Source organism: Chaetodon trifascialis, chromosome 8 (assembly GCF_039877785.1).
Source record: "Chaetodon trifascialis isolate fChaTrf1 chromosome 8, fChaTrf1.hap1, whole genome shotgun sequence".
Classification (NCBI taxonomy): domain Eukaryota; kingdom Metazoa; phylum Chordata; class Actinopteri; order Chaetodontiformes; family Chaetodontidae; genus Chaetodon; species Chaetodon trifascialis.
This window is the reverse complement of record NC_092063.1, coordinates 4,217,818-4,332,712: the sequence shown is the minus strand read 5'-3', so window position 1 is coordinate 4,332,712 and position 114,895 is coordinate 4,217,818. Positions and strand designations below refer to the sequence as shown.

General features: G+C 44.4%; 4 protein-coding genes across 8 annotated transcripts; 3 read left to right on the top strand and 1 right to left on the bottom strand.

Annotated features, from left to right (window-relative positions):
- Positions 1-12,627: 12,627 nt before the first annotated feature.
- On the top strand, positions 12,628-71,663 carry acap3a (ArfGAP with coiled-coil, ankyrin repeat and PH domains 3a). Its single transcript, XM_070968130.1, has 23 exons — positions 12,628-12,792; positions 38,752-38,809; positions 42,968-43,087; positions 43,772-43,825; positions 52,089-52,147; positions 52,486-52,669; positions 53,797-53,841; positions 53,931-54,026; positions 54,545-54,631; positions 60,946-61,058; positions 61,930-61,981; positions 62,354-62,454; positions 63,016-63,127; positions 63,355-63,563; positions 64,567-64,636; positions 65,050-65,144; positions 65,250-65,467; positions 66,453-66,542; positions 66,790-66,879; positions 67,034-67,260; positions 67,969-68,078; positions 68,268-68,378; positions 68,465-71,663. Exons 1-23 carry the CDS (start codon positions 12,746-12,748, stop codon positions 68,610-68,612), a joined length of 2,496 nt encoding a protein of 831 aa, XP_070824231.1. The 5' UTR covers positions 12,628-12,745; the 3' UTR covers positions 68,613-71,663.
- Positions 71,664-75,283: 3,620 nt separating this feature from the next.
- On the top strand, positions 75,284-86,651 carry hipk1a (homeodomain interacting protein kinase 1a). 4 transcript variants are annotated; one of them, XM_070968643.1, is made up of 17 exons: positions 75,293-75,430; positions 76,458-77,191; positions 77,555-77,928; positions 78,042-78,165; positions 78,369-78,488; positions 78,586-78,672; positions 78,823-79,004; positions 79,087-79,237; positions 80,143-80,347; positions 80,549-80,667; positions 81,246-81,383; positions 82,969-83,117; positions 83,270-83,422; positions 83,564-83,734; positions 83,827-84,020; positions 84,226-84,356; positions 84,967-86,651. In XM_070968643.1, the coding sequence occupies exons 2-17, from the start codon at positions 76,460-76,462 to the stop codon at positions 85,372-85,374; spliced, it is 3,438 nt and encodes a 1,145-aa protein (XP_070824744.1). In that variant the 5' UTR covers positions 75,293-75,430; positions 76,458-76,459; the 3' UTR covers positions 85,375-86,651. The 4 variants fall into 4 exon arrangements, with proteins under 4 accessions (XP_070824746.1, XP_070824745.1, XP_070824744.1 ...); XM_070968642.1 differs by having other exon boundaries at positions 82,966-83,117; XM_070968645.1 differs by lacking the exon at positions 81,246-81,383 and having other exon boundaries at positions 75,284-75,624.
- An 853-nt stretch (positions 86,652-87,504) lies between these two features.
- Positions 87,505-93,184, bottom strand: sdf4 (stromal cell derived factor 4). Its single transcript, XM_070968551.1, has 7 exons — positions 93,074-93,184; positions 92,034-92,350; positions 90,990-91,126; positions 90,765-90,878; positions 90,509-90,667; positions 89,015-89,190; positions 87,505-88,893 (listed from the first exon to the last, which is right to left on the bottom strand). The coding sequence occupies exons 2-7, from the start codon at positions 92,342-92,344 to the stop codon at positions 88,717-88,719; spliced, it is 1,074 nt and encodes a 357-aa protein (XP_070824652.1). The 5' UTR covers positions 92,345-92,350; positions 93,074-93,184; the 3' UTR covers positions 87,505-88,716.
- A 1,483-nt stretch (positions 93,185-94,667) lies between these two features.
- Positions 94,668-111,657, top strand: c1qtnf12 (C1q and TNF related 12). Of its 2 annotated transcripts, none has more exons than XM_070968549.1 (8): positions 94,668-95,770; positions 104,986-105,090; positions 105,272-105,383; positions 105,612-105,796; positions 107,167-107,275; positions 108,130-108,223; positions 109,710-109,788; positions 109,871-111,657. In XM_070968549.1, exons 1-8 carry the CDS (start codon positions 95,591-95,593, stop codon positions 109,967-109,969), a joined length of 963 nt encoding a protein of 320 aa, XP_070824650.1. In that variant the 5' UTR covers positions 94,668-95,590; the 3' UTR covers positions 109,970-111,657. The 2 variants fall into 2 exon arrangements, with proteins under 2 accessions (XP_070824650.1, XP_070824651.1); XM_070968550.1 differs by having other exon boundaries at positions 95,456-95,752.
- Positions 111,658-114,895: the final 3,238 nt, after the last annotated feature.

The following is a 114,895-nucleotide window of genomic DNA, read 5'->3' as shown; positions in this document are numbered from 1 at the left end:
CTCTGGAGAAATGTCATCATGTCTTTTGCCTTGAATGTATTCTCCAGTGGTCTCAGGTAAACGTCCACGTCACCTGTCATTCAGGTACTTTTATCAGATTAAGGTATCATAGAAAGTCTGCCAATAAAGTGAACTAATGTCAGTGTCAGACTAACGTCAACATCTTTGGACGAGCTGATTTGTGTTTCAAAACAAGAGTAATTGTCCCAACTTAATGTCCCATTGTTGAAGGACAAAGACATAAGACACTGGATGCGGTGACATGTGAACATCATTTAATATTTCTTGTCACAGTCCAGGACGTCTTCTTCTCTGTGAACTGAACGTGAATCACATTATAAATACTTTGTTTCAGACAGCCAACACCTGCCCCGTGGATCGCATCAGCTTTGCTTACATCCACCAGAGACGGTGTCCCGGAGGGGACATTCAAAAGAAGGTGATTATTTGCAGTGTGCTGAAGGAAGCTTTCTACAAAGTGTTTGGAAATATGTGGACGGTGTTGGGGAATGAAGTGTTTGTGTTGCTGCAGATCAAAGTGATGATACAGAAAATGGACGATGAGGAGGAGGAGAGCGATCGCGTTGTCTGTGAGCAGTGTGGGACCAGAGGCCGCAGGCACCGACTGCTCGTGTGCATAATGTGTGATTCAGGGTATGGCACTACAGTTCTTTAAAATTTATCTGAACCTCTTCATTTTACTCACACTGAGTGACACTGAACGCCTCCAAACACAGCTGACACTCAGTGAACGTATTGTTCCAGGTTTCATATGGACTGCTTGACACCATCAGTGAGCACATTCCCTGAAGGTGACTGGGTTTGTCCAGAGTGTGTATTCTGTCATCAGCGTACAGGTAAAGTTTTTTTTTTCTTTCTTTCCAGTTTTCCAAAGTATTCCTGAGTCCATGTATTAATCCCCTTCATCCAATCATGTGTTCACAAAGTGGTGAACCTCGCTTCATCCACGCTTGTGAACCACTGAGCCTTTCCAGGACGCCCCTTTCATACCCAATCATACCTATGATAATCTGTTTACCTGTGGAATGATCCAAACAGCTGTTTTTGGAGCGTTCCACATCTTTCCCATCCTTTAGTTGCTCCTGTCCCAACGTGTTTGAAACATGGTGCTGCATCACATCAGAATAAACATATAAAAAAAAATCAATGAAGCTGATGAGGTCAGACATTAAATATATTGTCTTTGTGCTGTTTCCTACTGAGTAAACATCAGATTATGTCATTATGTATTATTTAGGGATGTAAATAAAGTTTGACAGTCAATGTTTAAAAATCAAATAACACAAACAAACCAAAAGACATGGAAATGCTGAAGGTGAAGCCTAAAGGAAGTTGATTTTTGTGCCACACTGACATTAACTGACTCGCAGTTGCTTGCAAGAATAGATGAAATTGTCCCCGTGCAGAAGGCTCCGTGGTGGAGGAGGACATCAGTGATGGAGAACTGATGGACCTCCTCGCTGAAGTCGGTGAAACTGCATCCACCAGCACTCGCCTTCGGCTCTCCACCATCAGCCGTCCCAGCAACTCCCCTGAACGCCGCCGCAGCCAGAGGCTCCAGAGCAGAGCCAGCAGGGGTCCTTATCATCGGCCCCCAACCTCCAGGGTCAGTTCACCATCACACAGAGAGAGTATCATCTGTTGATTAGCAGGTGAAAATGCATTATTCAGTATGTTAGAGTGCGAGGAAGTCTGCAAGAGTTTGTCATTTATGTGGCAAGATGTATTTATGTTATTATTAGTACTGTGTCTCTGTCCGTAATACTGAGTTTTGTCAGTGTGAAGGTGTTTGACAGTGTTATGTCTTCATGTAAGTCACAGACGATGTTTGAAACAGTGTTGTGCAAGTTCACGCTTCACAAGAGCTCGCTCCAAGTTCAGCTCACACAGACTTAGTCCCAAAGAGTTCAAACTGGTTTCTCCTTTCTTTCTTTCTCACTTTCTTTCTTTCATAACGAGCTGCAGAGGCTGCAGATCTCCCACAGCGTAGTGTGGCACAAGTCTGCGTGCTGGTTGGAAATGACGAGCAGTGTGTTAAAATGTAAACATGTTCTTTCATTAGAATAGAAAAATGATAGAAAGTAACATCACTAAAGACAAAGATGACTGATGATGAAACATTTTAATTCACTAACAATAATATGAATTAACTTGGGTTTCTTCCCTCACATAGATACTAAATAAATATGCTGTAAATCAGAAAATCCAAACTTAAGATGCAGTGTGCCGTTAACTTTTCCCGCTCACGTTATTCAACCTCACGAATGCCACAAACCTGTTCGAGAAAGTAGGGCAAGGGAAAGTCTTGAAGTAGTTATCAGCCTGTGGTTTCGTTCATTTAACAGATGCCAGTCAGAGCGATGACTGTACGCGCTGTGGCATTCAGCCACGCTTCCTGCTTTGCTTTTTGCTTGTTATCGGCGGCGCTCGAACGCTGAGGCGCCCGCTGGTGTTTGCGGTTACGGTCTGAAACGAGCGTCTCTGCCCTCATTAGGTTTATCTGTGGCCGTTAATGTTGCTGCTGCTGCTGCTGCTCCTCGTGTAGGCATTGATTTATTGTCACCTGGTGTTGAAGCAGAGGTCAAGGCTTGGTTTCCTGCTTTCATTGGCAGTGAGAGGCTTGTGCCATCTTTGTAAGATGGTAGAGCTTCAGGTGTGGGTGGACACTCAAGATGCTTTATTTACACACTCAGAGACATCTGTGTGTACCCAGGATGCATTTCTCCTCAACAGAGACTTGAGTGCTATGCTTGGATCTGATAGGCCGGATCAATGTTAATGTCTAAATATTCTATCTTAAGGCCCTTAAGAATATTTGGTGTATTGGCCTCTTTCCATTCTTTGAGTTCAGATCAGTTTCTGTCTTTTTGAATCTTATTAAACAGTCACCTAATAAAAACCCCACAAGACAACTGAAGACGTAATAAAAAGTTTATCTAAAGAAATAGAGAAAAGTATGAAGAGGTTGAGAATGAAGAGCTTTTATTGCGTTGAGCGGTGTCGGATTCCTCAAAGTGAGGTTTCTGTTTCTTTCAAAATGCATAATTCACATTATTTTCTCGACCTGAGCTTTGAATATTTACTACACACCAAGATTAAAGTCAGTAGATGACAGTACTGCAAAAATGCACATATTGTAAAAAAGGCTCCATCCAGACGTTTCTTCCTGTGTTTTGCTTCTGATCGGTAAAAAAAACAACCATCCAACACATTCGTATTCTGTCACAAGCATCCAGAATCAAAGCCTCCGGTCACAACAGCTGCAGCTCATCACAGCGATGTCGGCAAACGTGTCGGTTCACTTCAGCTGCAGCTTCAAGAGTCCGTTCTGCGATATTTAACATCGTCTGTTTATGTGTTTCACAGAGTTAAAGACAAGAAAAGGAAGGAAGCGTGCAGCTTGAGCTCCTGACACCAATCAGAGAAGACGGTGCCTGATAACCGTCTGAGCAGAGGAAGGCGCCGCCGTCAGAAATGACCACATGGTGGCAGCGTTGTGCCACCAGTTGGGTGTTGAGCTCCAGCTGTAAACGTGAGGAACCTGAGCAGAACCTGCCTGCTGGTGCTTTTCACTTTCTTTTTTACTGAGATGTTATCACGACATCTATTGTAAAACTATCAATTCTTTTAATTCAATCGTTAAATCCCATGACAAGATGAAAACATTGTGTTCAGTCAACAACATGTGACTTCCCTGCTTTGTCTGTAGCTTCCAGCCCAAAGCCCAATGGCTTCCGTGCGGCCATAAATCTTTAAACTGGTCACAAATGTGAGGTTTAATTTTTAAAAACAGCTCTGCACTGTAATTTATAATGAACATCACTCAGGCAGGAGTTAAGTAGCACATTTATTTCAGATTATTGTCAGTGCTTTAGTGAGGGCTTATAAAACCAGCATGGTGTGTGTGGGGTTGACCAAACTAAACTGCAGTGTGTGTGTTCATGATAATGAAGGAAAATTGTAGCTCACCACCAACTACAAGTGAAGGATAGCCTCTTGTTCTTCCTCATCCACAAGGCACTCAATGTTTAGTTGACCTTAATTATAAGATTACTTTTTCACAATTGCCTATAATCTTAATTACCTGTTTTGTAAAAAGAGCGCCTTCGTAGTAATCCACCTCCGGTCAGTCGTGTGGGGAGAGCTTTAATCATTTTTGCACAAATTTGAAGTGGATCACAACCTTTACCTTCAAATTACCTTAAAGGGCTGCTAAATGTGGTGTGCAGCCATGCTAGCAGCTCTGTGAGGCTGTACTTTGGCACAGAGTTTTGAGCTAAATGCTAACACTGACATGCTAACCTTCTGACAGTGCTAATGCTAACATGGTGATTGCTATTAGGTATCATGTTTACCGTGTTCATCTTAGTTTAGAATGTTAGCATGCTAATATTAATTAGCTTTAAGCTCAAAGTACAGTGGAAACTGATGGGATCGATGTTAGTTTTGCAGTTTCAGCACCTGATGGTGGCGCCAAATGAGAAATCTGGACCACCAAAGATCTAACAATTCAGCCCAAGTTGACCATTAATGTCTGGACCAAATTGGTCCTGAAAGAAATTTAGACATTTCCCTCACAGTCACAAATATTAACCTCAGTGGACAAACTCAAAGTTTGACCTGATGATGGCGCTAAATAAAGGTTTAAGTTATTCCAGTTCATCCTCTGAGGGCCATGAATGTCTGTTCAAAAAATAATGGCAATCCAGCCAATAGTAGTTGAGATATTTCTCCCAAAACCACAAATATTAACCTTGTGGTGACACTATAGGAAAACTCATGAGTTGACCAAAGTCAGTAGGATTTATCCTCTGGGTACCATGAGTACCAAAATTCATCCCATAGTTAGACCAACGCTGCTACTCCCAGAGCTGCTAACATGGCTAAAAATGTGTGAATGATTGTGTATTTTTTGTGTTAATCTAAGGTACCTTGTACCCACAGTGACTTTGGTGTGAGTTGATGTTGACAGTAGGTGGATCTTCGCCAAAAGATGTCTGTGAAGCGACTGGGGTATCTGAAAGACTTTAATGGGGAGCGTCTCCTCTGCAGGATCCCCCTCATCCCACCGCTCAGCGACACCAGCCACGGTCCAGCCGTGCCCGAGAGGAGGCTGCCTCAGTCAGACACCCTCACATCTGTCGTTCCTGGTCATATTGAATCCAGCCTTTGATGTCAAAAAGCATCACAGGTTGGAGCAAATCAGCTCAAAAAGAGTTGCACAAAAAGGAGCTAATGTGATGAAATCATTGCACTAAAATAAAGCGCTTGGGCATGGTGTTACGTCTGCTCGGTGTGATCCCTGACATCACAGCTCAGTTATTACAGCTCGTATGGATCCATGTCGCTCCCTGTGTGTGCGTGTGCGTGTGTGTGTGTGCGTGTGTGTGCGTGTGTGTGTGTGTGTGTGTGTGTGTGTGTGTGCGCGCGCGCGCGCGCGCGCGCGCGCTTTGTGATTCAGTGGGCGGGCACTTAACAAGCCTGCAGCTCATCTTGCCCTACTTTCCCCCCAAAACAACACGACAGAAAAACAAATGTTCACCTTCACTGGCCAGACATGTTTACTGAGCAGCACTGTTGGGACAAACAAAATGTTCGAGCTGAGATGCTGTAAGGTGTTTAAAACCGAGTCTACACGAGAAAGCTTTCACCGTTTCTTGTTTGTTGGTTTACCCGTACGGAGGCAATCGCTTTAGGTTCACTGAAGAACAGTTTCCTGCATTGTTAACCATCCAGTTCTCCATTTAAAGGACGTTTTAAGTATTGAACGAACCTTCTGGCTGATCTGAGCTTGTTTTTTGTGGCGTTAGCTGTGGCCGCTGGTGTTAATGGTTATATGACTGATACCAACAATAGTTTTTGATTTAGAAAGCTTTATTTAAAATGTGTCCAGCCAGGCTTCATAAAGCTTCTGTATTCATTTTGTGAAACATCTGAACAACTATCAGATGGATCACAGTGAAGTTTTGTACAGACCTTCATGGTCCACAGAGGAGGTGGACAATGAGGTTAGCGAACATTAGCATGCTAAGATGCTATTAAATAGGTGAACATTATACCTGCTAGCATTGTCACTCTGCATATTCACATGCTGACGGACGATAACAGAAACTGTGGTTCTGATGTCCAGTTGAGGACAATTTCATTGAGGGATACAGTTTTTTTGTTTTCACTGTCATGTTCACTGAATATGAAGCTAAAGCCAGAAGCCAGTTAGCATAGCTTAGTATAAAGACTTGAAGCAGGGCAAACAAGCTCTGTCCAAAGATTAAAAACAAACAAACAAGAAAACAAACTAGTGTCTCCTAAAATCACTAATCAACACATTATATCTTGTTTTTTCAATCTGTACAAAAAGCTAATTAAAAAAGACAATTTCAGTGTCCAGGGTGGTGGTAGGCAGATTTTGTTACCTTTGAACAGAACCAGGCTATTATGCTAAGCTAAGCTAAGCTAGTCATCTCCTGGCTGCAGATTCACATTTAATGAACAGACATGAGAGTGCTATCATTGTCCCTGTATAACCCAAGACATAAAGTGAATTAACCAAAACCTCAGACTGTTTCTTAAAGGCCTTTTTGTTATTGCCAAAGAGGCTAAATCTGGTTGAACGGGCTCCACTGTTCTTTTGTTGATGATACAGCTTCAGCAAAATAATTAATTTTCCTGGTGCGGTCAGCTGCTTTGCTACTGCAATGATCTAAGTTTCACTGTCAGCAGTCAACACTTCGACCCTAAACGACCCTTTGTTTCACCATTCATTGAAACCATCCTTACGCCCAGTGGGAAGGATCTGCAGTGCTTTTCGGATGTCTGAATATTTGATGCAAGCTGACACAGTGAAAGTGGCTTCCTGTACTTTCCTTTGTTTCTGTTGCAGCTGTGACCCAGTGCTCACCCTGTTCACTCTTTATGAGATCCTGTCACTTTCACAGGAATCCCTGACAGGAACAACACTGCAGCCTTTTGATGAGCCTTCCAGTGGATCAGGAGCTGGGCCGGCGCTGAAGGGCTTTGGGCTATGAAGTCTGTGACTCCTTAAGCAATTAGGCTTACCCTAACACGATTAACACACAATGGAGCCAAGGTCAAAACTTGTGATGATTCGCTGCTCCAGAGAGTCTGTTTATTAGTACGATATGTTCTTAAAGGTTGACGTGAAGTGATAATGATGGGTCTAAACCATGTTCCAGTCACATACAGCATTTGTACAGCATTAATTCCACATGTGCGAAGGACCTAAATGTAGTTTCTTCAGTGAAGGGAAAGACTTTTTGGAAAAAACCAGTAGATGAGAAGATCGACGCCACTTATACACTAAATATGAAGCTGGAACCAGGACATTAGCTTATCTTAGCTTAGCTAGAAGCAGGGGGAAACAACTAGTAAACTAGTAAAACACTTTAAATTTGTCAAATTCTTTAATTTAGCTATTTAACAGCTTTTCTCTTTCAGCATTAAAGTGTAACAGAGCCACTAGCATGGCTGTAGTGGAGGAGGCTGAAATAGGCTTATTTTGGTTAATCAAATTAAGACCGGTGGCGAATGGTTCCTTTAATCCTCCGACAAAGCCTTTCTTTGGTTTTCTTGCATACTTCTGTAAAGTTCAAGAATGTTGAACGGTGAACAGTCATCAGTTTCATATCAAAGCATCTGTGATGGTTTTTTATTCTGTTAGTGTTTTATTGGTTATGAAAACATATAGTTAAATCCTCCACCCTCCCACGTCTCTTGCGCTGCAGCTGTAGTGATGCAGTGGAACCGATGCTGGAAGGCGTATCACCCCCAGGAGCAATGCTCAGAACTGGATAGGCACTTTGACTGAGACATTAGCTACACGGGCTAATGTGCATTGCCAGGGCTGCTAAATAAGTCATCAGTCATGTTAGAATGACTGCAAACAGCTTCTGGTAATGGGGGTTTCAAACTCAGAGAGGTCATGTGTCAAGGGCTTTTGGATGTGACCCAGTATGCAGAGCGAGAATATGATTTATTAAAATAAGTATAATTATCATACATGCAGCATCCCTTAGTTCAGTGGTCCCGTAAACACAAAGCTGTATTTACTTTGTGACTCACTGGTTGCATGAGTCTACTGGTTATGACAACTTCAAGCAAAGACCTTGTTTTATTTTAATGTTTTTACAAGTAAAACTGTGCCGTAATGACCATGAAAGTTCACCAATGGACACATTATGTCTCTTTTGTCTAATCCGTATAAGAATTGAACTGTACAAATGACAGTTTTGGGGGAGTTATGTGCCAGACTTTCTTGGCTGGGACCACCAGCTTCATGGAGTCTTCACTGGTTCCCAATATATGCTGGCCAAGAAATAGCTTGGCAAAAATCAACCCATAAAATGATGAAATTAATGTTTTTACACTTCAATTTTTGTGCACATTAAACAAATGAGATGCGACATACAGCATACTATGATCGTGCCAGTATGTCTCTAGACATCCGTCCACCTTCTAGGTTCACATACTTAGCACACAGACGCGTTGAAACTAGTCTGAGTGCAGCAGTCCTGTGGCAAGATTAAAATTAATATAAGGAGTGCTGAGGAGACATATGCATGCATAATATGGAAGATTCGTGCAGCATCTGTACATGCCTCATTGGTAGTGGCTTGTAGAGCCTTGCACCTGCAGTCAGAAGGGATAACATTACAAGCTGTGTGCTCAGCAGCGCAGCTCGCAGCTCTCTCCAGCAGACCAAAGAGGGGAGCAAAAGTAGGTCACCCTCCCAGAGACCCACACATCTCTCCCACTGCAGCAGTGCTTGTGTCTGCCATGAGAGGGCCTCTGATGGGAGCAGAAATGGGAGTGGACAGCTCCCTTCCACTCATTTTCCCTGCACAAAGGCAGAAGAGCCTCATCCCTGCTTCATGCCACACAGAGACAAAAGCAGCAGGAGATGGGTCATGAACAGTCCATTGCTGGTATGATAGCAGGGCAGCCTGCTCTGTAGATTATCTTTCTGTCAAATAAGCCATTCCTTCCAGTTTATGACGCACAGTCTGCCCCAGAAACCTTCACAAATCTGAAAGGAATACTTTGACATTTTGGGAAACACATGTATTCGCTCTCGCTGAAATGTAAATGAGCACAGCGATACCACTTTCATATCTGTCTGTTAAATATGAAGCAACACCTGGCAGGAAGCTAGCTTAGCTTAGCATAAAGACTGGAAATGGGGGCACAGCTAGCCAGGCTCTTTCTGAAAGTTGCAAAGTCAGTGCTGTTTTTCTGTCTGAACACCCATTTAGGCACAGTGGTGTTTGGAGCTAAATGCAATGATCAGCATGCTGACTCGCTCAAAATGACAATGTTAAAGTGCCGATGCTGAGCAGGACAAACGTTTACCATGCTCACCATCTTAGTTTAGCGTGTTAACATGCTAACATTTGCTAATTAGCACAATACCCAAGGTACAGCTAAGGATGGTGAGGAGAATATAAAACTGTTGACCTGATAAATGACAGTGGCGCCGGATGAAGTTAAGGGATCACCAAAGTTATTACAGCTCATGCAAAAGGGGAACAGAAATGTCTGTACCTGTGATCACGTAATGCTGCTGCTGCATGCGACTAAGTTTGCTCGTAAGTTTCTCCTGCAGTTTGCACTTTCTCATCAGCCGACTGCTGACTCGACAGCTTCATAAAGAAGCAGGAGGTGCTTTGATCTCACATTAGGAGAAGGAACTGGGGATGAGGCAAAGAGGGAGACGGGGGATGGTGGGGGAGTCAAATGACTGAGAAACTACTCTTTTAGTCCCAAAAGCAGTGAGTGACATTTATGCAAAAAGTGAAAACAGAGCTGCCGTGTAGGTGAAGCTCCTGCTTTTAATGCCACAGGCTTTCTTTTGACCTCCAGCAGAAATAAAACTCTGTTATGTGAGGCTATACACATGTTAAATGCTAATGTTAGCATGCTCACAAATTCTGACCTGCTGATGTTTAGCAGTTATGCTTACCATGTTCACCTTTTCAGTGTTAGCATGCTCACATTTGCTAATTAGCACTAAATCAATCAATCAAATTTTGACCCAATGACAGCACTGAATAGTCATGGGTTCATTAAAGTTACTGTAATTTATTCCACATTTCTTAGCAATCCATGAAACAGTTGAGACAATTTGCTCAGAAATACAAATGTCAATCTCACGATGGTGCTACAAGAAAAGATTTCATGGCAAACCATCCAAAAGCTTTTGAAATATTTTGGTGTGGGCCGAAGCGGTGGACCATCCCCACTTGTGTGGCTAGAAAAGCAAACAATTTAACACAATAAACTGCTGCAGCAGCTGATAAAGTCTATCATTCCTCTGAGACTCAGTGACTGATGGTGGTATTTAGTCAAGACACCTCTGCAGAGAGTGGATGAGATCATCTCCATTCATGGCCTGAGCTGCAGCCTTTTCAAAGGAAAGAAGAAGGAACAATGGCGCTCTATGAAAACCTGCAGTGAAATCCCAAGCAGGCGCTCTTTCTCCAAGCTTTCCCATTTCCTGTGAATTAATAATAGCCGTGCCTGGGAAGTGGATTCTCTTTTAACAGCTGCATGGCAAAGTAGACAGATATAGCAACTGTTAAAGGGTGTGTTAAAGGTTTCTTTAAAGTGTCATTGAATGAAGCAATTAGTGTCACAGAGTCAGGCTTTTACATTAATAGATTTCACAGCTTGCACAGCAGTAAAACATGCTGATGTGACATGGAGAACAAACCATACCGAATCAGAGGTGCGAAAAAGATCTGACTGCAGGGAGCTTCACTGAGCCAAGAGCACCAACTAAAGCTGTGGTGGGCGTTTGCTTATTCATCGCTTGAGATAACACACCAGAGAGAATAAAAATACCTCTATCACACCTCTCTGATGATCAGAAAAATTTCAAGCACAGTGAAAAATTACTGCCCCTTTAGTTACTGAAAATGCAGCGAATAAGAAAATGAGAGTGATAGTGATTATCAGCAAACTGTCATGGACCCTGTAGTTATTTTCTGTTTCACTTGAAACTGAAAACTTTTCTTTTCGCTGATTCGACAGAAACAATAACAAAAGACTAAAAATGACTAAAAACTGTCTTTTTCTCAGAGAGAAACACGTGTGAGAAAAATCATGTATTCATTCAAATGAGTTGGAACGTGACGTCAGCGTTCCACTCCTCATGCAAGAGGCTGAGCACGTGCTGCTTTCAAGTGCTATCGGAAATGTTAAGATTAGCGCGAGTTGTGCGCAAAACGACAATCTGCAGGTGTAAAATGATGGAATTTGCTGTGACCAGCGCAGCAGCAAGTACTGTATTTAAGTGCAATCTTGAGATTCTTTTGCTTTGCTTGAAAACATTAATTTTATGTTACTTTATGCTGCATCGCTGATGGAGAGAAATGTACTTCTTACTCCACTGTTTTTATTTGACATTTGTAGTTAAGACGATGTTACTGTATGCCTGAAAGGCTCCAGGGAGAAGCTGCCATCTCAAATGATGAGTGGAATACATACATCGCCCGGTGCATTGCACATCCATATGTGCCAGGCACAGCCTACTGCCCCGCAGTGTAGCTCACAAAGCATACTTTATCGACTCAAAATAGGCAAGCATATTTCTCTCAAACATCTCCAGCTAACCATTCACTCGTGTCCTGGACACGCCCTTGGCTGTCAGTCCTTTGGTCCAATGTGTTTAAAGTGTTGGGCCCTCAACACACTGATTGACCGCAACCCTCCAACAACCCTGTTCGGTTTCCCCACAGCTCTTGGAACACTTCAAATCTAAATTAAGATTTTCAATCAAAGGATCTCTTAATGTTTATTAATGTTTATTAATCACTCCTGACACTGATGGTGTTGCCTGAGTCAAACCTGTTGAAGAGCCTGAGAGCAATCTGTATCTCATCTTATCATTAACTCTCAAACTATTGTTTAAGTTTGTTTAGTATTATGCACAGACACTTTAGATATTTTTAAAGCTGAATTGTACTGTACCATCTGAAACATGATGAAAAGATTCAGATTTATTTTACATTAAAAACAGAATTTTATAATGTTGTCTTTGTGGAAACTAACATCATAACATTATTCATAGGATCAAAAACTATTTTTATTATTTTATTTTACTATTTTATTTTATTTATTTTTTTTTAACTTTTGGTCTCTTGAGCTCCGCACACATCCTTTAAGATGAAAAATAAAATATTACAAAGTTGATAGAAAAACTCAAATCACTCCTCTTGAAAACAGGTCACAGTATGTAGTTCAGCAGCTAGTCTTCAGATCCTTTACCTTTAAGTAAAAGTAACAATACCATAATATTTAAAACAATAAACTATAAAAGGTCAACTGTACAATGAGTACTTTTACTCTTGTTAGTTTCAGTATACCTTGATGTTTTAAGTACTTTTGCAATATTATATCAGTAAAATTTTTAATGCAGTTACTTGTTACAGAGTATTAGTACATTGTGGTTTTGCTACTTTTACGTTGCAGACTATACATCGTACATCGGACGTGGCATTTTTGAAGTCCGAGCCTGGCAGGAGCACCTGAAGGCAGCACAGGGTTCAGGACTGAGTGAGGCGGATTCGGAGCCTCAGAGCGGGACTGAGGACCGCCGCAGGAGCCGGACACGGAGGGAGGCTGTCGCTGTCGGATACTGGCATTTCTGCTTTACCCGGGACATGAAATCCGCATTTTAAAGGCGTTAAAAACTTGATTCCAGCCCAAGATGACGGTGGATTTTGAAGAATGTATTAAAGATTCACCCCGGTTCAGGTAAGAACGCGAAACTCTGTGTGCCGACGCACTCGTTGAACTGTTGAACGCTACAGTTCGCAGCACACTTTTCTGGTCACATTATTTACCGCAGGCTTTGAATGCAACTGCCATGTCCATGTGTCTTCTCTGTCTGTCTGATGTTGGACTACCATCGCAGTGGGATTAATACCTGGATCCGATCAGCCAATCAGAGGGGTCTGGGTTACAGGAACAGTCAGATTTGGGGTTATTTTCACAGCCTCCACGTCAGGCATGTGTTGCAGTTGGCATGATGATGAGCAGTGAGGTGTCACATGGGAGCTGCTGAGATCAAAGTCTCATGTGTTGGTCCTCACGTTGTCACATTGTCTCTCCTCCTCGTGTTGCCATACTTTGGATTTTATCTGCATCCATTTGACAGATCAGATGATGTTCAGGAGATCAGTGTAATAAGATACCGAAGCTTTGATCCAGGAGAAATGAAGGCACTGGATGGAGATGATTTGCTCTTTTATGAAAGAATTCCTCACAACATCAAATGCCCAAAGGATGCAGCTGAGAGCAGAGCAGCAGCTAATGAGTTTTCTTTCATTATTCATCAGTCAGTTAATCGTCTGGTCTGTAAAATGTCAGAAAAAGTCAGTTTCCTATAGCTGAAGGCGATGTGTTCAAATGTCTTGTTCTGTCTGACTAACAGTGCAGTAACCTCTCGGTGAATCGATTCTGAAATTAAAAATGTTAGTTGCAGCCTTAAAACAATACGATGCTATGATTCAACAGACAATCAAGAGATGATAGAAGAAGAGCTGCAACTAAAGCTTATTTTCACCATCGATTACACTGCCCACTCTCTTTCCTGATGAATCATTCTGGTCTATAAAATGTGAGAAAATAGTGAAAAATGGCCGTCATGATTCCCTCAGATCAAAGGTTACCTCTTCAAATGTACCACAACACCAAAAGATTTAATTTCCTTTCAAACGAGGCAAAGAAAAGCAGCAAATCCTCACAGAGAAGCTGGAACCAATGAATTTATGGGATTTTTCCTTGAAAGAAAAGAGAAATAATCAAAACGTTTGCTGATTAGACTGAAGGTTAATAGGTTGAGCCATCGGCTCTCGTCGGATCAGAGGAAACTGAAGGTTTCCCCACACAGCCTGCGCCAGAGCCCCTTACCACCGTCCACCAGAGGTTACATAAACAAGGCAGGAATTTTCTACACCCACATCTAAACCTGGTCGTCTGCTCCCAACGAGTCAAGAGGCTCTCCGGCTGGGAGGGGAGGGTCAGGGGGGGGGTCTTTGACACTTGAGTAGCGGGGGAAGATCCTTTACTGAAGAAAAAGCACCAGAATGAGACTGTAAAGTAAAAGTCCTGCATTCAACATTTCACTGAACGCTAAATAGACCTTGAACTGTTCTACAACAACACATTTCATGATAACTATTGAAAATTTGTACATTTTTAACATCTCTGCCATTTTTCCTGGCAGCTTCATGCTCGTCAAACAGACTTAAAGTTAAAGGACGCCCTGCATGTGGAGTGAGGACAGTTTAAAATGCTCTAAAAAGGACAAAAATAGATGCACAGATAGTCTGCAAAATCAGTCCAGAGGGAGTCTGGGACTGATCATAATATCATATATCACATTATTTGATTGTCGACACTGACGCATCAGTGTGTGAGCGGCATTTGTAGTTCTAATTACGTTATAAACAATCAGGAAGTTTAGTCCCAACCGAGGCATCAGGCTCCTCCAAAGGATCACAAGATAACTCTGAGGGGTCATGAGATGATCCATTTCTATTCATATTTTGGACTTTTTTTTTCCATCTTTGCTCTGGTGGAAATGCTAATCAGTCATAAAAATAAATCTGCTTAGTGGTTTTATTATAAGGGGTCACAAGCTCATCACATGTCTTTATGTAGCATCTTAATCTGAAAGTAACTGCTGCTGTCAAATAAATGTAGTTCACCTGGGGTATCCTCCATAAAAAATATACCCCCACTAAAAACATGCAACAAGATCACCACCTGACCAATGGTGACAAAGGAAACTGGGTATCCGGGCGCGCTGTTGGCTGGCAGCCCACCACTCCTGGTCTGCCGCGGAGGAAGACGGATGAAGGATGGGTTAAAGGCAGAGAAATAATTTCACGAAGCATGGCGTGTGCATGTATTTGTGCATGCAGTGTGTGTGATAAATAAAAGTACGTTTCTTCTTCTTCTTCTTCTTCTACTTTCCAACACTGCACTCGTGTTTGCGCTCAGAGATAAAATCTCTGCTTCCAAATCAAAGACTTCCAGACTTGGCAGCAGCACCTTAATGACTGCCATCTGGGCTGCAGAGCGGCACATCTCAGGAAGCGCTGAGTGAAGGGTGCTCGCGCTCTCCATCTCCTCCCTCGTTTCATATGCAGAGCAGCGAGACAGGCTGCATGCTAAAGAGTCACCTACCTCTTTATTCAGAGCTCTGAGACGCATCTGTGGTCTTATTTCATGAATGGCTGGAGAACGTTATCTCTTATCAGGCTGGAATGAAAATACGCCTCCTCTTCATGAGCTGCACAGATGCGTCTCAGCGGCTTGAGAGGATCAAACACTCGCTCTTACAAGCCGCCCTCCAGTTTTTCTATCTGCCGCTGTTTAAACGACTCGAAGAGACGCTGAACGAGACAAAGCAAAGGCATGTTCTCGCAGCCACTGAAGCCTGTAACAGTGTTTTCACTGAGCCTTCAAACGGCTCCTTTGTGGAGCTAAAAGCAGCGCAGTGCAGTGTTATGTAACAAGCCTGGAGGTGGACGACTGGAAGGAAGCAACAGGCCCGGAGTGCAGGAAGATCAGAGCTTTTCACTGTGAGGACTGGCTCTGCTTCCTGCACACGCTGGAAAATCATGCAGGAAATCAGTCCCGCACAGTTTTATCTCACATGTCCCGGCTTCTCTGCCTGAGCTCGATCCTGGACATGGCGGGTTCGTCGTCTTCTCCTTTAAATCTGCTGTGTAAGCACTTCTCAGCGGCGTGATGAATCACCCGTCCAGTTCAGATGTCCTGAACAAACTGTTCGTGCTCTGTGTTTTGTCTCCATGGATACCCGGACAGATGTGAGGTTGCGACCGGTGATGCTCTCCACATCTGCTTTGAGAACGCGGCCTGTAATGATTACCCGGCCACAGCGGCTCGTGTGTTTGTGTTTGCTCCGGCAAAACACAGCGCCGGAGCTGTTTTCTCCCCACTGACATGTTAATTTGAGGTCACACTCACATACTGTCGGGGGACGATAACGAGGGAACTCGCTGGCTTAGAAACCAGAGTCTTTGGCTGCAGTTCATGTGAGGTGCACAGTTTTAAAAAGAGATACTTGTCTCTGGCGTTACTGCATTATGTGCATTTGCATGTGTTTCCTTATTCACTTAAACTTTATTATTGTATTTTCAACAACACTGAAACAACAAGGTGCATTACCTGCAGCATCGTACAGACTGTGAGCAGGTTTCATGAGTTGGGAGTCATCTGGACTTTAGTGCTAAAAGGCTTTATACATTTATGATGCATGTTGAGGAGTTTCTCCTAACTCTGCCACTTAAGAGCTGCCTTTAGCCTCAGGTCTTTAGGACCTGAACCGCTATAAACGCCTCTTTATGCTGAGTGTCTGAGGATATGTCATTACTGCCCTCTTTGCTGTTTGGTGGGATTTCCAGCGGCCTTGCCGGTCTGTTCGCGTGTCCTTCAGCAGAATATAACTATTGTCCAGAGAGCTTCTTGCTTCCGCTGAGGGACAGGCTCTTTTCTCAGTGTCTGAATGGCCTCGGGGCAGAGAGCCACCATGATCCTTCCTCCCTTCCCGTGTGAACAGCTGGAGGCGGAGAGCTGAGGCGACGCCGCCTTCACGGTGACGGTTCGTCATTGATTCACAGAGCAGAGCGGAGAGCCTGGCAAGCGGAGAATCCAAGGCCAATGACCTGCGGCGCTCGCTGCTACAGCGTCTCTGTGAGAGGAGGACCGGACGGATGGATGTGTGACACAGAGTCAGATGACTGGGTGACGGGGGTGTGTGTCAGATTCTTGGAGACGGCTGGTGTGGAGGAATGCTGAGCATCTGGTGTAAAGTCTCGCCTTGGAGAGATGAATTAGCTGCAGCTGTTTAGTGGAAGTTTAAGGAAATAACATTAAAGTTTGGAAGTAATACAGTAAATAAAGAATATATGTATGCCTGCAAAGTCGAGTACAGAACGGTCAAACTGATATTCAGGACATGGTGCTGTGGTCCACTTTCACCTCATTACAGCAGAGAAAAACTCATCCAAAACCAAAAGTTTATTTATTATTATCAATAAAACTGATGGTTATTTTCTTGATTAATAGTTTGGTCGAGTACAAAATAGTGAGAAATGGCCATCACAGTTTCCTAAAACCGAAGGTGACCTCTTCAAATTACTTATTATGTCCAGCCAACCTGCCAAAGATCTAAAATATTCAGTTTCTTATCATCAATCTTTACAGCTGAGAGGCAGGAACCAATCACAAATAAGCTCTGAAAGCTCTAAAAATGACTTTGGAATCAATCATTTGAACAGCAGAGCTGTGAAAAACACCAGCTCTGCATGTTTTTCATCATAAAATGTTTCCACCCGAAGTCGGCCGATGACGGTCCTGAATTATCGCTCGCTCCTTGTTGCATGTTGTGCAAGTGAACTGGAAAGTACCTGACTCATTTCGCCTCTGGATTTATTTTTTATCTTTCAAAATGTACTCTTGCCATCTGTTTCCTCCTCTGTGGGGAAGGAATTTATGGTGGGATTACATTAGCTGACTTCATATTTAATACACATTTACCGAGAGGGTCTTCGCGCTGGAGTCCGTCCCTGCTCATAAACAACTGCACAGACCCGCTACGAACACGAAGCTCATAGCGGCACCACTAACGTCTGAAGCCCTTCATGCTCGGAGTCGTGTTGAATTCATGCGGTTCTTCTCGGTTCAAACCCGTTTCTGGAGGATCTGCATCTCCAGCTGCACGGAGCTGGAAGGAATTCCTACCGACGGCGTGGTCTTGTTGCTTCTGCTCTATTTCAGACTGACCTCCTTCCCTGAATCTGTGTCAGTGGCCCTTCTGTTCAGCCAACACTGCTCCTCCCAAGACTGTGACTTTGGCCAGCTAAGGGTTGGGGGGGGGGGGGCTCAGCGTTATTGTGACTGAAAAAAAAAAAACACATTGCTGATACCGAGCTGGTCTCCATCACATCCATCTCCTCGCGCAGCAGCAGCTGATATCTTAATCATTTATAGCCGCCTTTCATTGCATATTTAAGAGCTGAGACTCAAAAAAAATGTTCCCCGTGAAGCCCGTGTCCTGTTCGGCATCAGTTTAATGAACTCTGCTTGTGATTTCCGCATTAGTCGCATTAAACTCATGCTCTGCTGCCACCTCCCCCACCCTTGTGAGTTTATTCTGCTATTTTAATTTTCATCGCCGTGCTTGATTTAATGATGAGAGAGCTCAGCGGCGCTGGCCCGCGGGCGCTTTCACCATAACCCGTTAAGGGCGACCGTGAGCTCTGTGCGCTGGAGCCAACAACTCCAGGTAATGAAAGTGACAGGGATTAAAGCAGCAGTGTGTGGTTTGAAGGCTTGCGCGTCCTAATCAGGGATTGGCCCACATTCGCCTGCTCAGATCCCCGGACGGCAAGGTGTCACACCTGGAGGCTTAACGTCCAACTGGTGTCCTCCTGATGTAAAGGACTGCAAACAGATCTAATGATACATGGAGCAGTGTGATTTCTTAATCACGCCGTTGTTGCCCTCCTACGGAGACGGCTCGGCGCCATTAGCTGGAAAGGCTTTCATCTTTTTAAAATGAGACCGGATGAAGGGCTTTTGCCAGTTGGAGCCTCGGAGCTCGCCAGGCTCCAAAGCATGTAGGGCAGCTGCTGGAGGGTCGCTGCGCGTAGATGATCATTATAGAGCGTTTGAAAGAACACACACTCAGCTGCAGGTTTATGATGCACACCTGGTTAAAACGAACGCAGGCTGATACAACAGTGAAGAAGAAGAAGAAGAGACGTACTTTATCACACACAACAATGCACGCTACATGCACACACGCCATGCTTCGTGTGAAATTATTTCTCCGCATTTGACCCATCCTTGGTCAGTGCTTCCTCCGCGGCGGACCAGGAGCGGTGGGCTGCCGGCCCACAGCGGCGCCTGGGGACCCAGTTCCTTTCATCACCATTGGTCTTGCATGTTTTTAGTGGGGGTATTTTATGGAGGAGAACATGGGGAGAACATACAAACTCCACACAGAAAGGCTCCTTTTCCTTGGGATACCGAAGGCATGGTGAAAGACACGGCCCCAGCGCCTCAGGTGGGAATTGAAAACCGGGTCCTTCTAGCTGTGAGGCGACAGTGTTGCCACTGTACCACCGTGCCACCAATCTTCCCTCAATAAATGTTCAGTTTCTGTTGGAACTGTTTTAGAGGTGTTGCTTGCATTAGCATTAGTTTTCGCTAAGCGTACCTCACAATGTGCAGCAGATATACAAGCCCTCAGGTGGATTGGGATGGCAGCATCTCCTGCTCAGCGTGCCTTCACATCCTCCAGAGATGCCTCAGGGTCATTTTCTTAATCACTGCTAGGTGTAGGGACACACTGCTGTAATTTTTTACATCTATTAAGTGTTCGCATTGCATCGTGGGATTGTTCTCACTGTATAATGCAGCCTTCAGTCACTTTAAACAATCACTTAAGGCACAGCCTGCTGCATCCAACATGTCGCTCCATCTTTCTACTGGTCGATTCTACCTTTCCGCGAGTAAAAGCAGCACGGTGTGATATTTTTTCATCTTGTACACATGCCAGAACATCTTCATGTCACAGTGAGGTCATGGAACATTTTAGTTGTTTCATACAGTGCATACGCATCATATTGTGTGTGTTTATATGCTGTATATTCAGGAAGTTAATTGAAGATTTGTATAAATGGAGATTAATCCCTGGTGAAACGCTTCAGGATGCAGAGATGATGTCATCCCTGAGCCTTTTGTGTTGAAGGACGGGGGCTCGCCACATGAGCCCTGGCTGTCCCTCTCATTTCATTTTAATGAATAGCAAGACGTTTCACACACTGCTCACACAAAGAGCATTGAAAAGCACGGTGCTGCATGCCGAACACTGTGCTAATCTGCTTCGGACATCCTGAGGGATGACAAAGACCTCGATCAGTCAGCGGACAACCGGCGAGAGTGTGAACGGTTTATTAAGTGCGATGAAATCTAATAGCCGGAGCTCATGGCCGCCGCTCCGCTCAGTTCCCCTTGTCTCTCTTTCAAATCAGCCATCCGGTGTTGCCACAGGTTGCGCATGCTGGGCCGCAGACATTGAATCAGCACTATGGCAACATCCTGAGCCCTAAATGATGGATGAGTTGTAGTAAATTGGCATTAGTATTCCTATCACAACCCACGGCGAGTGAGACCAGCAATGACTAATGCGAGGCAGGGGATTTCGAAAACAAGGGCCGGGCCGACGAGCGCCGTATCACACACACTGAGCAGATTTTTAACGCTGATAATCCGAGCCTTTGGTCTTACTTCACAGTGTGCAGGGGTGAACGAAATCGCTCACAGCTCGGCATTGTTTTCCCAAGCAGATTGGATTATGGTAATGGAGACCGAACATCTGATCTCAATTCTGCATGGCTGTTGATATCAGATGTCTCATACTGTTTGGAAGAGAAATCGACTTTCCTCTTCGTATGTGAGAGAAGGGCTCCAATTTTCCCAGAGATGGGCCCGATCATGTGTTATGTCAAAGGCAGAAACATCTGTAAACATTTGTGTACTGTAGCATAGCTATCAACAGGTTGCTGGAATCCCTCATATTGGGATCGGTATCACCTTCAAGCCTTTCTGACCCTGCAGGGAGGGAGTTAAGCCTCAGCTGCAACGTGACTCCGTGGGGGCTGCTGCCGTTTATGCCTTGTGAAATGGGCTATAATTCTGAGTTAATATAAATAGTCTGACTAATGTTCTGGGTGGATTACCCATACTGTAAAATAGGGCTGTCAGACGAACTGCAGGGTATGACAGCACAGCAGTGCAGCTCTCTTCCTCCACACTATGATCAGCAATTATTTGGTGTTTCCACATCACGGTTTCGCGTATTCGCTCTCTGTTGCAGAGTTACATGATAAGACTGATCGACTCATCTGTCTGTTGAATGTGAAGCTACAGCCGGTTAGCTTAGCTTAGCACAGAGAGTGGAAATGGGAGCAGGTTTGTAGCCTGGCCACAGGTAACAGAAGCCATTTATTAGCACGTCTGAAGCTCGCTAATTAACATGATTTGTCTTGTCTTTTTTTATCTGTACAGAAAGTGTAAAATTGACAATTTCACATTTTTTGTGTTTACTGGGCTATTTTTTGGCCGTGCACATACTAGGTAGTTGTTTTTACACCTCAGTTTTACACGAGAAAAATTGCTGCTGCTAGTTGTATTTTGATACCAGAGGACCGAGCTAGGCTAGCTGCAGCCTAATGCTACACTGTCAACAACAAATCCATGTTGAAATTGGCAGGAAGAGAGTTAGCTAGCTAGCTAGTAGGTGTTAGCAGCTAACAGCTGATGGGCAGCAGAGTGCTGCAGGGTGTTTTGCTATCGCTAGCTAACAGAGCTAATGGAGCTAACCGCTAACAGAGCCAAACACACAGCTACTTTTAACTAACTGTAGATGATAATAACAAAGTAAAGAACCAAAGCTTTGATTTTTGGATGGTTAAAACTGCTTTTGGGATTTTTCCAGTCCTGGACTCTGTCAGATACAAAAAGACCTACGTATGAGTTCAAAGTGTTCAACTCAAGCGAAAACTTTCCACTTATCCTGAGGCTCCATGAATCTGCTTCATAAACATACAGGCAGGGAAATGAGAGAGGAACAGAAACAGTTTCTGGTTTTGTTTTTCAGAGGCAGAGCTGAACGTGAACACGAAGGCACAATCTCAAACACATGGTCACATGGAGCTAGCTTACAGCCGATGTCTGAACATTCGCTAAATTGGCTGTTTTGCGTGACTCAACGAGCACAAACACTTCAACAGACAGAAATTTGAGCGGTATCGATCTCATTTCCAAAGAGAATTTCCAAAAATGTCTAAACTATTGCTTCAACTGCTCTGAGAGTCTGGATTGTTTAAAGTGCGTCGAGTGCATGACCTAGAAACATTTCACAGAGGCTCAAGCTTTAGGTTTTAAAAATCAGATTAATCTGTATGAGGTTTTCTCATTAGGAGTGCAGTGCGTTTAGCCTGGACTGACCTCTTCTTGCATTCAAAGCACTAATTGGAAAATACCCAATTTCCTCAGCACAGAAGGGCTGCATCGTTGCTATCTCGTGGTCCATCTCTCAGCTGTGTTTTTAGACTTTCTGTTTTTGGAGCTCACCCTCCAGTCAAAGGCAGCATGTGAGGAACTTCCCCTCAGTGAGACGGCCACTGGGCTCGGCTCTTTGGTCGCGGCTGTGCGTCATTTGTCAGCAGACGTGATGACCTGCGTTCGGTCCCGCCACCGTTCTTGAAGAATAAAATAAGCATGACACGCAGTTGGACCTGTGTTTGACGGGACGAATAAAACAGAGAGTTATGACTAACAGACTTCAGTGTTTAATGTCGTGTCTCTGAAGCGTCTCCCCCGATGACCAGGCAGCTTGGAGAGTGGTGATCCCGGGGGAGGAAAGTGGCTGGGTCGGTTCCAGGTGTGTCAACATCAGTCTGTGCTACATGCGCAGGAAATGGACTAAAGCTATCGACAGAAGTGGCGAGCTGGACCATGCAGCGGTGCCTTTTGGCATCAATGGGGGAATAAGAAGGGAGGAATCACGGTGCTCCTCCGGCGCCTCAGCTCAGTTTTGAAATGCTGAATCACACGTGTACAAGCATCTGTTTTTGATTTGCTCCCTGCCTTCTCTTCCCCTTTTCCGTCCTCCCCGCCTTCCTCTGTGTGCGGGGGCAGGCCTCTGGTCGCGGCCGGGCCAGAACCGGGTCTAGGGACAGGCCAGGAAGTGCGTCAGCGCGTTCAGATATTACAAACAGGTTCAGAGTAAAGGGCAGAACCCCGGGGAGGCGATGGGTGTGAGGAGCTGCTGACTCCCCCGTTATGACACCCAGCCCTGAGTCACAGCATAAATCTCCTTAACAGCCTTAAACAACTTCCAGTGTTAATAAAGCACAAATGACTGCCCACCACCCCACACAAGACGAGTATTTAAGCAGGCTTTTCTTTATTCCACCAATCCATAAGTGAAGACATATGTTTGGAGGCTGACCTCAGATGACCTTCAGCTCAATTTAAAGCCAGCTGTTTTAATAATCGATTAATTGCTTGGGTTCATTTTTCAAGCAATATTTGATGGTTCCAGGTTCCTAAATGAGAGAATTTGCTGCTTTTCCTTGTCTTAGATCAGAGTAAATTAAGTATTTTGGGGTTTTGGACTGCTGATCAGGCAAAAAACAAGACATTTGATGGAGTATAATTGGGTAGTTTCTGCTGCCAAACTCTGAATTGATTGAATAAATAACCCTCAGATTAATCATTAAGGAAAATAATGGCTAGTTGCAGCCCTGTTGTTGTGGATCTGGGAAATCATGATGGACGTTTTTCACTTTTTTCTCACATTTAAAGACTAAAGAGGATCATTTTAACCTCTAATTGTGTGGAGTCACTTTTCAGACAAAAATTCAGCTGTTTGCTGGCACCAGCTTCTTCAATGTGACTGTTTTATATTTCTTTTCCTGTTTTATATCACAGTAAACTGTGAAGGATGAAATTGTGATGACTGGATGAACTGAAAAGTAATCAGCAGCTTAAGCGATAATGAAAATAATGGCTCCTCGCAGCCCCTGTTGGGATCATATTCAGACTGAATTTCACATTCCTCATTATTCATTGTTTTCTCACTCTTGTTGATGCTTGTTGTGTTTCTCCCCGGAGAGCGTGGTTTGGTGAAGAGGCCAATGAGCCGTGACTCCACTTCATTTTTTCTCACAAAGCTGCACATTTCTGCTGTTTTCTCTCCTCACTCTGGTTCTGGCAGAGCTGCTGCAGCTGTGATTCTCCGGAGGGTCATTTTCATTGCTGTGTTTCAGCATTGTTAGCCGAGGACGGGCGGCGAGCCCGCGCTTCACTCGGCTGCGCTCCGTCGTCGTTTCTGCACATCCAGTGTCAGTGCTTTCTGCCTGTTGCATGGCTCTCGCGCAAGTTTGCGGGTTTCACTCAGGAAAGCTGGCAAGGAATTCTTGTTTTCTTGACTTCTCTCCACATTTAACGCTCCCGCCTCAGGTTGAGCAACTCAAGCTCCAGGCTTTGGGTCCCTGTTTTCCCAGCATCCTCCCTGGCTTTGTGTCCTCATTGTGCTTCCTTGCTGATATTAGTTGGGTGACACAGGATCAACATTCAGGTCCATGGCCTCATGGGAAGGGGTCGTAGGTTATGGAGGAGAGCCAGAGAGTGACGTCAGGGGCATTTTGCTGACTTCACAGCAGAGGAAACACCTGGGGGAAGCCCAGAAGGAGGTGACAGGATCCATCAGCTCTCCTGTTGATGTCAGCATGATGTATAACCAAGCTCCACATGCTAATATAAACCATGAGTCTGCGGTGTCTCCACGGCGGTTGTGTCATTTCTCTTGGATCAAATGTAAAACAGCAGAGTTGCAGTTGACATTTTCATGTTTGGACCAAACGCAGTTCAGACTGAAAGGGAGCTCGGCCTGATTCACGTGGAGGCTGCCTGTCGTTGAAGCGGCTGTTCCTGCGAGCACCATCTCTTCGGCTTTCAGACAGGAAAGAGCTGAATGCTTCACGCGTCTGGTATGCCTTTCTAGTGCAAGCCAAGCTGCGTGTTTAGCCCACAAAAATGCCGGGAAGACTCCCAGCTCAGCCCCACCACGGCCGGACACATCACGCCTGTGTGGGGATTTTCACTGAGGGAATTCAGCTATTTCACCAAAATGTCAGGGTGTTATGCCGTAGGATTGGCTGACTGTGAGCGGCGCTCTATTCTAGCCGCTTTTCACCCCGGCGGCCTGGTGAGCTGCCCAGAAAAAGGCTGCGAGAAGCACCGCGTCTGTAGGCTCTATTGTCTTCCTCCCTTCAATGGAACATTGTCCAGGCCGGTTCCCATAGCCTCCTCTGGATCCTCTGTGTGTGTGTGTGTGTGTGTGTGTGTGTGTGTGTGTGTGTGTGTGTTCCTTCTTACGTCCCGAATATCTTCATTGACATTTTTGTGTGTTGCCGTCATCCCGGACCACCCTGAGTTAATATAAACCTGCGCCGCCAGCCGAGACCTCTCATATCCTGACCTTTCTCTGGCCCGTCAGCCCTTCTCCCGTTTACCCCCGCTGATCAGCGGCGCCCCTCTCCCCACCCACCCTCACAATACTGTTATGACGTCGGATACATCCTCTTGCATCCTTTGTAATAACAAACACCCGATTTGAGACTGTCCACTCAGGTCCGTTTCCCTCTTCACGGTGCACAGGAAGCACCCGCAGACTCGTCCAGTTCAACATTGGAGCGCTGCAAACGCCGCTGAAGGGGTTAATCTGTGTCACATTTCCTCTACATGACCGTCTTTGTTGGCTCCGTGTTGGAGGTGCCATTTCCCCGTAGGCTGTGTTGGCCTAATTGTGCGACCCCCCCCCGACCGTATCTGATGGGGATGGAGGTGGCGCTGCATTATGTATGGCGACGACACCCAGCTGGTTCGTCAAAGAGCCTAATTCATCAGATATTAAAGACCTTCTTCCCGCCGTGTGCCAAATTTGACAATACAGGAAAAACTGGAAGTGAGATGATCTGCCCTTCATCCAAAGACCGACACGAGGGCTTTAAATCAATATTGTTTTATTAGCCTCGCTAGCAGCTAAGCTAAGCAAAGTCGATCCACCAATTTGGACCAGACTGAAATGTATCAATAACTATTAGACGCACATTTTGCACAGACATTCGTGGTCTCCAGCCGAGCTTCAGTGATTAGTCGACCAAAAGAAAATCATTTTTCACAGTTTTATGACATTTTATAGACTAAACGGTTCTAATAAAACTGATTGATGACTTGTGAAAGTAATCTGCAGATTAATAGTTAATGAAAACAGTCATCAGTTGCTGGCTTAGTCTCCAGACGATGAATTTTGCCGACTACGGTGATCCCGACTTTCCATCCAGCACTGCTGTGAAGTTGACGTTTGGGTTTTTTAGTGAAATGTCTCGACAGCTTTTGGATAAGTCACTAAGTTAACCCGTCATCCAGCTCCATCACCAGCTCAGAGTTTTAATTTGTCCAAAATTGGAGATGTTCAGCATGTTAGCATGGTGATATTAGCTTTTAGCTCACAGCACCGCTGTGTCAGATATGTCACATAGGATGGATGATTCCCGTGTTAACAACTTCACGACATCTAGACAGTTGTATGATTACAAAGTTGGCCTATGAGTATGAGAATACTTTACAATATGAGAACATATCCTCTAAAAATGGGCTTTAGTTACACTGGACAGCTGCTGATGTGAAGCGTCCATATTTGTTTGGTTTTCAGGCTCTTCCATATTTTGAGGCACTAAGTCAGATATATCTGAGCATTTAGAAAAATTTGAGTTAATTTATTTGTAGTAATTTAAAACCACATTTCAATTAGTTATATTTTCAAATTGAATATTAAGTCAGCATCTTTTGTTCTTAGATCAAGGCCGACATCACATCTTAATGCTCATTTAAAGCATATTATAATGTGTTCCTCACATCTAAGAAGCTTTAACCTGCAAGGACTTGCACTCAATAAACTACTGAGATTATTCATTATTCATATCAATCAATTAATGTAAATTAATCCTTGTTGTTTATTGAGTAATTGAATGGTCCGCTCAGTCTGTTAGAGCTCTTCACATGTTAGAATCAGCCCACCGTTGCTCAAGACGAGCAAAGAGCCGCTGTGGTATGTTTGAAAAAACAATAATTTGAATGTGATGCTTGGTCAGGTCTAGTTTCAGACTGTTGCATCACACCAGCGGCGGTTTTTCCTCACTGGTGTTTTATCCATTACAGACTTTAGTGAAAGCAGGATTGTTGTTTCTTCCTGTTGCTCATATCTAAGGGGGACTTGTTGTTTATGGGCTTTCCAGAATGACCTCACCGCTGACCCACAGCGGCTCAAGGTCACGCAGGACCTGCCGGCCACGTTCCCATTCGTTGTCTCTTTTTTCAGCCGCATTCCAGCTCAGCTTCCAAGAACCGCGCTGTCAGCAGGAAGTTCAACACAAGGTTCACTGTAAATACTGTCCACCGAAATCGACCCAATCCACCTCATCCTCTCTGAGTTTATTGCATTACACACAGTAGATTTAGCGCTTTGTCTGGACTGAGTGTCATCCGTCGCTGCTAACTGATCTCAGTAATCTCCTGCGCTGTGGTTGCAGTGTTCAGCACAGACTGGGGATGTATTAGCAGCTAATAGAGTCCCAACCACAAAGCTCCAGAGGCTTTTTTCGAGGCATAAATGGTGTGTGGAAAACTGCTAAACGAACAAACCGCATTAAATCTATCCTTCAAGACAGAATTGAATTCACAGTTTTAGGAAATAGCATCTTCTGTCTGCTGTCTGATGCCAGATTGTTCTGACGTGTTAACAGAGTTCGTATTGGTTACAGAGTCGGTGGTGGAAGTTGGAAAATGTGTACATGCTCTCTGTGGAATAACTCAATTTGCTCCCAATGAAGCTTTAGCACTTCGTAGAGGTGTGTTTGAATAGAACGTCAGGAAATAGTGAAAATAGTCCATCACAGCCAGGGAGGCGTCATCAAATGTCTCGCTTTGTCCAGGATGTAAGACAGAGGAAATCAGCAAATCCTCAGAATTTAGAGGCTGAAACCAGAACAAAATGGGCATTTTCTTAATAAAGATGAGCAGAATGATTGCTTTGTGATGTTTTGTTGATATCCCAATAATCAATTTAGCATTATTTTTGAAAATCCAACTTATTCAGCCAAGGATGGACGCGTCGATTCAACTTTTTTAAAATCTGTAGAAATGCAAAAACGTCTGATACATTCACACATAAAAAATCATTATGTAACCAAGCAGATGCACTGAGCTGCTTTTTGTCGTTCCAGTGCATTATTATACATTTTCACCAACAAAGTGATGCTAGAGTCTGCAGCCAGAACGCTGCAGGTTTTAGCACTGAAGCAGGAGGACATTGTGCATTAGCTGGGGACTTTTTTCAGCTGCGGATTAATGCACATTTGGTGCGTATTTACAGCAGCAGGACGGTCAGATGATTGGCTGTGAGAAAAATACAGAATATAGCTTTTTCTTTCAAATGTTGCATTAAATTAAAATGTTTTCACCTCATTTAATCAAGCAGTGCAGTTTGCAGGACAGTCGCAGCCGAAGATGCTCTGAAAGGACGTCAATAGTCTTTTGTGTGACAATGTTTTTCTCAGAATAAAGAAGACGTGAAGTTGCTTTTAGACACTTTGAGTTTGTCCTCAGCACTGAAATCCATCCAGCCGTCTGACTGCAGAATGAAAGGCGATATTGTGCAGAAGACGTCTGTTCCACAGCTGACCCACAGTTAAAGCTTTGAAATATTAGTGGAAAGGCTGACACAGGAAAGAAAAGCCTGACAGACCCACCTCTGATGCGGCATTACGGGCATTTGGCTTCAGGCTCGCGGACTTTCAGCCTTCTGCCTTCTCGTCATATTTCTGACGCGAGCAGAAATCGTTCTGCTTCAAAACTAAGCTAATAACTCTCAGCTTTACTTACATTCCCTTAAATCAATCTGTCCGCTAGAAGCTAAAATTAGATAATCCAGATGTTTTGCCGTTTGTCTGCTGCACAAATCCCCGAGCCAGACGCGTTATAAATGGAAACAAAGGCATTTTGGTTATTTTAGGAATTAAAAGAAATCTCAGCGGGTGACTTTAATGAGAAGAAAGCAGCAGTGTTTGTCACACTGGCATATTTTGCACTTGAAATGGCCTTTTATCATCGAGCGATATCTTTAAACTCATGATAGGATGTTTGCTTCGTTCCAAATCTTGTGGATCTCTTGGTCTTGCGGTAGATGGATCCGTCTGCGTGCCGTCTTGGTGGGTCTGAATTTGAAGCGGCTGGATTTCAGAAAGAGCGGGAAAGGCCGCTTCAGCTGTTGTTGGTCGGTGAAGCAAGCAGGAGGAGATGGTTTTTATCTTTTGGCAGGCCAGCCTGCTCCTCGCCTGCGTGCACCTCTGTGCTGCCCGAGCCTGGAGGCCGATCAGACGGGGCCTGAGGACAGCTGCTCGCTCCCCAGGGGCCGGGTCACTCTCACGGGGTCGCCGCAGGGTCAGCCAGTATCTACTGTATGCATGCACGAGTGAGCGTGGTGTGAAAGAGCTGCTGGTACGTTAGCTTTTGGCGAGGAGTGAGGTGCAGTGGTTTGTGAGCGATTACATCATCTGAGCAGAGGCTGTTGGTTGGTCAGACTCAAATATCTCAACAATGAGAAAATGGACTGACTTGAAATTTTGTGCCGACATCCATGATGCCAAGAGTATGAAGCCGACTGACTTCCCCGACTTCTTATCTAATTTTTTTTTGTCCTTTACTGCAAATAACTGCAAAATTCCCGTCAGCCTCAGCTGGACTTTTGTGTGTTGCTGATTAGCAAATGTTAGCGCTCTAAAATGCTAAACTAAGATGGTGAAAATGCTAATCATTACCCCCTGCTTAACATCTGTATGATAGTATTGTCAATGTGAGCACGTTAGCATGCTGAAATTAGCATATAGCTCAAAATACCACTGTGTCTTAAAAACAGAGAGCGCCTGGCTAGCTGTGTCCCCCTGCTTCTAGTCTTTATGCTAAGCTAAGCTAGCCTCTTGTCATATTTAATGGACAGATCGTCTAAATTTTTGGAAAGAACAAATCCACGTCTTTCCCAAAATGTCAAACTATCCTAACAACTATCCAGCTACTAGCCTCACAGAGCTGCTTGCAGGTCTGTTAGCCTTGTTCTGTTTTGTGTCATTAACACTTAATTAAACTAGTTCAACATTTTGGAAAAAACACTGTCTTGCTGAAAGTTAGATGAGAAGATTGGTATCACTCTCTGATATCAGTCCTTAAGCTAAGCTAAGCTAACCGGCTGCTGGCTGTTGTGAAAGAGCTATCAATCCACTCATTTTACTCTATGCAAGAAAGCTCACAAGTGTCCAAAATGTCGATTCCCGTGTTCGAATGCAAACCTGAATCCGACTTTTTCCTGCCGTCAGCGAACAGCCCTGGCAGCAGTTTGTGCAGGAATAAGCTTGGCTGCAGAGGTCTCGTTTGATTTGCTTCTGCTGAAGAATGTCTCTCTGTTCTCGTTGTGTGCACATTTAGAAGATGGGCTTCGTCTGCTCAGATTAAGCGGGAATGTTATCCCCGGCTCAGGGACTGCCTGCCTGGCTGCTTTACTGCCTGTGAACCATTGGTGGTTGGACAGTGCCAGAACTAATGTCTCTCGCCAAGGGAGGGCCTGAAAATATGCACACATGTTGTTCAAGGTCCAGCAAGACGCTCACAGCCTGATACAGGGGGAGGATTCGCAACAGCAGAGCGAGTCTTTGACTGTATTTGAAAGCTTTTCTTTCTGGACAGATGTGTTGCTTTTCCAGCTTTATTCTCATGCTAGCAGTGTTTTCTTAAAGGGGCATTTTACACATGAAGGTCAGTTTCTCCATCACCAGACGTACCGCTCTGCTTGTGAAACAGCTGTATAATGTCCTCCGAGGCTTTGCAGAGAGCTTCCTAAAGTCAGACAAAATGACCCTGATGACGTCATAGTGATGTCATCAGGGTTATCTCGACTTCAAGGGAAAGCCGGTGTCACAAACTGGAGGCATGGAGATGTGGACGTTTGAAAAATCCTGTTAAGCTGCATTATGGGAACTGTAGGATCTGGTGATTTTGGGTCAAACCAGGTACTGAAGGTCTGGATATCTCTGCCTCAGCTGCATCAGTTTGACCCTTTAAATCTGTTTGTTGTAACTCCCTCAACTTCATATGAATCCAGTGCTAAATTCCTAGAGTACGCCTTTTAAAGTTGTGTAGTAGTTTTGGAAATCAAACACTTTTATAATAATAGATGGATGATCTACAGTCAAGACACAGCTACCATGATTCACAAAGGGGTTCACATCCCCTTTAAATAAATAATAAAAAGGTTGAGCATTTGTAATTTCTGGCATGTATATATAAAGATATTTAACACTGGCATTAATCACTCAGTCCTTTTGGTGTTAGTGTTGGCCTTCAAAAACTCATTTAGTTTAAACACTTGAAATATGTATTTCAAGTACTGCTTCTGTTTGTGGCTTTGCTGGATAAAACAAACACCAAATGTGTTTCTGACTTAGTTTTTTTTAGTGTTTTTGGCTGATTTCAGGCCCTCTGGCTGCTCGTTCCCTCGGGATTTATGTGCTGCGGTCTGCGGCACGAAGAGAAGCACCGCACAGCCAACCCGTGAGCATGTGGGAGGAAGAGTTGGCAGGGGTGTGGCAGGGGCCGAGGAGGAGGAGGAGGAGGAGGAGGAGGAGGAAGGGGAGGAGGTGTCAGGGAGCAGACAGGCAAAAGTTCACCCGCAGCAGGAAGACTGGTCATCTAAGGTGGAGCGCTCAGCCTGCCGCCAGACTAGATATCTCCTTCAGTCAGAAAAAACACGAGGAGTGTTGATTTTGGAGAGGCAGTGTGCAGTCAGGAGAGACGGATTTGACTCAAGTTCCCCCTTTTCCTGCTTCCCTTTACCTCCTCTCCCCCTGCTCTTTCAATCTGCTTTTCTGGATGAGATGCTCTCATGGCAGCATGCTGCAGACTGACACCTTGATATGATCCTTGTTCCGGAGCAGGTTAGCCATGTAGCACGGGTTAGCGCGGTGATCTACCCTGATTTAAAGTGACACAAGAAATCCTGAAGTAATCCCAAAGATATGTGACTGTCTAAAGTTGCTTTTAGTACTTTGCAGTTCAACCATCATCTTTGAGTTTGCAGCTTTGTTGTTCACTGCACTGACACATGGTAACAGAGACCTTAACAGGATAAAATCACCAAAATCAGATTATATTACAGCTGAATTCTGCAGCTCTGAATCAGTGAAATGCACCAGCGACTAAAATGCTTGAAAATTATTACTGCAAAAATGAAGCATGCTCCGTATCTATTTTGGGACACCTCATCTAATCTGATTTGCATTTCAAAGGCTCCCCATCGCATGCGAAAACAAAACTGTGCAGAATTAGTTTAACCGAGTTAATTTTAAGTGCATTATTCTGTTTTATGCCTTTGCGGTTGACAGCAGATCCAGTGCGTCTGAGTCTCATATGAGTGCAGTCATGCCGGGTGTTTTTATGGCTTTTCGTGCTGTCCTCCTCGTGGCCTTCGTGAGGCTCCGTCGTTGTCTGTGATTTACGAGACCTCTCATTGTTGTGAGCGAGGGTACGCTCATGCCCTTCTGCTAAAATAGACCCAGCGCGTCGTTTGAGGGCTTTCCTACGTGGACGAGCGCGGTCAGGTGGCAGTCAGGCCAGCCGCTGTCGATTCAGTCGCTGCTTCAGTAACGGCCCTCGGGACAGCGTGGGGTTTGGCTCTCGTCCTGACAGATTTAGACGGCACAGCATCGGGCACGCGCTCCTTTATTCAGAGAGCGAGTGAAGTAAAGCAGATTTTATTTTTGTCTGCTTTAATGGTGAAAGGATTCTGCTTTTTCAGCCCTCCAAATTAGATTTTTGGCTTCTGTTTTTGCAGTTTAAGTCATGACTGCTTCGTGTAACGCACAATTATTGCTCTTGATGACAAAAGCAGCGTCTCTGTTCTCTCCTGCGTGTGAGAAAAAGCCTCAACGAAGGATGATCGTCATTTCTCACGAACCTATCGATAATTTTTCTGATTTCTTGATTAATCATTTACAGAGAAGGAACTTGTAGTCATTTAATCAATAAAATTAATCTGCAAAAATGAAAAAAATCACTGGTTTCAGCTTCTCAGTTGTGAATATTTCTGACAGCGTTATGATTTTCTGGCCAAACAATTGACCGTTAATAGAATTGTTAGTTTTACAAATTATGAAAACCATCATTATTAGCAGCTCTTGACATTATTAATGTTTTTCCTGGTGACAAAAGCACTAGTCCTGCTCCTTCTGCTCGTGAAATACGATGAATGATTATTGTCTCCAATTCTTTTTTTTGCAATTACCAACCAGCTTCTTAACTGAGAACCTCGATCGTTAAATAAATGACTTGAAGTGATTAATCGCTCATCAGCGTCTTCTGCAGACTGATGTATTGATCGAACGCTCATGTGAAACCATGTGACCCCGAAGCTTCGGCGCTTCCGTCCTCCCCTGAACTCAACACCAGACGGCGTCTTTACAGACTCGGCAGAGGTCAGACGCGCAAGGCCCCTGTGAGGAAATAGTTTGGTGGGAGTGTTGGTGGTCTCTTGTATTGAGTCTGCTGAATGAGTGGGTGGGCTGGGAGGGCCGTCTGTCTGCCAGGGTGGATGAGTGTTGCCGGAGAAACGGGGCTTGGTGAATGGCTGCCACTCAGCTGTTTGGCTGTACACAAGTATTTGGCACAGTAGGCAATCAGAGAGGGGGGATGGTGAGCACTACCCTCCACTTGTAGAAGAGCAACCGGGCCTTGATATGAATACTGGCATAACTGATGCGAGCGCCTGTCCGGAGATATACATGTTAACCCCGTGATGGATCCCACACATCCAGTAGATGCAAGTAAATCTTAATGCTCGAGCCTCCAGCGTGTTGTAAGCGAAGCATAAATGAGTAGCTGCAGCAGACATGTCGCTTCTGAGAAGCCATTAGTGCAGAAGTGTGTTGTTGAAGAGGGTTTGAGGTTAATGCAGCGACGGCGGTGGCGCGCCCGATATAGTCTGGTACGGAAATGTGGAGTGTTTACAGTGCGGCCGAGCTTTCTCAGAACAGAAAGCAGGCCTGTTTAAGTATGAGGAGCACATCTAAGCTTTCAAGCGGGAATGAAAGCCCGGGCTTATGAAACAATAGTCAGGGCTTTGAACACATGTTGGAGAGGGTATTACTGGAGACATCTGAACTCCCTCTGCACCTTAAATGCATTAGGATTGGGTTACGACAGATTATGGAGCATTGTGATTCCTAAATTATTAGGATGGTGATGTAAATGTGACGCCAGCTGGTTTTTTTTGGAGGTCGTAAGATTGAGGTTGAGGATGGCGAAATGGGTGCTGCTCTGAAAATGAGCTGTGCAGGATTGTTTTTGAGTGCTTGGCATTGCAGAGCCAGTGGTGCCTCTTTGACCCCGCATTATTTCATGTCGAGGTTTGGAGAAGCAGGAGGCAGGGAGGAGAGATGGGCAGGGTGGGGGTCTGCAGGAGCCACCCAGCTAAGAATAACCCGAGCCTCTGTTCAGTGTAGCTGAAGGGAATACGCTCAGGGATCCCACCCCCCTCTGATCCGCCATTCATCCCTGCAGTCCAGCCTCAATCAGGACACCAAAGCAATCAATATTATAACATAATGCTGCCATTTCTCTAGACAGGAAGTGGCTTTGTCACAATGGGGCCCTCAGACAGACAGGGCGGCCCGTCTCCGACCCCTCGGTCCCGCCTCCTCCTCGCCACCTCCCGTCCCCTCTCTCGCCTCCACGCACTTCCCGCACTCATCAAACCTTGTGTGGTAGGTTTTGAATTAAGATTCAAAGATGAGATGAGAGAGGTTAAAGATACTGAGGAGTGAGAAAAGAGCGAACAGCAGATTGATATCGAACAGCCTGCTGATTGCTGAGGATCACTTAAAGCTAGCATAGCTGTTCTCATTTGTACCCGAGCTCCTTGATGCCGCTGCATCACTCTCTGGCTAATTCTCCTCAGTGGGCCGGCGTCTGTAGGTTCAGTCAGTCTGCCCCAGCTGGCGGTTTGTTTGGGGGGCTCACACCTGCATTTTAGGGGTCACTACCTGGACCCGGTGTTTGCTCTCTCCCCACAACCCCACCTGCTCGTTCTCCTTCCAGGCCACCAGGCCGCTCTGCTGCGACTCGCCCTCTGAAACACAACCCTCTGGGGCATCTGTGCCCAGCTGCATCCTGCTCACACGCAGCAGATTACTGTACCAATCTGAAGTACTTATATTGTACTTGACTATTTCCATTTCAATCATTGCAATACATATGATGAGCTTTGGAAAATATGATGCGTGTAGAATTGTGTCTACACATTCATGCATCAGTAATGATGTTTATACAGGGGCCATCATTCTGTATTATAGATACTTTTACTTTTGATCATTTAAGGTCTTTTTTGTGAATACTTTTTTACACTACTGTTTCCTGCATTAATGAAAATTATAGTTCACACACCACAACAAATACCAGCATGGACAAAATGTTATTTTGCCTTCCAGCATCTAAAAGGCATCATGTGAAGCTCTTTAAGACGTGTGGCGGCTCCTGAATTAAGTAGAAACAGAGGTGTTCTGCCGCTCTGGGCCAATAAACAGCACCTCAGCCAGTCCCCCGGACGCCCCGTCAGCACGCCACCAGCCAGAAACCACCGGAGCTGCTGCTTACTCAGCACAGTCTCAGCATTTATTGTGTTTTTGCACATAAATGATCCCTAACTAACCCTGCACACTGACAGGTGCACGCAACTTCAGTCCACCTTTACGAGTTATAAACGAGTCAATCAGTGACTGCATGTGCGTTAAATCGTCTCCTGACGAGGTTCTGATGGTGCAGTGATGATCATCTCTTGTCACAGTGGCCATGTTGCGAGTCAAGTTATTGTCTACTTCGCTCCCTGTGGTGTGAGTAAGGGTCAACTCACAAGCACATCGGGGACCTCTGCGGCCCACTTAGGAGATGGTTGCCGTGGCTACAGGCCCGGGGCATCATGTGCATCCATTATGGGAGGCATGTGCAGTGAGATGGGGAAGTGGGGGGGTTACAGCCTGGAGGGAGTTTAGCGGGAGCAGCTGTCCCACGAGATCGAGTCCGCACATCTGGCACAGCTAGCTGGGCCGTCGCTGTGTGGAGCCTGGCTGGTTCAGTGTGGAGGAGAAGAGCGGCCGAAACCCAGCGACATTCCCACTGCTGAACTTCAGCTTTCAACCGTGTCGTCATTGACTGAATTTGGCTTTTTTATTGCCACATAATTAAATGCATTCCTTTCAGTGTGGGTGTAGCTGAGACGGCCCGAATGAAGCCTGCTTGCTCAAACCTAGCTGCTAGCTGTCACTCAAACAGCCATGCCCTTAATTATGCATAACTTTAAGCCTTAATGCAATTTAAATGAGTGAGTTATATAAAAATTCAGCCCTCACTCAGTTGTCATGAACAGGGAAATTCCCTATAGAGACCAAAACTGCTTTTTGTACCAGGCTGTTAATTTCTTCTGTAAAGTTAGACCTTTTAATATGGGGGTCTATGGGGATTGATTTGATTTTGGAGCCAGCCTCAAGTGGCCATTCAAGGAACTGCAGTTTTGGCACCACCCTGTTGGCTTTTTTCAGTCCCTACAAACTATAAAGATCCTGCTGTTTCTGAAAACTGATCCAGACACACAAACACACATCCAAGACATGTTGGTGACAAAACTGTTGCCTCTTTATTAGTAAATCTTGCAAGAAAAGGATGAAATCAGACTAAAAATCTGTGGCATGGAATAATGAGAGACCCTCCCTTCAGCAAAAAAGAAAGAAGATGCAAACGCCCCCTTTTTGTGACCCCTGCTCCTCTGCTAATAATTTTCTTACAGTCCCTTGAAAGCTCTGTATGAATTCTTTCAAGTTTTAATGGTTAAAACCATAAAAAGACACCAGTTTGATCCATCTAAGAAAGATTGTTTATGTAAATATACACAATTGTGAATATTAAGTATAATTTAATTGCTAGTTCTACAGTAGATGTTATGGAGGAAGCTTTATCAGGTCAAAAGTGGTGCAGATAACACTGTGGTTGATCTTTAGAAAACATTTAGCAACTTCTGAAAGCTTTTTGCTAATTTAACATTTGAAAATGAAATATCAAAATACCGTCTTCAGATCAGTGTAGCTGTTGCTGAAAGGCGTGAGGAGGAATGAGCCTCCTGAAAAGCGAGAGCCTGCTAAGCTCTGCATTATCACATGAAAAGGGCAGTTTCAGAAATGACATCAGCAATGAAAACAGCTTTGCTCACAGCGAGATTATCCCCGGGTGTGGTGGGCTGGAGGCCGTGCAGCCCGAGATCAGCTGAGGTTATAATAACACACGTCCACATGTGGAATAATATGGCATTGATTATTTTGGTAATGTATGTTTCCATTCTGCACGAGTCGGAGCGTTTGACAGATATTTCCCCTGTGGGGTACTTTCTCCTCATAAAAAGAGATGGTGAGAGTAAAAAGCTGTGGGGGTGGAGAGGAGGATGAGAGCGCGCGCCGTCCTTCGTCCCCTGAGCCCGCTGCAGCCCGGCCAGGCAGGCTGATGCACCCAAGGCCAGAGAGAAGACGAGGCAGAGATGCAAGTTTTATATCCTGCCAGCTGTGGCCGATATATGCCACAGACGCTCTCAGAGAACGCAAGACGGGAGCTTCTTCTGAAGTGCATCTGTCAACGAAAGCTATGATGAAAAATAGTCACAGATGACCTATTTTTCTAATGAAATCTAAATAAAACAACCAGTAAAAACGAGGACTGGACCATCAAATTCAGCAGGATTCATCCTCTGGGGACTATGAAAGTATGTAGAAAATGTATTATTATATTATATTTATATGCTAATGAAACCTTGTGGTCCCACTGAGCAGCAGGAAGCAGATAATATCAAGATGAGCAGCAGATAGAAATGAACTCGTACCAAGGTGGTACATAATAAACTTTTATCGAAATAAAGGCATGAATCAGTTTTTCAGCATCTTCTTGGTTTAGAAATTGTCGTACTTTAGCTGTTTCTGAGGTGGAAAAATGTTTTCATCACCTTGTTGATGTGGGAGCTCAGATCTGAATCTAGGATAACACCCAGACTGTAACCTCAGATTTAATGCAGGGAGTTCATTTCCCACATTATTAAACAGCATTTCTCTTTCTGCTTCAGGGCTGAGTTGTACAATCTCAGTTTTGTCCTCATTTAACTTCAGGGAGTTATTGCTAATCCATTGATTTATTGCCAAAAGACAGTCAGTAATGGAGTCTGTAGCTGCAGCCTCATTGGTTCAGCACTGATGTACAGTTGTGTGTCATCTGTGTAACGATGGAAACGCACATTGTGCTGTCTGATGATGTAGCTAAGTGCAGTGTGTACACTGAGAGCAGTGATGGACCGAAGCAGCTCCCTGCAACCCCAAAACAGATGTCGTGTTCCTCAGACACATGATCTCCAAGACTGAAGTCGAACTTTCTCCCTTTGATGTGTGTTTGAGAGACCAACCGACTGTTCGAGACCATTGAAATATAAATCCTTCATGATACACACACTGCTTTTTTCATCAGTGTGCAGAAGCAGCTGTGAGCCTCTGGGTGTAAATCACGCCTCTTGCATGGTGCGGTTGGGTGTGGTCATGGTGGTGGTGGTGTTGACAGCAGGAAGGTGGATTGGGGTTTGGGATGAACCAGACAGACGCGTCGGCCTCGCTGTGCAGAGACCTTGTCTGTCGCTTTGTTTTGACAGAGCAGAACTGCTCCCAGGACAGCGTTTCGCTCACTTAAAGCACGCCCAAACCCTCGCCTGCTGCTGCTCGAACATGTCTGCGTTTGGCTCGGCCAAACTCCGTCTGTCACTCGCAGATTTATGGGGAGTCCTCGAGCTTTCGGAGAGCGTGGGAAATCACTCGCGGATTGTACAGCGGCTGTTTTCCAACCAGATAAATGACCTTAATGGAAATTCTATCAGTCATTACCACACGTGCACTCACAGCTTCTCTCACTTTTGTTTTTCAGGGCAAATATTGATGAGGTGGAGACAGAGGTTGTGGAGATCGAGGCAAAACTAGACAAGGTAAGACATTTGATATCATCTTTAACTGTCAGTCCTGTTTTGCTTATATTCAGAGGCGGTAAATTAATAGACACTGATCTCTGTGGGATGAAACGTTCAGGAATGTTGCTCTTCTTGCTTCGCCCTAATCACTGATATTAACGCCGATGTTTGCATCACCTCTCCAAGGCCACATGGTGCATGTGGAGCATGGCTTATAATCAAACTGTTATATCAGCAGGCCTATTTAAGAGCATCTGGAAACTCTGCTTTCTTTAGTTTTCAACTGATTTTATACCTTTTATTTTGTAGGTTTTCCCCTTTTCTTCTTCCTGTAAAGCACTTCTTTTTTGAAAAGTGCTGTAAAAATAAACTAAAAGCCTGTATCAGGGTGACCTGACACTCATTCAAGTCAACATTTAACGCCGTCTTCATATCTTTTTGGCAAACACAGCACAACAGCTTTGCCATTAATGTTCAGCTGTGCCAACTCACGCTGCTGCTGCATGATTGTTTTCTTGCTCTGCTGGCCGAGATCAGGCCAAGTGGCATCTGCTTTTCTGTCTGCTGGATTTAAATCAAATGGAAACCGTGCCCATCAGGTACGGCTCTGTGCCAGTCTGCTTTAAAGTGCACCTGAAGGCAACACGCTGTGACATCACAGATGAAAGCCATACAGCTATGTTTCCATCAACCTGTTTTAAAGCACATTTGTAAGAATCACCATCGGAAAAGGTTAATGGAAATGTATATATAAATTTTGATGCCGACAATTTTATATTTTTACTTTTCATTAAGTATTTCATGCGGTCCTATTACTGTTTTTACTGGATCTCAATACTTCTCTCACCACTGCGGCATATCTTGTTGCAGTAGACATCAGTCACTGCGTGGCCGTTACACTCAGCTGCTCGCTTCCAGCATTATAATACTCTGCAGTGCCTAATCCCACAGTGCTAATGTTGCTAGCCTCCGCTGCTGGCACCCTGCGTAATGGACAGCGTAATGTTGCTCAGTCCTGTTGAACAGTTCAGCTGAGATTCAGTGAAACGTGACGTGGCACTGAAAACATTAAACTGCATCACACAGGCTTTCAAAGCATCCAGTTGCCTTGTAATGAGGCAGCCAGATGCTTTCCCTGCAGTCCTCACCGGTCCATCTGCTCCTCTTGACGTTGAATGGTGGTATGTGTCCACGGGAGCCAGGATTAGTCAGTTCTTCTTTTACTGCCATGAGGGTGGGAAACCCCCACTAAAGTTCATCCTCGTGGCTGTAAATTGGAATATTTAATACTTTCATGGTGGTGTCTTTGCCCTTTTATATCCATCAGAAAACTGAAAAGAGACACTTCCTCATTAGCGTCTGAATTTGATAAAATCTGCAGTTCTGGAATCAGTTGATACTTTCTCTGTTCTGTGCATGAGTGACTCTAATCTAATACAGTTGCAGAGTTTAAAATTAGATCATGAAAAGGGGGAAATCAAAAAAAACTATTCAGTGATCCACGTTTCAGCTGATTTTCTCGTCTTGATCGCCAACGCTCTATTAGCTAAAAATAATTTCCTCTCCAGCTCACTCAAGGGCAGCTGCAGGGGACGGCAGCAGAGGAGGACAAGCCTGATCCAGCCCAAATATCCATTTTTAGAGTCATTTCTATATTTGATAGTTGTTTTTTTAGCCATTCTTCGTGAAGTGGCTCTTTGACAATGTGTCAGTTCGCTGCTTTGGTCCAGAAATATCTCAACAACTGCTGGATGTTTTGGATGTGACCCACTGATTTTTCCTCGATTTCCTACACGACATATTTGTTTTTTAGTGACGTGTTATGACAGCTTTCAGACAGGATGAAGTGCAATAACTTAAGCGATTCCATGAATTTTCATCTAGCGCCATCATGAGATGAAACTTTCAGTTTGTACAATGTTTCGCTCGTGACCAAATATATTTTGCTGCTAATTAAATGCAAAAACCAGATTTTTTTTTTAACATGCTAACCGTTACACGTGCTAACTATCATTAGCATTGTCATTAGCAATAGTGTTGTCATTGTGAGCACATTTACATAAATCCGTTAGCATTTACTGTAGCTCAAAGCTTCTTGCTAGTGTGGTTGTAGACTCTTTTTTTACTTTTACATTGGCTTTTACTTTCTAAAGAGCTGTTGTTTAATGGACACACATAAAAGGCATTATAGTGAGTCTTCTGGAGCAAGGAGAGACAATCACACCTCTGCTTTTTTGTTTTCCCGCCTTTTATCTGTATTAACGGGGGAACTTCCATTTCAGCACCTAGCATTACCCTGAACCCTACAGAACTCCTTCTGGGTGTTCAGGCAATAGTTTGACATTTTGGAAACACTTATTGAATTTCTTGATGACATTTAGAAGGATTGACACCATTCTCATGTCTCTACACGCAATGTAAAGCTAGAGCCAGGAGATGGTTAGCATAGCCTACCATGAAGTGCAGTAACAGGGGCAAGCAAGCTAGCTCCCTCCTCATAATACCACAACTTACATTTTTGTTTGTGTATGAATTGAACAAACAAGGTGTAACGTGTTCACTAATGAGCTTTAGAGTTGCCTGTTGGTGCATTTTTTTTTTTTTTTGCATTTTTTGGCAGTCAGGCTAGCTGTTTCCATTTACTTACAGTCTTTAGCTAAACAATCATGTTTTGCCTCCAGCTTCACATTTAGCTTTCAAACATGAGGGTGGTATCAATCTTCTCATTTAACTCAAGAAAGCAAATGCATCTCCCCAAATGTCTATTCCTTTAAACTTAATGAAAAAAGTGCTCAGCCTCATGTCTGGTCAGCATCTGCGGGGAAAAATGGTGCTGGAAAACTGAAAACCTGGCACTGGAACACAGACTGAAAAACAAGGAGAAATTAATTTTCCTCTCATGAAAGTAGAAACCAAACAATGTGAGCGTCATGGCAGATGTCATAAATTTAGCTGACAGCCGCAGAGAAAATGTACGTTGTAGCGCGTTCGCAGTATGTGGTCGAGATACAAGTCGTACACTAAAACAAACACATTGGATCATCAGTGTCTGTTAGCAGTTCTCCAGTCCTGGATAACATTAAGCATCTGTAGCTTTTTCATGTGTGACGGATGGCATGCTGATGACATATGGACCCCTCCTGAGAAAGCACCCACTACTGTCTGTTACCACAGGTCTTAACAGCACAACAAACATGCAACTGTATGACAGACGTCCTGGTCCATGTGTGGTAATGCCCTGAAAACGGGGGAAAAACAGTTTTGATCTGGAAACAAAACTGTGAGTGTTGTGGTTCAGCGTATGATGCTGAGTCATAAAAGCTGCCGTCCTCTAGCGCTGATTGTGCCTTGGTGATGATCACATGGAGCCACTGGTTGAGCAGGTTTCACCAGAGACTTTGTGATCTCAATTTTAGACATGAAGTCCTGATTTCAAATTCCCACATGCAACCCTAACCCCCTAACTGAAATCTGTAAAGATATTCAGAATATAGATACTGTGTATGTATGCATATATATATATATATATATATATATATATTCACATTTTATATATCTTTTTCACTGTTACAACGTAAATGTTGTCTCTATACATAAAGCTCTAAGCAAGGTTGTCAAAAGTATTGATACTTTTTTCAATACCATGTGTTTAAAACTATACAATCTGTGTATAGAAAGTACCTGAGACTATAAAAAACTGATCTGCAGTCAGATTTTTAACCTAAGGCTGCACAGATGAGACAACTAGGAAGAAAATGAATTGGTCCTCAGCCTGTTTCTGTTGGTGTGTTCAGACTGTATCTGTGCCAGCAGCACTGTGTGCAGGTCGTTGATAAAAATGTGTGTGTACATATATATATGTGTACACATACTAGTATTGTATCAAAGCTTAAAATGGTATCGTGGCAACATTAGCTCTAAATGCTAATGCTAATAATGACTCTAGTTAATCTCAGAATGAGCAAAAAAAATGCAAAAAAACAAACATGTATGTTTGGTTGTCCTTGTAAAACTCCTCAAGGTATAAAAACTCCCAAATTCCCAGGAGCAGCACAGAGGACATGTCCTCAGTGTCCTCGATTGACTGTGTCCCTGCTCACATTAATATGATGTGCGTGTGTGATGAAAGCGATGCCCTCGTTTGTCCCCTCTAAAATGTGTCTCCCTCCTCCACAGCTGGTGAAGCTATGCAGTGGGATGATTGAAGCGGGGAAGGCGTACGTCAGCGCCAACAAACTCTTCGTCAACGGCATCCGGGATCTGTCTCAGCAGTGCAAGAAGGATGAGATGATCTCGGTGAGGTTCTGATGAGTCGGCCGTTGTGTCCAAGTCGCTTAACCTCGCCCATTGTTGATCCATTCTGGCCTTTATTGTGGTTTTATTGTCATATTTTCTGTCATTTTGTGAAAAGAACTGTCAGAATAAGTTTCTTCTGGGATGGGGACTTTCCATCTCTTTAGCCTTACAGCTCTGTATGTGTGTGTTTTTGTGTGTGAGTAAACCTTATTACTAACAGATTAGTAAGTGAGGATCAGATCGGGTCTGGAAACTTACTTCTGGCTCGGCTTGCAGCAGCGTTTTGCTGCTGACTTTTACTACTATTAAAAGCCTTCTTGGCTTCATCCGTATGACTAATTGTGAGTTTCTTATTAAAGTCTTGTTCATATTTGTAGTTTCCATTGTAAAAAAAAGAACTGAATCAGCCCTGCAATTATAGTTCCTTTTCCCGTACAAGGTTGAAGGGAAAAACTCCACCAGAGCACAGAAGTACACCTCAGTGACATTAACCAGCCTTGACTTAATTTTAGCATCGCGGATCTTTTCATTTTCTTCCATTTAGAATTCAAATAAATTTTGGGTTTAGTTTGTGACAGCTTTTATTAGCTTCTTTTACCTCCAGATGCAAATACAGCAGCAGTTCTGAGAATATTTCTTTGTCCAGTTAGAGAATGATGTTGTAATGTGCTCCTTTCTGTGCAGGAGTGCCTGGAAAAGTGCGGTGAAAGCCTCCAGGAAATCATCAACTACCACATGGTAAGTCGGCCTGCTCTCCAGATCGTCCCCGTATGCTCCACTTGCAGCAGATTGAGACAGAGCAGCATAATGATATCATCCCATCTTGAAAAGCTAACGTTAACTGGCATTTAAGGCCTCACGAGGGTCCTATATCCCCTTCAGAGCAACACTGAGGTCCAAGCTGGACTGTGTGTGAGCTGATTCCACGTGGATTACTCCTTTCACACGTCGTTAAATCTGTCGCTGTGTAACTGTCAGTGCTCTACCTGTCAGTCAACATCACGTCTCAAACCACAGTGGACAAAAAGACAGCGACACTGTCTTTCTGAAGCCCCTGACAGACCTGCAGCCCTTTACGTTAGTATGATGGCAGTTTAACATGTCGGCCTTATGCCTGAATAAGCACACTGGGTTTTTTTTTCCTATTAGCCTGCATATTAGTAGCATATTAGCTCTTTATTAGTCATTGTAAAGCACTTACTAATGCCTTAAGCTGCATGACCTACAACTATTGGGCAGTTTAGTAAGAGTTTTTACTCAATAATCTCCCTATTACTGCTTATTAGTTGTGAGTAAGAAAGTTGTTGTACACTAATTATGATCTTAATAAGAAAACACTAACCCTCAATGACCCTGACCCCCAGAATAAGGCATTAATTAGTGCTCTATGGCACATAAAGTATGATTTTTTTTTTTTTTTTTTTTTCTCCGACAGCACAGCAAAAGTCTAAACTGAATGCCCTCAGATAAACTTAAAGGCTGCAGCAGCACAAGATTAAACATGCAGCGAGAGAGAGAAATAGTCTTCTAATGCATTTTAAGATCAGCTCAGATCTGCTGTCTGAAAACTCTTTTCCCCTCGTGGTGCAAATGATCAAAAGAGGCGAAAACAACCACAGCGATGACCGACCAGCACTTTGTTCAGTGTTCATTCATGCCAGCTGCATGGATCAATGTGCATGTGCAGCAAAACGCTTTACGTACAGGAGGAATGAAGCAAGTCCCAACTGTCATTCAGTGCTTGTGCACTAGAATCTCATAACCTGAAGTTATTAAATGCAGCCTGAGAGGAAACACATGAGTCTTCTTCTTCCTTATCGTAGCATTTTTAACTCGCCGCCGTGACTTTAAAAACCCTCCATGAAGGGGTGTCTTATTAGAGCGTGGGACAGTAAAAGCCATGTGGAGTTTTCTGTTTTCAAACCAGTGATGTACAGGTATTCGAGCCAAGGCACCCCGATAACATTCCTGAGAATTATAGCCTTGAGTAACAGAAACAAAAGGGTAATATTTTTCTTATTCCCAGCGTTGTTACTCACTACATTTCTCCTCTGATGTTAAACAGAGCTTCTGCTTTACTGCTGTGTCGTTTCCCCTCCCCGCCCTCAGGACTCCTGACCCCTGCCCCCCATGCTGCCCCTCTTAGGCTCTTTGAAGTCCATTAGCTTGAACCCGTTGCGTGCTGGACGATGCTGTAAAGTGTAGTGTGTGTGTGTGTGTGTGTGTGTGTGTGTGTGTGTGTGTGTGTGTGTGTGTGTGTGTGTGTGTGTGTGTGTGTGTGTGGATCACATTCCTTTCTGAGATGTGTCATCGCAAATCAGCTACTCCCTCCGCCCCATTCAGTCCCAGTCTATTGGTCGAGAGAGAGGTCAGGGTTACAAATGGAGGGTTAATGGACGGGGTCGCTCAGCCAGGCGTGGGTTAGCTTTAGTAACCCTGTGTAAACTTGACATGTCACATATGGCCAGGCGTGAGTACAGTATGTGCGTGACTGTCAATAATGTCCTCTTGTTAGATATGTGTGTGTGTGTGTGTGTGTGTGTGTGTGGATGCACTGGGTGAAGCAGTGGTGATGAGTAAAGGTTGAAAAGGAAAATGTTGTCGTGCTCCAGTGCCTCAGTGCTGAAGGACAGCTCGCCAGACAAAGAGGAATGTACATAAAAGGACAATGAGCGTGTTTGTCTTAAGCTTGTTAGCATGCTAAGCAACAATTAACCTTTGACACGTCGCAGGTTATTGGGCTCTTGCCTCATTGTTGCACTAAATTGCTGAGTTTGTAGTGAAAACGCTGCTTAGCTTAATTCTCTCATCATTTCGTCATATAATCCTTATATTATCAGCATTTTCATATTAACAATAGAACATGTGACCACGTGTTTGTGAAAAGACGTTCGCTCACCTCTCTCAGACTTTTGTCTTATTATTAATGAGGATAGACTGAAACACCTCCAAGCACCATGCAGTTCAACAGCACCACAACTTACAGCCTCACACCTGATCTCTTGAATTATTGCCGGACTGCTGTATCAGCCTGCATTTGTTTGAGCTAAGTGTACCTAACAAACTGGCAATATCAGATACCAGTATCAAAAATCCTCCTGAATGTTTTCATGGAAAATAGATCTGTAGCTGAAATCTGTGCAATATAATGCAATAATCATGCAAACAGCTGCTTTGTGCAGCTTGCTATGTTTATTATTGACGTTCTGACAGAAGTGTGGATTCTGTGACGGAGGCTGTAGATTGTGATGTTTTCTTCAAATGCATCGCACCGTGAGGCTTTCTGCTTCAGCCTCACCGGCTCTCTGGAAATATATCCATGTTAGCGCTTTGGCTGTTTTGGGATTACGTGCTTCTCCGTGTTTGCAACGCTTTCCAGGTCTGGTCAGATGCAGTCTGTCAGCCTGTCAGTGTTTCTGTCAAACTGACAGATTGGCTGCTTCAGCGTGTCACACTTCAGAGACCATAAGAGAACGTGGTTTGGCCTGAGACCAGCTGGCCTGGTCCGCTGTCAGCTCAGCTGGGGTTCCAGCCTCCTGTTCCCGCTCTCCCTCCCTGCGCTCCATTAGAGCCAGCAGTCCGACTGGATACTAATATGATTGGCTCCCAGAGGTTTTCTTTGTGACTTTGATGAAGAGAGGTATGAGTAGTGCAAGACTTCAGCGATAAGTGAATCCCCTGAGATAAGAGATTTCACAGAAATGATCGTATTTGGAACGATGTGACCTTAACGCAGCGAGGAGAGCCTCGTGATCCGGCCGCTTGTGATATTAAACCGCTTCCTGTTGACGTCTCTCACGTGTTCACGTTCTAAAGAGGAAGGGCACCGTGTGCATTTAAGCGTGCAGCGCTCCCTCAGCTGAGGGACTCCAGCAGCGCTCCGATGAATAAGAAATGATGACGACTTTCGCCGTGCAGCTGCCACTGCGCTCGCCCTCCGCGGCACACTCAAGAATATGAAACGGCGCGGCGCAAATGGGACCGCCGAGTGCCAACTGCCCTTGTAGCGGCCATGCTCTGGTGCCTTTAAAATAAACACAAACGGCGCATGTGCTTGAGCGTATAGATGAACGTGAGCTCAGACGAGCAAACAGATCCAGGAAAAGTCTCGAGGAGCCTTGGCCCTCGCTTCCCTCCATTTCCTGATAGCTTGGCTCTCCTGCTGGTCCAGCGCCGCACAACAGAGCGAACAGGCAACGCAAGCCAAGCACGGCTCCTCTTACTTCAGCTCCCTTCCACAGATTTCACAGTAGATTCCTCTTGCAGAAGCGTCAACAGAATCAGGCCAACGTTTTTAACAGCCTCTGTTTAATTCAAGCGTGAAACTCCATATGAATACTCGATGAATTATTGACTTACGTTTGACTCTTGGTGCATCCATTAGAAATGAGGGGAGACTGACACAGAGGTGCAAAGAGAAACTGACATCAGAGCTGCCGAGTCTTAAAGCAGCCAAAACAGTTTTCACATGAAGGAGCTGATGGGATCTGCAGGTAGAGAGAAGACAAATATTATTATTTTCCAGGTGCATACATGCAGTATGATGTTCTTCAGTTGACTCATTTGAATATGATAAGCACGCTCATGCGGTGGGCTGTACACGCTGAATGAGTATATTTGGAAACTGGAAAACAAAGCAAGATGCAGCAGGAAGGCCTTTCTGTCTACGACTGCGATCCTTATCGTTCCCTACAGACTTTAAGTCCCTCCTTTGTTCAGAAAGCACAAACATATGAAAATTTATTATCAAGGGGAGCTCAGTGGCCGGGGAGACACCGAAACTGAACTAAACCCTCTTATTTGTGCCTTAACCATAAGGTAAATAACATCTGTGCAATATTTTTTATTCTTATTTTTTTAATTTTTTGTCTGGTTGTCATCTGACATCTTGCACTCCGTCTTGTTGCTGCTGTGACATGTGAATTTCCCCCATTGTGGGATAAATAAAGTATCTTATCTTATCTTATCTTATCTTATCTTATCTTATCTTATCTTATATAACACTTACAGTTTATGTGATATGTTACAAGTTATTCAAATGTTTTTAGTCCAGTGCCTTTTCACCTTACATATACACTTGGTGGCCACTTTATTAGGTACACCTGTACAATATATTGTAATTCAACACAGCAGCCCTGCCAGAAATATAACCTTTACAAAGTTTATAATGCCCAGTTTTGTTCGAAATTCAATAACATCGTTATGATTGAGATTATATTTAAAGGTCCACAGAGGATTCTCCTCCATAGCTTGTTGCTATTTGCGACTTCTTGACTGGATGCCACTAAATCGTACTCACTGGTCCTTTAAAGGTGCTGTTTTGCTGAACCACAGATAAGTCATATTGCATTAGACTGTACAGAAGACACCGAGTGCATACATCTTCTTACTCTGTGGTTTGATTTGAAGTAAGAGAAGTAAATCCTTTGTATTTCGAGATCCTGGAGGATCAGTAATTGAAATCTCTGATGCAGCTACCAAAAACAGAGGACTGGCTTTACTGACTACCTGTGAAGTTTTCAATCTGAGCTGTTTTAAAGCAGAATATGAAGCAGATCAAGTATGATCAGTCAGCCTTCCCGGATCAACTCTAAAAACAACAGTTTTTCTGTCTGAATTGACGGACGCGCTTCAGTTGTTTGCTCACTCTTGTGCGTGGATCACCAATTTGGCTTCAGATAATTGCTTGACTGATTTCATTAGATCAGTCCGTGTCCCAGCATGCCAGAGGAATGAGAGGCAAAGCAGTAAACTGATAGTCAGTACAAAAGTCCATTGTAATGGTGTTTGTAGCGGTCTCATTCCTGAGCTCTGATACCAGCTCGTGGAAGATGTGCCGGATTTTCTTTACTTGCCTCCTGAAAACATGTTTGACAGTGTCGTCTTTGTTCAACTACATTCCAGCTTAGTTCTGCGTGTTGAGCTGCCTGTCAAATCGAACAGCAAAATGTTATGATGGTTGTTAATTGCTGAGAAGATTTCACATCCAAACAAAAAGGGATCTGAGTCATAATTTTGACACGACTGGGAGTCTGTAGTTACAGCAGGAGCCCCAGCAGTCCGTAAGGAGCACAGCTTTTAGCTTATTGATAGCATTAGCATGCTAACATGCAAACATTAGCATGGCAATATACTAGTTAGCACATTGACATGCTAACATGCAAACGTTAGCATGGCAACATACTAGTTGGCACATTGACATGCTCATGTTAAGCATGTGGCTGAAAGCTAATAGTCTATGCGTCCAGCATGCTAATGTTTAGCATTTTATGCTAACATTAAAGATGCAGTGGTAGAGGAAATAGATTTCCACCTTCTAATCCTGTCTCTTGTTCTTATAAAATACAAAATCCCACACTTCTGTTGTAAAACATTACAGCATTTATCCAATCGAATGTAATTTGGGGTGACGAGCTAATCATCATATAAGCACATATAACATCATATATAACTTGTCGTCATAGTAGCTGGCAAACAAATAAGAGGGGTATGTTCGATTTATTTATTTCTCCCTCCATCTCCTCCTCCTCTTCTTCATCTAACAATGTTGGTACATAGTCAGCATCACTTGGAAAAATTGCACATTACTGAAGCTAAAGACTTGCTAACTTCTGTTTCATTGTGATTGTGATGTTAGCATTAATGCTACTCGTGCAGTTTTTATGTAAAGTCATGTTGCTCATCCACAATGCGCTGTGTTTTGACCTGTTGATGGTGTTACTGTAGATGGCAGGTTAGGGGATCTCATAAATTGTTAGGAATAAACTTCAGGGGACCATGAATATCGTTATTTGATGACTGACAGACCAACTGACCAACAGCAGCATCCATATGACCTCATGTCACAGTATTCCTTTAGGCGTACTGTCGACCTTTGTGCCCCGTATTGTTAATCCTGCCTTCATCTCTTTCAGTCCGGCTAGTTCACCCCTCACAGACAACCTGCGGCATCTCGTCCAATGAAAGCAGGGTGTCAACTTGCCACAAAGCAGCTCAGGAATGCTACAGGCTGCACTACCCCCAGAGCCAGGAAGTCTCCCAGCAGTTTTCCTGCCACCACTCACTCGCACAAACACGGACCATGTGCCTGTTGACTCGACTCCTTTTAAAGGTTGCGGTTCACTTTCAGCCACCGTCCACCTCAGTCCTGTCTGCACGGTGCCCGACCTCATCTGACACCAAAGTGTTGACGGTCGCTGCACACCGCTGCCCCGCCGAGCCTGCTCTCAGTCCTCGCATGTTTGTGGCAGCCCTCAATGGCACAAGACTCTCCTACATTTTGCTAAAGGCTCGTTAAACTGCAGCCAGGAAAACAGACTGACCACACATGCTCACTCGAACCCTTGTGATTTGCGGCCTTTGAACATGACGCTTTGCAGAAAGCCATGAAAAAGCACTTTATTTTCTTGCCTAGAAAGGTCGGCTCACCTGTTAGCGACTGGATGAAACAGCGTCTGGTGCAGAGCTGGAGGAGTCCTTTTGCTCACTGATCACAGAAAGCGAAGTGGACGGTTTCTGGCGTGCAGAAAGCGACAAACAGGATGGGAGGGCGGCTTCGTCGCTTTCACTCTCACACTTATTTGCACTCAGTGACTTTATAGAGCAGTAAAATGAAGCTTTAACCCACCATCAAAACAAACACGTCTCTCTCAGAGGTTGTGGCAGGAATACAATGAAACTGACCACTTCCAGCTCAGCCTCTTTTTTATTTTTAAGTCTGCTCATCAAAGTCATCTCAACTTATGTCCATGCTGGTTAGCGGCTCTCTCTATATACCGCCTATGTGGCAAATATAGAGATGTGTCTTACTCATCATCAGCGCCTGTAAAACACCCAGTTTTATAACGCCTTGCAAACTTAGACCTTCTAATCCGCACACACAGTTGTATATCCACTTATTCAGACAGGATGAGGGTGAAAACCCTTTAATCTGACCAATCTAGCTGCTCAGTTGTGGTGATATCACATGGGCTCTGACAATTTGTCAGAGTGGGTTTGCACCCTGCGTTGGATGCAGAGTCTGCAGTGTCACATTGTACCAAAAGCCTCCTCTCCTCCCTCACACTCACTTCCTCCCTCCCTCTCTGCCCGAGTGACCTATTTAGCAGCAGCAGCAGCAGCAGCATGGCATCACAGAGGATGTGCTCAGAGGGTGAGCGAGCAGACGAGGGATCTTGAATGTAAAACAGCGAACCAACAGCAGCATGTCATTGAGTTGGAGCGGGTGTACTTTGAGTCAGAGTGACATTCCTCCACCATTCACTCCGACAGGCATTAAGGGCTGATTTGCATCCTTTGCAGGCATTGTGTGAAAAAAGCTGTGCTTTGTCGCCCCCTGTTGGTTAGAAATACAGTGAAGGTGGCCTGAGAGGAGCGTGCTGTTGTTTTCCCTCCAAAAGTCTTGGTAGTGGGAGTGAGAAATGGCAAAATACCCACAGTTGTGCAGACAGTATGCATTATTTTTCATATTTTTTGTTCTGTATTAATTATAAAAAAATGCTAAAAAGGAGCTACATGTTTCTTTGTCACACTGAAAAATGGCAGCTGGTACTGTATAACTGCTCTATACAATTAGATGTCTTAGTCCAAATGTTCCCAATAGAGGATGTTCCCCTCTAAAGGGTCACATGATAAATCTGAGGGGTGGTGAGATGATTGATGGAGCAGGAAAGAAGGAAAAACAGAAGTTCTTTTCTCTAAAATGGGATTTTTTTGATGAAATATTGGATAATTTGACCGCTTTTAGCCTCATGCATTTATTTAAAAGAGGCCATCTGAGAAATGTGGAGCTGCTGTTACAACTCAGACATTTGGAAAATGCAGCAAATCCTCATGTTTGATAAACTGGAACTATCAAAACGACCTACTTATCGAAACAGATGACAGTTCATTTTCCATCAGTTCACTGTTTCAGCTCTGGATTTGATAAATTTCTGGTTCTACAAAAACGTTTTTCCTATGCTAATGCTAAATGCTAATTTCTTCTTTTCTTCTCTTTCAGATCCTGTTTGATCAAGCTCAGCGGTCTGTGAAGCAGCAGTTGCACAACTTTGTGAAAGAGTGAGTAAACCTGCGATTCATGGCGCTCCACTCAGGTGTCCCTGCAGAGCTATAGGTGTATAAAATATTCAGAACAGGTAGAAAAAGCCAAAGTGTGGAACCTTTAAAGAGCAGACGTACCTTTGTTGCCCCTGAATTCCTTTTTGGTGTTGTTAAATATTGAACAGTACAACCTTTTGCAGCCCAAATATCTCACAGACGTATCATGAACAGTGCGTCTCAGGCAGCTTCCTGTGACCTCACGCTGACTTTGAGGTCACTCTAAATATTCAAAGTCTGCCTCTGAACTGCAGCTTGTTTGACGTCTCACTTAAATGTCTCTCGTCTGTGTCTGTCAGGGATGTTCGGAAGTTCAAGGAGACCAAGAAGCACTTTGACAGGGTGCGTGAGGACATGGAAATCGCGCAGGTGAAGAACGCTCAGGCGCCGAGGAACAAGCCTCACGAGGTGGAAGAAGCCACCGGCACCCTCAGCATCACCCGCAAGTGCTTCCGACACCTCGCTTTGGACTACGTCCTACAGGTTAGAGAAGAACCAAAAACTCCATGAGGATGGCGAGATGAATGTTAAGTTTGACAGAGGCCTCAACTTGCTTAATGTCTGAATATTGAATGCAAAATGATCTACACCTCCATGTTTTGAGCCTGCAGTCTTTAGTTTATATTTTGGTAAATCTCCATCATGGGAAGTCAGGCTGCTTTGGCCGTTAGCACTTCCTGTTTGCACTGAACAGACAACAATCGCCTGGATTTGACACTGAAGACCAAACCTGAATCTGACTGTGAGCTGAGATCTGAGCTCTTTGTAGATTTATGGACATTTATTGTTGACGTGTATCCTGATACGACCGTAAAGAGTGATTGTACATATTCTGTGTTTACGTTTAACTGAGAAGAAATAGCTTGAGTCGTTTGAGCAGCAGGTCAGTGGAGGGACGAACACTGTCAAAAATTTGGACATTGATATTCTAATCTCACCTGACCAATTGAGGAATGAGCGTCACGCAGCCCTTTAGCCTGCGGCAATGTCTGCCGCCGCCCTTCTTCCTGTATGACACATTCCCCTCTCTGTTCATATGCAGCGTGGGTTTATTTAGCCCACAAGTTGTAACCTCCCGCCCGTGACTGCCGGCGGGAACAAAGAGACTGATTGAGTGTGATCGCTGCGATGGCCGTGCCCTCTTTTCCATTCTTCGCTGTGTCTGCTGGCAGCCCTCTCTCACTGCTGTCAGACGTCTTACCCTTTTGAGCCTTAATTGAAAGTGTCTCAAGGCAGAGAAGGTCAAAGCTGAAGGGAGATGCGCTGTGTGTATAAGTGACCTCTTAAATGTAGCACAAAATGTCATTTAGGTTTGCATCGGTTACGTTATACAATGCCTTTAATCCAGGAAGCGCCTGCATGTTTGTTTATGGCGCTGTGCCTGCTTCCACCTTTCACCCATGATGGGATGTTTTGTGGTTTTTCTTGTCAACTCAAATGAAGGTTGATGGCGTCTCAGTTAGAAAAAGGAGAATATTGTCCACTAGAGGGAGCTCTCTTAATAGCCTGTAGCTGTCAGAAGTTGTGTATTGTTGCTGATATCATTAAAACCACCATCACTACTCCAGACCGCCTCATGCTCATGTGCCACCACTGTTCTTTTCCTGCAGATTAACGTCCTGCAGGCCAAGAAGAAATTCGAGATCCTCGACGCTGTAAGTGAACACAAACGAATGCATCGCCCTCTTCGTAATATGAGGGTCATCTGCGTTTTCATAACGTTCACTTCTTCTGTCCCTCCCAGATGCTGTCGTTCATGCACGCCCAGTACTCTCTGTTCCAGCAGGGCTACAACCTGCTGGATGAGATCGACCCGTACATGAAGAAGCTGGCTGCTGAGGTGAGTGAAGCGCCTTCGTCGCCTGCTCGGCTTGGCTGTTGCTCCACCGGCTGAGCTGAGCGGTGTCGCTCCCCCCGGCGTTGTGTCTCGACTGCCATTGGTTTGATCCTCATTTGAACTATTGACAGGAGGCAGCTGCGTCATGCATCACTTACATTTCTGCTTCCTGATTGATAGGTTGTGATGCATGTTTTTGGTGTGATCTGTACCTAAATTAAAAGGCTCCTAACTGCACGCAATAAAAAGGCTCCATTACAGTTCAAACCAACATTTTACCTACAGCTGTTACTGTGGACGAACTTGTTTGGATGACTGCTGCAGGAGCACTGAATCGATGCTTCATTACAGGACACTGACCTAACATGCCATTGGACGCTCAGTCTGCACGGAAAGCGTCACAGTCGGCTTCTCTGAATCACTGACGGTGCCTTTACTCCACCGTACGCTGCGTGCTACGCTTCGCAGGATGCGCCTTTATTCTGAAACTCAGAACTTTCCCGTTTTTGTGTGTGTTTCAGCTGGATCAGCTGGTGATTGATTCAGCCATGGAGAAGAGGGAAATGGAGCATAAACATGCGACCATTCAGCAGAGGGTGAGTTCCTGGGTTTGTTTTAGATTCACCAAATAAGAGGTGTCTGCAGTCAGCACCATCTCTGCCAAAACACTGTCAACTTTAGAAAATGAAGTGAAATAATCCATCCATGCATCCATCTTCTGATGCTTATTCGGGTCCACGTCACATCAATTTGATAAATATTATCAGGAATTATTGTTACAAACTGCTTGGAAGTCCTGAGAACTGGTGAAGTGCCTCATATGCATCATATTTTCTTTCTCATAGGAAGAAAAATGGCTGTGAAATGATTGCAAGAATGCAGAATTTATTTATTACAAGTGAAAACAAAGCAGCGAGAAGGTTAATGTTTCAGTCAAAGGATCGTTGACAGCACAACTTCTGTTTTTGAGGAGGCTCCTCTACTTTTCTGTCAGCGTGAAGGTTTTTTTTTTAACTACCATGAGATGATACTGTTTATCTTGGCTGCACACACCTGACAGCGCTCCGTGAAAACTCTGGATTTCGAGAGCGCCGTCCCTTTCATGTTTGTTTGTCTTTGATATTTACCCCTCTAGGAAGGATTCACACGGTTGGGTTTGAAGTTGCACACACAGATTTTGATCCTGAAGAATCTTCCTTTTGACAGGCTGGCAGGTTGATACTGAGCTACGCTGAGGATCCAACAGGGCGTGAATGTGCTCACATGTCACCTCCAGGATCCAGTCTGCCACTTGGCCCAGTGCATCTGTTGTGACTGGGGAGGGATTAGTGCTTGGCAGCTGGGAAGTGTTTGATTAATCCCCCTAACAAAGTCCAGGCATTGATTTACGCATTAAAACAGGTGGGATTAAATGTTTTAAGAGCTATTAATCCCACTGTTGTCTGCTGTAGATGGTCAGCACATTAACGAGAATACGTGCTGATGTATCAGCAGGAGCCTCGCTGCGCTCTTAGTCCAGCAAAGTGCTGACCTCATGCATTTGCAGCCTCACTGGTCCTGAGGATGTCGGTGGGTCCATCACTTCAGTCCAGATGGAAATATTCATGGTCCCCAGAGGATGCTGGTGACCTCCTGACCATGGGGTTCACATTTGGATTTTTTTGGGATGGACTGCCATTAAATTCTGTTCAGACACTCATTGCACCCCTCTGAATAACATGTAATAACTTTGGTGATCCTATGAATTTTCATCTAGCGCCATTGTTAGCACATTAGCATGCTGACATTAGCACTTAGTTCAAAGCATCACTGTGCCGTAGTCCAGAGCTGCTAGCGTGGCTGCAGACTTGTTTAATTGTGATCAGTGGTGCTTATGTCCTTACTGATTTGTCTATCTGTCCTTATGCTGTATACTTGGTGCTTGGAGTGTACCATACTGTACCATATCATTCATGCCAGTATCAGTTTAATTTTTAACATGATTTAACGTAATGTTATACCGTCACACGCAGCAACAACAAGCATGGCTGACGGTCAAAGTGACATTACTACCTGCCTCATGGTGGTGGACTGGCTTTGGACACCAAAGGTCAGATGTACAGCCAGTCATGTTAATATGTAAGAAGTGCTGTAACAACAAAAGGGGGCCAAACAACGAGCCTTTTTCACCGCCTCAGCGAGCATCGATCATCGTTATCACAGAAACACCCTGAAATATGGCGGTGTTATTTCAGGGCCGCCCACGCTTGATTCTCAAATAATGGAATCTATAAATGTAGGGTGCACTCACTGTCCGCCGGCTTGTCAGTTAATAATTCAGAGAGCCTCCTTTTCAGCGGGCCAGCGTCTGGCTCCTCTGCAGCCCAGGATCAGCGACCATCTGTCAGGCCGCTCCGGTCAGCCCTCGCCCTCCAGGCGCTGTGGTCTGTGGAGGATGGAGCCACGGGGAAGGGCTGGGTCACATGTGGGGCCAGTTATTGATCTGTTTTGGCCAGAGTTAGTTAGACACTAAGCTTCATGCACTATTCATCACCATGGGACGTGTATTGTTGTAGTAGATTAAGTCAGGTCACAACTTGAAGCCACATTTTGCACAGCTTGAAGATACAGTGGCGTTACAGCAGGCAGGGGATATTTTTATGCTGAGGATAATCAGAGGTGCATTGAACGTGAGAGATTATTGCATTATCCCCACATAAACTAGTCTAACGCTGTGTTTTCTTTCCTCCTGCTGCTGCGTTCTCGATGCCTCCATCTCCCCTCAGACCCTCTTACAGGTGAGTACTCCTCCATTTGTTTTCCCAGCTGAGTTTTAACTTGAAACACGCCTTTGGTTTGAAGGGACGGTGCAGCGTAGCCCGCAGTGTTAGTACAGAACATTAACAAGCTCCTTTGATGATTTCTTCAAGCTGTAGCCACACTCTCAAAACCTCGAGGGCCAGCTGAAGAGCATCCTGAATCATTTATACAGAACAATTAAGGACGCTGAACGTAGTTTGAATGTGTCACCTATTGCCTAACACTGATAACAGCGCAGTCGTTGACCACTGGAGATGCTTTTATGTTGCTTTTTCCTTCTATTTGCATCACAATTAACATGAAATCTCCCTGAATCTGAAATACTGAATGTCTGATTTGAGATATTAAATGTATTCGCTCACAAAACCGCAGATTGTTGCTGCGTTCTGTGTTTGCCGTCTTTGCTCTCCGCGGCTTTCGGAACAGCGTGGCCTACTTTGTCGGAGAGATTTTTCTCCCTTGTTGCTTTTCTTCCTCGTCACATCGAGCATGTGCAATAAGCCTTGTGTAAACTTACACAGGACAAAGGGGGCAGCAGCCTTTACTCAGTACAAGCAAAAAACCAGGAGAGCAGGAGGGGAGTTTAAGTGCTCCAGCCGTGGACCGTCGCTATTGCTGGCTGAGAAAGCGTCTAAATGCCAGAGCCATTCATTTTTAACTGCAGATTTAATGGAGAAGTCCTGTCCAAGGCTCAGCCTGCTATTCTATATTTCTGCGTTTACATCACCAGCGCAGCACTACATGCTGCCCCAGTGCATCACCGGATTTATTTTTACTCCTCATAGATGTTATATTATTAGATATTTTTGTTTGCACGGTGCTGTTTGTGAGTCAGAAAAACACATGTGAACGAACAATTATTTTCATTATGGATTAATCTGCAGATTATTTCCAGGAATGATCCTTTTGTAATGGGGATAACTTCTCAGTATAGTTTTCCAACAGCCAAGTATTTGTATTCAGATCACTAGTTTTCAAAAATACAAAGATATTCAGATTCCTTTCATAAAAGCATAAAGTCTTTGCATTTGAGATGCTGGAAACAGCAAATATTTGGCATTTTGCTCGAAAAATTAGCACATCGTTTAGTTCTTTGTCAAGAATATCTTATTAATCTCATAAAATTATCTCACAGCAGTCAGAAAAGCTTCGTCGTTGAATTCATTTTTATACATTTTTGGCACGTTGCTCCTCATTTTTTCAGCTGTTTTGTCCAAAAGTTCCCATGAAGTTCCCACGTGGACGCCAAAGCTGCCCCAGAAGTTGTTTGTCCTTTGTATTTAAATATTCTCATCCTTCAGGAGGAAAAAAAAAACCTGATGCAGACAAATATAGCTAATTTATTCATTAGCACATGACGCTTCAGCCCTGGGCCTTCACATCAGAGGTCATCAGGAGGAACGACTGAAACTGTCAGGAACTCCCTGTTAACGTTTGCTCCTGAGGACTGTGGTGAAATCTCATAAGCATCAACGTCAGTCCGTCTGACCGCTGCAGTTTGGGCTCTTTGCTGTTTCGTTGTGGTGATTTCCTCCAAGTTGGCACAATAAATCAATTACAGAAGACACAGTGGACCGATCAGCATGGCTGGGTGGCAGCTGTCAGTCGACCTGGTCTGTTGGGGATCAGTTGAAGCAGATGTCAGGCAGGTATGTACGGCAAGACGGGATGAAGACGCAAAGCCAGTTTGTGACAGATGAAAGCTTGTAGACTGTAGTAATAACGAGACACAGGTGGATCCGACAGATAAACAAACAGCAGACTGAGCAATCAGTGCTACCAACTGGACTCACCATTTGGCGTTAGAGCTCTGCTGCAGAGCCCGCAGGCTGACCTCTGTGCAGCAGCAGCAGCAGCAGCAGCAGCAGCAGCAGCAGCAGCAGCAGGTGGATGAAGCATCAGGACGTGTTGTCTGCATCATGTGTGTTTCTTCCTGCTGCTCCACAACAGTTCACTTATTTGCTCCAAACATTTGGAAGTCTCCGTTTCCCCGCTCGTTGAATAATTCACTCATGTTCGGTTTCTGTCTGTGTGACGTTGCGTCATTAAAAATAGATGGCCTTTGTTGGAGGCTTGAGAGATTGCAGAGTACCACCCAGCGCACGTCTTGTTGAGCGCTGCCTCCTGTGTTGTGTTCAAAATCTTCATCTGACAGCTGAAGGTAAGCTGCATCGACTTCTGACAGATTCGATTTTTGTTTGCCCTGCAGTTGGGAGCAGAGCTGCTGTCAGTGTGGAGGGTAAATCAAGCCCTGGGTAGCGTTTGTTTGGTGATCCAGGCAGCCTGCCAGATGGATCCCCTCTGGGTCAACACGGGACTGAAAATTCCCACCTTCCTCGGCAGGGGAGGTGTGTTTAGGGAGCAGTAAAACAGAAGCAGACCCAGACGCTGAAGTGTCGCAGCAGCCTGCTTCTCTTTGGGTCAAGAGCAGCTACAGTACAGCGTAGTGTAGTCCACTGCTGTCCCACAGCACCCTGCCATGGACGCGCTGGCAGCTGTATGGTAATTAGCCTAATCCTGAGGCTCGCAGGGCAGCAGGCAGGTGGCTGCAGTGCAGGGCGCACATGTCAGTGCTGGAATTACGCACCAACTGCAGCCACACAGTGTGAGTGCGCCTCCGCTGTGAGAGGGGCAGCCCACAGAGAGTGAAGCTGCTTCAACTCTGGGAGATTTCAGGAGGATTTCTAAGCTTTTTTCAGCTTTTCCATGTTGTTGGAACACACTAAGCGTTTGAGGATGAAGATCTTTTGCCGTTGGGACCACAGTTTGGTGGGTAGACTTGCATCACATCGGCTGTTTCTTCAGTGTGGAGTGATGTTATCTCTGATGCTGTGATTGTTTTTTTGCCGTGACTTTAGAGACGTGTAGGTGGGTTTTATTCAGCGTGATGCACTGAGGTAGCAGCAGTTTGTAGAGTCACTCTCATCATTTCTCCACCATTACTTTCACTCAGCGCAGCGTCTCTCAGTAAGATCTGAACATGTTTGGAGATTTTTTTTTCTTATGACATTTGAACTGTTTATTTCCTCCCTCAGCCCATGTTTTGAACCATTTTCTGTTCAGAATTCACTTATTTTGCATTGCCTGTCCAAACTTTTCTAGTTTTAAAAATCAATTTCTTTGTCTCTTTTCACTTGTATTCTGCGGTTTCTGACGTGCTGTTTGTCCCATTTTGAAGATGTTTTTCTGATCGATTGTTGACGTCACATTTTATTTCACGTTGTAACTTCGATGCCTGATGAGGGTCTGTGACCGAAACATTGCGTCTCTCATGCGAGCTGGAACTCAGCCAGGTTTTGTCATGTGTGTACATGTTGAAATGTTGACATGTGGAGAGCAGCAAGTCGATCTATTATTCAAAGCAGTTAATGGTGAGCTGGGAGCTGCTGTGCATACACACACCCTGTTATGAAACAGGAGAGCGAGTGAAGATGGCTTTTTATTTGGGTCACTCCAGCAGACACTTTCCTTTATTCTTGGGTTTCTTTTTTCATGTCTGATCTGGGCTGCGTGCAATGTTGAAATTAAATTTTGGATAACTTAATATTGTGTCCCCACTGCAGATTACATTACTTCTAACAGGACGTACTGAGTCCTTCACATCAAAACACTGATGTTTCACTGATCATGTTTGTGCTTCCTAAAACTCTTCAGTTTGACTCTGCCCTAAATACCTGTACACTGCTTTCTGCTGGCTAGCATTAAAGTGCTAGGTGTCCTGTTGTCATGCATGCAAAGGTTAGAGGCTAATTTCCCATGAATCATTCTCTGTTTATGTAATAATCTGCGTCACACTCACATCTGTTGCGTTATGAAATGCCCCAGTGTGCCACACAGGAACATGGCATGCAACTCCTATGCATACATGAGCTGACACGTGACCTTCCCTACATGATCGCACAATGTATGCTGATTTGATTGGCTAATGGACTGTATGTACAGCACAGTGCACATGAAATGCTGCTGGTACTCCAGGAACAGCACGCATGCAACCGCTACAGAAAAGGGTTTAGTTTGACAATTAAAAGGTTAGACCAGCATCCTGCCGTCAATCAGCTGCTCTGCTGACCTTTCGTGTGCCAGCCAGGGTTCATCTCGTGCCTTTCTTTCTCTTCTCCTTCAGGACTTTTCGTATGACGACTCGAAGGTGGAGTTCAATGTGGACGCTCCTAACGGCGTGGTGATGGAGGGCTACTTGTTCAAGAGGGCCAGCAATGCCTTTAAGACCTGGAACAGGTAACGAAGGCAAAAATCTCTATATATTGTAATAAAATGTTGAAAATTAAGATCTAACTCTAACTTCTTACTCTAAGAAAGCTAAATACAATATATGTGTTGGTGTGCCTTCAATTATGTGAACTGTGTAGAAGTAATCAATAGATTGCGCTCAATCTCTGATTGATAACTCAGTGAAATCTGAGCTCAGAGATATAATATGCATATTCTTAGATTCAGGGTGACTTACAGATCCAGAGGATATTATTATCTCTGATTCATTGCAACCATCACGTCCATAAATCCGCTTAGAAATCCTCAGAAAAAAGACGCTCCTCATCTCTCCAGAATTCGCCTAAAAATCATCACGTTTTTGAGTTTTCTTCGACATCAAGCTAATCTGGTGCTTGTTATCTGCACACCCAGGAGTCCACTGCTAACGTGAAGTGCTAATAGCTAATCTGTCTTACTTTTAATGGTGCCAGTCTGCCAAAATGTAAAAACACAAGATGCAGGTAACATTATACGAGGAGGGGGGTGGGATGTCTTGATTCTGTCAATAATTATCAATATAGTAGTAATATTGTTATATATTGTTGTGAGCGACATAATGCAGGGCACCAGTTTCTCATTTGCTGGCAGATTTGTCAGCCTGGTTCAGGAGGTTAGTGGGGCTGTGATGTGAAGCGATGTCATAAATCCATCTCTCATGATGTCGCTTTTCCGGGAGCCAAGCCCATTTAACTGGATGCTTTTACCCGGCCCTGATCACTGCTATCCATATCGCTCCCCTTTTGCACGCTGACCCTTTAACATCGGAGGATATCCATCTATAATATAATAAATGTATTTATCTCCCCCACTCTCTCTCTCTCTCTCTCTCTCTCTCTAGACGGTGGTTCTCCATACAGAACAGTCAGCTGGTGTATCAGAAGAAGCTCAAGGCAAGTCCATATATCTTGGAGCTATCAGCTTTCCCCCGGGGAAAGTGAGCTCTAAGAGGTTAAGAGCACTTCAATGGGGGAGCATTGAATGGTTTTGAACGTTATGGCGATAGTCACCGAAATCCATCATCATTCGCTGACCATGTTTGTGAGATCTCTGCTGATCTGGTGCGAGTGCTCAGTCTGGAGCCGACAGCGAGGTTATTTTCGATTCTCTGCTTGACGTCAGTGTGCGTAAATATTGAATGGTCAGGGAGCCTCCAGCCAGCAGGAGAGACGTCTTATCGAGGAGGAACAGCTGCTTTGTGTTTGTGCTGTGTGTTGAGGCTGTTGATAAGCAGAGAAATGAGACGTTTTGATGTGTTTTAGCAGGATTCTCTGACGGTGGTGGTGGAAGACCTGCGGCTGTGCTCGGTTAAACCGTGTGAGGACATCGAGAGGAGGTTCTGCTTTGAGGTCGTCTCCCCTTCCAAGTAAGACTTCACTGTTGGATGGATTGCTGAGCACTTTGGTTCAGATATTTATGTTGTGTTGTGATATGTTGGTCGATCCCTTCGCTTTGCATCTAGCGCCATCATCAGGTCAAAATTGCAAATTATTTGATACTTGATTTTATGGCCAAACACCTGAGAAACTAATGAGATTCCCGTCAGCTGTGCTTTATGTTTAGTGCTAACGAGCAAACATGCTAACATGGGTACGCGTAAGCTTTTAATAACAAAAAAGCAGATCTCACCCACCTCGCAGGTCTCATTTCAGCACAGAAATACAGTTTCTGATCACATTAACTGCAAAATATGCATGAGATATTTTATTTGGATCTTCTATTACCGAAAAAAAAACCAAAAAACTTCATTTGACTAATTTCTGGTGCCGCTTAGTCGACTGACTCACTCCATCATTAACATCATCCACAGCTGTACTTTGTATTTAGCGCTAATTAGCAAATGTTAGCATGCTAACATCTTAAACTAGGAAGGTGAACATGGTTAACATTATGATTAGGTAGATTATGTTCGCTGTTTGTTTTACAGGAGCTGTATGCTGCAGGCTGAGTCTGAAAAGCTAAGACAAGCGTGGATTCAGGCAGTTCAAGCTAGCATCGCCTCAGCCTACAGAGAGAGCCCAGACACCTACTACATCGAGGTAAGTCACAGGGTCACAAAGCATGTACAAGTACACATTTGATAGCCTGTTCAAGAGCTCGATGAGAAGACTAATACCACGTCTCATGTGTACAGTTAATATGAAGCTAAAGCAAGCAGATGGTTAGCTTAGCATAAGGACTGGAGACAGGGGGTTAGCCTGTTAGCCTGGCTCTGTCAATGATAAAAAAAAATCTGCTTTTTTTTTTTTTTTTTTTTTACTTTTAGCACCTGGACAGAACAGCTTCTCCGTCCACCAGCAGCATCGACTCGGCCAGCGAGCCGCGGGAACGCAGCGTCCGAGGCGAGACCATCCTGCAGCGGATCCAGTGTTTGCCGGGGAATGAGCAGTGCTGCGACTGCGGCCAGGCCGACCCCCGCTGGGCCTCCATCAACCTGGGCATCCTGCTGTGCATCGAGTGCTCCGGCATCCACAGGTAGAGTCCAGAAAACATGTGTGCCTTTCACATTAATCTTAAAAAATGGCTGCACCTCTGTACAGTTTTAAGCACTGTACTTGAGTATTTTCTGCTACTATTATCTACGACTATGCTTGCTGAAGTTACTTAGTAGATTATCATTTTACAGACTGCACATTTTTCAATGGAGGGGGCCTTTAAGTAGAAGATCTGATTACCTCGTCCTCCATGCCATGTGCTGTGTGAGTGCTGGCGCCAGAGACAGGAAGTGGTGCCAGCTGTCTGTTACCTTGGCCTCGCGGTGCTTTTAAAGGCAGCGAGCACGGTCTGCCACACACGCTGTGAGGGGATTAAAGAGCAGCATGTCGCTTATTGGATTTGACCAAGAAGTTTCAGTGAGGGAGGGAAGTGAGAAGATAAAGATGGCGGCAGACTGAACAGTTCAATTCATGTGGTGAGGTAACCGTGCCGCAGTTATGCCAATGCCCGCGCTCATGTTCGGTTACATCACGCCGTTGCGTCATCGAGGTTCGTTCTCGAGCTCCCGCTGGGGAAAACGTTCCCTCAGGAGCCGTGTGTGTTATTTTTGAGCTGCAATCATCAGTGCTGATTATGCAACGCGAGCCCCCCGTCCCTGCGTGCGTTCCCACCTGTTGAATATTCATGCTCCCTTTCGAGGCTCGTCCTTGTTACCGTGAAGGGCGACGGAGGGGAGAAAGACAGTATCGCTGTTGCCTGGATTCCAGACAGCTTCATCAGAGGAACTTAGCCATTTGCATGACATTGGGAGCGGCTCCTCTCATGTCCCTCGGGATAGCACTCTTGTGATTTTCGATCACTTGCAGCTATTCAGACCAGGTTACCATGCGACACCGTGGTGTATTATTCATTTGTAAAACGAAAAGAAATCAAGCTGCTGAGATTTCTTGTCATGTTGCCGACCATCTGTTGCCTCACAGTCATAACAAAGTCAACGTCTTTCACCTCTGAATTGTCTGAATTGTGTTTTTTTGTTGTGCAGGAGTCTCGGAGTTCACTGTTCGAAGGTTCGCTCGCTCACACTGGACTCATGGGAACCAGAATTATTGAAGGTACGGTTTGTCCCAGCAGTGTCCTCAGGAATAAGGCTGAACTGTCAGTTTGTTGCCTTAAAGGCATAGTTTGACATTTTGGGAAATTCAAACATGAAGGTGCAGCCAGGAGACAGTTAGCTTAGCATCCAGACTGGAAGCAGGGTGAAGCGACTAGCTCGGCTGTGTAATAGGTTAGCGGAAAAAAACATCAGACAAACATGATATAGCATGTAATTTAGTGAGCTTTAGAGGTGTGGTCTTTATGCTAAGCTAAGCTAATGGTCGTCTGGCCTTAGCTTTATGTTTAACAGACAGATATGAGACTGGTATCAATCTTCTCGTCTAACTCTCAGACAAAAAGTAAATACGTTTTTTTCCTGTAGAGTCAGCCTCAGTGTGCAGATCATTGATCGTGTCTCTTGTCTTTGTAGTTAATGTGTGAGCTTGGAAACAGTGTCATCAACCACATCTATGAAGGCTCGTACCAAGAACAAGGCCTAAAGAAACCACTACCGTCCAGTTCGAGGTAGGAGGAGAACTTAACTATAAACGAATACAAGTGTGATCTCACGCATGATTTCTGTCTGTTACTTCTGAACGAGCCTTTCATGTGCTGTTTGGTCCCTTACAGGCAGGAGAAGGAGGCCTGGATTAAGGCGAAGTACGTGGAGAAGAAGTTCCTGAAGAAGCTGTGCTCCACAGAGATTCTCATCAACGGAGAGAGGAAGTCGGAGCGGCGGTGGAGCGTGAAGAAGTGTCGGAGACACAACAGCGCCACCACGGTACCGAAAACCCGGAGAAGATACCGACAAGACCCTGGAAGCACGTCCCCCTCCACCCTCTCCGCAGGTACTGTAATGGATCACAGAGTGGAGCTTTTTGAGGAATGTGCTGCAAGTCTCAGCCTTAAGCGCCTGATTCTTCTCCTAATCCAATTCAAAAAACAGCCGTTGACAGAAGTGGCACACTGTTTATCTTATCAGTTACACTGGGGTAGATCAGACTGTGAGGGAGAGACTTGAAGCAGGGATACTTCATGAGGTGAAAGGGCCGTTTGCCCGCTGGCTGTTCCAGCACTGTCAGCTGTTGGAGGACACCGCGCATGGAGGCAATTAAGGTGCTTAAAACTCTTAGCACCCGAATCAGTGGAGCTGAGGTGGAGCAGGTGAACGGCTTTAGGTTCCTGAGAGTCAGCATGACAGAGAAGCTGCCGTGGATGTGATACGCCTCCACTGTGGTAAAGAAAGGTCAGCAATGACTGGAGGAAATTGAAGAAAGTAAGAGTCTCACGCCAAGTTTTTGATTTACGGAGGAGCATCCACATGGAAACATGAATAGGCAGCGTGATTAAAACAGTTCAGAGCACTCCACCATTAAAAATATTTGTTCTTGTGTGGCACAAAGACAAAACAAACTCCAGGATACGATTATCTTCAACATCTGCTGCGAACAAATGTCCATAAAGCCACTCAGAAATCAGAGAGAATAGACACTGCTTATAATCCAGAACTTGCCTGAGAATCGTCACATTTTTGAGTTTTGTTCAGTTTCAGGTTCATCCAGCTGTAGCTGTCTGTACATTCATGAATGCATTACAAACAGGAGCTGCTAAGAGCTAATTCAGCATATTTAAATGGTGTCCACTGTCAACAAACACAGGCTGAAAAATGGGCTTTGGGGAAAGGGAAAACCTGTACCTGCTGGGGTTTTCATATTCTTAGTATTTACCTAAATTAGATGCTGTGACTGAAATCTAATGTTAATACATGCGAGGCACAAACTGAGGCTCGGTCTGTATAAAGGTTAAACAAATGTCTTTTTGTTTGTCTCACAGCAGCTGCTAAGTTCAGACGAGACTCCCTGTTTTGTCCTGATGAGCTGGACTCTCTCTTCTCCTACTTCGACACAGGATCTGGACCTCGAAGTAAGCGGCTCACCATTTTGACAATCTGTTCCCAAAAAAAAAAGGCATTTTTCTCACTTTCACAGACCACTGCAAGATACTCGAGCCTTTAACTACAATAGGCTGCTGCCCAGACTGTGGATCACACGCTTGAGATTCTGTTTTGTTTGTACTTGCACAATTTTGTGTCTGTGAAACAAACCAGACGAGCCAGAAAGAGACAGCGGTAACTAATGTGTCCATGTTCTGGCGTCTCCCGGTCCGGCAGGCCTGAGCAGTGACAGCGGGTTGGGAGGAAGCACAGATGGCAGCACAGACATCCTGGTGTTTGGCTCGGTGGTGGACAGCGTCACAGAGGGTGAGTCCAGTGCAGGAACGTGGAGCAGATGGTCCCTGGATATTAACTTACAGGACAAGCTGTGATATAAGATTCTATGTGATGACATTTGCGTCCGGTGAAATACTTTTCTCATTGCGTGTGTCCTGTGCTGCCATCCTTACCCTGTCCTCAGAGTGCGAGGTGTCGGAGGACTCGAGTGGCGAAGCTGAGCTGGAGGCTGAGCCGGAGACGTCGGACCCGGAGGACGTGAGGGACCTTCACCCCGGCGCGCTGCTCTACAAAGCCTCGAAAGCCCGCAACCTGCCCGTCATGGCTGAAGCGCTAGCCCACGGGGCGGATGTCAATTTGGTCACCGATGAGGACGAAGGAAAGACGCCCCTCATTCAGGCTGTGATTGGGGTGAGTCGACTGAGCGGTACCAGAAATTAGTCATATCCGTCCTCTCAGGTGATGTTTTAGTAAAGAGACTTAAAGGTCTCATGTCCTAAAGACGTGAAGGTCAGTGTTTAGCACCTCTCACCTGTGGAAACAGCTGATTAAATACTGGATCTGGGGGAGTTTATTTTAATTTTGTGAAAATAACCCAGATGATGTCATAGTGATATCATCAGGGTTATGTCATCTTGGGCTGAGAGACTTAAATTTTTAATGGTAAAGCCTGTGTTACAAACACTTTAGTGAGTGTGGAGTCTTCACCCATCAGAAAGGATGTCATGTGAAATGCTGTTGCATTATGGGAAATGTAGGATCCAGTGTTTCCAGTCTTTGTTGGCTCATGCTACATGGGCACTAATGTCAGGATATTGCAATGATATTGGAGAAATGGATTCATTACAGATGCTCAGTAATCGGTTTAGTAGTGTGGGGACTAAATCCCAAAATACAGAAAGAGCAGTCAGCAGGTTTGATTAATGACACTCAGCTGGCGTCAGTGAGCGATGCACGCAGGAAATAGTTGTTTTTGCATCCGCTGCAGCAACGTTTTGCAGGTCAGTCGGTCTAAAGCAAGTCTGCCACAACAAATCCAGACTGACGTCCAGATATTAGACAAAATATTACAGCCTCGTCAGCGCCAAACAAACCGGGTCGTTTTTAATTTTATTTTAGGGTTCGCTGATCGCCTGCGAGTTCCTGCTCCAGAACGCTGCTGACGTCAACCAAAGAGACGCGAGAGGGAGGGGCCCCCTGCATCATGCCACATATCTGGGACACACGGGGTGAGTCATGAGGCACCAAGGAGCCGTTTACTCCAGGATGCATTGGCAGCGTTTGAGTCTCAATAAAAAACGTGCTCTGTTGAAGTTTCACTGCGTACGTCCAAAGCTTTTTTTTTTTTTAAGGTAGCACAGAAATCTGACAATGATCTGATTTGCTGTGACTGATCTCTGCTCCTCTGGTGTTTTCAGGCAGGTGTGTTTATTCCTAAAACGAGGAGCGACACAGAATGACGGCGATGAGGACGGCCAGGACCCTTTGAGTATAGCCGTACAGCAAGCCAACGCAGACATCGTCACGCTGTGTGTTGATTTATTTAATTTTGATGTAAGTCTTTTAAGCTCCGCCTCGGATGGATTTTTAAAATTCTCCTTCTCGTTCCCTTCAGGCTGCGTCTGGCCAGGATGAACGAGGAGATGCGGGAGTCGGAGGGACCCTTTGGACAACCAGGTCAATACCCAGCCAGCAGCCCCACTGAGCAGCAGTATAAGAAATGCATTCAGGAGTTTATCTGTCTCAATATAGCCGAGTGCTAGTCAGGTCCGGTCAGGTTGAAGTGCAGCGTAAAGCCAGCGCTGGGGTGCCAGCAGACACATGACCGACTGAGAGACACATGTCGGGGCGCTCGTGCTTCAAGCTCGTTTCCTCCACTTGTTTTGTCTTAAAGGGACTTTTCAGCACCAGATTAACTTCTTCTCTCCGTTAGATGTATCAGAATAAGTGGAGAGCTCCTCTCCCCGGCACGGTCTCCTGACTTTACGCCACGGCGCTCCGCTCCTCACTCAGGATCACACACAAACTCATTGTCAGCCTCCTTTAATGATGTCAGACGGTCGCCAGAAACTCAGCGTAGATGAGCTTCGTCAGGCGCTCGCCAGCCCAAACGCAGCAGAGCTGACCAATCACTGCCAGGGAAGCCACTTTTTTTTTTAAAGATTATCCAGCAGCACTGTCGTCAAGCAATCAGTAGACCACCAGTAGAGTCATCAGCAGTGTGTACGGGAACAACTTTGACCTTTTATTTGGAGGTTTTAGAGGAAACAGGGTGCTCTGAACCAAAGACCTGCCTCAGCTCATGTGTCCCAGCGATGCTGCGGTTAATGTCATCATGTGACTGAGGTCTTATTCTCGTGTTATTGAAGTGGGAGGAGCTCCTCTGGGCGCTCGATGCTACGAAACTATTAAAAGATTAAAAGCTGCATTAAAAAATACCAGATATGAAAAAAGCCTGCGTACATAACGACTTAACTACGACTCCCATGGTGCATTTCAGCACAAAACATCCAATCATGGAGCTAAAACTTCAGTTTTGGATGAATTCAGCATCTCTGGCGAGTTTTAAATGCGGCTCCTCTCACGTCAAAACGAAGCAGTCGAGGAGCTTTCAACATGGCGGCAGGCGTGAGGGGAAAGCGAGGCGGCGGTAGCTGTGACAGAGTTAATGATCGCAGAGGAAGAATCATTGCTCCGTATTGATCCAGAGGTCGATTGAGTAAAGCTTTTACGTTTAATCAAAAGCGAAATTATGCACTTTTTCTTACTACCAACCGCGATCTGACTTTTGTTTCTGCTCTTAATTTTTTTTTTTTTTTGGAAACACGTTCAAATGCTTTTGCTTTTATTTATGATGAAACTTCCGGAGCAATAGTGCAATGATTAATTCAGTACGGATACTCTGTATTTTTTGTATTAAGTTGAAAACAGCAATTGCAGATGGTATTTTTTTAAGCTGGATATATTTTGTTAGATTTTATTTTGCTGAGCACACACATATACACACACACACACACACACACACACACACACACACACACACACACACACACACACACACACACACACACACACACACACACACACACACACACACACACACACACAGCGCCAGTATTATATTCTCATGATGAGAAAGCCAGTACTCCAAGATATGATCACTTGGGTTAATACTGCAGTGGAAGATGGACATTTTTGATAAAGGCCACATGTATTACTGTATATACAGTATTTGTAAGTATTTGTATTGTTAAGATATTTGTTAATAGTAATCTAATGCATCACGACTAGGCCTCTGTTAGAGTTGCTCTTTGTTTATAGTGCATGGGTGGATGTTGCCCAGGTCTCCTTCTTGCTTTGCTTTACTTCTGTGCCCAGTGTATGTGAATAATTGACATTTAGTATTGTTGAATAATGTTAATATCCATATTATAAACTGCCAAAATCATGACAACCGTGCATGGAAGAAATGGATGCAAACAGACTGAACCCCCCCTCTCTCAGTATCTTCCATTGGCTGACGGTGTTCGTGCAAAAAGCTTGATGACAATGAACAACGGCGGCCCGGTCGCTGCCCGGAACTGTATTTAATGATCTCGTTTAAGCTGTAAAATCATGTTCGGCCTAACGAGTGCTTTTAGTTTGACCTCCTTGTCAGCTTACAGTAACTTGGCAGTGATCCAGAAAGTGCTGGATGCTCGTATGAGCTTTTTTTTTGATGTTGTCTGAGGCTGAATTATCCCAAAGAAGAAGCGGTTTCCTGAAGATGTTGCTCGTGTTTGACAGACGCTGCAGACTGTTGGGGTTTAGTTCAAGCCAAAGACCGCAGACAGTTTCTGAGAGAGCCAGCAAGTGTTTTTAGCTCCTTTCTCCAAAAAGGGATTTTTACAATCAGAAGGGACTCACAACGTCTAGTTTGGACCCTCATCTACATAGAGATGTTAATTTCTTAGCATGAGGAGTAGCTGAACCCTGAAAACCTTGTTTTTGATGAACGTCAGTAGCTGCAGTGACCTACAGGAAGTCATTACATCAGTGAAGTTGAGCGTCACCCAAAGGCCTGTTTGTGCCGTCGATTCCTTCCTCTTAACTCTACAACCGGCGCTTTCTAATGGAGCCGTTTGGACTCCGGCAGAGCAGGTTAAAGGTCCTCACGGTCAAGCTCACTGTTGGTCATCAGCTCCAGTTCATGAGCTCGAGCTCACTCAAAGTTGAACGCCACCAAATTTCATGATCTTAAATGGCGGATAATTGTCAAACAGTCCCAAACCTGAGTTTTCCAAGTCTCTTCCAGGTCAGGTGTGTTTTTAAAGGACGCAGCAGCTCGCTCGTCTTCTTCCCTTCTTGCTCGTCGGCGATGGATTCGAAGCACTTTGAAAACACAGCGTCCAGCCTTTTCTTAGCTCGTGCAGTACTTTGTGTGAGAGCTGAAGCAGCGACGCGCCAACCTGAACCGGACGCAGATTTTCCTCGATGAGCGGCGTCGTCGCTCACACTGACTTGCGTCGAGCCGTTGGCGGGTTGTGTGTTGCACCGTGAGGTCAACAAGTCGACTGTTGTGTACATAAACTAAAAACTATTAACACTTTAACTGCTTGCTTCTAACATGCATTTTTTAACTTTGGTGTATTTTCTCTGTCTGACTGTTATCTGTAAAAACTGTCTTTAAATATACGGTACCTGCGTATTAACACTGCTGCCTGTGTTTGCTTTCATGGCGTCTTTTTTCTCCCAGTGTCTTCTTTAAAGTGGTACTGAAAATAAATGGACGATGTGGCTGAAAGCTGACCTCTCCCTTTGCTCCTTTCCTTCTTCTTTTAGCACTAACAGCACTAACAGACTTCTCACCTCATGGTGCGCTAATTATGGATTGTGTCTGATTTTCACAGCGTGGCGTTATAACATATTTATGGTGGAAACTAGAACAAGAGTGTGTTTAAATATGCATGGAGAGAAATTAATATTTGATTTTCAGATGAATATTTTTCCACTGAGGCTGAAGAATCGTTATATTCTATAGTTCTAATATTAAACTTTGCTTTAAATCCCCTCGTTTAGCATTTACAAGCAGTTTATAGATATTAATGAGTGTTTTTGAGCACTGTGATGTGTTTGTACACAGATATAAGATCATTTTCAGGCTTTATTAACATATTTGTCAACAGTCGTAACTGCTCGTGTGAAGCAGAAACAGTATGAATGATTGATAACACAATCATGTCTGATGATATATGATCACGCACAAAGTTCAGGTCCACTTTGTAGAGTTCTTCCGGAGCTTTCCGCTGCATCTCTCGGCCTTCATCGCCTGACGGCGTCGTCACGAGAGCGAAGAAACGGATGCGTACATGAATATTTACTTAATTAATGACATAATCATGATTGGTGCTACATTAATCAACATAATGACATAAGTGTTAAGATCTGTAAGGATGAATCGTGTTTTACAAGTTGATGTTTAATTTACAGCTGCAAGATTTGATTGGATGATGGATGGACAGAAAATTCATCGACAGCTATTTTGAGCAAATTTTGAGCATTTTGAGCATCGAGCAAAAATGTGAAGATTTTATACTTTCCTTATCATATGTGACAGGAAACAGAATATTTGGGGGGTTTTGATTGTTGACTGGACATTTGAATGATGTGGGAAGTTAAAACAGGCATTTTTAACAATTTTCTGACATTTTGATAGATGGAATGACTCCAGAAAATAATGGGAATAATAGAAAATAACCGTTTGTTGTAGACCTGAATTCAGATAAATGCAGTGGATCAAAAATCACATTACTTCCCATCTGAAATGTAAAGGAGTAGAAGTATAAAGTAGGGTAAAATGTATTGAGGTACTTGAGTATTTACAGGTACTCAGTAACTCTCCACCTCTACATCACCTGTTAAAGATGATTGACAGGAGGTCTTATGTTGAAAATACCTTTAAATCTGCTTACAGCTGCACTGCATTGTGTTCTGGTGAGTTACAAACTGTGGCGGAGGCTTGTTTTCTCCAACCAATAGCACAAGATTTATTAAAAATGAATTCAAATCATTAAAAGAAAAAGCAGCAAATCGCCACATTTGTAGCGCTGCAACCATGAAATGTAATGATCGTCAAAGCAGCTGATTAATTGATTAATCGATGAATCATTTCAGCTGTACTCGTATAAACTCTCAGGTAGTTTAATTACATCAAAACGTCTGATTTTATACTCTGGTTATATATTTTCTATGCACAAATCTGGATGATGATCTAAATAATTAGTAACATTAGTGAAATGCGTCTTGAAAAGAAAACTCATTCATAACAAACACCCTGATATCTGCCAACAGCTACGTGATACAGTGTTCTACTGTGCAACTTAGCAGGTTAAAAGAAAGTGTTACCAAGAAGCCGCATTGAGTTTAAGCCTTAAACTCGGTGATCTCTCGGCCTGCGTCTCTTTCTCACACATGCATAAACAGGGAAAGCCGGGAATGTTCCTTCCCCTTTTTAATTAGCCGAGCCTGGGAGCTCTCATGGGACACAAAAGGGTTCGGCTGCTTTTGTCATGCCGGTGGATTCAGCGGTTACCATGGCCACAAGAAAAGCAAAGGCTCAGAATTTGGAGAGTTGAAAGAGGAAAAGCTTCATGGTGCCTCCGCCTGTTTTCTCTCCTCCATTCATGAGGCTTCTTCTTACCCAGGCCTCCTCTGCTTTCTGTTTCCCTCGCCGCTTCTATTCAAAACTGTCATATAAAAGATGTTTTGACCGTTCAAAGCAAGTCAGGCCTTTTCTGTCTGTGACAAATCAGGTCTTGTGCCCAAGCGGCATCATTTTCATCAGTATTTCCCGTTGTTTTCTCCAGCAGGAGACGCCACGTACCTTGACATCTTCAGAGAGTTTTCTCACATGGCGTCCCACAACCCGGAGAAGCTGAAGCGAAGGAGCGTGCACTTCCGGCACTCCTTCAGGTAGTCCGCCAAGCGTCTGCGGAGGAGCAAATCAGATACTTGAAAAGTGCAGCAGCCACGTTCCTGATGCAGTCACACCTGGGGGATCACATATTCATCATAACAAGTCACTCGCCTGTTTTATTCCTCAGAGAAATTCACACACTCACCTTAAAAGTGAAGGAAAAGTGGCGGTTTTGTGAAGCTGTTCATTGAGATTCAGTGTTTAGAATAACTGCATTATATCTGCAAGAGTCCTGTGCCCTTCTTAGATCAAGCTTTTATTTTGAAATGAGGATCTGCTGGCCTTTTCCTCTGAAATGCTTTTTATAAATATAGCATTGCTTTTGTACAGTAGATGAAACCTTTAATTAAATGCCGAGCACTTGTTTTGTTCTTTCTTTTTTTACATGAATTTGTTTTGCTGCATCACTTTCATCATCCTGATCAAAATGTTTGATTCATTGAAGGACTTTGATCAATCCATTACATAAATACATTGTTCTGTGTTTGTCATGCATGCATGTACTCTCATTATATTTCATACTTAAACTTGAATTCAGTGTCATATCATCATTAATCATCATCAACATCAACACCTTGAAGTGGCAGTGTTATTTTCCTGATGAGCAGTTGGTTTTGTCGTGAAACGTGTCGTCTCTTTTGCCTGGACTACGCTGGTGTAGTCTTCAGAATATTTTGTTAAAATGTACTTTGCTGTACCACTATGAAATGCAGTGCTTATGTTACTGTGTACATGCTGTAGAAGCAAAATTGCTAATATATCTGAATGAGCAGGAATACTGATGAGAGATGGATGAAAATAAACATTGTCAGTGTTTCTACGCATGCAGTAAGAAGTCTCTGTGGAGTTTGACTGACCTGTTCACTGACCTGCATCACAACATGTAGCTCAAACAACAGCGCCCCCTTTTGTGGAAATATGGGTATCCCCTGTTTAAATAAAGGTTAGAATTGTAATAATTATTATGAAAGTAAATGAAATGAGACATGCGAGAGGTTTAGAGGGGAGATGTCTTTTTTAAATAACTAAATAAATACATAAACACTGTTTTTTTCAAAGGGGTCATGAGCCCCAAAAGTTCAGAATCACTGGTTTAATCTTTACAATGTGATGTTTTTAAATTGTCATTTTTTATGTAAAAACATAATCTGAAAATAAATTTTGCAATTAAACTTTGTTGAGGAGTAAAAAGTACAATATTTCTATTTCTACATTCATAAAATGGAAATACTCCCCCAAATCCCAAGTATCTAAAAACTGTAATTACACACAGTACTTAAATAAATGTACTTAGTTACATTCCACCGCAGACACAGGATACTGATTCAGGTTTCTTAAAACAGGTTTAATCGGTGGTTCAGTGTTTAAGCGACGAGTGAGACATTCTGACACATAGACGATCTTTGGCCTCTTCACTGCAGGCGGCGGCGGTGGGGGCCGGTGACGTCGGTCACGTCTCGCCGTTACGTCGGCAGGATCGGAAGTAACGTTACGGCGAGCAGACAGTCCGCGATGATGGAGCTCTGTCTGGGCGACGGTGCTCATTATGATGCCGTCTGACACTTCCAGTGACATTATGCACATTTTGCTCGCTTGACGCGCGATGTGACTGCGGATTCGAGTCAGGTATGACTCGGATGCTTGTAGCTAGCCAGCTAGCTAGCTGTTAGCTTAGCCCTGATCCGTCCTGCTGCAGTGAGAGCTCCGGCAGGCAGCTAGCAGCTCAGCTGATCAGCTGCGGCACCACACAGAGCCCGGCGAGAAGATGATGAGGCCTTAAATGTCAGATCGGCGACGGTGTGTTCAGTCATCCAATACAGGTACTGTCATTCATGGACAGGTAAAGCCGAGGGACCGTCAGACAGCTGGTGCCTTTATCGCAGGAGCAGGGGCCAAAAACCAAAACCCTGACCCTGATGTGTTGTCTAGGTGGGGCATAGCAGGTAGGCAGGGCACCTGGTGGGAGGACACAGGCTGTGACAGTGAACTGGGACAGTTTCTTTGTGTTTTTTAGTCTGGTTATCTCTATTTTCTTATCATTAGTTTAGAAATGAGACAATTAAATTGATGAGTTGATTGAAAGAAAATGGATAAGCAAGCAGCTTCCGCAATGTGAGGATTTTCTGCTTCTCTGTTTTAACGTTTTATGACTGTCAGACAAATTAAGCAAGATGTCTCTGGAAACTTGTGACAGCCGTGTTTTCACTATTTTCAGGTGGTCATAATGAGTAATCGTTGAAATAAGACACAGGTTAATTAATGAAGAAAATAATCTTTAGCTGCCAAATTGATCTCACTATCAAGCACTGCAGGTGTGGCTTAACTCTAATATGTCTGGATCCTCTGCGCTGTAGACGTCCATTGTTGATGAGACAGGATTTAAAGCACACCAGTGAAGGTATCAGAGCGTGCAGCTAGGGACCAGACAGGGAAGAGAAGTCAGAGAGCACTGACAGACACCCTGACACATTGTTGGTTTTGGTCTTTTAATGGGATTTGTCGAAAATAACAAAAATACAGAATTCTCATATTTAATTGACTTTTTTTGCTTCAAAAATGACCTAAATGATGATTAATCTCTCTTAATTCTGCGTCTCGGGGGGTTTTGGACATTGTGTTGATGGTTGCTCCTCATCTTTGATCTCGTCCACAGACATGGCGTCGCAGCTCCAGGTGTTCTCCTCCCCCTCTGTGTCCTCCAGTGCCTACTCTCGTTCCAAGAGGCTCAAAGTGGAGAACCCTGCCTGGGATGTGTCCAACCAGCTGGGAGACAATGGTTACTACCAGCAGAGCCCCACCCAGGGAGCTGCACCCTCCACCTCTGGCTCCAGCTTCAACCCGGTGTACAACGCCAACCAGGTGCCCCCGCCGACCGCAGGCTCCCGGGAGCAGACGGTGGTGCGGGCGGCAGACAGCACAGGTAGCCTTCGCGGACCACCCTCCTCCTCTTCCTCCTCCTCCTCCTCCAGCCGTCGCGTCAAGGATGCCGAGTCCTCCTCCCAGCCGTGCGACCTCTACCACAAGCAGTACAGCTTGAAGCGGAAGAGCGAGGAGGTGGACAGCAGCGACAGCGTCCAGATTCTGGAGGAGCTCTCGGCCCCCGTGGTCTCAAACCGCACCGGCGGTGGAGGGGGGACCACCACAGCTCAGTCCATAGCACATTCCACTTCTACCACGAAGAGCAGCAACTCCCACAGCGAGGGCGACTACCAGCTGGTCCAGCACGAGATTCTGTGCTCCATGTCCAACAGCTACGAGGTGCTCGAGTTCCTGGGACGCGGCACCTTCGGCCAGGTGGCAAAATGCTGGAAGAGGGGCACAAACGAGATAGTGGCAATTAAAATCTTGAAGAATCATCCCTCATATGCTCGGCAAGGTCAAATTGAAGTGAGTATGTCAGGTCGAAAAGCCTAAAAACACCAAGGCAGATCATCATCTTCATCTGTATCAGTAATCCAGTAATACTCGTCTAAACATCCGTCAGTACAGTGCCAACAGGAACTGCTAATAGCTAATTAAACGTGTGCTGCGTTCAGGTCGTGTGGGACAGATGGAAGACGTTAAAGATTCACACACACATTCACATCATCGTTATATGATTCCAGAGTTTTTCTTGTGAGGGTGAAAATACTGTACGCTGACAGTATAACACCACGTTCACTGATTTTGAGTCTGCCAGGCTAAGATGTGCAGCCACGCTCGGGTTCATCATCTTCCTCTCCCTCCTCCTCCTCCTCCTCCTCCTCGTAGGTGAGCATCCTGAGCAGGCTGAGCACAGAGAACGCCGACGAGTTCAACTTCGTCCGCTCGTACGAGTGTTTCCAGCACAAGAACCACACGTGCCTTGTGTTTGAGATGCTGGAGCAGAACCTTTACGACTTCCTGAAGCACAGCAAGTTCAGCCCCCTGCTGCTCAAGTGTATCCGGCCCATCCTGCAGCAGGTCGCCACGGCGCTGATGAAGCTGAAGAGCCTGGGGCTGATCCACGCCGACCTGAAGCCTGAAAACATAATGCTGGTGGACCCTTTGAGGCAGCCGTACAGAGTCAAAGTCATTGATTTCGGCTCCGCCAGCCACGTGTCCAAAGCGGTGTGCTCCACCTACCTGCAGTCTCGGTACTACAGGTGAGCGTGTTAGCCTGGACTTTACAGTAAGGGCTTTGAATAATCACTTAACTGTGTTTGTAGCGTGCAGGTTACCCGCTGTGACCTTGTCATCTGTGTTTATGTGCTCGCAGAGCTCCGGAGATCATTCTGGGCCTTCCTTTCTGTGAAGCCATCGACATGTGGTCTTTGGGATGTGTCATTGCTGAGCTGTTTCTGGGATGGCCCCTTTATCCCGGAGCCTCAGAGTATGATCAGGTCAGCTGCAGCACTGCAACCGCTGAAGAGATGTTTATTTACCTTATTCATAAGAAACAGGAATCATACACATTGTTTAACGTGTGACCAACATAAAGGAAGAGTTTGACGAATGAGCTTATTTGCTTCACTTGTGAGCTGCTGTTGAATGCAGTGTCGCTCACTCGGTTGACGTTTACCTCCTTTATCCCCTTGTCTCTCAGATTCGTTACATTTCGCAGACCCAGGGCCTTCCAGCAGAGTACCTGCTGAGTGCAGGAACCAAAACCAGCCGCTTTTTCAACAGAGGCCCCGACTCCAGCTACCCCCTCTGGAGACTGAAAGTGAGTGACGGAGAACACGCAGGATGTCTGAGACGCTGTATCAGAAACACATGGACAGCACACACACTGATGTCTGGCTGCTGTTATGTTTCTGCAGACTCCTGCAGAGCACGAGGCAGAGATGGGCATCAAGTCGAAGGAGGCGAGAAAATATATCTTCAACTGTCTGGATGATATGATGCAGGTGAGGACGGAGCGTTTAATCCCAGATGAGCTGCACGCCTCCAGCCGTACGCGCAGCTTTTTTACTGTTAACGGGATTTTGGTGTGCTGACGCTGGCGCACCGCGACGTCTCACAGTGTGGACAAACGGCGACTTCCTGTCCCTCTGCAGGTGAACATGACAAACCTGGAGGGGACCGACATCTTGGCGGAGAAGGCGGACAGGCGGGAGTTCATAGACCTGCTGAAGAAGATGCTGACGCTCGACGCAGACAAACGCATCACGCCCATGAAGACCCTGAACCACCCCTTCGTCACCATGACTCACCTGCTGCACTTCCCTCACAGCTCGCAGTAAGATTTTTCACAGATGATTATTACGATCTGATCAATATCAAAAGCTGTTCTGACCATTTTGTAACATGAAATTTTTCAGCGTCAAGTCCTGCTTCCAGAACATGGACATATGCAAACGCAGATGCACCGCCTTTGAGAACGGAAAAAACATGTTTGCCAGCAACAATACCCCAAGTGCAGCCGCCAACCTCACCGTCACCTTCAGTAGCCAATTAAACCAGCACAATCAGGTGAGGATATTACCCGTCGTCCGCCTCAGGGTCACTTTGTCGATCCACAGTGTGCGTCAGTTGCTTTGTGAAGTCATGGCTCCGGGGCCTCGTTTATCAGCTGTGTGTTCGCTCATTTCTGTGCATAGACTGATTTGTGAATGCTCTTCCCCAAAGATTTGCGTTTTCATTGTTATTCAGAAAACAAAGTCGTCTCTGAAATTAGACCATTAAAGCATCTGATTGGTCGTGTTCCTCTGGCACTGCACCTCTGAAGATCTGTTGTGTTGAATTGGTCTGTGTTTGTAATCAGCTGTTATACTTCAGTGTTGTTCATTTCAGTTGATTTAATAAGCAGTGTCTGTTTTCCGTTATGCTAAAACTGTAAAGTGCAGTAATTACAAAGTGAAGTAAAACCAGTCTGTAATCGTGTGGAAGTGATGCAGAAATTTCTTTGTTTGACCATCAAGTCAGTGTAATCATCTGTGCCCAAACTGTGTCTATATTTGTTTAGTTTAGTGCAGGCTGTGAGGGGAAGTGTCAAATAATGCAGTTTGGTTTAGCAACATTTCATTTATGACTGTTTTGACCTCAGTGTTGATGCAATGTCTGACTTTGCAAACTGTTTATCGAGTAACAGACGCAGTGGAAATAGTGCAAACATTAGAAATGACACCATTAGCAAGGCAGGAAGACAGAGTGAGACTTTTACCCAGAAGTCCATTTCCTCGGTAACCTCTGCGAGGTTTCAGGCTGCACACGAGTGTAGAACAGGCGAGATGTCTCAGAGTGCGACATCATGAGCTTGTTAAACACCAGTTTTCCTGTTTGCACCTCCTGCACACACACGCTTTGTTAAACGAGGTCTGTCTTGCTGATCTTTTCCCGCGTTGGACACGGTGTCCTCTGCATGTTGTGTCTCACAGATGGCCTCTACAGGCGGCCAGTCCCTGTCCCTCAGCAGTAACGTCCCCTTGCTGAACTACCAGCCCGGCCTCTACCAGCAGGCCACGATCAACATCCCCGGTCTGACCCAGCAGGGCGTGCCCCTGCAGACCAGACCCACCCAGCTCTGCACCCAGACCGAGCCCTTCCAGCAAACGCTCATAGTTTGTCCCCCCACCATCCAGGGTGAGAATGCGAGATGTTAATGTCAAGTTGCTTCAATGAAAAGACGTTTCATTAAAAGCAGAATGAAGAAATTATTATTAGACCAACCAGCAACAAAAGAAAGAGAGATTCATGATCCATAAATGGCACCTTTTCCACATTTAGTATTTATTTTTGTAATTGATTTGACCTAACATAACCTCCCTCCATCTTTTCCTACAGGTCTTCAAACATCCAGTAAGCCCTCTGGTTATCCAGTTAGGATGGACAACTCGGTACCGTTAGTTCCTCAGAACCAGTCGTCCCAGTCTCTTCACATCCAGCCCGGCGTGCTGGCACAGGTAGGCCCCACCGCACCAGGATGGGCTTAAAACCAGTTTTACTGAACCTGAGTCCAGTACTGAATCCACATCAGCATCAGAATTGGTGGAGTGTCCTCTAGTACAGTTTTAAGGTATTTGTACGTTACTCATGTAGTTCCATTTTATATTATTTTTTGCTTTTGCTTCAATATATTTCATTACATTAGAGTTTTAATTAAGTAAAAGACATTCAAATCGTAATTTGCATAATGACCTGGCACAATGTTCTGCTGGTGACATTTGTCATTTAAACGGGTCAAACGGACCATCAGCTGTTAAAGGTTGAGAGGTCAACGGACTCGTCCTCCAGCTTTGTGAATCCAGGATTTTTATTAAATGGGAGCTGGATCCCAAATGGAACCGGCTGTTAGGAGCTGATGCTGATCTGTGGTTTGTGTTCACGTCGTGTCTTCATCATCAGACGCTCAGAGTTTCCACTGCCTGAAAACTCGATCCAGAGCAAAGCCTCCGTCGTCTTTATGCTCGAGTACATTGTGAATGAGCCCGTTGGGATGACTTAACACCTCCGCTCCTCTCCTCCTCGCACCTCCTCCCAGGCCTCCCTCGACCCGCTGCTGGTGAGCAGCCTGTACGCCTCAGTGGCGGGAATGCCGCGTATAGACTCGGTCCGGCTGCCGGTCGGCTGCAGGGGTGAAAGCCTCGGCGGCTTGCTGGATCAGAATGCCTCCATGCTGGTAAAACGCCATCATCGCAACTGGCGACCTCGGCTGAAATCTCCTCTTCCTTCCTTCCTTCCTTCCTTCCTTCCTTACTCCCTCCTAGCACGTGTCTGTCAGCTGGTGTGCAGCAGAGCGCGGGATGCATGTGCATCTCATCAGTCTGATTTGTGCTTTTGCTGGCAGCGTCAGGGGCCAGAGGCTTCAAACTCAGTGCAGATTCACCACTAAAACTGTGTGTATGCACAAAGGCAGAAATATACACGCATTAATTGATGCTATGTTGACTGCAAAAATCAGTAAAATTGGCAAAAAACCTAAACAAGCAATCTTTCTGTCTCTCACCTTCATGTTTAGTCTCATGACCTGCAGCCATCTCAGCTGAAACTGTGTGTTTAACTGATCTGACGTGTGCACATTCTGCCTTTATGAATATAGATTCACTTGGGGGGGGGGGGGGGGGTGACACAGCTGCCCCCCCGGTGTCCCCCTTTTCCCCTCAGTGTTTAAAGAATTATTTGTATTGTGTCTAATATCCATTAACAGATTATTTCAAAGTTTCGCTGATACTAGAATTGTTTTTCGTTAAATTGGAAGTTCTCATTTCATTTCCTTGTCTGTGACTCCGATACCATGCGCACCGTTTTCCTCAGGTCCCAGGCTTCATGCTAAGCTAAGCTAATCAGCTGCTGGCTGTCGCCTTAATCTTCGCTGACAGACTTTAGATCGATGTCAAAAATCTCCACTCACGCTTCCTTCACGTGTGGAACTTTTGCGCCTCCTGGTGGTAGTTTTAAGAAACAACACTGGCACTGATGCTGCATAACGAATGTCACAGTCGCCACAGCAGCGGTGGGACCTGCTTCGGCACCTTCGTTTCTTCCTTTTCTCAGAGTAACACCTTCATCCCTTTCACTTTCAGGTGGGCCGTCTTGTTTCTGGACTCTGGACTGAATGACGTGCATGCTGAGTGACATGTTGGGTTTTTCCTCTCTTTCTGTAGTTTGGTTCGATCTTTACTGCTTCTATGAGGGCAGCTCTGTAGATGGTGGCCGTGAGGCATCATCTTGAGCGTTGTTCAGTTTTCAGTTGTGTGTGTGTGTGTGTGTGTGTGTGTGTGTGTGTGTGTGTGTGTGTGTGTGTGTGTGTGAGACACGTCTGCTGGGTGTCTTGTTGGACAGATTTGCCTACAAACTGCATGTGCTCATTGTGCCTTTTATTTCAGAATGATTCACTTTGTTCTCCTCTTCATAAAGGTTGGGTGAGTCACTGTGGAGAGAGATGTTTCCATCTGTGCTTTTGCCCAATGCATTTACACGCTAACATGCCAGAATACACACTAACGTGGCAGGAACAGTGCTGCTGCGTTGTTTCCAGTCGGGGCAAACAGCTAGCGAGCAGATATTCACTGAAATTCAAATATCAAAGCCAATATCAACATGTTTTCTCCAGAATGACTCACCTCAGCTTTAAGGTTTCACTGCTGAAGTTTAAGGTTTTTTGAAACAAGTTTTTAACCTGTGTTTATGTGTGTGTGTGTGTGTGTGTGTGTGTGTGTGTGTGTGTGTGTGTGTGTGTGTGTGTGTGTGTGTGTGCGCAGCAGGGCTGGCCAGCAGGCACACAGCAGATCCTCATCCCTTCCACATGGCAGCAGATGCCAGGCATGGCCATCCATAACCCCGGGCAGGCCGTAGTGCCCGACTCGCCCATGGGAGCCCCCCACTCAGACAGTCAGCAGGCTTCTGGCTGGAGGTGAGTTCAGGTGAACTCTGCGTCTTTGTGCTGCGTCGTGCTTCAAACGCACAGCTTCACGTCGTCCTAACACGAAACAGTTCAGTAAAGTGGTCAGACTGAAGTGACCCGGTTTAAAATGAGCAAGCTCAATTTGTGCTTCCTCCTCATAGGGGTCGTCATGGAAGCCAGTACGACGGCGTCAGCCAGCAGGAATCTGGCGCTGGCCGTCACGCCGCCTCCCAAAGCCACAACTCAGGGGCCGCTCACCCGAGAGCCCAGCAGGGCAAAAGGTTAAAGGGTCGGCATGCAGAGAGCAGAGCCAGGTATCCTGGGGGGGTGCTTATGTGCTTTTCAGCTTTTTATTTTAAGCGAGTACAGGACATTAAACGCATCATGAATGGGTGGTGGGCTGCCCTGGTGTCTCAGCTCACTGTGGATTAAACATTTGTCTCTGTCCCCTCCAGGCCTGTGTCCTCAGTGCATTCGTCCACCACTGTGGTCCACAACACTGCTGCTTTTGCCGGCGACCAGTCTCAGCCCATCGTCATCTCCGACACGCCCAGTCCCGCTGTCAGCATCATCACCATCCACAGCGACTCAGAGGATGAGGATGACAGGAAGTTCCCTGCTGCCTGGTGAGCTCATTTCCTGTCTGTAGAGTTCGAAAATTTAAAAATTTAGAGAGGTTGGAGTTTCCTGACAGCTCCTCTCCCCCTCTGTCCCGCAGCTCTGGAACAAGCCAGAGGACCAATGTGATCAGCTGCGTGACGGTCCACGACTCCCACGACTCTGACTCCTCCACCAGCAGCCCCCTGAGCCCCAAGACCACCTCCCAGCCCACCAAGTCTCTGGCCATCATCATGCCCTCTGTGAAGAGCCAGCCAGGGGAGAGCACAACCCACAAAGCCCCAGCAGCTCCAGGTCCGGAGCCACAAATATCAGTATTCTCCCGTCTTGATAGTGCATATTAATCTATTTTAAATACCTAACTGTGGTTGCATTAAGTGACCTCAGTGGATCCATTTTAGCTGCACTAACAATCAGCTCAGCTCTCAGATCCATTTTTACTTCATTGTAATCTGTACTCTTGTCAGTGCTCAGTGCTCTGTCTGGTTTTGGCCGGTAGATCAAGCTCCAGGCAGCTCTGGAAAGTCCAAGAAGGGGTCAGCTCAGCAGTCCGGTCGGCCAGGAGAGTCCAGCACGGATCGGCATCAGCGGGCTGCGTCCAGCAGGTCTCAGCCTCTCAACCTAAGTCAGGTAATAGCTGTCAGGTTCTGAGGGGGAGGAGGGAGCGGGAGGTCAGTCTGCAGTCAGAAACTGCAGATGAAGACAGCGCCGCTGTCTTAAACTGGCCTCTGTTGGTCGGTCCTGGTCCAGGACAGTTCCGCAATCCACTTTCCCCAAAATCAAGTTTAGAGTTGTACAGTAATCAATATTAGTCAGTTGATCAGATTCAGATTGTTATCTTTTTTTCATTCTGCGGCTCTGTGGGTCAGAGAAGCAGGCTGCTAATGCTGAGATATTTCTGTAAGAAGACGTTGCACCAGCGCGTCTTTAGTTTGGACATTAATAATAGTCCGTCTGAATCCAACATGGCGTAAGATGAAACCTCCTGGTGTGTGTTGCTTGTCTGTCTTAAAACAAGCTTACGCTTCATGTAATAGTCACACTGGAAAATGCAAACTTTCCAATCCTGTTTCAAAGCGATGCTCAGAGCTAAGAGTATCCCATGATGCACCGCGGCCTGCTGTCACACCGGTCCAGCTGTTGGTCACCTGTGCACCTGTGGGCATGGCTGAACCTCCGCAGATTAAAGTCACGTGTCGACACAGGGACGGACTGTTTGCCAACGCTCTCTCTGTTTCAGGTCCAGCAGTCTGTGATGTCATCATCACATGACCAAACAGGAAGCAGCAGTTCCCTGAGGCGGCAGCCCACGTACCCCCCTCCCGTCTCCTCCCACTCGTCCTACAACGCCCTCTTCAGCTCGACCCCGAACCTGTACGCCTACCCGGCATCCGCCGCCCTGGCGTCAGTGTCGCAAGCCGTGGACCAGATGCAGGGTGGCCCGTCCCGCCACAGCAGGGCGAGTGGCGCCTACTCTTCCCTGGCGCTGCTCCAGAAGAACGGTGGCTTGGCTCTTGGAGGGTCTGCGGCAGGACAGTATGGCAACCACCACCAACAGCAGCAGCAGCAGCAGCAGCTGGGAGCGCAGCCTTTCCACCACTCTAGTGCCACTTACCAGCGAAAACTCAACCAGTACCCCTACCTGTAAAGAGTGCAGACCAAAAGGAGACCGAGACCAGAGCACAAGCTCGTCAGGGGTGACTGTGATTCGGCTTCAGCTCGACTTACCTTTGCTTTCCTGCCCTGTCCTTATTTCTCTGACTCTTTTGGACAAACCAATCGCAGAATGTATTTTAATCACGGTCCGTTTTTTAAGCCTGTTGTGTTGCGTTAACGGCGACAAACAGTGCAGTCTGTATCTGCTGCTCTCTGCTCGTCGTCGATGTTAAGTTTGAGGTGAAAATTGCTGACATCGGCTGAAACGAGTCAGAACCGCCGCCCTCTTGAAACAGTCTCCTAATTTAAGGGGCCGAACATAAAGCTAAAAAATTCTGCTTACAGACTGCAGTGTTGAGTTGATTTTTAACACTTTAAGCCCCAGAATTTTATTTATTTTAGAAACGTGTGTTGAGGAGAAGCTGGAACTTGCTGCTCTCTTATTATTATTATTATCAAATCATTGTGTAAAAGTTGCATTTACGGACACAATCGCCTTCCTTACTAAGGCCGACGTCTTTTATTTCAGACCTTAATATGTGAGCACGTCGTGATAAGTTGAATATGTTTCATTTATGAATGTACTGTGCGTGTTTTATCTGTATTATGAAAAAAATGGAAGCTATGTACTGTATAATGGTGTGTCACTGTTCTTCAGAGGTTTTCCATTCTGTTTCAGGACCGGCCTTCATCATATTTATCTGTTGAGTACGTTGAATGATGCAGTACGTTTCAGCGTAGAGTAGTGTGTGGTATTTAGGGGGATTGTCACTTTGTTTTTGTTTTTTTGTTACATATAATCTTAAGGTTGCATGTGTCTGACATGGCGTAGCATTCAGGACCCGCTCGTAAACTGCAGCTTCACTGATTTTCAGCGTCGCCCGCAGGAGGATTATTATGTTTGATTTGTACGACAAACACATTAATGATATTGGGAAACTGTAAAAGCTCTTGTCTTGTGACGTGATGTTTGTGGAGTACAGCGTGCACATAAAATCGGATCGGGTTTCACGATCATGTCAAAGTCAAAACCATTTAGATTGCAATCGTTAACGTGACGGTAATGCGTTTGAACTGTGAATAATCCAATCTGACGAAGATGATTTATAAAAATATGAATTGATGTTCAGTATGTAACTGCTTCTAAACAAATCATTGGTTTGGTGAAATGATGGTTGTTCTTACAATCCTGCTGTGTTGTGAAGTGCTACATTACATAGAACACGATGAACCTTAACTCGTATATACGCAATAAAATCTCCAACAGAAATCTGGGACTCACTGATGATTAAGAATCTTTTCCAGTTCAACCAGTGAGAAGGTTTCGTACACGACCAAATTACAGCTAAATCCAACCACTATCTTTATATTAATTAAAATTAATGAACAAATGATTTGCCAATTATTCAATTTGATTAATTAATCATTTGCCTTAAATGTAAATCATATTTTTTCAGTCTAAAACAAAGATTATTCAGTTTTTGTTTACATAAAACCCAAACAAATGATATTTTGATGCTTGAAAATGACTTGAATGAATGACTCAAGGGTTAATCAATTAATTTTTTGACTATCGATTGATCAATCAATCATTGAAGCTCTAATGATCACTTGGATGGAGAACACAGAACACACCTGCTGAACATCAGCATGTTAGCAATGACACTGTGAGCATGTTAGCATTAGCATTAAGCTAAAAGCACCGTGTTAACATTAGCATTAAGCTGAAAGCACCAGGCTAGCATTAGCATTAACCTGAAAACACTAGGCTAGCATTAGCATTAAGCTAAAAGCACCACGTTAACATTAGCATTAAGCTAAAAGCGCCATGTTAACATTAGCTTTAAGCTAAAACCACCAAAGTACGCCCTCAGGGTCGCAGACTCTTAGTTTAAGCAAAAATACTGTAAATTTACTTAAATTTGCTTGTTTTCTGGGCCTGTATGATAGAAAATGTATCATTTTTGGGTTTTTGGTACATTTATATGAACAAAACAAGCACCTTGTGGTCATTCTTCACTATTTTCTAACTTTCTTTTTTACTGAATTTTGAAAATGGTGAAAGTAATCGTTACCTGCAGTCCTACAAATGACTAAAACCCTACAGAAATCCAGGAGCTACTTAATTGATAGGAAATATTTATTGTTTACCGGCATATCTGCAATACATTTTATAAAGCTGTGTCACATTCTGTAGTCATAAATCTTATTTTACAATCCAAACAGGACAGAGACGCCTGCAGCAGGATCCAAATACACAAAACCAAACGGAGGAATGTGATTCCATTGTTCATCCATGCAAGTTAAAACAAGGTACAGGTGGAAATGTACGCGTTAAAATCTAACAGGTAAACACGAAGAGGGAGCTATCTGTCGTTTGTGCGGCAACACGAGCCTCCTACGGCGAGTAAGAATGAGTCCGAACCTGCAGGATGTTCAAAGATGCATCTGATCCAAATGAAACCGGTCCAACGAGAACTCATGTGCATCCGAAGATGAACAAGACCGAAACAAAGGCTTCACCACGGAGACATTCTGACCTACACACACACACACAGGTGATTATAATGATGTCATCAACGACACCTGTGCTTTCCCTTCAAAACGTCTGCGGTGAGTGCTTATATATTAACTTCTTTCCTACATTTTGTGTCACTGGCAATAAATTATGAATGATTGTGCGAAGCAGGATCACTGAACTTTACTGAAGCTGTTTTTATGTTTTTCTGACACTATCAAATACCCTGTTTTTAAGTAGAAGGACGGAGGCTATCTATTATGGAAACCAGTGATCACCTTTTGAATTATAAACTCTTCAGGATACGACACCTCGGGAAGGTTGTTCCTTTCAGCAGCATTACATTTAGCTCCTCTCTGACCACGACGGTGAATATTTACACTGTGTACAGACTCGCCGGCTGAAAGCGTCGGATCCTGCAGAGCGGATCGCTCGGCGAGCTGCGTCGTCTCTCTCGCCGCTGCGCCGGGAACGGAGAATCTAGCCAGGGTTAAAATTCCTCATATACACACATTTCACAATATAACACACGTGGATTTTAGTTGCTGTGGTGCCTCAAATTTGCGGAAAAGCCCGACGTTTGAAAGTCAAAAAGTCCAACGGCACACAAAAGGCAGACCAGGTTAACGGTGATGGCTGGCGGGCAGTCCGGGCTGAAGGAGGGATGTTTTCATTTTAGTCAGCAGTGAAAGAGGCCGTTGAGGCTTTTAAACACAGAATTGCACACTAGATCATCTTATTGTTAGGTTGTTGCTCCCCCCGTCAGCTTGTCCCTGAAGCAGATGTAGGATGGGGGAGGGGGGGGTGCGTTCATCTTCAGAACTCCTCATGGACATTTCTGGCGTAATCCATGAGCTTGCTGCCCGTGAAGTATTCGCTGTACTTGAGAATCTCGTCCAGCTCCAAGTTGTGGTTCTGGTTTTCGTCTGCGACGGCGATCATCTGCCGGGCCTCGTTCAGAGCGTTGTGCTCGTTCATCGGGTCCATGTACTCCTGAGCGGCACACAAGACGACGCAAACGTTCAGGTTTTATGAGCGCAGGTGGACCAGCGTCAAATGTTTTAGCACACTAAAACAAATACTGAGTAAATATCCAACAGAGCAGACTTCTCACCTCCAGTTCCTCCATGGTTACGATGCCATTATGGTCTGAATCAATGACATCCTCAAACTCTTTCTTCCTCTCTCGAACCCAGTCGTCATCGATGTCCTGAGCCTGCTGGTTCTCCACGGTGCCCACAGGCAAAGAGATGAACTCCGACAGTGTCAGTTTCTGATCGCCGTCCTGGTCTGTAAACACAGCACAGCGGACATCTGAGTTCTACCGTCTGTCTGTTAAACACCTGTTCAAAACGGCCTCATCACGGAGCAAAAGCACACCATTTAGCATTTTTAGCATCAAATACACAGATCCAGTGTAAAATGTAACCACATAAAAAGCTATTTGTTGATCATATTTGTGAACTGTCATCAAAACTAAATTAATGCAACTATTGTGTTAAAAATATAGATTTTGCCTTGTTTTTAATCTATGTGGGTGAGTGAGCGTCAGTGTAAAAGTGTGCAGATAAACTCAGGCTGCAGCTCAACAGTGTTACAGGGTGTTTACTGCTGCAGAGGAAATGAAGTTTACAAACGCCACCACAAACATCTCACTGCCTTCATCAGATCACCATTACTCGCTATGAGCCAGACAGGTAAAGCTAGCTGCTAGCGTACCACAAGTCTGCAACAGCAACGCGCAGGGCAGACAAAACAACAGTTTTTCGCCATTTTCTGAAATTTTATCAAACAATTGGTCAATTAATAATGTCCTTCAGATTCATCCATAATTCAAATATTGGCTAGTCGTAGGACTAAAACACACGACCCAACTGTGACCTCCTATCTCTTTCTGCTGTGTCACCTGAGGCAAAGTCTCAACAGGTCAGTGGTTATAATAATTAACTTTATCTTTACGGCACCTTTCATACAAGAAGTAAGTACATGTTTACAAAAGCGACAAGTGACCCGTTCAATACCAGCTGACACAAATTAAGTGGCAACACTGACGTTTGCGCACACAAACCAGGTCATCTAACGAGGTTAAGAACAGACTGTCTGGTTGAGAGAACAGGTGCCATCTTAACTGTCTTAAAGCCTACACCTTTAATTTAGTACATTACACCTGCTAAAATCAATATTCATGTATTAACACTAGACCAAATTGACTGTGTCATATGTGTTTTGCTTTCACAGCCTCTGACTTCACTCTTAGCGCCTCATCAGCAGCTGTTTTCAGCTGAAACGCTTTAAAAACCCAGAATTCACACCATCAGCTGAACAGCACTCTCCACAGACAACGTTAGCAAAGAGCTGGTGCACAAATAGAGATTTTAGCAGCTAAACAGACAGATATTTCCCTCAGGAGGGTTTATGGGGATCCAGTGAGAAGTAACAGGTGAGTCAATACTGGAACTACATTCATCACGTAGCAGAATATGACGCCCGATGCTAACGACGCTGGGCGTGTGAATAAGCTGCTGTTTGCTAAAGGTGATGACACGTCGTGAAGATTTAGGACAGGCCATGACTCCCAGGGATCAGATGTGAGGTGTGTCAAATGTACCTAAGTCACGCACGATCTCCTTCACCATGTACTTGAGCATTCCTCTGCTGTGCTCAGGGTGAAGGAAGGACAGGAACTCCTGCTCGTTCAGCAGCTGGTCAGCTGGCGTGTTGTCAGCCTGAAACCAGCGGTCCTTCAGGCTCTCCAACACCTCCTGAGCTGCAGTGATGAAGAGGAGAAATTCAGATCAGTTGTACTGTTAAATAAAGTGACGTGTGCAGCAGAGTCTGAGACATTCTTTAAGCTGTATACTTACTTTCCTCATCCAGTTTCAGATCTTCGTTATTCTTTATTTTCTCAGCGATTTCCTTTTCGTTGAAACCTTTGCTGGCCAGAAATTTGACTCTGTATTCATCCCATGTCACGTGACCTACGGACAACACGTGAACAGAGGATTTCGGTTTTGACTGCACAGAAAACATCCATCAGTTTAGGACACGGCGATTTGAAAGCAGACGGCGAGCTCTGCGCTCTCTCTCACCGTCGCCGTCAGGGTCCACAGCTCGGAAACTGTTCTTGTTCTCCACCATGGCCTCCTGGAAGTGCTCCTCCGTCTTCTCCATAATCCAGCGCTGCATCTCTTTGGCACTCACGCTCCTGTCCTTGTTGAAATCCACTCTGTGGTGGGAGAATTTAAAAACAGACACCAGACGCTGATTTAGCTTCAGTTATCATTGAACTGTGAATTATATACGATCGTCATGAGTATGATGAATTATCTGACTGGCTTGTGTCCAATCCAGTGCTTTGGATTAAACTTGCTAAACTCTAACATCTTTAACGCTGACATTTCTTTACCATTTAAGGCAATATAAGAGAAGAGTAGTGAGGATTTCTTAAGTGCTTTCTTTCTCGAAAAAGACATTTACAAGTCAGGTAGAAGGATTTGTTTAAAACTACACAGCAGCCTTTCCCTCTGTCATTATTCTCTGCTGTAACAATGGTACACTGCCTTAAATTGAATATACTCAAATACTGTGCTTAAGTACAAATTTGATGTAACTGTACCTCATTTTATTTCCATTTCATGACACTTAAACTCCATATTGTACTTTTTATTTAACCACAGTTATTTGAAGCTTTTTCTTTTCTGTGTCTGTTATGACAGAATCTGTGCGACTCAGCAGCTTCTCCTCCATCTTTTTGGTTACCATGGTGACAGGTCCTGCCCCACCTAATATACGCCTGCCTGAGAAGGGGAGGCAGTGATGACACCTTTATGACAACTGAACTGAAAAAAAAAAAAAGAAGCTGGGTGCTTTTTCTCAAGGCTGCAGCTCACACTCTGTCCTCATTCAATCAGCTGAAAAAAGACTCACTACATGAACACGAGGCTACTTGTGATGGAGTATTTTTACCTTGTGGTATTAGTACTTTTAATCAGGTAAAGAATCTGAACACTTCCTGCACCACTGACTATGCAGAGAAATACTTGCATTTCCTTTTTTCTTCCCTTCCAAATGCAGAAAAACCCGATCAGCAGCATGCTGTTTGGAAATGCTGAGTGACAGAATGAAAAACTTACTTGGTGAAAATTTCAATGAGCTTCTTCCTATTCCTCCTTGGCTCTGAGTCCTCTTCAAACTCCTCGATCTCTTTACCCAGGAACACCTCCTGATGGAAGTCCTTATTGAGGTGGCCATCCATCTCCATCTTCACCCCATTCAGGTGGTCTGGAGGAAGAATCTCGTTCTCGTCCTTGCTGGGTGGAGACTTGTCTTTGGAGGCTGATGTGTTGGCTGGTCGTGCATGCACATCCATGGTTTGGAGCAGGATGCAGAAAAGCAGAGACTCAGCCAGGAGGCTTCTGTACCACAACTTTCTCCCAGCGACCATGACTGCCTGTAGAAGGGATAATAAAGAATTAGTTATGTGGGCCAACTCTGAAAACAAAGATGTCAACCTAAGTTAGCTAAGATAAGACACTGCTGATGCCCACAATCACTTCCAGAGGTTTATAGTGTTGCACGGACTTAAATGCCGCGTTCACAGCGAATGGGATTTTCCTGGATTGCACCACGCCCACGGGAAACGTAACTCCTGGCATAGTTTTGTTGGGGCTCGAGAGTAAGGGATATTTTCAGGCACAAAACAGCTAGCGTCAACGAAAGCCTTTAGCTTTCGTCTTCCTTCCTTTAGTCAAAAGCACAATAAATTAAATAAATGCACATTAGCTATCAAACAACGTGAACACCTCCGTGGTACTGTACTGAAATGTGTATTCTGAACGCTACATGAGACACACCGATAATTTAGCTGTCAAGCCCTGCGTCGTTATTTTTTACCTGAATTGCCTATGTTCAGATTATCCGTTTTATTGTCATTTCGCTGAACGGTGCTAAGTTTTCATAAGGATGCTAGCAACTGCGTAACGTAAAGAACGGTTAGCTCGTGAAATTAGCCTCGTCACATCGCTAGAATGATTTGATACGGCAGTTGACTTTGCTAGCGAAGTGGCTAACACAAGCAGGCTAATAAGGCATTACAGGTTAGCGTTAGCTGGTAATCAAACACAGTCTAAATTTAAGAGGTAAATGAGGCCTATGCTCACGGAGGACGACAAACCTGTCAAGCACGACACTATGGAGAAGTTCCAACGACTTTGGGAATGAGAGACGGCTAGCTGCTTCTGTGTAAGTACTCGCTAGCTAACGTTGGCTGGACTTCCTAAACAAATTTTAGCAAAATTCACAAATATGAAATTCCGCCAACACTTTCAAATTAAAATTCGCATTCGTTTATGTCGAGTATTTCCGCTGCAGTGATTTCCAACAGGGGTGAACCCAAGGCGTAAATTTCTGCATTTGACAACGAGTTCTTAGAAATGTTTTGAAGTAGCTCAACTAATGGAAACATGGCATTCCTGATTTGAATGAAAAAATATCCACATGTGGATTCCGTTGTAACACCCGAACAGCAAGTGTTGGAAGAGAAAATACAGCTAGAACTGCTAGAAAATGAAACAGTAAGCGAAAAGTAATGGGTACATGGTTGACATTGATAGTTATAAATACATGATAAATGGTTAAAAGGGACTGGTAAAAGTGATCAATGTAGTTGAAATGGTTAAAAATTATGGATAAATGTTAGGTTAGTAATGCATTAAGTCAAATAGGTATTTAAACAAAACAGAGACATAGTGAAATAGAAACAATTCAGCTAATGTAATATGTTTGGAAAATGCTGACTAGAGACAATGTAGGCCATGGATGCACAAACACACTTGAGCTATAAAGGCATATACGAGACAGTCTTATTGTTGAGTTTGGAAATATGAAAACTTTTTTTCTTGCTTTAACACGCAATTAGAAATTCTCTCTTTTATTTTGCAGGGAAAATTACCGATTTCCGGTTTTGTTCTGGCTCCCTCTGTCGAACTTGACGATGTTGGCTGCTTCTGCGTTTTCAGACAGGCGCGCCAGCGGATCCAGGAGCAAGGGTGACGCCAGTACGGTTAGTTATTTATACTTCAGGCTGCTGCCTCTGGGGGGCACTGTGTTAACATACAAGCGTCAAGCACGCTAGTGAAGCGGTCTGAAAATGTGAGTTGTGAAGTTAAAAAAAAATCTGGTAGGCACTCATGAGCTAACATGTTATTTGTCCTAATAGGAGAGTGAGAGGGCTGATTCCTTTCAGACAAACAAGCTGAGTGGAGAAATACCCTGATCAACAATTTGTTCACATCAGTCATGCATTATTTACTGAAACCTGCAATTTACACAACTTGAAATATAAGTATTACTTCAGATCTTTTTCTAATAGAGCATCCAGAAAAGTGAGACATTTTACTGAACATTTAAATAAAAAAATGCACCGTGGTATATGGCACCGTCAGGATTCTTTGGCAGGTTTTCAAGGAACAGATTACACAAGATAATGCCTTCAGGTCACAAAAAATCAGCTCAGAGCTTTGGAAGAGTAGCCCAATATTGAGCCAAAATGACAGACAGACAGATACACAAAGTTTACACACATCGCACACACGCAACTTGTCTGCCAAAGAAGCTCTTCAGCTTGAGCATTTCGTCTATGAGATAAAACAGAGCTGAATAAGCTCGTGAGGTTGCCAATAGAGGCAAGGCAGAAGAGAGGGAGTGGGAGAGGGGGAAGCGGGAGGGAGAAAGGGTGATGATAAAACTCCACTGTGAGCCCTCCTGTAAGCTTAGTCAGAGCAAAGGAGCAGCTGAGACCAGAGGGACGGGGAGAGCAAGGCAGCAGGCGGAAAGGGACGAACAGATCTGACGTGAAAGCTGCACGTGGCCCTGGGCTTGGCTTGTTGGGAGAGTTAGCAGGGAGCACCTGAGTCGAGTCAGGAGAGCGCACTGCTACCTGTGAAGTTTGACGTCATAGGAGCTGGTTTCTGCTTTAAGGAGAAGAGAAGGCGGCCGGGCAAAGATCAAACCTGGACCTCATCCATCACCTCCCGGGCTGCATCCCCGCGGGAGCGTGATGAGCGCACAGGCAGATTGATTTGAATGCCGAGCCGCATCTTTTGATGAAAGCCCAACTTCTGTGGAGCTTTTCCAGGCGCCTCACGACGTTGCTGGAGACTGGATCCACCGCTCAGTGTGAAAAACAGCAGGAGAGAGCTGGGGAAAAAGAGAATATTGCCATCCATCTCTAGCCCCCACAGCCCACCCTCAGCCTCGGACGCCCCTCCTCCCTGCCTCTTCTTTTGCCCCCTGTGCCCCCCTCCTCCTCTGCACCTCACCCCCCAACAGAGCAGAAAGCGTGAAAAATCTCACTAATGGGTTTATTTGCTGTCAGATCTGCGCCGATCTGTCATTCCCTTGGACCATTCTGCTTGACACATTTCATAGTTGAGTAAGTCTTCTGGCTTTCTGGCTAGAGTTAACAGTGCCCCTGCGACGCTGTGCTGCCTGAGAGCTCATCAAGAGGGGAGCAACGGCGGCAGCAGTCAGTCTGACAGTCTCTTGGACAGGGAGTCCCTGAAGCTGCATTCCTCTGGTCTCCTTCTCCCCGTTGGGACTTTGTGTTTGTGAGCCTTGTGGGCCGATCCTGCGCACAAGATCCAGGTTGTTTCTGCAGGGACTGTGGTGCTGATTGAAAAATAGTGTGAAGATGTGGTGTGGGGCCGGGCCTCTGGCCGTGGTGGCTGCTGTGTTTTGGACTCAGTGTGTCCTTCTGGATGGGGTGGATGCCAAAAAGGAGAGAAAGAGGCCGAAGGAGACCACCCCACAGCACACAGAGACCTACAATGCTACTCTCTCCAACAGCGAAGAGGTCGGTGGAAGCATCAAGGTAGTGACTGAATCTCTCTAAGTGTAAAAATGTAATGTTTAACCCTGTTATTCACTTCATACACACCTCCTAGAGTTATCTCCTCGTGATGATGTTGCATCTGGAAAAGACAGTTGTGCAGACTGAAGTTTGAAGTCAACCTGCAGATATGTAAGATATGTGCAGATTTCTTGTCGGCACAGGCAGATAAATTGTGGCAAAGGTAAACGCGAGGACAGGACAGGTGTGCCCCCCTGGGTCAAGCCTCAGACAGTGAGACGGACCAAAATGTGTGAAACACTAAATGGATGGCTTCCGGAGGAATGCCAGGAATGTGAACATCTAAAGGCTGATCAATGCATCAATTAGCACGCGCCGCGGGTGTCTGCCACCAATTTTCCAGCCTATGAACAAATAAACATGAAGTAAAGTTTCATGTGTCAGCCTGGAGGAGGTAAGATTTAGAACCACCTCATCGCCGCGGCAGGAAAGTGAGTTATAAACACAAAAACCGACAAATAAGACTGTTTGTGTTAGCTGGAGAGGATTGTTACTATGACAAGAAGTGGAAAAAAAGCAGCCATGTGTAACTGAAGACCAGCGTTGTTTTCATTAGAAACGGTCTCCTCCAGCAGAGCTGCATCACGGTGGTGCAAGTCCATTTTCAGGAGCAACAGTTGGCCCTTGACTCTGTTATTTATTGGTTTATTGCTGGTGTTGCATATTTGCGAGGGTTTTCCAACAGGCTATTTGTTTTGCTTTCGGCCCACCCATTATGTTGGCATTCTCACATAACTCTCACTGCCCTATATACCAGCCTTCAGCTCCTACCGGCAGCCAGTCTCTGGAATCTTAACCGTAACCATCACCGCCTCCACCCCCCCACCCCCCCACCCCCCTCAAAACCAAGCAGTGAGGTCTCCTTTGTAGCTTTAAGAACACATTGTAGGTGGTTGTGGCCCGGCGGTGTTTATTTGACTTGGTTTGCCCTGTAAAAGCAGAGGCTATGAAGGATGACCTCGTGTCAACCCTCGAGCCCGCTGAAGATTGCACCCCGCTGGGATTTCACTCCTCTTCCTCGTCCCACAGGGTGCCAGGCGTCTTCACAAACGCCGTTTCCCCCGAGGTCCCCTTGCAGGCCTGCTGTCATGATGTAACTCCTGGGAAAGTTAGGTGGGCAGATATTTAAAGACCTATGGCGATGTTGTTCCCAGCCCATTGATTCTGTCATTCACAGGCCTAGTCTGACTCCGCTGTGTCTGGGACATCCGATAGGGGCGGTGCGGCCCCGAAAACTGGGGCAGCATGCCGTGTAAGCCCTTCACAAAGCCCCATAGAAAGGGTCCTGAAAGAGAACACCTCGGTGAGGATTAGCCCCCTGCGCCTCCCTCGCTAACATTCTTTTCATCTCATCTCCCACAATCAGAGGGTAATGACATAATCACTCCTAAGACGCGGTGTTATGCCAGATAGTGTCTTTGCCAAACATTGTCACCTCTGATGAGAACCTGAGCTTTACGTTTGACATCTGTGGAAGTGGCTTCATTCAAGGTCGCGTTTCGCTGGTGCCACCCTATCCAGGTTTCTGTTTGAGAAGAAAATGCCACACACCACGAGAAGTGGCTTCTTTTCATTGGGTAGTTTGTAAGTTTATCATATTACACATCTGTTAGGTCCCCGAGAAAACAGCCTGTCCGTTGGAGCTGCCTTGGCAAGGAATTTGTGTTCTCAAACAAGCCAAACATTTACGCTCCACATTTACATGTTTTTCCCTTGTGCCCAGTGGAAACAGTGGAAACAGTTCTTATGATGGCATTCGCTCTCTATCTGACCAATCCCGTGTGTGGGCTGTTGGCAGCGTGCAGTCGTACATTGCATTCCTCGGGAGATTTTCCATTTGAAAGTGATCACAATAGAGAGGTGTGGAGTTGTGCTGCGAGCGGAATTTTTTTTTAACGAGATGATAACTGAAGCGCATTTCAAACAACCTCACGTCGTACAATTTTAGAGCAAAATGGTGCGTGTATGCGATTGTTATTGCTCGCCACTCTGGAGATGAGAGGAATCTGTCATTGGCGAGAGCAGTGAGGGATCTGTGATGGCTGTAATTGAGGGAGTCAAGTCAAACATCACGCCTGGCGTGTTGAGTAATGGCTGGGTTTAGCCCGAGGCGAGGGTTTTTGTTTCCTTGCTCTCATCCCCAGTGATGATTAATGTGGCAGTGTGTGGGACCTTTTCAATCAACCTACGCTTGGGAGACAAGGCCGAGCCCCACAGGAAACAGCGCCACACACACCCTTCATACGCCGCTGATGGTGTGAAATCCCGACAGTCTGTTGCACGATGGTGAGCTCTGCTTTCAACGTGTCTGAACACTTATTTAACGTTAACGTTACTTAACGAGGTCCTTTGACAGAGAGTGAAAAGAAGAACAAAATAAACACTTTTGTCATTGCATCTGAAATCTGGAAGTAAAATAAACAGCACAGTGTCGTGTTTGACTGTTTTATTTGGATTGTGGTTCATTTCTTGTCGCTTCACATTGATGCCAGATTTGTAGAAATCCCTTAATCTTGCCTGATTCTTATCATGTGCCGGTCATGTTCCTGAAACCATGATTTCAAAATTATTGCTACGCTTAACAGTGCATTGGTCATTTTATGTTGTTTTTAACAATGGAGCAAATGCATATCATGTGTATTACAACAGACAGGTGTAGAAAGAATATCCCAATAGTACTGCATTACAGAGTACTGACATTGTTAAATACTTATCAGTGTTACAGTTTGTGTGCAGCTGTTTAAAGGTCCAGCGTGGAGGATTTAGCATCTAGCAGTGAGGTTGCAACAACTGAGTTTCCTCGTCTTAGCCTCCCTTTCCAAGCATGTAAGAGAATCTGTGGATCAGAAAAAGCGAAAGTCTCTCTCTAGAGTCAGTGTCTGGTTTGTCCATTCTGGGCTACTGTAGAAACATAGTTTAGCTAATCTTAGCATAAAGCTAGGAAACGGGGGGAAACAGCTAGCCTGGCTCTATCGAAAGGTAACAAAAAGATGCTGGGTGGAGGATTTCTGTGGTAAATGTGTCATAAATGTGTTGTTTTTATGCTTCTGTTTTAATGAGCTGCAGAGATGCTGCAGATTTTGTTACCTTCAGTCAGTCAGACTATTTGTTCCACCCAGGTTTGATGCTAAGCTAAGCTCTTTGCAACACAACCAATAAGCATTTCTCCCAAAATGTGCGACGGTTCCTTTCAAAATAAATGTAGCTGTTGTTTGGCATCTATCATAAGCTGGTTTTAAAACGTACACGATGTACCACAGTTCTGCAGTTTCCGTTCATACCCTGCACCCCAGTTCGTTAGATCACCTATCATATTTCTCCAACTACTTGTAAGTTGCAACCCAACTCACCAGAGGCAAACTGGTTGCATAATAAAGTAAAAAAAATAAAAATGAACCATTTTGCAGTGTGTACTTATGTAACATAATGCAGAGCCACAAATTAGCCATATAAAAGGAGGAGGCTCTAATGACTTCTTACCTGAAATGTTCTGCCTACAGTCAAACCATGGGGCAAACCTGTTTACCTGAGATGGATCAGGATCACTGGTGCTTTTCAACAGCTCATTTTACCTACCACAGGGAAAATGAGCACTCACTCCAATTTCAAAGCTATAATTCGTACACAAAACAGATGTGACACAGCGCTCAAGGTTTCTTTATTGCCTTTTTATATCAGGAGGAAGCCAAGATCGTCTCTGGTGATTTCTCAGGCATAAACACAAATTTATTCACTTTCTCTCACACATAATAAAGGCATACACGCCTGTGTTGGGACAACAGTGAAGTTAGAATCAGGCCACATTATAAGAAGCATGTTCAGCTATATCATTATATAATAACTGTGTTTCATTTACACTTCCAAATGGTGTTGCTCCAACATCTGTTGAACTAATAGCAGCATCCTCGTGGTGTGATAGAGTAATTATGTTTTGCACATGGCGCTTGCCAATTGAGTAATAACACAGTGAGAAGAGAACAGAGTCAACATTGCATGCCTAACTGTATTTAGCTCTTTGGTGATAAATCCTCAAGGCAATCTGTGTCCGTGAAGTGCAGCGGCGAGGAACACGGGGGGTGGTGCATGACGACTGGGACGCACGCAGGTTACCAGGATCCCCTCGTCCCACACGGCCCGGGGATCCCTGCCTCCCGGGGTGGGATCGGCCCAGCGTTGGGCCCGTCCACCCATGCATGGATGAGCGCACAGGGAGCAGTACGGAGATGTAAAAACAAGGGATTATAGAAGGCCCTCCATCATCCTGTCCAACCTTAAACCTGCCCGTGCAACGTTTTTTATCAGCAGCAAAAAGTTTCATGTCGTCGAGGGTGTGTGAACAGGTAGAAAAACAGATAACACAAAAGAAAACAAGATAAGTTCGACTGTACACATGGAAGAATTCAGGAGCTGCCTGCGATGGAGTAGAGTTTCAGTATCTGGTTGCAGCCCCAGAGACGTGTTTTAACAGTTGTGTTTGTGTTTTTGGTGGCACGCTGCCCCAGGGAAATATTTTCCCATTTTATTGCTTCAAATAAATTCAACCTAATTTTCCCCAAACTACATGACAAACACACTTAAAGCAGCGCACATAGAAGCATTATTCATGCAGACCCACATCTTTCTTTTCTGGGTAATAAAACCCCAGAAGACTTCTGTGAATGATCAACAGTGATTACAACCGATTCACTAATTGATCCAAAAGCTCCAAACTCGCTGTGCTGTAGGTTACTAAAACAAACTCTCCACTTTTATTGTGTGCCACGGGTTCTGGGCACAATCCATGGTGGAGAGTAACTATGTATGTTTACAAGTTTGAGGTAGTTGTACTTCACTAGAGTATTTCCATGTTATGCTACTGTGTCCTTAAAGTTCTCCACAGCACAACAGTCCCCCACAACAGTTCCACCAATGACATTTCCCCTCAGAGGTTTTCATTTTAATAACTGTTCAAAGCCAAAAAAGTAAAATTATACAATATTTCACAACAAAGCTAATATTTGAGGGCAGTCCAAAAAAATACTGCAACTTTGTTTTTCTTTTCTCTAATCGTCTCATGACCCCTCAAATTTATCTTGTGACCCTTTGATGGGGCCTGACCCCCAGGTTGGAGACCACTGGACTAAACTACCTGACTGTGTGTATGAAGACGTTAAAGGAATAGTTTGACATTTGGCAGAGAGTTTTCAGTGAGAATATAAACCCACTATGTTTGTTCAGTTTACAGCTAGCAGCATGTTAGCTTAGGTTAGCATGAAGATTGGACATAAGGGGAAACAGCTAGCCTGTTCAACTGCAACAAAAGCAGCCCGACAGCACTTTTAAAACTCAATCTGTATAAATACCAAAGTGTAAAAATCACAGCTTTACGGGGCTTTTTGTGCCCGACTATTCTTGACTCGGCGCAGTTACTTCCTGGAGTCTCTGTTGCTAGCCTTGCGACTGCTAAGAAGATTTTGTAGCTTTTGGACAGAGCCAGGCTAACTGTTTCCCCCTGTTTCCAGTTTTTGTGCTAAGCTAAGCTAACCGGCTGCTAGCATTTCTAAAAGGTAGCAAATGATGTTGAACTGTTCCTTTAAATCAAGCTCCCTCTTGTCTGCCTACAACAATAAAATGCCAACAAAACAAAACAATATCATACAGTACTTTATCGTACAAGTCAGAGCACGTACTTTTACTTTTCACCTTAAACACATTTAACATTGTTGTGCTTTACGTACCAGGACGAGAGCACAATGCATCCCATTCTTCAGATCTGAGCCTCAGTAATGTGTCATGCTTCAGAGCCCCGTCAATGAGGATAAACACTGTCTGGAAGATTTAAAGTTTCTTACCTTTAGACAGAATACCTGACACATTCTCTCGGTCTGCGCTGGAAAGGCGTACGTTCACACCTGCTGACAGACGAGGCCACTTTGAGGCACTCACACATCAGCGCTGATCAAAGCCGGAGCCCTGGTGTTCTTCATCAGCTCTCAGACTGATACCTGGATCTGCTCCCTCCCCACTTTGTTCACGGGTCGTACGTGCTGATACAGGGCTACGCTAGGGAATCCACAGTTTACTTTACGCCACAGTCGATAGCAGCGGGTGAGAGATTGAACGCCTCTGACAGCTTTTTCTGTGCCATCAAGCAATATGGTTTTCATGTCTGCATGTGTGGAGCCTTTGATGTGCTGAGTCCAGACAGAGACTCACCTGCAAACAATGAATCAAATTCTTTTTTGGCACGTTGTGTGAGCCATCCCAGCTGTCACTATATAGCGAACGCACTGGGTTTGATGGAAAGAGCCGAGCATTCTGTAAGCTGATGATTAAATTATTTATACAGTGATTCGCTGTTATTTTTTAGCACAGAAATGAAGGTAATAATTACCTTGGTTATAGCCTTTCTTCCCTGAGCACAGAAAATCCTCGAGGGCAAGGTTTTAATGGTTTAATTACAATGGCGTGTGTTAAAGAGGATAACAAGTATGGCCGATTTCCTGGCAATGATATGTTGTCTTTTTTATTATTATGAAGGGGATGGCTAAGATGTGTAATTATAAGTCACAAGTGTGGGCCAACCTGCATTGTTTCACATCTCTGGAGAAGTAAGACATTGATATAAACACAGGAGAAACCTTTGACTTTTTTGGAATTAGCATCCGCTGGCTCTCATAGTTGGGGGGTGTTTTTTATATATCGCAGAGTGTCAGAGGTGGTGATTCATAGTTTTACAATCAATTCCAGTGGAAACATACTCAAAGTGCCACAGGCGGGGAATACAACTGCAGCAGCGCCGCAGCCCCCACTCATCAACATGTCAATGTTTGTTCAAGCTTACAGAACTGGTATGTTGAGGAATAGTTTGGAAAATTATGTGTCTGTGTGGTAAACATGAAGCTACAGCCAGGGCCGGTTAGCTTAGCTTAGCATAAAGACTAGAAACAGTCAGTCAGTCTGTCCAGTTGTCTGCCAAGCTAAGCTAGCTGTAGCTTCTTATTAAATGGACAGATATGAAAGTGCTATCAATCTATTTCAACCCCTCTCAGGAAAGCGAATGACCTTTAAAGCAGCTTTTAACACCATCTAGCAGCTGAAGAGCTAGATATTTCCATCAGGAGGTGGAGACCAAAACAGAGCTAAAATGGGTGAATTTTGGACCTACATTCATTGGGTGCCCACAGAATGAATGATAATGATGCTCCATAACTGCTGAATGTGTAAGTAAGCAATTGCTTGCTAACAAGTGCGCCAAGTGCGTAGCTGTAGGGGCGTATTCTGAGCGAGGGGTGAGGAGGGGGCACGACTTTACCGTCAGGGATGACTTTATGAGTCTGTATATACAGTAGATGCTGAGCTGACAACATTTCCTTTCTAACTCAAGTTTTTTTTTCTACTTTTCTACTTTTCTATATTTTTCTGGAAGTTGTGTTTACAGCTTGTTTCTTCTGCACCCAAGTTGACCAAACATGAGTTATTGCTGGTTTAAGTGTTTCCCAATGTGTCCAAACTCTTCATGTGAGTCTCAGACCTGGTATGTTAATGATATGAAAAACTGCCATGGCCATGGAGAAAACAGTCTCTCCAACAGCCACCCAGTCTTATGGAAACAGAATTGAGTCTTGACCAAATCGGTCTTTCTTTTATCTGCTTCCAAACCTCAAACTCACAACAAAAACACAGGAGGATTCGACATGAAGCCGGCTCAGCGCCTGTTAAGTTGTTTATTTTGTCTGCTGTCAGAGAGAAGAGAAAGTCACAGAGATAGAGAGACTGTAGCAAATCCCACATATAAAAAAAACTATTTTTATTCCCGTATATTGAAAAGACAAACAAGGACTTACTTTGTTTCAGTGGAACTAGAGGCAAGACTTTGACAGTGAAGAGAGGGGCATGTTGGTTTTTCAGATAAGTGATCCACGTCTCGCTGCCAAACCTAAACAAATTCCATTTCAGGCGGCTCACCTCGTCTTTATCTCCTCTTCTATCTCCAGCGAAGGCACATGACATTCGGGAAAGGGCTAGGCTAAGATTCAGGCTCTCTGTAATTGGAATTCATTCAGCCTCACGTTTTACTAAAATGAAAACACGCCAGTTGTAGCGCAGGAACGTTGCTTGCGGAGGAACTTCTCGGCGTGTGTTCCTTATCTCCCTGACAGATCCCAGTCTCCTATGCAGTAATTTATTATAAATGAGTTATGTCAGATAAGAAGATGGAGCATACACACGAGTAGGAAACAGACTAACAATCTTAAATCATAACTCGCCCTGTTGTACATACTGTATATACATTTGTTATCTTGTTTATTCGATTTTCCATCTTTAAGTTGCTCAAACAGGCAGTATTAATGAAAGAAAATACTGGTGCGTCTTTGGGTGGGGGAGAAAGTGTTGGCCATTTTGACATGTTGTTATAAACTACAGTAATTGAGGTCTGCAGTCCACAGCATCTACATCACACATACACGGGCAGACTCATTTTTCACCACAGTGCTCATGGAAATTTTCATGCGCTGAGAAAAAAAAACACTTGACAAGGTTTGTTTACACTCATCCAAGCTTATTGGGCAAATAAGAACTGACGTGGCACCTGAGTGAATTACATGGGATGAAAAAATAAGCATAAGGTGAGCCTTTCGGAGCAGAGCAGCGACTAAACCTGGACGGCGAATCGCAAAAGCCTCGTCGACTGGGCAGCAGAGCCAGAGAGAAAGAGGTTTCCCCGTGTGACCTTCGCTGGTGTCTGGCACCATTTAATTGTATCTTGGGGCAAGATTTTCCAGTGATGGTTTAAAGGAAGAAATAATGACTCATTGGATTTAGCTTCATTTGCATTATGCCCCATTTTGGGCAAAATTATTTCAAATAAAATATATGATTAGTGTGGTAAACAGCACTTTTTAAAAGGTTGTTATTATTGAATGTGGTGGCTTTAGAGAAAAGTCTGCAGCTTTGCTTTTATCCCGTCTTATTGACTGTATCATGCAATATGTAAAGCACTTTGAGCTGCAGCTGAGTAATGAAATATGCCATTTAATGAAATTACCTGACAGCTCGCCATCACTTCACCACGTCATTACTGATATACAGTAATTTTCCTTCATATCCTCTATTTCATACTGGCTAATACTCACGTTTGCCTCGTAATTCATGTGGGAAAATCTTCTCTTTCTGTGTGTTTGTTTCTGCTGCAGATTTCTGACAACCAGAGAGTGGATCCACTGGGATCATGGATGGACTTTGTCAAAAGACCTGTTGGCAACTTCCCTGGAAAGTGTCGCAAGCGTAAACGACCCCTGGTAAACCCCGTAGATGGACTGTGTGTCTGACAGTTTTTCGATAAAATTGAATTTTACGGATAATTGTTGGATTTTTTTTTTTTATTCCCCGCAGTAATTAGTAAACAAGACAGTCTTGCATCATGATTTTCAGGTCAAATTTGAGGCATGACAGTGTTTTTATTGGTCTTTCCTCCACTAGCCGGGCCCACCTGGTCCTCCGGGTCCTCCTGGCCCACAGGGACCACCTGGCTCTCCTGGGGCTGAGGTGACCCAGGAAGTTCTTCTCCAGGAGTTCAAAGAGATGATTAAAGGTAGAAAGATGTTGATTTTAAAACACAGACAGACTTTAGCTCATCTTTAGGCTACTGGGTTGTTCTTTTAGAAGTGTTTTGCAGAGATAACCAACAGTTAAACATTTGGGTATGCACAGTTTTATGTCCACATTTTTGACATTTCAGCACATTATCATGAAAGAATAGTTTGAATATTAACTCTTTCTGCACTGTAATAATCTGGATGTTTTTTTTTTTTTCTGTCAGAGGCTACAGAGAGGAGAGCAGCAGCATTGGACAGACAAACCAGCCCCAGCCAGCTACCTACGGCTCTCCTCACCCTGGAGGGGATGACCTCCTACCGGCGAATAGAGGAGGCTTTCCACTGTAAGCTCAAGGGACCTGTGGTGGTCGACAAGAAGACTCTGGTGGAGCTCCAGAACTTTCAGACAGTATGTTTGTTTGAAACCATGTAAATGTTTATGAACGCTCCCTGTGCATGGCTGAAAAAGAAAAGTTTTGGCTAATCCTCCTCTGCATGGTTACGCGCTTTGTTTCTGACCCATTTGCTTCTCTGTCTTAACTATGTTTGAAAGAGCGAGTGTTTGGTAATCATCGCTTAGTTTGCATGTGGGGGAATTATGAGAGGATCATCCCCTCGCTGGTAACTGGCACTGGCAAAGCCTGCGCTGCCACTCTGAGACTCAGACTGGGTCTTTGGTCAAAAATATCTACTTTTTCAATTCTACACATCACTCTCTGGGCGGCATACAAAAGGCACTCTGTCTCTGACTTGGAATAAAGTGTGGAGAGGACAGAAATAGACACTGTTTGAAACAGCATGCTGTAGTGGAAGAACTATGCCGTGTTGGGATGGGCTGACAAGGCTGGAGGAGGGAGGATTAAGCTGTGCTAAACTATTTAACATGCTAACACAGCACTATGTTAGAATGGGCATGTTACAATGGCTTTGGAGTGGATATTTTACATGTTTTTGCAGAATCAGGAGTAACTGAAGGAGGACACAAAGAGGCAGAGGATTAAAATGGCGCCAGAATCCAGGTCTTCAGGGGCCTTAAAGCCTGGTCACACCAGAAAGTGGGACAGTGAAATTCATCTGCTTGTCTTTGCAAAATATGTGCTTCTGTAAGCATGGTAGTGACAACTCACAGGGCTAGCTGCTAAACTGCAGCTGGAGAGCTAACCGCTAACACGCTAGCCAGCCCTGTTTACACTAATCAGTCACAATAGCTCTCAGAGTTTCTTTCTATTTTCTTTGTACTGTGCTGATACTTTGTTTTTCAGGATTGTACATCATTTCATTTCAGCACAGAGTTACTGAAGGGGGAACAGAAGCTCTCCAAGCGAGCAAACTTGCTAATTGTCAGGTAGCAGGCTAGTTATCTCAGTCCCTATCTGGGCTGTAAATTGACACAGATTATTCAAAAACTTCATTTGTACAGTATCCAATAATCCTCTAAGTGTTTCTAGACCATTCCTCTCTTGTGGATAATTATACTCAGACATAGGAGGGTTAAATGAAAGTGGATCGTGCAACAAAGCTAATAAGCTATGATAGCTTGATTGATTGATTAATGAATGCTGCTGATCAACAGATTTGGGGGGCAAAGTTCACCAAAGCTGAAATCGATATATATAACATCAATGCATTGACTGATTTTGATTTATTTAAACACTGGTGTGACCAGGCCTTTAGGATCCCTGCTGAAGTGCCCGTGAGCAGTCAGTGAATACCTGCCTACACCTCTGCAGCTGAGCTCTGGCATGAAAACATATTGATTAAACTTTTCTGTGCTTTCAGCCACCAGCTAAAGGAGCCTTCCTCAGAGGGTCAGGAATGGACCAGGCTACTGGGAGATTCACAGCTCCCATCACTGGGATCTACCAGTTCTCTGCTAATGTCCACATTGGTAAATCATTTTCTCATATGGGGTATTTCACTACATATATCAAGACGTTAAGGCCAGCGTGCTCCATGTAGCTGCAGTCCACTTTAAAATGCTTTAATCTGGAGCTGTCCGGGACATTTCCTCAAAGTGAATAAATTCTAGACGGCGGGCCAGTAATCATGATAGTTTAGGGTGACAGAACAAGGTTTGGTGAACACATTAGCTAGCCAACTAATGAATTTCTGGGCCTCTAAAAGTTAATGATTAATGGGTAGATGTCATGATGTAACAGTCCAGCTTACATCAGTAAACATCATATTTTACTTTACAGGAGGAAAACATGAGTGGATTTTGATATAAAAATGCAAAAATTTGACTTTTTGTTGAGTTGGTTGAAATGCTGTCTCAAGCCGACTCTCCATTAATGTTTCCAACTGACATGTTTTAAAATTACAACCCTATAAAAGGCATCTTAAATATGGACTTGATCTCAGTTAATGTTGGCTAAAGTTGCTGGAGCGTAAACCTCAAAGCCAAAGCCGATAAAGAGCAGCACAGAACCACTAATGTTAGCCTGAACTCTGAATTGCATCCACACAGAGGGGGAATATGACACGGTCGATGTGCTAGTTGTGAACAGGGCTTTTTCTTAAAAAAAAAAAAAAAAAAGCTATAACCCAACAAAGTAATGGAGTACTAGGAAGTCAGATTATCACCATGGGGAGCAAGCTAGTTACATGCAGATTAACATGAGAGCAGATAAACACAAAGTTTAATCCACTCTTTCCAACTCGCGAGCAGTCACTGAAAGGGGGATGTACATTTGCGAGCTGTGCGTGAGCCAGTATTTTTCTAACAATTTTGCCTCCTTACAGACCACAATGAGGTGAAGAGGAGCAAGAGTCAGCTCAAGGCCAGGGATAACGTTCGGGTGCTGATCTGCATCGAATCGCTCTGCCACAGATACACGTAGGTATCTTTGATCACTGAGTACGATTACACGTGTACTAATGGAACATGGGAAACCTGGTTATTCTTATCCCTGTATACATGATTACTACTACTACTACTACTACTACTACTACTATTCCTGCTACCTCAATGTCCATGTGATTCTCATTTGCTGTAACACAAGCTGGTGAGCTCTAGTACCTATAACCAATAAAAGCTAATAAAATTGATCTTGGGAAGTAATTCATCTGACCACAGAAACCACACTTTGCATTCTTTACATTCCTGTTTTGATAAATTGTTTACTTTCCTTATGTAACAGGGGTATTTTATTGGTGTTTAATGCTTCCTTCACTTTCACCAGAATTTATGAGCTGTTAAAGGTTTTGTCTGTTACACTTTGTGTGGAACCAGTGTGGCATTTCCTGTATAAAAGCAGAGCAGGTCTTTAAAGGAAATGTCCTCTCACTTAGAGCCCTCGTCCCTGTCGCCTGGCTAATCTTTATAGACTCACCTTTGACACTTCAGGCGGACTGTTAAATTCAGCGGCGCAGCAGTGAAATGCCCTTGTTTGGGATGTGGGAAACAGATATTGAAGCATCTAATACGTCGGTTTTACATGACGAAAAATTACAAATCCAGTTGTGAAGGGTTCTTTCCAATATTTCAAAATTTCTATTTACATAAAGAATGAAATGAATTGCTCCCTAAAGTCTCTCCCGGACTGTGCAGAGCTCCACTGCTTCCCTTCTAGCTTGGTACAATGAGGGGAAGGAATAAATAATATTATTATGATGGGTTACCTAACCCAAAAAAGTCCTTGGCTCTTGCTTTTTTCAAGCCAAAGCCCCAGCCAGTCTCGCCCTCCCACACATGAAAATGCAGAGAATGCGCAATGAGGCTCATTGTGATGGCAGTGAAGACAAACATGATTGATTTGCCATAAAAATGTAGCATTTTCCACTTAACAGGAGCCAGTGCTCTCGCTGTGTGGTTGAAGCCTGCAGCGATGTTACAACCATCTCTACACGCTGCGAGAGCACTGAAGCTGCTAAAGAGATGGTCTGGGAAACACGCTTAGTCTCATTCTTACTGAGGGTTAGCTGAGAAAATACCATCATCCTGCCTGTACGCTATGAGTGAGACTGCCAGCTGCACCTGCGAAACTCACTCATCAACACGCTGTATCTCCTTAAAAAAAGAACTGTGATGTGGATTTTTATGTGCCTGAATGAGTGAGAGCTGAAGCGAAACTGAAACTGGTTTCTGTCACAGAAACAAGAAAATGTCATCCAAAATCTCACTGAGAGTTCTGATAATGCAAATAATTGAAAATGTGTGCTAGTAAACAGATTCATTACCTTCAGACAGATCCAGCTAACTGTTTCCTGTCTTTGTGCTGAGCTAACACAGCCAGCTCCTGATGATAGCTGCATTTTGCACAGAATTGCACAGATGGATTGTGGGAAACACAGCATTTATTCCTCTTCAAATATATTTTCAGCTCACTGGAGATGATTGTTGGATTAGAAAGCAACAGCAAGATATTCACCGTCAGCGTGCAGGGGCTGCTGGAGCTACAGGTGAGCAGCACACCAAGAGACATGCAAACATCGAATATCTGTGCAGTGTTTCTGCATCACTGTCGTATGTTTTCCTCTGCAGGCCGGGCAGTACACCTCCATATTTGTGGATAACGCAGCGGGCGCGTCCATCACAATACAGAACGGCTCTGATTTTATGGGCATGCTGCTTGGTGTATAGCCTCACACGTGAACGGGGCGTCGTCCGAGCCATCCACTGCTGCCGTTTTCTTTTTGTCAATGGACTGCTTATGAGCACCACCACACAGTACCAAACCACAGGGGAGGTTCAAAGGAAGGAAGCGAGGCTGACAGTGACTTGACTGGTTGTCAGATGGTGAAAGGACAGTGTGAAGAACTCCAGGACTGAGTTTGTTTTTCACAGTTCGCTGCCACTTCCCCGAGGAACTTGGACGCCTGTTGCTTCACCAATAAAATAACCTGAAAATAAAGCAGTGAAAATGTCTGTTTCAGTATATTTTTCATGGATGTTGAAGACATTTGCGGTAAACCAAATATCAGCGTTTTTAGCTCTCTGGATAGATGTTGGAAGAGCTGGGGAACATGAGAAAGTACATTTGTCTGTTTCATGTATACTGACGTGTTTATATTTTTGTCTACATGATCTATTATGTCCACACTCATGAGCTACAGTTATTTTTTACCATGGATTAAATCTCACATTTATATATGTTTTATGGTACATAGACTGTGAGTACACTGGACAATGGAAACAGACAGAATACAGCTTCACATGATCTTAGAAAAGCGATGCCCCACATATGTAATTATATGTTTTGTAACTTAACTTACTGCATTTTTAGCTAGCAGCTAGCGGCTCTGTGCGGCAATGTCGGTCGTTTTGTCCACCACCTTGGTTCAGACTGAAATATCTATTTGATGGATCACTATGAAATTTTGCACATTCTGGTCCCAAGAGAATGAATCCTTCTGGCTTTGGTGCTCCACTGACTTTTCATCTTTTTGACATTTGTGGTTTTGAGTGAACAATCACATCAACTGTTGGATGGATTGCCACAAAATTTGGTCCTCCACAGGAAGAACTGTAAGATTAAACCTGCTGAACATTAGCATGTTAGCACTATCTTTATGAGCATGTTACAGGCTGATGTTAGCATTTAGCTCAAAGAACCATTGTGCTTTAAGTACAGCTTCACAGAGCCGCTAGCATAGCTTTAGATTCCTGTGGCGTATTCACATTACAATGGATAAACAAGGGTTTTACTCTCCCAGTGGTGCTGTACTACTGCCTTGATATGAGGCCAGTTTATTATTGCACAGTTCTGGAAATTCAGAGACACATTTAATCTGTTTTTCAGTCATTGGCTGGTCCCACAAAGGTCAGCACAGTTCAGCAAAGTTCGACAGATCTGAACTTTCAGCGCTCCCTCGGCCAACTCGCCGCTCCACAGACAGCCATATGGACAAATGAGGAGATGCGTGCTTTGACTGTTCTTCCACAATAATGTGAATACGCCTTTCCTCTTGTTCGAATGTGCCAGACAAATCGCGATACACCTTTTAACTGTACGAGAGCTGTAAGAGAACGGTATTTGGGTAGAGCTAAAGATTGTTTTTACAGTCTTTTTTTGTTATCATTTATCATCGGTTTTGTTTTTACTGTATGTTATTCTTTTCTTGACATATAGATGTTTGTAATTTATCATAACTGAGACACCAGTAACATTGGAAAGCATTGGAATTTGATATTGGTATTTATGTGTTGATTTACACTCATGTGGACTGTTAAAACCACAGATTACTGCAAGAATAAGATTATATCTTTTTACTATTTTTTTATTACCCATACTATGCTGTAATTTGAAATTAAACTTTTTCAAAATGTTACCACTCGGTCTCAGCATGTGATCATCTAAGTTATAGTGATTTTGTCCATTCAAAATACCTCAAATACCCTTGCAAACAGTGGCAGACTGCCAAGTAAATTCATGACTGACCTGCCTGAAAAATATTACCCAAACATCTTGTTCCAAACGAGAGTCTCTGCACGTCATTCAGGATCACGTGTCGAGGGAACTAAATCTAATGGCTGTTACCTTTCATCCAGTCTGCTTTTCATCTATTTTATATTCCTCAAGTTTCCAGTTTAATTAAAACCGAATAGCTGTTGTCCATCACAACGACTGCAGTCCAGTAAATGTGACTTCACTCTGTGGAGATTATTAGAAAATCTTTAATATCACTACAATGTTTCTTGGGTGGTCCCACAAGGCCCTAATAAGAAGCTCTTGGACTTTATTGCACAAATGCTTGTCCAGCCAGTAAAATGAGCTTGTTAGCATCATTGCATGAATGCTTTATAATAGAGGCTTCTCATGGAAGCATTGCTGAGATGCCAAGTGCCACATACTGTACCCAAGGACCGACCACAAGAACATTGCACCCATGTGCTATTTCAGCCACCTACTGTAGCACACATTTCAGACAGGAATGGGCCGCTTGCTGAAAAGCATGGCCAAAATTTGGAAAACAAACATTACGTTTTTATTTTCAAATGCACTGCCTGACATTTTTAGGTATTGGTTAATATGTGTTCTTATTTCCCCACAGATTAATTTTCACATAAAACACCGGTCAGGAGAAATGTTTTGAAAATGACAAATGAAAACAAAGATGTTGAAAATAGCTCAGGCAGAATTTATAGTGTGTATTAGGTGACTGGGATCGCTAAAGCATATTGGCTTTCCTTTTTTTCATACGCTCAAGTCTTTCAACATGTTAAACAGGGCAGGGATGACAGACGATATACGTTTACATAGTATTTGCCTTTTCATTGCTCAAGAAGCGAGAGAATGGCACACACTTGTGAGTTTTGATTGTCTTATGTTTTTTTTTTTTCTTCAAAATATGTTTAATGACAGCTATGTGAGCATGCCGTAACGCATTCGCTGCCCTGCAGTGGAACACGGAGCCTGCCAAAGTGGTTGCGAAACCACCCTGCGCCACGACTCTGACAGGAATTTCCCATCGCCCCATTATCAGCATCAGACAAGCTGAGTGATTGCAATTACATCTGCCCAAATGCTAAGAGCAACTGCTTTTTCTCCTTTCCTTCAGAGAAGTGAGGTATTATGAATGGCCCCATTGTGAATCTGTGAGGTTTCTGTCTGCCCTGTAAACCAACATAGTTGGGCTGTGCAGCTTTAATGAGGCCTTAATTATGAGATTCCTCTACCTTAGTGACTGACTCATTGGGTGATGGCTTTAAGCAAATCCCCTTGTGCACAGGCGTCCCAAAGACAAGGTGAGACTAGAACTGAATGCGACCATGTAATGACACCACACGTTTTTAATACCTTATGCTTTGTCTACAACCTCAAAATTCACATTAAGCATGAAAGCCAAATCCAAATCACATTTAGTTATTATTGAAAGTGTTGAGGTTTACTCCAAACAAATACAATCAAGCATGGATATGAAAGGTGACCATAGCTGGAGCCTAAAAAATGAAGAGGACGCAACATTTTGGCGAGGAGCCAACCACCGGCCCGGACCCCATGCATTCTGTCTTTCTTCTCTGTTTGTCAGCACTTCCAAACATGGCTACCTGCAGAGAGGAACAGACAGTCAGACTCTCTCTTAGGGATGCCAGGCTCCTGTATATTATGTTTTTAGCATGCCACAGATTTTTTCACAGCAGCCTAAGTTACTCCAAACAGAGCCGAGCAGTCCTTGTCCCGCTGATACCGAGGCTGCCCTAAACAAACCTGTTGCTGTGATACCGTCCCCTCTGTTCTCCAGGCGGAGAAGAAGATGAAAGATAAATGCAGCGCAGTGGAGCTCATTACTTGCTGGTTTTCATTTTGTTTGTATTAGTTGTCCCGGTACCACTTTCTAATAAGGCACCTTTGAAAAAGCCTTATAAACTGCCATATTAATGTTAAAGAAATCATTTACTCGTGATTTATAGATCTGTTAGAAGCCATTAATTGGAACAACTTTTGAGATTCCAGGTTGTGGAAAACATGACTCTTGGCCTTTTAAGTTTGCCCGTTAAAGCAGTAATCAATATTATCATATTGGATAATGAATCCCATGACAACGGTATGTGAAAGGTAGTGACGAACCCACAGAGTGTTTTCACCGAAACTATGCAGTTTCACTCAGCTCTACTGAGCTTTATGCTGTTTTCAGATAATTGTTTTGGTTCTCTGGCTGGCAATTTTATTGTTTTGGTTCACAGTCATCTCATATTGTTGTTTACGGCAACAGCAGGTTTTTTTTTTTTTTTAACCAAAAAAGCTCTAAAAACCAAATGCAAACTAGCTGTACAACACAAGAAGGCAGACAGACACAATTAGAAGCATTTAGCAGCTAAAGAGAGACATCATTCCCTCAGCAGTGGGTAGAGACCAAATACAGAGCTACAACAGAATAAATATTGGACCTACATTCATCAGGTATCAGAAATAAGACTCCAGGTGACTGATATTCTTGCTCCACATCAGCTGGATGTGTAAATAGGCAACTGTTTGCTATTACATTTGACTTACCAACTTAAAAAGTGAAAATCTGTCAACGCAGATGCTCACAGTTTATTTCTGCTTCCCCCTAGTGGCCGACAGTAACAACTGCAAACTTGATGGATTCTGTAACAAATATTTATCAATCATTTAACATCTAAATTTGGCATATATGATTATTTATTAGAGGAAAATAAATAAATGAGCCTGCATTAATGACCTATTATATTTATTACAGAATTTTCAACAGTCAAGTATTATGCATGTGATAAAACGTGATAAAATGTTGTAATGTCAGATTCTGGCCTTAAATCAGTTTTGATCAAATATGTAGTCACTGTGTTTTACCTGCTAATAGGCTTTAGGCTATTAGCTCAGGTCCAGGAGGCGTCGGTGTGTGATTCACCGCTCAGCTGCCACCTCATTGATTCACTGCTGGGCGTTAAATTTAAAGAGACAGATTGTAATTGACATTTATTTGTCCCTGGGTTTTGTTTTCCCACTACGTGATGTGCTGTTTGGCTCAGCAACTTAATTATTGCCTTGAAGAAGAGAAACACAAACACAGATCACGTCTTTCCACAGCGTCTGCAGGACATTAT

Coding starts and splice junctions, on each gene's coding strand:
- acap3a (XM_070968130.1), top strand. CDS start 12,746: ATGACGGTGGATTTTGAAGAATGTATTAAAGATTCACCCCGGTTCAG. Junction 12,793..38,751: donor AAAGATTCACCCCGGTTCAG/GTAAGAACGCGA, acceptor TTTGTTTTTCAG/GGCAAATATTGATGAGGTGG. Junction 63,564..64,566: donor GAGTGCTCCGGCATCCACAG/GTAGAGTCCAGA, acceptor TTTGTTGTGCAG/GAGTCTCGGAGTTCACTGTT.
- hipk1a (XM_070968642.1), top strand. CDS start 76,460: ATGGCGTCGCAGCTCCAGGTGTTCTCCTCCCCCTCTGTGTCCTCCAGT. Junction 79,005..79,086: donor CACTTCCCTCACAGCTCGCA/GTAAGATTTTTC, acceptor GAAATTTTTCAG/CGTCAAGTCCTGCTTCCAGA. Junction 80,668..81,245: donor AGCCCGGCGTGCTGGCACAG/GTAGGCCCCACC, acceptor ACCTCCTCCCAG/GCCTCCCTCGACCCGCTGCT.
- sdf4 (XM_070968551.1), bottom strand. CDS start 92,344: ATGGTCGCTGGGAGAAAGTTGTGGTACAGAAGCCTCCTGGCTGAGTCT. Junction 91,127..92,033: donor CTCATTGAAATTTTCACCAA/GTAAGTTTTTCA, acceptor CTCCCACCACAG/AGTGGATTTCAACAAGGACA. Junction 90,668..90,764: donor TCTGAAACTGGATGAGGAAA/GTAAGTATACAG, acceptor TCATCACTGCAG/CTCAGGAGGTGTTGGAGAGC.
- c1qtnf12 (XM_070968549.1), top strand. CDS start 95,591: ATGTGGTGTGGGGCCGGGCCTCTGGCCGTGGTGGCTGCTGTGTTTTGG. Junction 95,771..104,985: donor AGGTCGGTGGAAGCATCAAG/GTAGTGACTGAA, acceptor TTTCTGCTGCAG/ATTTCTGACAACCAGAGAGT. Junction 109,789..109,870: donor AGGGGCTGCTGGAGCTACAG/GTGAGCAGCACA, acceptor TTTCCTCTGCAG/GCCGGGCAGTACACCTCCAT.